Source organism: Hyalella azteca, unplaced genomic scaffold, assembly GCF_000764305.2.
Source record: "Hyalella azteca isolate HAZT.00-mixed unplaced genomic scaffold, Hazt_2.0.2 contig3971, whole genome shotgun sequence".
Taxonomy (NCBI): Eukaryota; Metazoa; Arthropoda; class Malacostraca; order Amphipoda; family Hyalellidae; genus Hyalella; species Hyalella azteca.
Genome location: NW_025934199.1, coordinates 1 through 141,383, shown reverse-complemented (window position 1 = coordinate 141,383; position 141,383 = coordinate 1). Strand labels below are relative to the sequence as shown.

At 37.9% G+C, this 141,383-nt stretch overlaps 5 protein-coding genes and 1 long non-coding RNA gene across 7 annotated transcripts; 4 read left to right on the top strand and 2 right to left on the bottom strand.

The window, feature by feature from the left end:
- Positions 1-23,059: 23,059 nt before the first annotated feature.
- On the top strand, positions 23,060-26,611 carry LOC108682953 (TNF receptor-associated factor 3; the record flags this gene model as incomplete). The annotated part of the gene is made up of 6 exons (XM_018172220.1): positions 23,060-23,228; positions 23,505-23,561; positions 24,124-24,235; positions 24,836-24,936; positions 25,394-25,536; positions 26,346-26,611. Coding segments are annotated over 6 exons (842 nt in total), but the record flags the coding sequence as incomplete, so codon positions are not given.
- A 1,605-nt stretch (positions 26,612-28,216) lies between these two features.
- Positions 28,217-31,365, top strand: LOC125177669. The gene is made up of 2 exons (XR_007156611.1): positions 28,217-28,250; positions 28,776-31,365. It is a non-coding gene; the product is annotated as an uncharacterized LOC125177669 (long non-coding RNA).
- Positions 31,366-32,785: 1,420 nt separating this feature from the next.
- Positions 32,786-37,979, top strand: LOC108682951. The gene is made up of 5 exons (XM_018172218.2): positions 32,786-34,408; positions 34,985-35,091; positions 35,695-35,792; positions 36,698-36,802; positions 37,283-37,979. Exons 1-5 carry the CDS (start codon positions 34,274-34,276, stop codon positions 37,852-37,854), a joined length of 1,017 nt encoding a protein of 338 aa, XP_018027707.1. The 5' UTR covers positions 32,786-34,273; the 3' UTR covers positions 37,855-37,979.
- Positions 37,980-59,535: 21,556 nt separating this feature from the next.
- On the top strand, positions 59,536-71,601 carry LOC108682952. The gene is made up of 6 exons (XM_018172219.2): positions 59,536-59,580; positions 67,483-67,620; positions 68,452-68,631; positions 68,935-69,049; positions 69,938-70,060; positions 70,311-71,601. Exons 1-6 carry the CDS (start codon positions 59,536-59,538, stop codon positions 71,180-71,182), a joined length of 1,473 nt encoding a protein of 490 aa, XP_018027708.1. The 3' UTR covers positions 71,183-71,601.
- Positions 71,602-72,636: 1,035 nt separating this feature from the next.
- LOC108682956 (transaldolase) lies at positions 72,637-79,732 on the bottom strand. Of its 2 annotated transcripts, XM_018172223.2 has the most exons (8): positions 79,716-79,732; positions 79,385-79,551; positions 76,492-76,615; positions 75,825-76,064; positions 75,218-75,343; positions 74,348-74,484; positions 73,382-73,492; positions 72,637-73,041 (listed from the first exon to the last, which is right to left on the bottom strand). In XM_018172223.2, the coding sequence occupies exons 2-8, from the start codon at positions 79,479-79,481 to the stop codon at positions 72,884-72,886; spliced, it is 993 nt and encodes a 330-aa protein (XP_018027712.1). In that variant the 5' UTR covers positions 79,482-79,551; positions 79,716-79,732; the 3' UTR covers positions 72,637-72,883. The 2 variants fall into 2 exon arrangements, with proteins under 2 accessions (XP_018027712.1, XP_018027711.1); XM_018172222.2 differs by lacking the exon at positions 79,716-79,732 and having other exon boundaries at positions 79,385-79,688.
- A 4,211-nt stretch (positions 79,733-83,943) lies between these two features.
- Positions 83,944-120,011, bottom strand: LOC108682954 (polyamine-transporting ATPase 13A3-like). Its single transcript, XM_047879850.1, has 21 exons — positions 119,806-120,011; positions 100,330-100,400; positions 100,019-100,186; positions 99,186-99,331; positions 97,780-97,931; positions 97,317-97,414; positions 96,297-96,452; positions 95,793-95,948; positions 95,194-95,409; positions 94,358-94,597; positions 93,905-93,997; positions 93,460-93,567; positions 92,662-92,810; positions 92,159-92,312; positions 91,542-91,685; positions 88,022-88,153; positions 87,609-87,746; positions 87,160-87,292; positions 86,566-86,699; positions 85,522-85,750; positions 83,944-85,344 (listed from the first exon to the last, which is right to left on the bottom strand). The coding sequence occupies exons 1-21, from the start codon at positions 119,975-119,977 to the stop codon at positions 84,332-84,334; spliced, it is 4,002 nt and encodes a 1,333-aa protein (XP_047735806.1). The 5' UTR covers positions 119,978-120,011; the 3' UTR covers positions 83,944-84,331.
- Positions 120,012-141,383: the final 21,372 nt, after the last annotated feature.

Genomic DNA, 141,383 nt, shown 5'->3' with positions numbered 1-141,383 from the left:
CCCACAGAGCCAAGCATGCAATCTCAGCAATCATCTCCAGTTGCCAAAAAAATATTTCCATGCGCTAGAGTATCTTCCTTCGCCAGGTAGAGAATTGAGTCAGAGAATTGACAGAATTCGTTCAAAAAGTAAAAAAATTTCATTTTTTTCGTCAAAAAAGAGCAACAAGTTTTTTTCGTCATCCTGACCTAGTTTGGCTCGGCAAAAGTTACTATTAGTGCTACATCAGCTCCACGCTCGTCCAGTCCGTTTATTCTTAATGAGTGTATGTAGTGGCCCAGTTTGTCGTGTTTCCACTCCGCTACTTTTAAGGTATTTGTAATATTGTTGAGAAATACAAAATAGATACATTTTCTAAGTTAAGTTTGATTTTTTCATGCGCAGTTATAATTTTAGATAAAAATTATTTTAATTAGATTTCGAAATAACTTTTTTCTAAAAAAAATTCTGTGTTTTTTCTAAAAAAAAATTCCACAGAATTCTAAAAAAAATATTTCTGTGGAACAACGTGTTATATTCGACTTTCTATTATTATTCGACATAAAGGCCTAGGTTCGCTAATGGCAGTAGAGTTTATCTACAGTTAGGGTTGACAGCTACAGGGTGCGCCACAGAAACTTACTTATTTGAAAAAATTCCTGTGCGGTTAGTTGTATATTTCCTTGAACATTTACGTGTGATTATTAATGCCAGATTTTAATCTGCAGTTTTCAGATCCTAAAAAATAGCACGAACGAGTTCCTAAGGCATATTTCGCTCATCAATAGAAAATTTTCTGATTATAGTAAATATTTGGAGGATTCCTGAAACGGCTGAACAGCTAGACGTCAATATCGACATGGCTCATCGACATGGGACATAGTGCTTCCTAAAAGAAGCCTTTCAATTAACCGCTTACGGTAATTGGGCATTTTAACCAAACATGACACATATAAGGGAGAACTATGGCCGTTGTTCCTATTTTATTCTAAATTTATTATCATAGTCTCCATATTCACTCGTATGTTTAATACAGCAGTTACTGCAGGAAATAAATTTTTTATGCAGTCCATCTAGCAAGTTTATAAGATGTCGTCGAAAGGCGGATAGAACATTCATAAAATTTCAACAGTATTTTCAGTAACAGTAAATAAATTCAAGGTAAATGCTATTGCAATGAAAAATTTCCGCATTCGTTCGTTGCATTTTTTTTCTGGAAACTCTTCAATTTTTTATTCCTTCCATATTAATTCAAAATATTACTGGTTAAATTAAGTTTAATTTTTCAAGGCATGTAATACATCATTCGACGAAAATATCATTTAGAATTTACCGAACTAGTGACGGCAAAATTTGTTTCAAATTCATTTGCCAATTTAGCCGTATTTCGAGTCGTTGTTCGCACACACTTCTTTCATTTGTGTAGTTGTCCCATTGTTACAACACTTCTCTTTAACTTCACTTCTTGTTGTTTGTCTGTCTGCTACAAATCTAATAATCTATATTTAACACACTTCTACCTGTCCAATTGATCTGAAATTTTTTACACTTGTGTAAAGTCAGAGACAATACATGAATCAATTGACAGAATTAATAATTTAAAATACGAAAAAAAAAATTTTTATTAAAAAAATTAAAAATAACTATTTCAATTATTTAAAAATAAAATAAGAAATTCAGTGTACAAGTGTAACATCAGAGACACTGGCCTCTCTAGAAGTGTTCTTTTTAAAAAGAAATTTTTAAATGCATATTATTTAAACTTATAAAATCATTTATGTAAAACTGTTTATTCCCTATATAATCGCATCAATATTATTAATAAAGTTGTAAATGTTTACCAAGAAAACGTCGTATGTTAATCTTAATAATATACGTTTAAAAATTTCTTTCTAAAGACAACACTTCTAAAGAATCCAGTGTCTCCAATATTAAAGATGTACAATGAATTTCTCATTTTAATTTCGAATATTAAAAAAATTAATTTTTAATTTTTCGTAATTATTTATTCTGTCGATTGATCCATGCATTGCCTCCGACTTCACATAAGTGTGCAAAATTTCAGATCAATTAATTATTGGACTGGTAAAATTGTATCAAATATCTGTTATAAAATTGTAGCTGACAAAATTATTTTTTCGATTTTTTAACATTGAAAAAAGAAGTTTTACTGTTAAAATCATTTATTTTGTCATTTGATTCTTGCATTGTCTCCAACTTTTCGCAAATGTGCAAAATTTCAGATCGATAGTATAAGTAGAAGTGTGTTAAATTTTGATTATAAGATTTGTAGCAGACAGACAGACAGACAAACAAACAAGAAGTGAAGTTAAAGAGAATTTCTTCTAATTTTACATTTTTCAAATCACTTTCGTGGATTGCTGTTATTGAACAGAAATTGTGAAATGAATATAATATTTTGAAACAGAAAATTGTTTTTATATTATCAAAGCGTCGACAGTAATTTTTGAGATACATGAGCTGTAGCAGTGGAACTGATCATTGATGATTAATAGTGGTTATGATGGCCTAGTGGCTAAGAACAGCAATATCTGTGCAGTAAGTTGCGGTTTCAAGACACAGCTTGTTCTTAAATGTTATTAATTCTACAATAGGCAGCAGGCCAAACTTGAACCTACTTAGTGCCATCGTACGTTTCTCTAATAACCTAAATAATAATTATTATGTTACTGGCAGTTATTAATTGAGCATAACGTTACTGGCAATGATTAATTGCGTCTCACTTTACCAGCAAACAATTGATTAGAGCAGCTGAACTCTCCCAGGAAATTTGATGAAATAATACGGTTTAGAAAAAAAAGTTACTCATACTCTAAAGCTGTGTATATCACTTCACAATCACAAAATCAACAGCTATTTGAAACACACATTTATTCTTCAAACTAAATATCCAAACCACAAATGTAGTTTTAAATAAACGAGAAATAATCCAGAAATAGGGGCACGAAACTTTTTGTTGACCTTGAACTTTCAAGCAAGTAAGCTCAAAACCGGTCAACTTTCTGCTCCAGAATTCACTTTCCCTCTTTATCTTCTCGAACGAGAACAGTGGTTACAGTTCAGAGTACCAGGATTGGAGCAGAGAGGTGCGGGTTCGATCCCAGCTCTGTGCGCCAGTTTCTGGTCAGAATCTGCGAGGAGGCCGGGCGGTTGAGCACAGCAGAATTGTAGCTGCGAGTTTCGTGTTTGAGACCGCAACAAGCTGTGAATATTCTGTAATGTTATGAATCGGCTACATACCTAATAAACGCTGAAACCGCGATTCTATTATTAAAAATCTCTTGTTCCTTATGTCGTTATATGCATGAGTGAATGAGTCAAAGCCAGGTTCGGTTGTCATTCGTTATTCGCGCTCACCTCTAACCGACGATACCTATTGTTTTGACATGAAAAGCTCCAATTATAATTATCTGTTTAGTTGCTTGGAATCTGTTTTTTTTCACCGAAATTATTTTTCGCATTATGTATGGCAAAACCACTTCTAGAGAACTCGTTAACAAGGCTAAAATGAGAATTGTTCATTATAATTAAATTATATCATTAGTTGTCTTAAATCAACAATTCGTCAAAAATTAAAATGCAAAGAAAATTCATGACAATTTTACCACATTTTAGTTTTTAAAATGTTTAGACACAAGCTCAATCACCAGCTCAAAACTTCAAGAATACAGGTATAATAAACATAATTTTCCAAAATAGCTCGACGAGATCAAAAACGATATAGGAGGACGAAAAAGATCCAAGTAACATAACAAGCGGATAATAAATATAAAATTCATTTAAATCACGTAGTAAATAGGTTCATTCAGATTAACTTGTGCTAATCTTGCTTGAAAATTATGCTGTTTTATTAATTGGTACTTATAATTGCAGTCTTGGAGTTTTTAACAGGGCCAGCGTTTTCTTTTGCATTTAGGCTCTTGGTTTATAAGGTAAGTATTATGTAATCTGGAAAGTCCGAATAATGTTTTTGCATGAAGTACCCGAAACCAATTCACTCGAATTAACCGAGAAGAATAACGAATTTTTATGGAATAGTGCAACCCTCAATTTTCTGTAACGTCTTCGTTAAACTATTATAGCTAGCAAGTTTTTTTCTCAGTCGGAGGTCGAAGAATAAGTCAGATAATTTCTTATGAGGGAACTGCATGAGGGATTGTCTGGAGGCTGCAATGCATATATTGGGTTCCCAAGTTATAATAATGGAGAGCAACCTACATAGACGTCTTCCGTTGTAATCAAAATATAAATGATTTAATTGTAAACATAAAAAAATCTTAACTATAATAAGATACTACATCATATTCAAAGCGTTTTGATGAAAGTCGAAGAAATTTATGCTACCAATATGTATAAATATATATATTTTATGTATTCACTTGAGAGTTCGGATGCTTGAGGAGCGATGCGACTACAGATCAAGGCCTGGACATCTGGAGTTAGTTTGGGGAGTGCTGGGCAGTGCTGGGGAGTGCTGGGCAGTGCTGGGCAGTGCTGGGGAGTGCTGGGCAGTGCTGGGCAGTGCTGGGCAGTGCTGGGGAGTGCTGGGCAGTGCTGGGCAGTGCTGGGGAGTGCTGGGCAGTGCTGGGCAGTGCTGGGGAGTGCTGGGTAATGCAGGGGAGTGTCAAAAAGTGTTAAAGAGTTCTTGGGTGTGCCAGGGAGTGCTGGGGATTTAATTTATCCAGATTATTAATTTCCATGATGAATTTAAATATTTATTTGTTCAATTAAATTTATGTAGAATGTTTCATTTTACTTAATTTTGGTGTAATGGCCTGATGAAAATTTAATTGCTCTAAATTGTACTCAGCATATTTAGAGTTTGAACTGAAATTGGAAAAATAGATCTTGCTAAATGAATGCCGGAGATTGAGAAATTGTTTTGCCAATTATGCTCAGTAATTACAATTTAGTACAGCATCGTACAATTTAGTACAGCATAATAACGCGTACAGCAGAAATAATGTCGCGCTGGCTGCACTTGAGGCATGTGCACTTGAGGCATGAAGCACACGGCAAAAGAGATGCGACGATAATACCGGAGGCTATACTGTAAATTGACCGTTACGAATCAAGATTAGACAGGCCTACAAGCGCTTATTGTATCGGATTCACTTATCCAATATGAGGATCAAGATATATGGATCAATTTGTATAAAGTAAGATATACATTTCGAGAGTAATTCTAATTTATTACCGCTGGGGTCAATTTAGAAGTGGCTTGAAAGCCGTTTAGAGGTACAAAGGTGTTTTGACAGTGAAATTGAGTGCAATGGTTAGTAAATAAATGAATGACTGGTCGACCCAACTTGGCTAAGTTAATAGGGTTAAAGTGCCACAGGGCGTAAAGTTAAGGGCTCGAAAGCCGGCAATACTGCCAAGTATAATTAATGCGTCAGAGACGTCTTAACGGGTTGGGTCAGACCAAAATATTAACGTGGCATGCATTAACTTGAAAAAGTGCCCATAGCATGCATTAAATCAATAAGATGAGAGGAAGTGAATTGCACTCTGGTCACTGCGGGCAATACAGTAGCCTAGAACACCATTTGAGTCACCTCCGTATCACGTAAGCATTCTAAAGTTGAGTCCCCTAATACTTCTGTATTTCTCTCGAAATCGATTCTACTAATCTAAATTAATCTTTAAGGTCTCCGTTACATTAAAACGGAACATAATTTCCAATAAATGTAACAAACTGAACAAAATTTCTAATAATTTGTCGATTGTCTCATGTCGCAATGTGGGTGTTCAGAATCTTTTTCTTTAATGTTAAATAAAAATATTACTGAAGTCATAAGTTATATATAATGCTCTCCATCACTCAAAAAATGCTTTAACAAAAGGATGCTTTGGCCCAATATAGGTAGAATTAAAAAGGAATGGGTACAGTTATGGTGTGCGAATTTTCCCATCATGCAGGAGTGACGATGGCCTGCAATTTAAAGGCTGGGGCTAAAGCCAACTATTGATGGGCAATCAACCGACAAAGACAAGTGCTGAAACTCACGCGCATTTGACTGTGAGGCTTGTGGAACGAGTTCAGTGTGAATTTTAGGATATTTTTATGTAGTAAGATGATTATAATTTTGAACGATACATTTAAATGTTCAACAGCGATTTTAAAATTTTCGGCGGTGTCTTGGTTGACCACATCTCAGAAATGTTCGCAGGGATCATCGATGGTTTCCATTTTTGTTGACTCTGTGCCGCAGATTAGCAAATTTAACAAACAATTGATGTCTTGCATCTTTTAATTGAACTTGACTCGTACCAGAATGGCACAATGAGTCGTTAATGGATGTATCATTTCTTCGATCACGTTTCTGGGCTGCGGCGCGATTACGGTTCTGATTGAGATGCGTACGCCAGAAAAAGTTTTGAGCGGCTGACCGAGGTCGCTTCACTATTTGCCGATTTCCTTCCCCTTTCAGTTCATTTTTTTATTCCTCGGTGAGCAATGTAAACTTACTTGTAACATGTAGCAATGTGTCTCTTCTGACAGATTACTATCGGAAACTTCCATTTCTTCTGGTCTCTTAATTGTTAGCAATTACCACCAGACGCACCATCGGGGCAAGGGTTCAAAGAAAAAACATGTCATGATTTTTTGTATCGTCTGGAAATGTTGAGTTGTGTTCAGCTCCAGCGAAGCTCATTAATTACACGAGTAATTAACGACCGCGTTGAGGCGGGCCCAGTTTTGCTCAGTGATAGACCTAGTCGGTCTCGTCTCCTGGTTACTTTCCAACAGCTAACAGCTTAGGCATATCATGTTCACGCTAAGACACTACGCACTGGAACTGAGCTTGAGCACGTGGGTTATTCTCAATTGTGCTAAATAATTGATTCATAAAAGACGATTGGCTGAGGAATGTGATGGAAGCCTTGACTGTAAAGCCATCACTGCTCGTTTCCATTATTAAACGATCCAGAATACCAACCTGCTCCGTCCAGAACTGTTTTCGAGGGTCCGTAGGAAGCGAAGGCCGGAGATACAAGACGCCATCTGATTTGCTTCCATCATCGATAGGAGGTTCGAGTAAAGCGTTGCGGACGAAAAAAAGCCTGATTTGCGCCTCGCTGAACCTCGGTCAACAAGCCTCTGACAATTAAAACTTGACGACATACGAAAGTGAAAAATAAAAACCGACGAAAAATCGCCGAAAAATTATCTCTTTGACCGTCAACTTTGATCGTCAAGTTTGTATTGAAGTTTTCAAGTTTGAGGAATCTTTTGACGCTCAATGGCTACTATCCTCACAAACAAGAGTCTATCATAAACTACAACCCATAAGATTAGAATAAATACTGTCACAACTATCGTACATAATATGCACATCAACCAAGTCAAGACAATGGTTAGTTATTTGATGCCATCGGGGGCAAGCATCTCCAGTGAGGTACTTGTGATGGAGTGCTCTGACACCTCCTTAATATGTGTCATATTATACGGAGCTGCGCCTTCACGTATCCATCATAAATTAAAGCTTTTATTGTGTCAGTTATAGCGAAATATTGGCAGCCGTTTCGGCGGCCTGCTGTTGTCTGACTGCCCTCTATTCCACGATGGAGACTACAGAATAAAATGTGCAAATGCGAGGAGCGATATAGTCGATTTTATTTAAAGTTGATGCTTACTAGAATAGAGGACTTGATTTATTAAAATGATTTATTTAAATTGGATGCTTACTAGAATGAAAGAGAATGTCAATACTTCTACAATATCAACGATTTTTTGAGTTTTTTTTTTTTGTATTTATCTTCACTAAAATTTGCCAGTAATTACTGCTCTTGAATTTTCTTGAAGTTTTTATGCTGATCTCCGATGACAAAAAAAAATTTAAATTCTGTATGTTGTCCATTTGGTCAAAGAAATTTATATCGATATCTTATCTCATATTGAAATAGTTTCTAATTAGGAGTCGGCACAATCTTAAAAACTTTTAGTTAACATGTTATTACGAAATATCGGCAGGCGTTTCGACGGCCTGCTGTTGTCTGACTGCCCTCTATTCTACGATTGAGACTACAGAATAAAATGTGCAAATGAGAGGATCGATATAGTTGAGGTGATATTTAAATTGGATGCTTACTAGAATGAAAGACAATGTCAATACTTCTACAAGATCGACGATTTTTTTAGCTTTTTAGCGCATTTGCTCATTCATGGAAAAAAGGCGCTATTGTACTCGCCATGTCCGTCCGTCCGTCCGTGTGTCCGTCCTCGCCATGTCCGTCCGTCCGTCCGTGTGTGACTTCACGTTTTCGTCGACGAGAAAATGCACTGTCTGTCACTCACTGCAGTGAGTACTGAGTTATATTTTTTGTATTTGTCTTCATTAAAATTTGCCAGTAATTACTGCTCTTGAATTTTCTTGGATTTTTTATCCTGATTTACGATGACAGAAAAGGTAATTTCTGCTTTTTGTCCATTTGGTCCCAGAAATTTATATCGATGTCTTCTCTCATAAGGAAATAGTTTCTAATTAGGATTCGGCACAATCTTAAAAACTTTCTGTTAACAATCCACTTACTAGGCATTTGTAAACAGGAATCAGTTTCTCACATTTTTTATACACTTTGTACCGTATATTATGCCTTTGTACCGTACATTATGCCCTTGTACCGTACATTATGCCTTTGTACCGTACATTATGCCTTTGTACCGTACATTATGACTTTGTACCGTAACTTATGCCCAAATTTGTCCAAATGAACGGAATGTCACACTATGAGCAGGAGCGCTCGCTCTTATTCGAGAGACCAGGTCTGTTAGTGCCATGCCATGGAGATCTGACCTGGATTTGTACGAGAGAAATCTTACTCGGGATTCTGGGCGGGAGAGTTCAATAAATTAGCGTGGGCGGTGACTATTTTACCATCAATGATCGGGAACGTTTGAAGGACTAAGCACTCCCCGAACGATCGCTGGCGATGCTTACACTAATATCTGATTCGTAAATCGTGTTGATTTTGTTGGACTGTGGGCTTGCTATGTGAACAAGTGGACTGTGGGCGTGCTATGTGAACAAGCGGACTGTGGGCGTGCTATGTGAACAAGTGGACTGTGGGCGTGCTATGTGAACAAGTAGACTGTGATGGGGCTATGTGAGCAAGTGGACTGTGATGGGGCTATGTGAACAAGTGGACTGTGGGCGTGCTATGTGAACAAGTGGGCTGCGGGCGTGCTATGTGAACAAGTGGACTGTGATGGGGCTATGTGAACAAGTGGACTGTGGGCGTGCTATGTGAACAAGTGGACTGTGGGCGTGCTATGTGAACAAGTGGACTGTGGGCGTGCTATGTGAACAAGTGGACTGTGGGCGAGCTATGTGTACAAGTGGACTGTGGGCGAGCTATGTGAACAAGTGGACTGTGGGCATGTTATGTGAACAAGTGGACTGTGGGCGTGCTATGTGAACAAGTGGACTGTGGGCGCGCTATGTGAACAAGTTGACTGGATAACGACGCTCTGTCACTGACTCTGAGTTGTTAGAAATTTCCGTATTTCTTGAATCGTCCAAGTTGACGATTCTTTTTCTTAGTCTTAGATAGGAAGGGACCTGTAAATAGTTAAGATTCGAACTTAGGCCAGGACTACCACTGCATTGTTGCTACGTCGGGAGTTCATGATTTATTAAGTTATTCCTTGCTAATATCTTATTTTTCGTTGGAGTGAACACTCTTAGTTTTCGTTATGTTTATTTTTTGCATTTAACTGCATGTTCGAACTTCTTTGTTTAGAAGGCTAGACTCCGAACGCGCTTGGACTTAGCCTTCAACTTAAATTAGTCTATTGGCCTGTGGCTTTTGAATTTCGTATAACGATTAAACTATTTAATAAATATTCATGAACTGAGAGGAAGGACGTAGTACTTCCTTAATCTTTACTGTAATTGCGTTTGCGTCGGAGTCTGCCCTTCTCTTACTAATTAATTTCCCTTTATATGGCCACTTAAAATGCCTCTTAGAATTTCAGCTTGAAGCCAAAGATTTTAAGGTGGGTTTAGGGATTGAGATAAATGTTATATTGAGAAATGATTGAGCTCTAGTTATAAAATTCCTTATTTACTGGATTTAAAGCGGTAGCATTCTATTTTTTAGAATAACTGCAACGCCTGAGGGGCCGGTCCGACTTCTGCTATACGGAAGAATCTCATCAATCTTTGTTCCTTTACCTGTTTATTGAGGTGTGTGGTTGATTCAATTTGAAGCATTGTTAATTTACCTTTGCGCCATTGTTGAAATCTTTGTTCGAATATTAATTACTGTTACATAGCTTGCGTTCTATAGTTTCCTTCATTTCTTCTACAGTTATGTTGGGCTTCGTTTTTGTCCGTTGGGACAAATATTTCTCAACCTCAAGCTGTTATTTTCCATGACAATGTCGTCTGTGGCAGGCGCCAAACTGCTTCGAGGGGCGACGTTTTCGAAATAAAATCGTTCGTGTTAATTGCCTTTGGTATTAAGCCTAACAGAGTCTCGTATACATTTCACTATACAATATTCACTTCACATTATATTGATTTTGTCGGCATTTAAGTGAGAAAAAATAATTTCATTTAATGGCCTTACTAAATTAAGCTTAATGACACCACTGGTTTTGTTTATTAGTGTAATCTTGAGGAAAACAAAGCAGGTTTCAAAATCTTATACTTGATTGCCTTTGATACGCAACTTTCTCGTGACCACTTACGTAAGTGCCTTTGATACACAACTTGCTCGTGATCCATTGCGTAAGTGCCTTTGATACACAACTTGCTCGGGATCACTTGCGTAAGTGCCTTTGATACACAACTTGCTCGGGATCACTTGCGTAAGGGCCTTTGATGCACAACTTGCTCGTGATCACTTGCGTAAGTGCCTTTGATACACAATTTGCACGTGATCTTCTGCGTTAGCGCCTGGTGATTGTGGCAGTTTGCCGTGCCTGTGTGCGCATGCGCGTGTTTGTGCATTTTTGTGAACGATTGCACGAGAGGGTAAAAGCCTGATGGGTTTATGAATGTTTGTGCATGATTGCGACTGTTTGCGCGTGTTGGGGTGCATGTTGTGATGTGTTGTACACAAAGCCCCGTCCTTAACTTCAGAGGACTTGGCTTGAGGCGCAGCGAGTTGCGAGCAAAGTTTTGATGATCGTGAGGATCAGAATACAAGGAAATGCTGGGTGACTCGGGTCCAATGGAAGTCGTATGAAGGCAATATAGATGAAATGTCGGGGCAAACTAGATGATATGTTAAGGCAATATAGATGTAATGTCGAGGCAGTATAGATGAAATGTCGAGGCAATATAGATGAAATGTCGAGGCAAAATAGATGTAACACCTGGGCAATATAAATGTAATGTCGAGGCAAAATAGATGTAACACCTGAGCAATATAAATGTAATGTCGAGGCAATATAGATGTAATGCCGAGGCAATATAGATGTAATGTTTAGACAAAAGAGAAGTAAAGTTGAGGCTATTTATATGTCGTTTTTTTTATAGTTGGGGTTAAGACTTGTGGCGACAAATGCGCCCACCAGCCTGTTCTCTGTCAGAATTATATGTCGTTGAAATTTCGAGGCAGTACAATAATTGGGACATAAGTGCAAGACTGATATTATATAAAGTATATATAAAAGAAATATCGTAGTAGTCGGTAAGTGATACTGATATCTAGATAGTTAATACACTGTTAGAAAAAACGGAGAAAAAACGGTCCCACTGGCGTTCTAGTGGCCGGTGGCCCCGTGAAAATAAACTGTTTCGCAGTTTTTATCAGATGTTTTACGGATTTCTAGTGTTAAATTAGAATAAAAACGGCGACACGGTGTTTCTGCTGACCGGCCACTGAAACGCCGGTATAATACCGTTAACGACAATTTTTCTAACAGTGTAGTTACTAGAGTAGCGACGTAACGCGATGAGTAACCCTCTTGTAAAGAGTAACTCTTTAATCTAATTTTGGACTGGAACATTTTTTTAAATCTTATGCAATTGTGTTATTGTCTCAGAGGCTACCTTTTATTCACAAGTATTCACTAGCTTTGGCTAAGTTTAGCATTCGAAGATGAATTAATTGGTCATCGGAGCATCTGTGACAGCTCACTGATGCTACACTGATAGAAATAAGTGAGAAAAAGAGTTGTTATAAACACAGCTGCACCCCAGAGTGTGTGGACAACTAGTGTAATCGATATAGACATTTTATTCTAGTGTAATCGATGTAGACATTTATACTCCTCGTTTAATCGACTAAGTTTTATAATTTAATAATTATCATCTTTAAACTCAGGTTACGAGAGCGTTACTATAATATGAGTCAAGCGAGTTATTAAAACACAAATCTGTCTTCGAAAGCCCGAAAAAAAACTGAGCTCCTACTTCATTTATTTCACGCATTACCACTTGAAGTCCACGCGGTACTAACGCTGCGACGTCCATATTTCGTTATTATTGGTACCGTCGATCCTTATCATGAAATGGTGTTCTTGATTTTTTTTCCCTTCGTGAACAAAACGTTTCAGATACATCAATATAAAATAAGCGATTTAAGGACGCTGGGATCATTTATGCTTATCGTTATCTGCAGGAATTCTTGAAGAGCTTTAAATATTTATTGACCTGTTCTTGTTTCGGTGATTGTAAAAACAGTAATAACATTAACCATGATTTCCGTGAAGGATCTTGTCTGATCATAGGATTAGCAAACGAGGTCAGATGTAGGAATTTAAATTTTTACCGGCATTTAGGCACCTATAAGCATTCATTCAGGCATTTAGGAATCTATACATCGTGCATAGATCACGGATATTAAAGCTTCCGTAACTCAACATAAACGACCAGCAGTTTTTTATGTCATATTTATTACCTGCAATAGAAGTAACGATAACATGCATTCCTGCTTGTGTATCATGTAAGATTTTTACTATGATTTTTACTATGGCAACTATGGTTGAATGAATAATGAAAAAAATTGAGAACACTTGAATTGTTGTTGGTTACAACAAAAATCGTGTGAAGTACTCGATCCAAAAGTTTTGGAAATAATTTTATACTAAACGAATATAAAAAAAAACACTTGTTAGTTGCAGATTCATTGAGTAATTTACAAAAAAAAAATAAACAACAAATATAATTTTCTTTAGTTTAATCTATATTCGGTGACTTCATACAAATTTTATTTTATTAATCCAAGAGACTGACAAGAATCTCCATGGTAGACCTCATCCAGGAAGGATGTATAAATTTCAGCCAGATTATTTGCATGGCTGCCGCTGACGTTTAGGCGAACGCGTCTCTAGTAAAAAATTTACAGCTAAAAAAACTGGAATTTTGCGAATCAGACTTGCAGGAAGTGGCAGTTTGACCTGAATTGCAGGGATCGCGTACAATTGGTGAAGATAATAAGGGCCCGCTCCCAGGCATCGGAATTAGCGACTCGTCCCCTTCTTTTTATGAGATGTACTAGAACTCTTTATTCTCTGAGCTGCCACCGTCGGAAACGGGAAGTAAAACGCATTGTCCTTCGTATCCTTCAAAATCTCTACCAAAAACGTACAGGTGGTGATGGAAAGTAAACGGCACTCCGTCGTTTGAATCCTTCGTATCCTCTGAAAGCTCTACCAAAAACGTGTAGGTGGTGACGGGAAATCAAAGTTAAACGCACCCCGTCCTTCATATTTTACGTATCCTCTAAAAGCTCCGCAAAGAACGTACAGGTGGTGAAGAAGAATAACGCATCCTGTCCTCCGCATATCCTCCACAAGCTCAACTAAAATTGTTCAGTTCTTGACGGGAAATAAAACGCATTCTGTCCTTCGTAGCCTCACACAAGCTCAACTTAAACCGCACCGGTCTTGACGGGAGGTAAAACTCATTTTGTCCATCAACTCATTCATGCGTCTGATCGAAGGCGTAGTCTCGAAACTACATTTTAAAACAAAATAAAGCACATTTCTGCCATTTTCTTTATCTGCTTGTCAGATGGCGTACTCTAAGCCGAGAAATAAAGATTCAGTATTCGATCTAATTTAGAATTTGTACTGAAGAAGATGAGTCAAAGCAGATTTGTGACGACATTGAATGTAAAATTGGAAATGATAAAATCGAAAGTTGCTGGGAGCAGACGTATGGTTGAGAAAAGCTTTTTAGTACAATAAAAAACATTCTATTTCCTCTACAGCATATAAAGGTTGCTAAGAATTTAGATGAGCGTTCGTTTCACTTATGGAAAAAAACGAAATTTTGTATCTTATTAAGTAAAATTGTAAATGTTAAAATCGAAAGTTGCTGGGAGCAGACGTATGGTTCAGAAAAGCTTTTTAGTACAATAAAAAACATTCTATTTCCTCTACAGCATATAAAGGTTGCTAAGAATTTAGATGAGCGTTCGTTTCACTTATGCAAAAAATAAAATTTTGTATCATATTAATGACCGAACGATTTGTATCTTTTCTCTAATATAGGAGTTTAATCAAGTTTTATAGTTGAATTAGAGAACTTCAATAAGATCTTAGTATGCTAGCTTCGAAGCCATTAAAACAAAATAAAGCATATGTCTGCCATTTTCTCTATCTGCTCGTCAGATGGCGTACTCTAAGCCGAGAAATAAAGATTCAGTATTCGATCTAATTTAGAATTTGTACTGAAGACGTAGAGTAAGCAGATTTGTGACGAAATTGAATGTAAAATTGTAAATGATAGAATCGAAAGTTGCTGGGAGCAGACGTATGGTTCAGAAAAGCTTTTTAGTACCATAAAAAAAAACATTCTATTTACTCTAAAGCATATAAAGGCTGTCTAGAATTCAGATGAGTGTTCGTTTACGCAAAAAATGAAATTTTGTATCATATTAATGACTGAAAGATTTGTATCTTTTCTCTAATATAGGGGGTTTAATCAGGTTTAATAGTTGAATTAGAGAACTCCAATAAGATCTTAGTATGATATCTTCGAAGCCAGTTTCACAGCCAAAAATTTTTGCGAAGGATATTTAAAAAGATAAATTTTGTGAAAATTGAATCCTTAAGCAATGGAAATAATTTGACATTAATTCGACAGGTACATTACAAATTTACAATTTTATTGTTTAGCTGAATGTTTGTATGAACCGAGCGTTGAATGTCTTGAAGCAACCAATTTTTCACACAATGCTTAATTTATTTCGCAAAGCATTATTCACATCATTCACACAATTTAAGTAAACTGCTTTGGACAATTGAAATTATCATTTAAATCAGGTCATGTCTATCGTAGTTTACCTCAAGTTTCTCTCTAACAAGCTTAGAAAACGAAATGTGAATTCGATGGGGGAACTTTATTCTTGAAATGCGAGTCATTTCAAATAATAACTTTACGAAAGGAATTAAAAAGAAAACAGTATCTTGAAACAACATATAAAAACCGAATTGCGCAATAAATTAAAGATGAAACTTACGGATTGAAAAATCATACATTTCTTCATTTATTCATCCAATTTCCAAATGAGTTTAAAAACTGGACATGGTTAAACATATGTAACTGCAGGGATATAATGGAAAAGCTGATGAGCGGGCCTGAGCCTTCATTTAACCAAAAAAATTAAACTTTTTCAAATGAAATCAAACTCTTTGAATTTCACAATAATTAAACATTTCACGAAAAATCGTGTTCCTGTATGAATCTCACTAGGTTTAGTTTCAATGGTTTGCCATGAATAATGGTTTTACTCGTATAACTAAATTTTTCACGATATCAGCAGGATGTTTCAAAACAAACTGTCGATTTCAGCTTTCTTTCTTAAATCTTGAATATTAGGAGGCCACAATATGAGTTGCTCCGACCAAATTTACCCAGTTTCTGTGCCCTTAATACAAGTAAATGCCACCAAGCGAATGAATACGCTACGATCTCGCATCTTGTGGGGGACGCCTGTCGGAGACCACCACTGCCGTGCATCGAATGGACAATCATGATCCCTTCCCTCAGGAACGAAGCCTATAACACTTTTTGACTGTAATATTATCAGTCGTAAGCACTAGACGGATCACATACATTGAATTAGATCTATCAGCCCACAGGAAAAAAGCCTGACGTAGAATGACCCAGCTTCGTCTGCCAATACGCGAAAATTTTTTACACCACCCGGACAGAGCGCGCCGGAGCCGTCCGTACCTCTCCCGTGTGTCGAATGGGTACGCAGCCGTGCACCACCAAATTTGGAGAGCGCAGCCGTGGGTAACAAAATTGACTCGTAAACAGGCCCTGAGCCCAACGCCAACCATCAGCATGCAATATCTACACATAGCCTCAGGCAGGTTAGGTTAGGTTAGATTAGGTTACGTTAGGAGTAGCTGTTGCGGTAGGGCCTGCTACGCTCCGGCCTGTGACTGAACTGCGCTGTTGTGGTGGGCGCTTTGTGTCAAAAGTCGTGAAGATGCCCGGCTGCGTTACGCTCGGGAAGGTATGTGAATCACATTGTGGACTTGGGCTATGCTGACTTCTAGCTATCCATTCCAAATTTGTGCACCAATCAGCCTTGAAAGGAATGCCTAGCATATTTCCGGATGACCACCAATCAGCCGAGGGGGAGCGCAGCCGTGCACCACCAATTTTGTGCACCAATAAGCCCTAAATCGAACGCCTTGAATCTCTCCGGATACCCATCAATCAGCCGTGAACCACTCGGCTTTGTCTTCCTCCAGCCTCGCATAGAATCTGCCGTGCACCACCAGGCCGCAGATCGAATCTGACTTCCGGGCATCGTTAAATTACGTAATTTTACGTTCACCGCATCTGAGGTTAGGTCTCAGATAGCATAGTTCTGTTCCAAAATTTATCGTCCTTCGGCAAGTGGCCGTTCGACCGGGGGCTGGTTCGCTGGTCGACCCACGGCCTAGATACGGACGGCTTGAAGTGTTGAAGGCTACGTTCCGGAAGTCAGGAATCATGAGGTCCATTATATCCAGGGCAGTGGTGGTTTTCGGCAGGCGACCCAACATTACTCAGTTTTTAACTTGTGTTTTTAGCTCTTGCATTTCATGGCCACGGCTATAAACTAAAAAAAACAGCGTTGGAACACATCCATGCGACAACATTTCTTCTCGCTTCGAGTCACCGACATGTGGAACAGCCTCCTACAAAATAGAAAAGAGCGACAACTCAGAAGGTAAGGGCCGCAAAGAGGTCATCTCTGATCTCGCCAGCGAAAGCACACGTGAGCTGCTAGATAAAGAGAGAAGAAAATTTAACCTTGTTTGGTTTGGCGTTCCCGAAAACAATGCTTCGGAGACGAATGAGAGAGTAACAGGTAACATTGCGATCATTACTGATTGTTGTGCCAAGGCACTTGCCGTCGTTGTGGATATATCTGCATGCAAGAGACTGCGAAGGAAAAACGCTACCACCTGTAGACCGCTGCTGGTGACTGTGCATGATACATTCCAGGTCGAACTTGTTCTTAGGCTGCGAGAAAATGAAGTGAATTCCCAGATTTTAATTCAGTCTTTGTTAAGAAGAATGTTACCCCTTTAAAGAGAGCGGATTTTCGCAAGAAATGGCAGGAGAGAATCAGGCGGAAAAGCACGGAAACTCAGGTGAACCACTCTCACGATATCAAGACAACACCGGCCGCACATGGTCAGACAGCTGGGAACCTGTAAATAACGGAAAAAGTGAACGCATGCATCAATGTGAAAGCGCATTCAAAAGTTTTAAAATGTTTTTACACGAACTAGGATTTCGTTTTGAACAAAAAAAGTGAACAGTTACATGTGATCGCAAACGAGCACACAGACAGAAAGAAGTGCAACACGGATAATTCCAGAATCAAAAAGCAAGCCTCATGAATAAAGGTTAAAGATTATAAAGCTTCCAAGCTTCTGTTATCGACGTCTCCGTGGTGACCTCATTGAAGTAATAATCCAGAAGGATTATTAGAATTTGAAACAAGAACCAACACCAGGGGTCACTGCTATAAACTAAAAAATGCGTTGCAACTCATCGACGCCACAACATTTCTTCTCGCTTCGAGTCACCGACATGTGGAACAGCCTCCTAGATAGCATCATTGATGCTCTAAGTATGAACGCGTTCAAGGACTGACTATGGAGAAATATATGCTCAGACTTGAAATGCCTAGCACCATATCGAACCTGGTAGAAGTCTAGTTGCTATTTCAAACTATCGTCAGTTTTGAAAGATTCGGTCAAAGACATGTTTTAAGATCTCTGGACTAGTCACGAAAAGTACAAGAATCGGCGACAGGCCACAGCAGGCCTATTCTTCAGCGCTGACAACACTATGATATGATATGACATGATAGTACTATCTAAAGAGGAGAAAGAATAAATTCTGTCAAAGTTTCCTGAAATACATAGCTATTGAAAAGATGTTCCAGTCTCATCTTTAATGGTAAATGGCAGTTATGGCACGCATGTCGTTTCTTTCTTCATCGCCTCATTGAATGAAATTCTTATCGCACTTATTTTTAGAAGAGATGCGTATATCAAACAACGCGATCTTTCAATGCTGCGTAAATCTTCTTTTGCATTCGTACCTGGGGACCTTCTGAAACCAGCGAGCGCTCACGCAACAACTGCGATTCATCCCATGGTGCATTGCCCCTTATTTTTTTCTAAGCGGGTTGGAGACTCGGCTTGGGTAAAGAAACACTCGGCATGAGTAAAGGTTAGAGGTGCGGCATGAGTAAAGTTGCCCTCATTAGTTGAAATTAGGAGGAGCCTGAAGCAGCTATTATTTCCGCGCTAACAAGACAGGTCTTGGCGCCGCCATCTGACATCAATGGGAACCGCCGCAGCACCTGTGTTGCAAGGGCATACATTTTACTGAAATAAAGTCACGTAAATGTCTCAGAAAAAACACTTATGGCGCAGTTTTTTTTATTACTTTGAGCTAAATCTCATGAGATCTTAATCGATTCATGTGGCTTGTTTTTAGTTAGTTAAATTAATTAAACAAAATTAAAATGTAGAATTTATCTTGTAATACTCAAATCTGTTTTACGGAGCGTAAATTGAACAGTTTGTGTGTAGTGACGCATGTTCAAACTCATTTTGCATACAACAACTGATCATGAACTTCATCGGTACCAACCCATTTCTTCGTTACTCCTTTATTTTTATTCGAATTCATAATATTACCTGACAGTAAAATTTTGAAATAGGCCATATAATTTTAAAATAATAAAATCGTTTTTATCGACATGCTATTGAGTTCAGAGATTAGTTGCTACGCTGCAGTGCTACGCACAACGCTCGCACAAGACGGGCCAGAAATGTCAGTAGCTTGTACGTCGCTCCCCCGGGTGGCAACGTTCGTTGGGGACGACAGGATCGAAAATTGTAACAGTTTTAAATAAATTATTTATAATCATTGAAAAATCGGTTTCTTAGTGGCAAGTGTTTCGTCGACACCTAAAGTCGGAACTATTTCGTTTAGTCTATGAAACAAGTGCTTGGTCGTTTTTATCTGTTCTCATCCTTCCTCATGTCTATTTATTTTTCGCTTGCTATTAAATCTATGTGTAGCGTGCCTCCGAAGCTCGCTTAAACCAACGCCACTATAACTGCTTCTTAGAATAATAATGTAATGTATGGGTCCGTGTTTTGCCTCTAATTTCATCGCCGTGACCAACAATCCTGTAATAGAAAATGGATACAAATACATTTTGCAGTCATTTCATATCCAAAGGATGTGTGCGTATTTTCTTAATTTCTTGTGACCATATCAAATCTGTTTCAATAATATCTGATCCAGTATAAAATTAATACATACTGCAATGCACCGATATTCAATTTCCAGGTCCAAAAATAAACATTTTATTCTGGACTATGACCAGTTGAATTTTATTGACTTCATGTTAAAAATAAACAAAGATATGTATACGTATTTTACGAATTTTAAAACTGAATCGATTAACATGAGATAACACCCATATAGAACGGATGCAAAATCATTTATTTCTTCATTTAATAATTTTCCTGAGCGCCCCACCGCTGAGCTCGCGGTGTCTGACTGCAGGCTTCAGTTGTGCGGTTAAATTGTGTAGGTAGGATTCTTTACATTAAGTTATGTAGATAGGATTCCTTACATTAAGTTNACAGCTGTCCTGTAACTGATCATTCAGTGCTGCACAGCTGTCCTGTAACTGATCATTCAGTGCTGCACAGCTGTCCTTTAACTGATCAATGGAATTTTTTCTTTCAGAAGCCGCTTAAAGTTTTACCAGGCATAGTGTTCATTAACAAATATTTCGAAATAAATTTCTCCTGCTTTATCAGTAAACTTTGACTTAAGCGCGATGCTGACACCAGGCTTCAGGTTCTGCCGGGGTCTGTTAGAGCCGCTGCTGTTGCTGTTACTGTTGGCAAGCGTAACAGATGCTCAGTCACGAAACAGAAGCAATGACGGGTTCCAGACCATGCTTCATCAAATGGGTGAGTCGTGCTTTTTTATAATATGTGAGTCGATGAGTTCATCATGTGAGTGACAATGAAAAAATCTGCTAGATGGATCACTAGAGTTTAGTACTGAGTAATCGTGGAGTGGAGAATAAATAAATAAAAAAAACTCACAACATTATTAGGAGAAGCAAAACAAAATGTTTCCTTGACCTGAAGCCGGCCGAAGTTGGTTACTCAGCATAGTGTTATTTAATGATTGTTTCTAAAGAGTTTCTCCACATTTTGTCTATGTAACCATGTTGCTTTTACTAAATAATGACAATTTCATCCAATTTGCGCTCTTCAGAGAAGTGACGTACAGCCGCTTTGATGTCTCGGTATTTCGACAACACAACTCGTACCTCAGAACATCAAAGAGTTTATGCGCATCTCGCCCGGTAGCTTTTCTTTGCATTCACAGCGAGCTGCCGCCTTAATCTTAAAATTTGTTCTAGTGAGTTTGCGACCATTTGAACTGATAAATTTCTAAAGTCAAAGGCAAGTCTGACACGTGGATGAAATCTACGTGTATATTAACTTTTTTCCGAATACTAGACTGTTCAACTTTTATTAGTACTCATCTTGATTTTAGTTTTCAACAGTTGCTTTGCTAGGGACGCATTCCTACAAAAAAAAATAAAATAAAGCCGTCTTCGTCCCTGCATTATTCAGCTAGTCCCACTGAATGCATTGAATCGGAAGGGCAGTCCCACTGAACGCATTGAATCGGAGGGGCAGTCCCACTGAACGTATTGAATCGGAGGGGCAGTCCCACTGAATGCATTAAATCGGAGGGACAGTCCCACTGAAAGCATTGAATCGGAGGGTCAGTCCCACTGAAAGCATTGAATCGGAGGGGCAGTCCCACTGAATGCATTGAATCGGAAGGTCAGTCCCACTGAATGCATTGAATCGGAGGGTCAGTCCCACTGAATGCATTGAATCGGAGGGGCATTCCCACTGAATGCATTGAGTCGGAAGGGCAGTCCCATTGAATGCATTGAATCGGAGGGGCAGTCCCACTGAATGCATTGAATCGGAGGGGCAGTCCCACTGAATGCATTGAATCGGAGGGGCAGTCATATTGAATGCATTGAATAGGAGTGTCAGTCCCACTGAATGCATTGAGCCGGAGAGACAGTCCCACTGTATGCATTGAATCGGAGGAACAGTCCCATTGAATGCATTGAATCGGAGGGGCAGTCCCACTGAATGCATTGAATCGGAGGGACAGTCCCACTGAACGCATTGAATCGGAGGGGCAGTCCCACTGAACGCATTGAATCGGAGGGGCAGTCCCACTGAATGCATTGAATCGGAAGGGCATTCCCACTGAATGCATTGAATCGGAAGGGCAGTCCCACTGAATGCATTGAATCGGAAGGGCATTCCCACTGAATGCATTGAATCGGAAGGGCAGTCCCATTGAATGCATTGAATAAAAGGTCTGGACCAATTGAATTTAAAGGTTGCACCGATTGAACTTTCTACAGACTAAATCAGTGTGGAGTGGGTGCAATTATATTTTCAAGATAGCCTAATGTAAAGTAAGCGCAATTGAATTTCTGCGAGGATAATAAAGTAGAGAATGGATATTACTATGCTATACGAAGGATAATCGGACGATGAATGACTGTAATGAAATTCATTTCAGAAATTATACTCTCATCAAACTTTCTACATAGCAATCCGGGTGAACGTCAGTTACTATCACTTATTTTAAATAATACCTGATGATTCGAAGAACACTTCATAAAGTTGCTCTTCATTTTCTGACCGAGGAAAGATGATCTTTGTTTGATAAAAATACCTTCAAATTACTAAAATTAGGATGTTAAAAAAAATTAAAATTAGGATGTCTATGGTAGCTATAGGATTCAGTTAGTAATCAGGCATTATTTTTTCCAGTGTTGGTTTACAAAATATCCTTTGAATCTCGTACACTTTTATTAATTGACTTAGTATCAGAGGAACTCAATGAAACAGAAATGACCGGAGAAATTTTCAACGTTAATTCAAAAAATATGTCTTACAATGCCACGGAAAATTAAAACTACTCACTGGATGTTCCGCACAACTTAAGATTATTTTTTTAATCAATAAACTATATGAAAAAACCCTGAATTAAATAATCAACTGAACGGTCAGGGAAGCTTGTAAAGCAGAAATAAATTTTAATCAGTATTCAAGCCAAAGATCCTATAGAAAACCATGGCTTGAATGGTCAGGGAAGCTTGCAACGCAGAAATAAATTTTAACCAGTTTTCAAGCCAGAGATCCTATATAAAACTATGGCTTGAATTGTCAGGGAAGCTTGTAACGCAGAAATAAATTTTAATCAGTATTCAAGCCAAATATCCCATAGAAAACCATGGCTTGAATGGTCAGGGAAGCTTGTAACGCAGAAATAAATTTTAATCAGTTTTCAAGCCAAAGATCCCATAGAGAACCATGGCTTGAGTGGTCAGGATAGCTTGTAACGCAGAAATAAATTTTAACCAGTTTTCAAGCCAAAGATCCTATATAAAACTATGGCTTGAATTGTCAGGGAAGCTTGTAACGCAGAAATAAATTTTAATCAGTTTTCAAGCCTAAGATCCTATAGAAAACCATGGCTTGGATGGTCAGGGGAGCTGGACGAGCGACTGATCCTGCTGGAGACGCGGGTGGGGGAGCAGTTCAACGTGCTGAAGGCGATGGTGCTCGATCTCGAGACGAAGCTGCGCGATCAGGACCAGCAGGTCAAGCGCCAGCACCGGGGGCTGCACCGAGCCATCGCGTCTGCCAGGAAGGCGGGGTAAGGAGTCGTAATTGATCTGCACGATGTTTTCTCGTTGATATCCTGTCGGGTGTATTTCAGAAGGGAACACAATGCTATTACGGTTTCCACGGTTTCCAGTCTCTACTGACGAGACGATTCGATTTGTTACGCAGAAAAGCAACGACGAAAAATTGGTGTTTTTTTCTTAGTTTGATTTTACGGTTGATTAACCCAACTTAAATAAATATGTATTTGCATTTCATTAACAACGCATGCCTCTCCTTCTCATCCCACGAACCCTGTGTTTTTCAGAGACCTTATAGACAATCCGCCAGCGAGACGGCGCAGGATGCAAGAACACTTGGATAGGTAAATAATTTAGACATTATTTGAATTACGCCGTAACCATTATGAGGAAACGAGTAACAATACTCGTATCTTGTTGAAGAGGGTGAATGGTGAATGATTTCACCTCTGCTCTCATGAGTGTTTTAGAACAGATTCAATTCAATTTAATCACTGTTCATCGGACAAGCTAGAATGGAATAATGCACAGGATATTCACTCACAAATAATGATTCGTGTGAATTTTCAGCCGAAACTATTAAATCCTTTTTACTTAGCTTCTATACAGAGCACAATCGAATATATTGTTTTTATTGCATTTATGCATGTACCGTTGGAAGCAAAACTTGCTAATTTATCCTCTTCGGTGTAAAATGACTGAATAACCTCGTTTTAAAAATCTAAAATATTTCCATAAATTACTTCAAGAGTGAACTGTATTATTTAGATTTTAGACCCTGAGATTAATAAAGCCTCTAAAGTCGTCTCTAATTAGTTGAGTTCGGTAAGTTTTCTTTTTATAAAGTTTAATTCAGTTTTTAATGTTCTTATATTCAGATAGATTTTTATTTGGTCCTCCCTTTAGGCCGCATTTAAATACCCCTGACTTCGCTGAAAACGAAGGACGAGAAGGCAACCAGATCAGCTCCGAGCAAGACTTTGCTGACTTCTACAACGATGACCTGGACGAATTAAAGGTTGGCTTAATCTTATACGAAATTATGAGTTAATATTTTACTTTTTAAGAAACGAATTTCCTTTTTAGATAACAATCTTGTATTTGCTAGTACTCGTCTCTAATGTTGAAATCAGTCGTAGAGACTTACGTATAAAAGCTTCAATTTTAAAAATTAAGAGATTGTTAATAAAAAGCGTGCTCTGGTCTTCAATCAAACTTGCACATAACGTATACATGTATTATGTATATTATACGTATGGCCAAAGAGCATGATCGGCCGGTGTGAAAGTCTACGGGTATTGCACATTACTTTCAAATACGATTTCTAAATTCTGCAGAAATTTGGAAAATGCAATCAAGATATGTGTACAAATGTTTACTTTTAAGAATCTCATTCATAGTGAGCTCCATTTTTAGAAACTGTCAAAATTGGATCTATAATAGTAGTCATTGAGATGATAAGCAATCAGCTATCGCTTAATATATTCGAACTAATATTAATTCATACAATGAATCGTAATTGCATTTTGATTCACTGCAAATTCATTCTCAACAAACAAAATTAGGTGAAAATGAATCAGACATTTCTGATATTAGGCTCTTTTTGCCTTGCAATCAGGCAAGTCCCAGAGCTCCCGAGGTATCGAAGTACAACTCATCGATACACATCGAAGATTCGCAGCGAGTCTTCACCTACTACTGGAAGGTGGAAGACATAAGGTATGGCGATGCAGTGAATAATTATACGTTGGGTTATTGCTTCTGTGAGTGGAACTAATGAATTATAAGTAGACACAATTTAGGAGTAGCTGGACTAAATCACAAACCGGAATCTGAGTTCACAAATTTTTTGCCTGAAAAGCCCACCAACAGCTTGCAGAAATTTCCGAAGAACGAGAACAGGAAAAAGTCCGCAAAAAAATACAATTTCTCAGTCGAAAATTTTCTGGATAACAAAACGCTATGATAGGGTGAGTGTCTTGCACATTACATCTGCAAGAGAGAATTTGCATAGTATCGAATAACTGTTTGCCTTAAAGTTACGAACAGAGATAATATTGGTAGACAGTGCATCTGGAGGTACGTATGTGTGCGCGGTGGAAAGGTAGTATGGTAGATCGTGTCTGGTAGATCGTGTGCGCCGTAGTTCCCCTCATGTAGATAGCGTGGTTCTCAGGTACCGCATGAACAACTGGGGTTGGCGTCGGTCGTTGCGGTCGCCCGACTTCTACATCTTCAAGTTCGGCTACAAGATGTTCATGAAAATCTACCCCAACAACAATGGCGAGAACATCTACGTCCATGTCGCCCTCACTAAAGGTTATTGTTTATTAATTGGGATTAATTCTGATGTTGCATTTTATTCGTTTCATGGATGGAAGAAGTATTATTTGCATAACTTTGTTTTATGGTCCCTACGATCTATTTCATTTGATTTTTAACTATGAAGTTTAATTGTTTAGAATTTTTAGCTCATCAAATTCAATAATAACCATGTTCAATATTTATTCAATTGAATACTTAGTTTCTGTGTCCAAAATGTAAAGGTCTTTCATCCTAAAATTACTTTTCTTCCCTTCATATTCAGTTGTCATTATATGTATTTACAAATCTTTCCAAGTGTCTTCTCACTCAACTATTCTCCACACTTCGATTCTTATTTGCCTTAATGATCAGCTTCTTCTATCTGATACCCCCACTTCCCGTTCCTAATTTTCAAAATTTACTTTCGTTCCAAGTATCTAATCTTATTTCCCGTTCCGAATTTCTAACTTCCCTTGCCATTCGAATTTCTACGCTTACTTCCGTTCTCTACGTGGCCCAGGTGACCATTTCTTCTATCTGATAGCTCTAATTCCCGTTCCAAATTTTCAAGCTTTCCTTTCTTTCCAAATTTTTAACATTATTTCCTGTTTAAGATTTTTAACTTCACTTCCCTTTCGAATTTCTAAGCTTATTTCCATTCTCTATGTGGCCCAGATGACCGTTTCTTCTATCTGATAGCTCTAATTCACGTTCCAAATTTTCAAGCTTTACTTTCTTTAAAAATTTTTATATCCTGTTCAGGATTTCTAACTTCCCTTGCCATTCGAATTTCTAAACTTACTTCCGTTATCTATGTTGTCCAGGTGAGTTCGACGCCAGTCTGGAGTGGCCGTTCACTCTGCCGCTGCGCATCGCTGTGCTGGACCACAGCCGCAACCCCGACGACATCACGGGCAGGGTGTGGCACCCCACCGAACTCTGCTCCGGCCTGCACTGGCAGCGACCAACCACGGGGGACAACCAGATCTGTGTGGGGCTGGGCTTCTCGCACAACGATCTTGATATTGCTAATTATGTTTACGCTGACGCAATCACCATCAAACTCACCATTTTCTTGGACTGACGCAATTAATATTCTATAGATCCTCAGTAAAATTATTACAACATTCCCGCATCTTCTCCGTGTTATACAATCTAAGTCCCCTTCAACAATAAAACCCCAACAATAAAATTCAACAAGAAATTTCAATTTCAACAATAAAATAAGTCCTCCCCATCAGCAATAAAACGAAATTGCAGTTTATTATAGTATTTCTCTGCTATAAATCGAAATTTTATCGCTCGCGTTGTGTTCTCATACCCATTTAACTTTTACATAGTAAGCAAAATAGTTTTTGTTAACAGTTAAAATATCTGTTTACCGTGAACGCGAATTATAACGTTTGACCAATGCCGCGACTAATCATCGGTACAAGTTCTGCCAATCCTCCATGCATGTTTAGACAATTTTTAATTTAGTAAATAAAATATTCATGTGAATTTGCCATGGCTTTCAAAGAAACATCAATAACACATCAATTTAACGAGACGCTTCTTCTCACGGACATTTTATCTTAGACTCAAAAAAGTCTTATTGCACTGTTAGAAAAATTACCGTTAACGGTATTACCGGCGTTTCAGTGGCCGGTCGGAACGTGAAAAGAAACACCGTGTCGCCATTTTTATTCTAATTTAACACTAGAAATCCGTAAAACTTCTGATAAAAACGGCGAAACAGTTTATTTTCACGGGGCGACCGGCCACTAGAACGCCAGCGGGACCGTTTTTTCACCGTTTTTTCTAACAGTGAACGAATAATTTCAGTGTGGTTGTATATTATAATTAGTAAACAATTAAAAACCCTAACAAAAGTTATTATCTTTCTCAATTATATTCGTGATAATAGCGAGCAATTTTATCGCAATATCTAAAATTTGTAATTTACACACAAGTTGTGACCGCTATTAAGTTGATGAGTATTGCTTCGGATCGTGAACTTGATGTAGCTATTTTTGATGTTGAACCTTTCGTTGATGTTGTACCTATATCTTTATTGATTTACTTATTCCTGATATACCTTTTGTAGATTATGCAACTATCCCTTATGCTGTATCTATCTTCTGATGTTACATCATTCCTTGACGTTGTACATATCGTTGATGTTACATATATTCTTGATGTTTAATTTTTGATGTTATACCTATCGTTGATGTACCAATCTCTGGTGTTAAACCCATTTTTTATGTTAAATCATCATTGATATTGTACCTGTCTTTAATGTTGTACTCATTTCTGGTGGGTACATTTTTATGCCTCTAACATTATTTGCTGTAGTAGAGCAATAACTCATGAATTTACTGTGTAAATTCTGGCTCGGAATCATATACCTGGTGATTCCGCGCGTGCTCTGGCACGTAAAACTCAATTCATGAACAAGAACGTCTCCGAAGTTAACAAATATATTGATTGACAATCAGTTTACGTCGCAGATCCGTAGGAGTGTTCATTTGCCTGATGGTGAGGAAGAAGCGAGGGCTTGGAAATAATTTTGGATAATTTGTTCAAATTAAATTATAGATTTAAGGGGGAAGGTATATGTAATGATTTTTAGTTCTAGAAATTTTAAAGCAGATGTTCTGGCAACATCGACCAAAGTATTGGACGGACTTGTAACGGTTTGGCCATTCGTTGATCCTTACTGAAAACAGCCACTTGTGTTCTTGCTCTTGGTAAGCCTCTAGGTTCTATAATTTGTAATAGAATAACTGTGAAAATATGTTCAGAATATCGTGTACTTATCTAGTTATTAGTGTTTAATTAATTTAATGAAATGCGTGTTTATTTGTAGGAGAACTTCCCTCCTCTGCTCTGTTCTGCTGTTCTACTGTTCTACTTTAATAAAATTTTGAACTTGGACCAAGCCTAATGACCCAAACACCCAATTGGAAGTTACCGTCAATGAATCAATAAACTCGTCCGTTTGAACCTGAACTAATAGAAACATTACACTGCTAAACTGCGCTGACTGGACTGCCCAACCTTTTTCCGGTCACTACTTGGAAGAATGGCTTCTGTTCGTCGTCAACGCAAAGTTCTTTGTGAGAATTTTTTTGACGTTCATCTCGAATAATTACAGCCCTCTTCTGTTCGACACCATTCTTGACACTTGGCTCTTCAAGCAATCGCTCACGTCTCTGATTCAGAAGAAATATTTCTACGGATTCTAATTTCTGGTGTTTCATCGTTTCTTACAGTCTTCGTTCGTCGAGACCGTTCGCTACGTTTCAAGAAGACTTCATTTTCGCTCAGGGAGCGAAGTGGTTCTACTCTACATTCAAGGCATCGCCAGCCTCTGCCTCGTCGCAGGCTTACTCCACACAGCCGAGGAGTGGACTTCAGGCAGCGGTCTTCATTAGAATATCGAAGGCAGCCTTGTGACGATAAAAAATTTCGGCGAGTACATTTATTTTGCCACAGTAACTCTATCAACGGTTGGGTATGGTGACATCTTGCCAACAACGACCCTTGGAAGAACAGTTATCATTTGGACCATACTTATTTGTATTCCGATATTTGCTGCCTCTTCTGAACGAATAATTTATTGGTTTTTGGACTCAGTGACGCGTTTTTGGAGTTCTGGAAGCAGTTTATAATTTGCTTGTGAGCTTCCAAGAGTCGTGTTATGTGGTAACCCTTCCATAACGATGATAAAATCATTTCTCGATGACTTCTTGCACCCGGATCGTCAAAATTTCGCCGTCGAAATCATCCTGCTGGGTGAAGACCAGCCCAACAGGGAACTTCGTGATCTAATGGAAGAATATTGGTGTGTTTCCTACTGCATGGGCTCCCCACTTAACCGATCTCGCCTTCATAAACTCTTAGGTCTTCGGAAATAATCTCGCTCCTGCGATGTATTGATTTGCGTCTCTGATGCGTACAACTCAAATATTCGGAAAGCTGAGAATGAAGTGGAGGCCATTGTGTGTGCGGCTAAGACAACCTTCCCAAAGTTGAGAGTTATTGTGCGAGTTAACCTCTTAGAAACCAAGAAAGCGATTACACAAATTAGCGGTTGGAATTCGCAAGCTATAGTAATTTGTGTTGCTGAAGTAACTCAAAATCTCATTGCACAAAACGCCTTAGCTGCCGGTGCGGCCTCTGTGATAGCAACTTTAATGAAAGCCAGAGACACAAAACGTTCCCGAAAGTGTGACGACCGCGTTAAAATCCAATTTTAAAGAGGATAGAATATGGAAATTTACCTCAGCGAAACCCCTTTTCCCGTGTCGATGCCTTTCCATGTGGCTGCCGAGCATTTCTACTAGCAAGGAGTTACTCTGATTGGAACGCGGGTTGTTGGAGAAGAAGCTGAAGCGAGCACCGACTTCTTGCCTGGAATTCTTCCATAGAACAGTTTCGCTATTTTCATAGCTTCAGATTAGAAACAAGTTGAAAACCTGTCAATGAAAACGCTCGAAAACTTGATGGATGAAAATAAATCTTCAATAATGAACCCAGTATAGTTAAAGGAGGACAATGGGAAACGTCCGATTAGTCTTATTCAACTTGACCCTTCGCCGTAAAGTAAAGAAAGAATCCAGACCTTGGTCTAGACAGTGCTCAAGGCCTCGCGGCGAATATAATTGATCAATGATAATCAAGGAGATTGGCTGAATGATCTAGACAATATACGATCCTCTAGTCATATTATCATCATGAACACGAACGAAAAAGTTTCACCCCTGATGTCAGATATCTCCTGCCTTAAAATTCTGACATAACTTGAACGGCGGTAAGATGAAATCGATGATGTATTAGTTCCTCATACCATCAACCTTAACAATGCCAACATCCTGCCTATTAAACTTCAAGATGAAAACCTTCAAGGCGACATTCCTCACTCCACAGGAACGCTTGTGTGTGCCGATATGACGATTCCAATGCTAAGTACTGCCCACCACTGCGCCGACACTTTCCAAGCGTTACTTCAGCTCATGGGATCTGAAAATGACGAGACTTGCTTCACTTTCCTGAAAACGATGCACGACACCACAGCTCGAGACGTCTTCTTGGCTCTACTGCAGCACCATAGGCTTCTGTTAGCCGTCGCTGTGATGAGTGGAGAGCGCTGCAGAGAACGGATGGTTGTGGTGTGTCCTGAAGGCGATATGGTCATCACACCCAACGATGCCATTATCGGATTAAAGAGACGTGCAAAGTCGACGAATGACTCAGATATCACCATAGACAAATCTGAAATGAAATTTTAGCCGATGAGCTATAGTTATGCATCTGAATATTCCGAAAACCACGAATCCTCAAGGAAAGAGTAACCAATTGATATCAAGGAAGATGACGATGATAAGTAAACCTCTGTCCCAAGTGGCTTTTCACTAGATTAACTCCCAGATAATGAAAATAAAGTTATGAAGCCTGCACCGAATTTCAAAGCAAACATCTAAAAAATTCCGGAAAAGAGTGTGAAGAAAAAACATTCACCTTCTAGGAGCTTTTCTTCTAGTGCGTCTGGGACAAGTGGGTCGAGACTTCCAATCTACAGTAAAATAAATACTCGCGACCGGCGCACTCCCACTAGCTTGCAAGTGAAACCTGCCTTGCAAGGAACAAACTCTAGGGAGAAGTGATGCTGATGAGTGAGCCTGGAACCGCCCTGAGCTGAAGATTTCATTATCATTGACAATTTCTTTATTACTGTGAAAATAGTTTGAAGAAACGCGGACTAAGTTTAAGGCCGCGAAACTGAATATGAGTCTCAGATTTATTTATATTTTTGAATCGTTCTTCTGTCGTTGCAAATTTTTAGCGTGATAAATATCATTTCAGCTAAATTTGTATTTGAAATATAAATGGCATTTTATATGAACCCACGGAATTTTTTTTTATTTCTGTTCGTCTTTTTAGACTTAGCATATAAAGTGGAAAAACTTTCGCAGAAATATAGGTTTTAAATTTTATCACAATGAAGAAGTTTATTCTTATATGTTCCTTCTTTTTTATCTACCATCACAGAAGTAGGCAAAAAATGCCCTAAGCTGCTTCTCTTACTTGTGACCGCTATGGCATTCACGGTTCGAGTCTTCCATTTATATAATATTGACATGTAGTGCACATCCTGCCAAAAGAGGGAAAAATAAGTCAGTTGCCTGAACCGATAAGTGTTATAACAATAAGTGAACAAATTATTCAGAATTAATTTTTATTCTCATGAAAATATATTCCACTACGATGCCTTGCATGTAAGGCCAATCATATTCGACGCATTAATAACTAGATACAGGGTGCGGCGTGGGAACTTACTCTTTTAAAAAAATCACAAAGTAAAAAGTATTAAAGATAGCGTTTTAATTCTTTCTTTTTTACAAAGAGCTACATTTAAAGTTTCGTTGGGTTTACTTACAAGTTTAATTCTTGAATATTACATCTTGTAGGTGACCTCCATGCTGTTCAATATCCATATTGCGCATGGCGCCACCTTCCTAGGACTAATGGCCGCCACGTGGCGCGCAATTCAAATAAGTAAGTTCCCGCGCCGCACCCTGTATTTGCTTTGTGATCCAAACGCATCACTTGTAAAAATAATTTCCATTGTTTGCGTCTATGATTTCCTATTAATGACGACTGGTAAAATATTGATTTTTTTGCGGACGGCTGCGATACACCAGTCCACTTGAGCGGTTCGCTTGGGAAACGAACAAGTTTTCTTTTCTAAATAATTTTGAATGCTCAACTTCCGCGACGATAACACAGCACTGAAATAACGTTCGCAAAGAGCAAACTAAAAATGTTCAGAAGTATCTTGCAGGCAGAAAACGTATTTCCCGAACGAAGCCTATATATATGTTTAAAATGTGTGATGCTCGTCGGATTACTTTAAATAATTCATAATTGAAATTAGACTAAAACTAAAACAACTAAATGATGTCAGGTTCATGCAGTGCATTTATCAACAAATTGAGAGACAATGAGCACGGAGTGACTATCCGGTAACAATTTATTATAAAGCAAATAGTTCCTGATTATGGCTGATTAGGAACATTTTCATTTGGGTCACAATATTATAATTACCTAAATCATAAAATTGTTCTATACTATCGATTGTAACACTTAATTGAAAGATTTAGTATGGATCTTCACGATTAATTGTCGAGAGCTTAATTTAAGGCGTAAAATTTCCAATGTATCATTTAATGGTTATAAATTCTAACTTTTGTTCATGCGCCAACATGTAATGCTTGCTTGTTCACCAACATTTATACATAACACTTAATATTTTCATGTATTGTTGATTACAAAGGCTTGTTGATGAGCTTAAGTTCTCAAGAAAATGATACGCATGGAAGATTACAGTGTCTTTAGTTCACAGTGGGTATCACTTTAATTATCATGAAGCGAGACTTTAATTCATTTTTTACAGCCATTTCAACTTATAGCGAACACATTTTTTTCGTTATTTGAACTTAAAGCCGAAATATTTTTGTACATCATTTGAATTTATCATCGACTAGTGAGAGCGAGACTGACAAATTGACATTTCTTCATAACTATTTAATTGGAAATGATGGCATGTATACCCCGGAAGTGCTTTATTCCCAATAATGAACATTCTAATTATTTTCATAGAGTAGTTATGAATGTTTAATTTCGAAGAAAAAATTAGTTTTATTTAGTAGTTTTTAAAATACACTAGTCGGTGTAAATAATTTATCAATAAGCGATTTGGACAAAGTTAAAAAAAATATCTTAAATATTTTATTGCATTTTTGCGTTTGAAAACATCGTTGACATAATACAACAACGTCAGGCGGTCACCACCATTAATTAAATAACAATATGAATGCATAGCTTGGTATGCCTCCCATCCTACAGCTGAGTATAGGTGGAGCTGAGTGCCCCAACCGCAGCTGAACCAGTGCTGAACAGTTGGGGTCGTTTGAGCAGGTTTTTCTAAGCCGTCTGCTTCCAAACGGATTCTGTGTATGGTGAGGATATTCCTTGAAGAGTAAACCTGCTACTCCCTCATAGGATACAGCTGGCAGGATGCCGTCTACTAGCAGAAGTGCTGCAAATTTGCGCATGAGAGTTGAGAGTAGCCTTAAGATTTTTTTTTACCGCGGATAGGCAGAATTGAGCTGAAAAAAATTGTGCTTGGAGGTTCTAGCAACAAAATTTCCAAGTAAAAATTCAAAATTGGCAGGTAAAAATAAAGTGCCACATTAGATGATGAGATGGTCAATATGGGCATCTTAAGGTAACCCATAGCATGCCGAGAAAGACGATGAGGAGCTTTGAAAATGAACATGATATGCTGACGAGAAGGGTGAGAAACTAGACTCCACGTACAACGAGTCCAATGTTTCAAGTGATTAACCACTTGGCCAGCTAACTGAGGCAGCAGATTTACTCGCGGTGCTGATAGTTAACTTAAGTAGATGGACCAGCAAAGTGAAAACGTCACTATCCAAAGCGTGATTGTGCCCAATCTTTTGTAGAAGAAATCAAGCGACGGCACTAAGTGAAAGGGGAATTGATTGATCTCGAAGTGTGATTGGCCACAATTATTTTCATAATTGGCTATTTCATCGCGCACAAAAAAAATATGAGCATCATTCCCTCCATCAGATTTAAATAACCTAGAATCAAAAAGTTGGATTGATATTATTACAATAATAAGCTGAATATTCAGTTGTTTTACGTCCGTTGTATATAATTGAAATTTCATTGAAGAAAAATGAAGCTACCAGGTGTGTGCTGTTTATTGACGGGGCTGTGCCTCGTTCTGGGGGGGCTGGCCCAGGGCCCCACAATCGGGCCCTGCAGCGCCCCCAACACGACTGAGAACTTCAACGACGCCTACATTAGTAAGGTGAGTGAAAATCACTTCAGATGAATCTTGAGCGTTGCTGGAGACTGAAACCTTGACAGCGTCTGCCGATTTCTCACGAAATCATTGTTATGTTAGCACTGCTACCAACATTCCTTGGAGTACTCTGCAATAAGTTGGTCGAGACTGGGTCAATGTTACAATTCATTCAAGCTTGAGATACTTGGGCATTAAATGGCTGGATTTATGTAAGTTTTTCGTTCTATACATAATTTCTGTTTGCAGCTTGGTATACGACCAAGCGATGATTTAGACTGCATTCTTGTGCGCATGAGTCTATGAGCGATTTGGTATTTTTAACAAAAAAGCACTTTGCTTCGTAAAATATTGAACTTTTTTAGGCTGGAACATTATGGCTGAATGCCATGTATACCTGCATAGAAAGTATAATCAACGATACCTAAGAGGTGCTGTACATAAAATATAAGCTTCATGGCTGAATAGTAAAATCAGACAAATAATAAGTCCTAAGATTTCGATTACTTGTACCTGAACTGGGAAAGATCTCACAAAAAATGCGTAATTATTTTTCACAGTTAAATTCATTCCATTTCACAGCTTACTGACGGTGACTACACAGTAGTGCAGCCAGCCGGTCACTCCTCGTCCACCAGCCAGCTACGGTTTTACCTCAACGGGACTTACCTCCTGTCATATATCGACCAGTGAGTCCCTGAGCTGCCTGCAATTGCCACAGTATTGAGTCAACTAATTTATTTCATGCATGACCTGCCATTTTTAATTTCGTGCAGTTGAACGTCTGTCTTCAATGAGCTAAAAAGCAAGTTTGTGAATGATCAATAAACTGTCGGACAGGCATGAAAATGAAATGAGTTGAGGGCGATGGTAACTAATATTCTTTATCATTGACGACGGATTGAAATTCGATGTGTTCTCATTCAATGGTGTCCGAGAAATAAATGTCTGAATTAATTTTCATTGCTTTGGATGATCATTCTAAAATTTGAAATTTGTTTGGATTTATGTGAAATATTACTTGTTATAAAATTGAAGGGGCGTGCAATTTTTGCAATGTCAAAAACTGATTGATTTACTGCAATGTTAACTCAGGTTTATTTGATAGATGAGTTAGCACTCACTGATGTAATTGAGCCCAGATTAAAAAATTATCACGAAGGAAGAACAAGATATATAAATTAACGAAAATAAAGATTTAAGCCCTAAAATTTCTCATTTAAAATACCGTGATAGAAAATAGAGTTTTCGTACAATTCGCACTATGGCTCACGAAACTTCTATATCCAAAGGGCTGGGCGGCCTGCTCAGCACACAGGAGAGTACCGCGCGCAGGCTCACGCTGTCTCTGCCCCAGCCACCATAACGCTGCACTCCCTCCCCGCTGGAGGTATGTAACTTGCCTTCTCTGGATTAGTAAATAGTGACGCGTGTGAATGATTTAGCCTTTATTAGCGAATTGGAGGATGTTTTAATCTATTTGGATTTGAGAACTACAAGGAATCTTGTTAAAAAAACTGAAGTTATAAGGTCATCGGGATGAAAATGCCTCAAAAAAATGTTCCAATGTTGTTGAATAAATGATGCGCGATTCTTCATCCATGGAAAAATTATTCTTTATAGTATGCAGATTCGTAAGGAACAGTCCATATTCGCACGCTGTTTGTTCATAATCGCATGCTTTGCTGTTTCGTAGTTATGCAAGGATTCGAAATTGCTTCAAACAGTATGACAAATAGATAATGAAATAGGTCAATTTATACATATTCCAATTGCAGAATTCGTCCTTTTTGATAGCTTTGGGGTTTACGTTCAAAATGCGGCTGGCATACGATTAATAATGTACTTGAGTAATATATCATGGTCTCAGAAGCGATGAATACCGTAATTAATAATTATTCATATGAACGGAAATGAATGGCGAAACTTCGCAGGCTGTCAGTGCGGAATGCTGTAGTTAGTAGCTGACTATTTACAATAATTAAAGGGTTGATCCTACAAGTAACATTGACAAAGTTAGGTAAATGAAAGAATTAAGCACACAAATACATATATATTAATAAATAAGGAGTAGCAAACCTAATATTTTGATGCGTGTCAGTGATAGTTTCTAGCTTTCAGGAAATAGGCAAGTTTGGGATGAGGAAGAAATCGGTGAAAGCTAGATACTTTGGAAAAAATAGTAACGGAAAGTTGAAGATTTAACGTTGCAAAAGTAGAGAGATATTTTATAAGCAACTTGGATGGTTTAACATAACGCTGAAAACTAATTTTGATGCTTATCACCCCATGCAGCTTTTGGCAGTGCAGAGTCGGGCACCGTTAAGCTCAGTGTCGTGAGAGCCGAGGAAGGAATCATTGAACTGTCGTCGTGCGCCAGGGCAGGTCTTGTAATTTACGGTAAGTATCACTCACAAATGATTTATGGATTTTTTAGTAAATCATTTCACAGTAATAACAATCAGGCACCGTGATGATTTCAACTGAAATAATATGAAAAACAATTTATATCAAATTTATAATGGTATAGTGCAGTACATTTCTTTGTTATTTCTATTGCTGCATTCGCCGTATTTAGCTCTTATACCGCACTAAAATTGTTAGTCTGCTTATATTACAAGTTCACCAAAAAATGAAAAGCATGAAAACGCCAAGAAAGTTTACTAAATCTGCTTTGAAAGCGTTTCGGAGACCTGCTCCATCTTCAGTTCAAAAAATTCTATAGAATACAAATCATTAATGATGATTATTCCGGCGTTTGTTCCGGGATATTCTGTAAATCTTTTTGAACTTTTGGAGCTGGTTTTCGAAACGTTTTCAATGGGGACACGGTGAATTTGCTGTTTTTTCTTTTAAATACCTGCTACACTTATTTTACAGAGCGAAGGCATCTTCTGATCTCCACGATGCTGCATCGTTCTGGTGTTGAAGCTGCGACCAGTTTGAATCCGGTAATCCTGGACACGATGTACGCATACCCTGACTTGAGGTTGGGACGGCAAGATATTATTAACTTTAATCCATCTCCAGGAGCAATAAAAGTCTTTGTTATTTTGGGAGCAATCAATTGCTTGTTCAACCTTTTCAAAAAACCAGATTATTGTGGTTCTCTATTGGGTGCTTGGAAAAATGCAACATCTAACCTCACATTTTATTCCGCCTTGCCATCCCCACCTCCAACTGTGTTGTACAACTTCGAACCTGTCTTCGCTACCTACCCAGTTCCTACTTACTCGTGGTCACGTTACGCTCTTCAACCGTCGGCTATGGTGCATAATTCAATGCAAACAAGTCCTGTCGCTACAGTTTATGTTCAAGAAGTTGGAGGTATTCCATATTTTGCTCACTATTTTGAGAACTTTGGCAATAGGGAACTGCACGACTCTCACCAGAGCCCTCAGCTAGTAGGTGCGCCCATCACAGGACAGTACAACTTTTTCATCCCACGTTAAGAAAAATGACCGTTGGAAAATTAAGTGTTTCACGAACCTTAACTTTCTCCCTTTTTGTTTTTTCTGTGCAGATCTGCGGTTTAATAATTTTTAATAATAATAATAATAATTATAATAAAAAAATAACATAATAATAATAATATTATTAGGATTTAATACATTTAATAAAATAATAATAATTTAAGTTTAATTAAAAATAATAAAATAATTATTATAATATGTAACAATAATTTAATAATAAAAATGACATTTTCAGCATTATGTTCTAGCTTAGTTAAGGGGACCGGCTACCCTCCGGAAAAACTTCTACAGTTATTATCCGATCATCATGAAACTTCACATACATACATAAAATGTGAAAATAAGAACATTTTGCTTCTATGAATTTTTCAAAAAAATTGATAGAAAACGTCAAATTCATAGAAAACGGCTAAAAAGGGGTACTTTAGAAAATCTATCTCCTCCTACAAATATCATCCTACAACATCGAGAAACGTATCATTCGGTTCGTAAGGACCATACCTAAAAATTTGATGATCACTTTTCTAAGTTGAACTTTTCAAACTTTTCAGGACGGCGCGACAAAGTCCCATGCGCCTCGAAATAGGCACTCAATGTAGAATGGATACCAAACTACAGGCTTCTGTAGCTTAATCCACTCAAGGATGCTAGCAGCAACTTGTAGCGCACCTCTACGTACAATGTTAGGAGGGTAACTGAGCACAGATGCCAGATACACCAAGATATGTGGTCTTGCCGCTCTAATTTTATTAGGTCTATTTAGTGAAGGAACTCCACCCCCCGCCCCCCATTAAAGCCCGGCCATCTGCGTCAATATTGCCGTACATGGATCGCAGTAGTATCGTTGGAAAGCTCAGAATGTCAGCTTTAAGATGAGACTAAGCATGTAACTGCAGCACAACTCAAGTATAAACTTTATTCAAAGATTTCAGCAGCTAATTAGTTTATATCTAATTACTTAAAGAACTCTCTCACCCGCTTTCCTTTAAAGAGACGTCATGAACGTAAATATTGGCGTACAGCGATGGCAGTGGTACCATTGGAAAGAGCAGAATTCCAGCTTTCAGATGAGCACAAAAATCGAAAAACGCCACAATTGAAAATTTTAGGGTAGCCGGTCCCCTTAAAGGAGGTGTTCCATCCTCAATAAAGGCCTTGAGGACTCGCCAATATCTTGAATTTTGTTTGCTTTTATCCTCTTAATTCTCCGTAGAATATGCTAACTGATCACCATGTTTGACGATTATTTGTTATTCATGATAGTGAATCTCAAAAAAAAAAAATATTGTATGAATGGATTTAAATTCTTTCTACCAAATACTGTATGACGTTTCTATTCACTTTACTACTACTGCATCATGTATTCCGTAGAATAAATTTTGTTAACTAGCGAATAATAAAACCTGACGATCGGATATCATATCAGGAATAAAAATTTTACCAGTTTAAGGGGGAGCGTCTGGCCAAAATTTTATCTCGGCTATTTACGGACGGTTCACTTTGAAACTTGGTACACATGTGTAAATAGACAGCTTTTATTCATATCAATTTTTCGAAAAAAATGCAAGAAAACGTGAAATTCTTAGAAAACGACCAAAAAAGGGGGTACTGTAAAAATTTATCTCCTCCTAGGATTTTCAAGCTACAACATCGAGGCGCTTATCATTCGATGCGTAAAGACTATATCTATCGGTTGTTCATTCAGTTTTTCAAAATTCCAATTTTTGTGACTGGAGGGGCATTTTTCGTAAATTTTTTGAAAATTACTCGATTGTCACCCCACGCCCCCCTCCTTTTTTCTACATAGAATCCAAACTATAAAGAAATTAGAAAAAATTTATGAATAATCTTTAGATCTTTTATTTGCGAATCGAATGGTATATCTCGCATCGCTGTAGCTTAAAACTCTAGGAGGAGATAAGTTTGCAGTGACAATAAGTGTGAATGTTCAGTAGAGCGCGACAAAGTCCCGGGCGCCTCGAAATCGGCGTTCAAGGTGGCAAGGATGCAAGATTAGAGTATACTGGAACTCAATTTCTGTCAAGGATGGTGCAAACGACTGCACGAGAACCATCCCACACGACTGCAGCTGGGTTACTAAAGCGTAGCTAAGTTCAGAGTTCAGACTAGCTATTTAAGTGTACTGCGGGCAATTGTTCCCTATGTTAAATGTTGAAGAACTCCACCACCCCTAACCATTTCGCGATCTGTCGTGAACGCATAAATCAACGTACGTACAGAGATGGTTTTGGTACCTGTGGATAGGTCAGATTGTCAGCTTTAAGACGAGATTAAAAACCGAAAAAGCCAATGATATTATAGAGCTGTCATAGATAGCTGCCATCAATTGCCAGATAGCTGTCATCAATGAGCTGTTCCGCCCATTGATAGCTGTCATCCGAAATTAGATAGGTTCATTCTTTTGTCCATCTCAGTAACGACGTCACTCACTGAACGGGATATAGCTATATCCGACAGAACGAGAAGCGTCAGTCAAGACCGAGAACTGCTGAGTATTGGTTCTTCGACTCACTCCCCTTCAAGTTGTGAGCGTAGACATACAGTGGGGGGAAATAAATATTCGTACACTTGAAAAATCTCTGGAATGTTATGGTGTGAAATATTAGTCAAAAGTTGTTTTGTACGAATACTTTTTTGACCCGAAGAAGTTAACATGTTGCATTAATTTTTGTTGAATTGAGATTTAATTTCTATTGATGCTATTTTTGAATACAATGCGCCTCTATACATAATATAAATCACTTCTCCTGTTCACTTTGTGTACTTACATACATTAAAATACGATTTTTCAAGTGTACGAATATTTATTTCCCCCCACTGTATGTGTTAAACTCACTTCTATCTGTAATCCCATAAACTGTAAGCTGTGTTATTCTATAAAAAAGTACTCTGTTGTTCTTTGCTCTGTGCCTCATTTATCCTCTGATCACAAACTAAACCCGAACTAACCTCAGGTCTTTCATATAATTATTATACATATAAGAAAAAAAACTCTTCTGGTGCATAAGAAAAGCAACCTCTTACAGTGAAAAACAACCTCTTGCAATATCGTGGATTGTCAATCCAAAGCAATTACATTAGATATCAGGCAGCTTGATTGCCCAAATAAGTTAAACCTGCTGGACTGGGGTTCATTGTCCTAAGTTATTGAACAAAACACAAATCTGTAAAAAGTTCACTACGTGGCCTGCGTTAGATGTTTGTTTTAGATTTCTGCCTGTTCAATCAATGTTTATTAATCCATTTTTTGTAAAAGTTAGAGATGATTTGAGATTGTCGAATTTCTGCTCTATTGAATTATGGGTATTTCATTCTAGTGTCCATAATTACATACCTTTTTTTCTGAACGCCTGCTTTTCCAAGAAGGTTTGGACTTTGGAAGTCTCAAAACAACCTTAAAATTAAAGTTTAATCAACGTAGGAGTCTTACTTAGGTACAAGTTTTCTATAAATTTTCTTTGAGAAAACGAAAAGCATGCAAGGCTGACTATGCTATGATCTGCGCCTACGAAATAACAGTAAACGAAAGTACTATGTAACGTCTGTTATGTTTATTCAACCGATAATTTATTGCGACTTTACAACAATGAAATCGTGCGTTTATGGTTTGATAATTTGTGTTAAGCACGATGTAGGTTCATTTATCCACTAATTCCGTTTAGTGCCCACTAAGCTTCGATTTTTTCTAATGAAAATATATGTTTCTGTTCGTCTGAGGTCCAGTATTTTCTAGATATACCTATGAAAAGATGTGTAAATTCCGACATTAGTTGATTAAAGCAACTAATCATGAGTTGTCTCTTTTCGTGCCTTCCACATTTTCCTAAGTTATCTGACGCTAGTATGGCTTTATCATTCTCCTTTGGCTTCCGTTGTTCAAGTAAATGGGGAAATTTATGTCCAGTGCAGTATCGGAAATTCCAACATGCAAATTTTTTCACTACTTGTGTGGTTCTTTTCGATTAGGTTTCTTTTTTGTATGGCAGCGTAGTTTAATTAGCTAAGTTCGATTCGGGAAAGTTTCTGGCTTTAATTAACACGTTGAATGCGGCACGTCCTAACGCCCGCTACCGGTTGGTTGCAGGGGATTTTTTCGGGCAAATTCCGCAATTTAATTTTTCCCAATTGCGATTGTGGACAAATATTTCTGATGGCAGTACTACCTCATTTAATTTTATAATGTACGAAAAAGATGATAATTTATTTTGTTGCACCGGAACCTACTAATGTACTAGTATATTTTGAATTATAGGCTTTTTTAGACGCGGACTTGGCCGTTTTTAGGCCATCTGTTAGCGCTGGTGATCGTGCTGCACTCGACGTGTTAAAATATGTATTTTAAAAAATTGAAAATATAACTTTAAATTTACAGGTTCATCTCTAATTTTAGTCAATAAGTAGAGAATATATGCCATTTTTGTAACATGTTTTTAAATAAGGCCACATCTTCCGTTGGCTTGGAATAGAACTGTTGAAATATATGGAATTCTTGAACAGTTTTAGGGATCAGCTGAGAAAACAGGGACGCGATTTATAAAAAAAATTTTAATATCAAAAATTTTTACCCTCTCATGTCAACATAAGCGGGTTTCCCAGTTCACAATTTTTTTCATTTACGATTACCGAACGGCTAAATGAACGTAAACATCCCTTAATAACTACCACCCAAAAATTAGAAAACTTAGACCGAGGGAGAAATTTATTTCCAATTTAAGAATAATTTCTTAGGATGCTGTCGCAGCGATCTCTCGTTTTACTCCCTATCAATAATTTTGATCAATTTCGCCAGCTCTTTTACGTTTATTTAAAAATATTAAAGGCAACCGTCGTTGTTTCTCACCTTGCCCTGTTGGATGGAATTAATCCATTAGTTTCCCATTTCCATTGAAATAATTTGCACAATACTTGTGCAACTTTAAAAACGTTATCAACGAACTTCATTTAGTTATTTATACTTCCCATTAACTGTTCAACACTAAATAACCCCACCGTTGAACACAAACAATATACAAAATTGGTTAGGTAATTATTAAAGTATTAAGTAGCATTTATAACAGATAGAGATAATATATTACTGTATTAGAGAGCGGTTGTATAGCTGTGGTACGTGTACGGACCGAGAGCTGGTATTTCATCACAAAGAGGTTAGGATCCACTTTCCACAGGTTGATAATTGAGGTCTAGATACCTAGAATTATTTAATTAATAATTGCCTCATTCAAATGATGGTCTAGTCTGCAGGCTACCTTGTCATGACATTGAGTGTCCACTGTAAGTACAACAACGAGGTAAAATAAACTCTAAACAGTATATTGGAATTTTGACATGCCCGCAGGAAAACATTCAACCTAATCGTAAACAAATTGGCCTGGGTTTATATAAATGTTTCAACTTCAGTTTGTCCTGACTAAACGTAGCCGCTGGGTAAATGAATTGTTTTTAAGTTCTACTGAGTTTTTGATGTTGCATCAATCATCGAAAGCTCGATGCCGATTGCTTCTCACAAGCACAAAAGATGCCATGTTTTCTGCCTCTGTGAACGATTTGAAGAGTTTTACTTATTTGATGATTTGTAGTCTTAAAAGCAACTTGACAATATAAATGAGAGATTATTGTTCTTTCTTGTCGAATCTGGTTTTCTCTATTAAACGATATCGTTTGCTTGCGTGATATATTATTATTTAATTAAGCCTTAGTAATTTGATTGATGTAATGAAATGATTATTTAAATGACGAAGCTTTAATTTCTAGATCTGATTACAAAGATAACCATCCTACCGTAATTCTTACCACGTTTTTCTTAGTTTCGCGGCGTCTCTGTCTGTCATCAAAAAGTCAAACCTTAATTTAGAGCACTTCTAAAGATCCTAGAAATTTGGCATGCATGCTTAATGCTTAATGCTTATCAGAAGTAAATTTGAATAATTTTTTTTTTATTCTAAAAATTCACGGATGGGAATCGAGTTTTTTTTGTCGCTAAATTTTACAATTGCTAAAATTGCTACACTAAAAGGTATAAAATAAATAAATATAAAAAATTAAAAAAACACGTTTTTCTGGTGGTTACAAAACCAAAAACAATGAAATAAAACAAATAATAAATTTTTTAAAACCACGTTTTCTTAACTGACAAAAAAGAAAAACATTTATTCTTACATAACATTTCACATAACTTTAATGTTGTGTAGGAGTAAATGTTTTTCTTTTTTGTCCGTTAAGAAAACGTGTTTTTTTATTTTTTTATTTGTTTTATTTCATTGTTTTTAGTTTTGCAACCGACAGAAAAACGTGGTTTTTAAAAATGTTCCTTTTTATGTTTATTTAATTTTGTAATTACTCTGGTAGAGTAGAATATGGTGTTCGTTATGCCTGAGTAGTCTCAGTATTCGTTCACTAACTAATGTTGATGAATAAAAAATGTTAATTTATTGGCGGTGTTGTTATTTTACCTAATGATAATGAAGCACTATTTCCGTTAAAAGACTATTCCCACCGAAAAAATCCCAACCAATAAAAGAGATTAACCAACAAAAAAAATGAACAGAATAAATTTCGATGCCACGTTAGTGTTGAGTTGTGGAATGTTCACGTCCGATACGCACAATCAAACTTACGTCATCACCCACGATCTGATGAAGGTAGAAAAACTGGAGGTGTCCATGTTTTATTTTGATCTCTCTGAACCAAATTTCATCCATAGTATTTTTTAATGTCTTTATTACATAGATTATACAAATTCAAATAATTTTATACCTGTTTATTCATTATGAGCTTACTGATTAAATGTTTTCGATTTGAAAACTGGTCGACAGTTTAATAAAAATCACTGCAGTGAGTGACAGAGAGCGCATTTTCTCGTCGACGAAAACGTGAAGTCACGGACGGAGAGACAGATGGACAGACAGACGGACATGGCTCGCACAATAGTGCATTTTTTCATAAATGAGAAAATGCGCTAAAAAGAACTTTGACAATACATAGACAGTTTGATACTCAACTAGCCGTTATGAGTGAATTCCTGATTTCGTCTAAAATTTTCATGCTTTCTTATATCATTTAATACGATACATCATCAATACATCATCGCGTTGGAACGATGCGCGTAGTTTGTCCATAGTCTATACTCTATAGTATATACCACAGCTATCAGCTTGACCCGTCACCTACTATCACCCTGAGTGAGCAGAGTGACCCATCATCCAACCCCACCCCCACTGCCGGGCCCACGCTAGACGGCTAGACGCAAGTCGCAAGTCGCAACTCGCAAGTCGCAAGACTCGCAAGTCGCAACGTTGAGTTCCAGTCTGCGAGTTGATGTCGTAGGGTGTCGTGTGCGTAGCTGCTGTGTGCCGTTCTATCACTGGTCCCGTTATACTTCTGCCGGCTGACGCGTTATCGTTAATAACTCGGGATTTAGCACACGGTTCGCTTTCTGTCCTTGTTTCTCAGTGTCAAGTAATACAACATGAATGACGCCTAATATTTAGTTAGGTAGCTGTTATACCGACTTGAAGTTTGTGCTTCAGTTCTAAGAAGTGAATAGGGTGGAGAGTCTTTCGAATTCACCCCGTGAATTCAAGGCGTGTTGACTGTTGAACTGAAGGTGAGTTCAGTTAATCATTAATCTCTTAGCTCGGCTTCAATTTAATTTGATCAGTTTAGTCCAATAAAGACAGTCAGAAAACTATTTAATTTAGAATGTTCATACCTTTAAGCCTAAGTACAAATAATTAATGGTTTCTGATAGCTTGAAAATTATATTTCTCCAGATTTTATTGGTCTGGCTGACCCTGGGAAACGAAATGGCCAAATGGGTATTTTTTATTTTACAGATTGTGTCATTAATATTATTCTTATTGTGTTAAATTTTATTAATCTGCATCTGGGAAACTATGGTGACGCCATTGCACTCGATATTCTAATGAAAAGCAACTATGTTAGGGGACAGGGGTTAGGTTAGAATTAGATGAGGTTGCAGGTCTGCAGCCAAGAATGAACCAATGACATGAGTTGCCGCTTGTCAATAATATATTTATAACCACGTTTATGATAGTTCAAATACCACGTAATAACTACAAAGATTTTCGATCAGGCTTGAAAGTTGTGGTCCAGTTCTGTTTATAGAATAGATCGTGTCTATTGAAAGCCAGGGACATGAGTGCTGTGGCGGCTTAAAGTGGCTTGACGTAATTCATATTATTGTTCCTTGTGGCAATCCCATTACGGCTCCACATCCTGCTTTGTTTTAGGAATCTAATTCATTATTTAGACAATTGTATTTTACGAGATCAATAATTAGAACTTAAGTCATAACCTCTTAAGTTAGGTATGACTTCACATTAGTACAACGGTGTCTCTATAGATAGCGGCTATAGATTGCCAGGGGTCTCTATTCTCTATACCACTACCCAACCTTTGAGTAGTTTTGGCCCAATTCTTCGTTTTAGCTATATACTAATATACATGAAACGTTTAATTTATAACAAGTTTCTAGGATATATATATTCTCCTGATATTTTACAAGTGTTTTCTAATTTATCAATCATTTCCCTGATACTTACTCGCCTATAAACTAATTGTTCAAACCGCCACGGTAGGTGTGCAACTTGATCTTCAATTTCACTAACCATAGGGTACCTAGATTCCTGTCATTACCTTCAATAAGCAAGGGACGATTCAAATGACAAATTTTCATCAACCGTTATGTTTGGTGGATATTTTTAGGATCTTGCCATTCGTTCATATGTTGTTTATGACAGGTCAATATTTTGAATTTAATGTTTTCACGGACCTTTCTTAATGATAGCCCGGCCTTGACGACTATTTTGCTGTGGTAGCTAGTGTTGTGCCGTGTGCACGTGACTTAAAGGATTCTTCCATTAATTCGAAAGTTCTAATTCACATAAGTTCGTTAATATATTACTTATTCTATTATATTACTGCATTTTGTGACTTTACATTCATCTGAATAAACGGCATCGTTTTCTTCGACGTCAATATGAATCGCTACTGAAATTTATTTCCCGTACGGTCGGTCATACGAGTATTGAGGTTTCGGGATTCGAATTGGACTAACTTCACTTGTTGAATACAGACGCCCGGTTCGATAACTTTGCATATATTTTAAAGAAATTTATTTCGTGTAACAAAGTGTTCTTAAGTCGGCTTATAATGTTACTGAAGCTGAAATGGATTTTATGGCTTATATGAAATACCTGACGGCCGTTGCGACAATTTGAGTGTAACTTTTTTCTAATAATACTTTCACGAGGAACGCCAAGCTTTTGACACGTGGACTTCAGCTTCAAATGACATGACGAAATTAAATTCAGACCCACCCAGGCAATGCTTATTTGACCATTCACCGAAAGTCACCTATTGATCATGCTGCTGTTATAGCTCATTTTCTCATTTATGGAAAAAATGCATTATTTTGATCGCCATGTCCGTCTGTCTGTCTGTCTGTCCGTCCGTCTGTCTGTCCGTCCGTGACTTCACGTTTTCGTCAACGAGAAAATGCGCTCTCTGTCACTCACTGCAGTGAGTACTAAGTTCTATTTTTTCACTCAGTTCACACTCGGAATCAAAGCATGCACCGGATCGAATTCATCTGGCAGCAATCTTCCTGTAGTAGCGTTAGCGGCATACAGAGTGTACCGCTACGCGGTGTCAGCTGTTAAATCTTTAAACAGAACCGCCTGAAAAGTGCGGAGAAGTCAGCCGTTTGCGGTGCGGCCAGGCTAAGCAGACGGTGACGTGTACATTGGCTCCCATACCGCGCACCGTTACGCCGTCCGATGGCTCTTGCAGTCTGCGTGCCTATATTGTGCCTTACGCAACGTATCAGTGAGAATAGATGTGGGTGGAAGGGTTAGTGTGGGGTGTCCAATGGCATTCATAAGCACTCAATGAAATTTTTTAGCTGGGGAAGAGTATGGACTGTAGAGTTGTACCGCTATGTCTCAAATGATATCTTATTAATGAAAATTATCTATAGATATATAGCTGCCCAGATATAATAAATTTTCTGATATTGTCTTGGTCGTAAGACTCTTGAAATTCGCCCTGAGGGTGCTTCAAAGGTGTCTGCGCGGTGAACAGCCGTGAAACTTGCGCTTTCTATGAGAGAGCGAAAATGCCTGTAGGGTAATATTCATAACTTCAAAACTTTTTTTACTTTATTATTTGCAAGACAAATGGAAGATGCATGTAAAAAAGAAGACAATGGCTTGGTCAATTCATGACCAAAGAATGGCTATAGATGATTTAGCCTACACTTTTAAAATGAGTTATTTTTTAAAGTGTTATTCGCCTCAGTAGATCTGTGCAAGCCAGGTATATTGATACAACTTGAGAAAACATTTTAAAATCCAAAAACTGTCCACATCCAATGATTTCTCTTGTTCTAATTCATAATTTAAATCATATGTTGAATATCAACATGGAGGCATTCCTCGTTTACGATTTCTTTGATTTCCTTATTATTTAGTCTATTCTTAATACAATCATTCCGCTTTTTTCTAGTAAGCAAGGCAATTTTTAATCTATTTGCCTGCGCTCTATTATATTCGAGTAGATTTGTTTTGCTGGTATGGCTCGTAGGACATTTACAAGATGGTCAGTTTTAGACCAGATTTAGACGACAGAAAAAGTTCACTATCAATACTCTCTATATATATGCAAAATGCCAGCATAAAACTTTTTTTGCCTTGCCTGGTAAGTTATCTTGGGAATCGAACTGGTACGTGTAGCCGACCATACTAGTAATCGTGGTAGCCGAACTCGAGGCGTACTTCTATTTAAAAAAAAATTTTCATCAATGGCCCGTGACTAAGCGGTCCTCTGGATCCGTTACGGTCTACTTAATTAGGTCAGGTTCACACCATACTGCCGGGCACGTGCCGGGCATGGGCCAGTCACCATCTAGTCCAATATTCTTTTCTGCATTTCCATAGAAGCATTCATATACCATGGGCTTGCGGGTGACTTGCACGGCTGCTGTGAAGGCTTCTATATAAATGAAGTGACGAATATTTGACTTGGCCGTGACTGGCATATGCCTGTCATGTGCTCTGCATTAAGGTATGAACACGGCTTTAAAGTTTAAATTAAAGTTTGGTACGGTAACTAACCAAAAACTCTGTCTATCCACATATAGAAATTTATTGGTAAATATATACGTGGTATTCAAAACCACGTTGCGGTTTCTTAATTCAATTTAGGTGTCAAATTCAGTGCGAGGTTCACCTCAACAGAGGTTGAATTCCGTCAAATTTTGTGTTAGGATGCCTACCATGAAGGTCGTAGTTTCCGTTACAGTCTACTTCACTTATTACTGTGGTAAAAACTTCATTAGGCCGCAAACCATTATTTGCACGAGCGGTGCGATGCTGTGCCTGATCTGACTTTCTCCGAGGTCAGCTCAGGAGACGACACCCGGTCGACGCTCCCGCTCAAAATTCTCTTGAGATCAAGTTTATGTGGCATTGGCTGTGTGTGTGCGATTGAAACAACTTTGCGCTTTCTACTTGCATTGAATTACGCCGCCTTGGCTTTATGAATAGTCTTCCAACATAAGGCAGTCACCTTTTAGTACTGACAAAGTAGAAGTTTCTCTTCCAAGATTCCAACAGAGTCGCAGCAGAAATTCTAGGATCAAATATAGTTAGGTATATAACAAAAAATATTTATTTTTGATTACAGGTTTTGTGTGTTATATTTTCATTCAGCCGTGCTCATTTTGTTTGTCCATTGACATTCATATATTGTTATGTCAATAAAGAGACGGTAATCTAAATATTTTGTCACCTGATTATTGTTCCCTTTTACTGGTCGCTGTATTTTAATAACGACGCAGCTGATCCAACTATAGTTGTTACGTACGTACTTAAATTCATTTAACACTTACAACAATGAACATCGCACAGAAATACTCTCTAAAACTTTCTATTGCACGTCAACATTTAGTATATTGTAATCATAAAAGGCTCAAATTACGAATGCATTATCACGCTGAGCCGTATCAAAGTCAGGCTCTGAATACTGTGCGATCACAATCCAAGCTGGGGAAACCAGCCTCGGATGACTCCTTTCCCGCCGACGGTGGCATGCCTTAGCGTTGCTGTTGATGAAGAAACAGGCCTCGGTACTTGACTGTGAAGCAAACTTGATTCTTGTATTGAGGATTACAACTTTCTTTGAGTCCTAGCTACCTCGCCGGTGTCCTGATTGTTGATACAAGTTTTTCTCCAAGACATCGAGGTAAAAGTGCACGTATTTTGTGCGAAACAAGGAACATCTCGAGTAACTATTTGTGGTACGGTATTAACTATCTCTTATCTATCCGGGACCGATGCATTAGTGCGATGGACCCATTATTATATAATATTTGATGGAAACCGATTATTTCTATAATAAGATATCCAAATTATCTGATGGTTCTTCCTTTTGAACCAATTCAGATTAGTTACTTAATTTTGAAATGCCCCATTTTCAATCAATTAATTATTTGACGCGTCTAACTACCGCTTATTATTGAAGTAGAGAACCGGATCCTCAGAGGTGACCATAATATATCGTGATCGAACGAGATAATTACCTGCATTAATATCTATATATTTAAACTCGCGATTTTCTTCTGATCGTTGAACAACGTAAGAATATCTAAGAGAATCCAGGGATCGCGTACTTGTAAATAATTACGATATTGTAAATTCCATCATTTGGTTATCGTTTAGGACTCAAAGGATGCTTGAGTTCCACATTATTGAAGCTAGAATCACCGGAAAACTTTGAATTGATGTCAAGAAGAGTATTGTTCCTTAAAAATGCGATTCTCCTGCCGCAGTCAGGAATACTTTATTGTACGTGATTAATCTTTACGTATCGAACCAAACATACCGTCATAATTTTGAGAATCATATTGGATTCAAAGCCTGTAAAATGAGTATATAATAGTTATCTGGTCTATTAATACGAAGCCTATGTAGCCAGTGATACTTTGTTGTCTGCAATGACTCAAAGCCTGTGTAGCGAATGATAGTTTGTTGTATGTAATTACCTAAAGCCTGTGTAGCGAGTAATATTTGTGTTATTTGCAATGACTCAAAGCCTATGTAGCGAGTAATATTTGTGTTTGCAATGACTCAAAGCCTGTGTAGCGAGCAATAGTTGTTTTCTTTAATGACTCGAAACCTGTGTAGTGAGTAATATTTGTATTGTATGTAATGACCCAAAGCCTGCGTAGCGAGTAATATTTGTGTTGTCTGTAATTACTCAAAGCCTGTGTAGCGAGCAATAGTGGTTTTCTTTAATGACTCGAACCCTGTATTTCGAGTAGTAATATTTGGGTTGTCTGCAATGACCCAAAGCCCGCGTAGCGAGCAATAGTGGTTTTCTTTAATGACTCAAACCATGTATTTCGAGTAGTAATATTTGTGTTGCCTGCAACGACCCAAAGCCCGCGTAGCGAGCAATAGTTTTGTAGTCTGCAGTGGCCGGTTGGAATGCGCGAGACCGCTCGTATCTGGGACGAGGAAGTAGTCATGCGAAGAAGTTTCCGATGCGGTCGTCAGTGCTGGGTGTTGGTTCAGCTTGACCCCGGCTTTCTTGTCCTTACCAGACCAACAACTGCAATGTTTCGGTACCTGCTTCTTTCTCCCCGCTAACTTTCTCCTTGTGGAATCTTAATACTCAGGATAAGGACATTCCAGAAGTTGCGCATGTTTCATCACGTCTTTCCTGTTGTTGTTGTTATTAACGCGGAAGCAAGAATCGACTCACAATTACTCCCTTTTAATCGGGCAATCTGAATTTGCGGACGACACTCACAGTGAAGTATTTGCGTATTTGTTGCATCAGGATCAAAGCATAACTCACCTTTCTGGAAATTAATTGAAAAAAGTAGAAGATTTTCTCGTCTATCTAAATGAAATTTGAAAACGACGGATCGAACTCTACCTTAAACTATTTTAGGAAATGTTATGAATGAATACGTCAGAGAAAAAAAATACTCCTTAAACACGGATTTCAGTAGTGGTAACATCTGCTGCCGCCTGCCTTGGTTTATGTTATGGCTGTGACACTTCAACTGCATCTCCGCTGGCGTGAATAGGGTTGGTCGTGATCACAGAAGTTTGAAGCCCTGCACGACATGGCCTCCGGATATCGTTCTGTTTTTGTCTCAGGAACTCCCAACATTATATGGGTCCATAAAACTTTCTGCTCTCTTATGGTATACAGTGGGGGGGGGAAATAAATATTCGTACACTTGAAAAATCGTATTTTAATGTATGTAAGTACACAAACTTAACAGGAAAAGTGATTTAAATTATATATAGAGACGCATAGTATTCAAAAATACTATCAAAAGAAATTAAATCTCAATGCAACAAAAAACAATGCAACATGTTGACTTTTCTACCCGAAAAGTGAACATGTTGCATTGTTTTTTGTTGCATTGAGATTTAATTTCTTTTGATAGTATTTTTGAATACTATGCGTCTCTATACATAATTTAAATCTCTTTTCCTGTTAAGTTTGTGTACTTACATATATTAAAATGCGATTTTTCAAGTGTACGAATATTTATTTCCCCCCACTGTATGTGCATGCATGGTTACACTACAAGATTTTGAAGCATGTTCAAATGAATCTGATCAACTCATCAATGTTGTATCTCTCGACAACCGAAGAACAAGTCCGGCTGTAAATAAATAACTGCTCTCTTGCGGATCTGAGATCGCAAATTCAAAAATCGAAGACGGTATTATTTTGCGCAATAAATTTATAGTACGATCGTTTAGAGAATTTTCAAATCAAAGAAAACTCGTCTGTACCAACCGTCCATTCATTGGTCTTACAAATACGAAAGTATTCACCACTTTCCCAAGCACGTTTTCACTGCGTGACAAATTTATAGTACCGGTATGTCGTCTGGCTATTTATTAGCGAGTGTGTTTCCTCAATACTGTATCTTAAAGCTTCTAATGGTTCCTGCGTTCTTTGCAAATTGCATTCGGATTTGAAACCAGTTTGGGATTTGTATACAACGATGAGCGGAAGCACTTCAAAGTAAAATATAGGTATTGAAGATATATTCGTATCAATGATCGATATTCGCAGAACCTCCAAACTTAATAGGCTTTAATGGGCCTGTTGTTAAGAAATGGTTATATCGCCTTGCCAACAGGTTATATCTTCAAACTTTGCTGTTCTACAACGGAAAATTTCTCTCTGGCTTTTCACTGCGAATAGTTTCGTGACCGCCAGTGGGCAGTGATGTGCGACGAGGTTTCACGTGCGCCAATGATTTATTAATTAAGAGGAGACCCCGGAACGGCGCAACCAGAATTTCCTCGAAATAACCTCGATGATCGTTGAGGTTAGCGGGTGAACGATTTCAGGCCGCCTGCGATGCGTATAAAGTTCTGCGAAAAATTTTCCCGCGTGAGGAATTAAATTCGAGATTTTCTTTCCGAAAACCAATTCCATGCGCTGTCAGTCAGCTGTTGAACTTCTGTTAATTCCTATGTGGCACACATGCTCGTAATTATTATTTTTTTTTGTGGGTGAAGAGGAAGAATGCTAAGTATAAAATGTGAGATTTATTGTAATCAAATTTCGAACCTACATTTTTTGTCGAGCTGAATTGAAATTCTGGCTTAATTCGTTGTAGATTCTATTGAAAAACTATCTCCCGAGTTGTTTTGCAGTGAAAAACTTTGAAAATCTTGAACATGCGCGACAATTTTTCAAGAGTGAATTCAAAATAATTGAGATCCCTTAAATTACACATTATGTTTTCTAAGGATTGATTATGATATCTTAATTCCGTTAACATTGTGAAATGTTGAAATGCTTACCCTTGATTTTGAAACTTAATCAGTTTTTCTTCTTTGAAAGTTTTCCTGAAATTTAAATTAACTTTAGAGAAAATAAAGAACTGTTCTCTCTGGAAGATAATCAGTTACAAAGCAAAGTATATAAGAACTCAGGTGACATTCCTGCATGATTTCTATCCGTGCCCTCATAAGTGTTCTGTAACGTATTCCTGCCTGTCATTTGGTTTGATATACGACATTTTTACTCGTCTGGAGGACATTGCTGCCATACGTCGTTTTTCATATCAATGTGGACATGTGAAATGCGCTCAATCATGATGCCATCCGCATACCTGACGACCCTATAATGCCTGTTTATTGCTCGAGTAATTTCATTATTTTCCTTCCATTTGATTCACCAACCTCCTATTTCAGTACCCAAAGCTGTTGTGACTTTCATCACTTTCTCATGGAGACTGTATTCTGTTTGAACTCCCACTCAAGACATTAAAACGATATAAATGCTCAGTATAACTTCCGGAGTTAGCAATTTTCTTGAATTTTCTGTCGCTTCTTGTGGTTGCTTTGTGGTGAATCTCGAGCACTTTTCTTGGCAGAGAAATCTAACTGGTTAGGAAATGGCCTCTGCCTGTGATTGTTATTAAATAAATAGAAAGACGGAGGTATTTGCCCATCAGTTTGGATGAACAATCTAGTGAAGAGAGAAACTGATTTTTAATTGTTGCTAATGGAATAACCATCACTCGGTTCAATAATAACCGCTTTCGTAAATGATTTACTACTTTTCTAGTTGTTCAGTCTGGTTTTTTATTATGCAGCTGTGGGATAGACAGGATTATCACTGCGCATGTTGTGCAACTGCAACGTACCCTGCGGTATGAATTGTAACTAGAGTTGCATTGTTGAGCAAGTTGATTTATTAACGAAAGACTTTCCAAATAAGAATTTCTCACGCTTGTGGCGACGCTGATCCATAGAGAGAAAAATTGAACGATTCAATTCTAAATATTTTCAATTATTTTCTAATCATTATCAGAATAATGTGTGGAAGCTTTACGTAATATAACCTCTGATGAGAGTATTCGCTGGATAGGTTTTCAAAAAGCAAGAAGTTGACGAATGTTTGGTGTCAAACGTTTTTGTAGATCTCGAATGAAGTGATTTTAAAAAATCACTTATACCGTTGCAAAGGATTTTTGTTGAGGTTCATTAAATCCTCACTATACCTTGCTCTGAATTGATAGCGGTCTCTGCATAGCGCTCATGCAGCTCAGGAATATTCACGATAAACTCAAAATCAAGGAAGTTTATCGCGAAACTTTCTCGCGCGTTATAGGAAGGCCAAGAATGCCCACATTCTTCTAAAACCCCGTCTGTAATTAAGTGGCTGGTATGAAAAGCGATCATATTAAATAAGAAAGTATATTTCTTGAAAATGCTTTGGCTAAAATTGTATGTGTCTCTTGCACACCACTTGCGAAATGAATGAAAAAACATTTCCCTCACTGAAAAAAATATAATCCGTTAAACAGTGTCGTCGTGATATAAGACTAAACAATTTATTTTTTCAATGTACTGATAGATAGAGAATGCATTACCAGTAGCCAATGTGGATATCGAACTGCCGTATTTATGTAGTGTTTAATTTTCTAAAAGCATATGCTTTTACATATTTCATTTACATTTCCCTATGTGCTTGCACACAAAAAGGCACGTACGTTTGAAATGAGTGACACTACAAGGCGATTTTCTCTTATCGCGGCGTGTTTTGGTCTTTTTTAACATCGAGAACTGAAGGATCAATGTAGGGTATACCATATTTTGATGTCTATTTTAAATGCATCGCAATGAAATTTTACTTTCTTTCTTAGCATTTCAATCTTTGAATTCATCTCGATCTCTTGGGTGCTCTAAAAATTCATTTATATGGTGTATTGATAGAATTTTATATTCGTTTCCTCTTTGTAGCATAGCATAAGCTTTGAGAATCCGTTGTGTTTTTAGCGAAGATATTCAAACCCTCTTGTGCGTCTTTGTGAGGCACGTTTTACAGCCGTCGTGGGGCAAGTTGAAAACTCGGTTACATGCACAGTACGTGAGATCCGTGAACCTGTTATTTTCTCACGTGTATCGCGGATGTTGTTGGAAAGCGCGCATAATTCCGCGTGTCGCAGCCGCCACCGAGTGCTCTGCATAGGGCAAGAGTCGTCGAAGAAGCTTCCGCGCTGCGCACCGCTCAAGTTTCGCTTTTGCAACGTCTTAGCGGTTGCAACGATGAATTGCGGTTGAAGAAGTTCCTGCACACAGTTTGTTTGGTAGGATATTGTGGTCCATGCCGGTGGCCCCGACTTGTATAAATAAAATTATTTCTGTGCTGGCCTTCAAAAAAAATATATTTCGAGGTTTTCACAATTCTAAATTTCACAAATTAACCAACTGTGACATTTTGTGGAAATTTTGCAACAATGTTGTGCCCCAATAAATAATTGCAAAAAATAATTGTCGGAACCGTGGCTGTCTTCAACACTTTGCTTGCTTTGAGTTTTAATTTCTTTCTATTACCAAAATTTTGAGCTATATTTTGAGTCGAACACAGTTTCGTGTTCGGTCGCTGCCATGCTCGTGACATGCGTCCGGTGATATCGTGCGCAGAAAACCGAGAATTTTTTAACGTTTGACAGCATCTCTGGCATTAATTGTATTATTTACCGGTGACTGAGATTTTCTATTTGATAAAATTCTCTTAAATAATGGGACTTTAATGGCAGGAAATATATCACTCTCCTTAATGGAGATGACTAATATATTTCTGTAACTGTTCCGTGCGTGCACTTTTACAGCGCTTTATATCTATTTTCTTCATGTTGAAGCCAATTTTATTGCGAGAACAACGCGTTATAAATTGTATCCAGGGCACAGATGGAAAAAATCTTATTGTAGGGTTATTGCCAAGCATCTTGATCGACAGCTGATCAGATGCATCCAGAATTGCGCTTGATTGATCTCCTCTCTGATTTTTTGAACCAGTCTCTAAGATCTTTAAGAATTTTCAAGGAAAGTCAAGACGCCCTATAAGGAAGTCAACAGTTCCATCACAAAATATATCTATGTATTTAAAAATATTCGCTCTTACTTTCCATTTGCTTTTTCTGCACTAAATTAATGCATGCCTGGCACAACTTGGATTTTCAAAGCCTTTCATAGAAGTTCCCCCCGCAGCAAATTTTTTTTATGGTAGCTTTCTTTCATCCGCAACAGGATGCTCCCATATATACTACTGCTACTCTATCGGCAAGAAGCGCTGTGATATAATTTCTCTTTTCTGTGGGGCATGTCATTATGCGTCCCATCCTGTTATGTTATCCTTTGAGCTAATTTACATAATGTAGTTATGAACTCTTTTTACCTTCCGAGACGTGACAGACTGCTATTCAAGGTGCACTAATTGTACTAGAGTGCTTGATTCTTTGGCCTCGTGATTTATTTTTCTTTTGTAAAACGTTTCTGGCTGAGAATTTGTACCTATTGGCAGTACGCTAATTTACACACCATGCACATAGGTAACCGATTAAGTTTATCTATAGCTTTCAATTATATTTCACGTTGATTCTCAAAATTTAACTGTACTGTAACCACGTTTCATTGTTTGCAGTTCTTTTCTGATTGTCTAATTTAATGATTCTAAATTTATGTTTATCTTCGAGTTAACTTCAAAAACAACGAGAAATAATTTGTTCGATTTGCAAATATATATAGGATTTGTTCGATGCAAATATATATATATAACATCGAAATCTATTTATTCAGTCAAGCTTTGTTTCCGATTTCAAATTTTAGTTGTTTTCTATATTTTTTACTTGAATCCTATTATTTTTAGTTGAGTTTCATTATTTATAGTTGAATTTTATTATGTTCAATAGAATTTCATTATTTTAGTTGAATTTTATTGAATCCTGTTAATGTGCAAGCTTTTCTAATCGGGAGTTGAGTCCAGATGTTAGATGCCATCACCACCCCACTCCGTACCTGCTATATTTAAAATTAATTTTTCTTTAGAAATCGAAAGTAGTCGCTCACCTCACAGGTTAGCAGGCACTAACGACCTCACCACTAATTGTAACCTCTTACGAGCTCACTTTCAAATTTAATATTATCTGAATACATTTTTTTAGTATACCCTCACCAGTGCTGCTCGCAGCAGAGAAATTGAATACTGAAAGTACAACTGGTTCTCTTCGAGTGAAAGTGTTCACGTTAATCATCCAGTGAAGTTCAGAACTTATTTTGATTTATTCTTAATTGTACGTATTTAAAATCCTGTTTTTTCAACGAATCAAGAGATATTTATATACTTACATTATGTTTAAAGAATTTCAATTGATCAGGTACGACATCAGCTCTCATATTATTGACGAGTTGCATATTGGCAATTAATCGGTGTTCACCACCTCTTAACGTTGTAAATTATCCTGACCTTCTGTTATAAATAAGAATTTTTCGGTGAAATTCTCAAAGCTTGATTAAATGAGATATTGAATAGTTTTAAATCGTATATTATTGATACAAAATCTTTTACATAAGAACTTCACTGTCGTAGAGCAAATCTTCTTCTTAGATGTATCATCAAATGCTCTCAATAATTTTAGCCTATCTAGAGCATCTGAACTTGCTTTCGTTGTTGCTTTCTCTGCTGGATGGCTAAACCTGTTTCTATTGCCTTAATGATGTCTTACTCCTTTTGAAAATATTTCCTAGATCACTTAAATTAAATATGACTAGATTGCATGAAATATGTCCGTCTATAAATATGTCTAGAATAGAATATGCTGTTCCGTGTAGAAATGTGTCTAGAATAGAATATGCTGTTCCGTCTAGAAATATGTCTAGAATTGCCTGATGAAGAACGTTTTGAAATATATGAGCAAACTCGGTTTCCTCTCCTCCAACGGCGTCCCAAACACGAAGACTTTTGTTTTTAGAACAACAAACTTGCTTATCAACTAAAATACCCGACTTCCATGTACGACACAGTCTCCCCACATTGATACCCGACTTTTTGTCGCGCTTCTTCGCCAGACTCCGCGCCTCGCACATCCGTCACTCTCGACGCGATCCTCCGACGTGCCGTGCGGCATCAGCCACCGCCTTTTCTTCTTGGCTTTGGCGCACGCATCAACGCAGTTCTTTGAGCGCTTTCTCTCGCCTCATGTCCTCGGGCTTCTCAGGCAGCTTTTCCTTCACTGTTCGTTATCGCTGGGAAATGGATTTCATTTTAATTGCATGCCTAGTCCGTCAATAGTATCGCTGTGCAATCGATTTTTTTATGATGTGGCCTAGTCCGTTAAGACTTAAGAGTCTGGAATTTAGGTTCAATCGAATCAAACCTCATTCGATCGCGGCTTCACTGCCTTTGATTTACTAGCATTCCAAATAAATCCAGTAAATTCCAATATTTTCCTCTTTACTGATCGACTTGCTGCGTTACGAACTTAAGGCAGCAACTCATTCTCGGTACAAAATTTTTCTGTGTCTAGAATTGAATACCGTTTCTTGTACCATGTTGGTAGAAATTAAGGGTTCTTCTTTGGCTTTGATGAAGTTAATCTATATATGTTAAATTAAACGAGTTTAATCAATGATAACTTAATAGGCAAAGCGCAAATCAACCACGAACTCATTAGCAAAGAAAGGCCCTAGAGGAATCACAAGATTTTTTTAGGGAATATTGTTAATTTCTTGCCTTGTTATGTGCAATTATGAGTTGAGTTTAGTTTTAATATGTAGAACGACCTAAAAGATGGCAGACGTTTTTGTGCAGCAATCTCGTTCCGTACTGCAGAGAGTAAGAAATGCAAGGAGGCCTTCGCGCCCGGCAGCTCCACTTTTTCTCGAGGAACTTCGAATCGGGAACGCAATGCGCAAGAAACGATCCTCTCGAAACGATTCTCCTCGATTATTTGATTATGTTCAACCCCGATATTATTTCATATTCTTTGCAAGGTTATAATTCATTTAATCACCAATATATTGAACATCCAAGCTCACCTTTCATATTAAATTTAAATAATTACCCCAGCTATTGACAGAATGTTTTTCCCCCGAGCCCTATTTCTGCATCGTCAAGAATTGTAAGCTTATGAAACGGACGTTTATAATAAAATGGAATATTATATTATCGCGTTCGAGGATTCGGTACCTGTTTTCTATATACCCTTTCACTATGAGGACATCGTCAATTTAAAAAGTAGCCTACCATAAGCCACTTTAATCCGTGTCACTTTTGCTCGACTCGCCTCGCCTTGGGCGTCAAGAAGGCAACGCATACACTCTCTCGAGCCTCGTGTTCTTTGAAAAACTTACTGCAAAGGAGATTTGCCCCATAGCCTACAGCCCCACCCGACACACATACTACATGCATCGTTAACTCACTACCCAAACGTTCATGGATATTCCTGATTACTTATTTGTTTTATACTCGATGCTTTGTGGATGCCTTTTTTTAATCTAGAAATATCAATTTAGAATTGATTTAAAAGATTATAAGCTAATAAGACGCAAGAATGACATTTCCGCCTCTACCGTTCGCATAAGTATGTGAAATGAAGACCTAAATGTATACCGTAATACAACTTCGTTTATACAAATACAATTTTGAAGCTAGATGTATGATCTTTCGCATGCCGACCTTTTACTCTTATATCAGATGGATTTTTAAAATCCTTTTCACTTGGATTTCAAATGTAAACAGAATGAACTCTGATAGAATCGTTTTAGCAAAAGTGCATGTCCAGCTTCTATGCGTGCACTCAATTTAAAAGATTTTTGGCTCTGCGCATATGAAATTCGGGGATGAGGATTGTTTTTTCCTGAACTCTGATCAAATTTTTTTGGGGTTCTCGTTAAGAATCTTTACTATCGCATTGTATTAGATGCAATTAACCCATTCAATTTCCAATCAACATGACCTACAGGATCGACTTTTACTGAATAATTCAGATTTGCAGACATTTTGCTGTGGCGCACCGGCATTTTATGGTAGACTTTCTAATGATCAAACTGATGGCAGTACCGAAACTGGTCCAATACCAACTGATTTTAGAGCCATGATTCTTTAAGGGTAGATAAGCGTTTTATGTACAAATACAGAAATATTTCATAAAGCTTTGGCCTGGTGACTGAGGGTGGATAAACATTTTTTTGTCAAAATACTGATGTATTTTATAGCCGTGTCTCGGCTACTGCGAGATATGCACGGGACGGCACCTGTTTTGTAGGTCATCTTACGCCTCTATGGGGCGCGCTCTCTCGGATGTTGGACCAGTTCTACATCAGACCATTCTCTGATCTACTTGTAGAATCACCGCGAATTCCGCCCCGCAGTAACTAAATAACAGACGAGTTATTTCGTATAGTTAAGTATTCATTCTTGTAATTTATAACATTTAACAATAATGTTAGCAATAGTTCTTAGTTTTCTAGGTCATTGGTTTTCTACAGAACTCGTCGATTCGTACATACTCGTAGGTAAATCAAAGTCATATATAGTCGAACTGTGTGTTTTCATACAGTGTTTTACATATTTTTATGCTTTCTTACCTGCAGCGCTAGATCTTTGCTGGAAGTTTTAAAGTTGCAACTTTGAACGCTATTTTGTACGATGTACAAATTGTACATACACCTGCTACCACTACGAAGAAACAATGCATTAGATTTCCAAGCCTCTTCTAACACGCATCGCACCGGATGTCATGACCTAACCGTCAATGAACTTGACGAGCTCCGACGTGCTGATCACTCCTCTGATGACATTGATGGCTCCTGATGACCGAAATTTAAAGCGCGCAGCCGTGAAGATGCTTCCTGCAGGCGTTTTCAATTCACTGACTCGACTTTTTGTTGGTATTGAATTCTTGCTTGATCTGCATTACTCTACCTGTTGAATAATAACGTAACTTTCAGTAATCATTAAATTTTGCATCATGTTGTTTTTCCATCGAATTTACCTCAATATGTTGAATCAATTCAAGAATTTGCGCTTGCCATGGCAGATAGTAAAAATTATAATATCCCTATCGTATTCTCATTATTTTTAAAAACCCTATCCATGTATTTATTTATGTTCCCCATTTACCGTTAGCAAGCTAATCAGGCGACTGATCCTTAGAAGAAAGCCAACGCATCTTCGAAAGACGTTTGGCTGAGATTGCATCTTTTATCTCTTCGAGCAGCATCCAGGTGTTGGAAGTGGTGAAGGATGACTCAGCGATTAGCGGCGTCTCTTGAACCGCTGTGGTGGTAGTGGACTCGTTAAGTTTGCATGAAAATGGCTCGTTCGGGTTAGCTCCTTAATGAATACGGCGTCGTGTGTCAAGTCACATGCAAATGTTGAGGCTATGCTGGGAGTCAGGCATTATCTTGATGTAAATTTTGAATGATCATCGAAAAAGCCATATACGTGCACGAATTCTGTTTGCCATACACACATGCCTTGTTTTTGTTTATCTAGTTATTATTATGCTCCGCTAGAGCAAACAAAATTCTAGGTGGTTTGTAAACAAATGTCATAACTTATAATTGACACGCATCTCTGCGGTTCATTTAGTCTGAATTAGACCCCAGAAGTTGGAATTATACTTTTCTCGCTTTTTTGCGTTGTCGTGTCTAGTCCGCCTGAGAGTTTTTTTCCAATGTTCGATGATGTTATCAAATGTTTTTATGTTTTATTTGTTTTGTTATTCACCATTAGTTATCATTTCGATCTTTCAAATTGAAGCGCTTCAACGGCCCTGTCATCGCAGGGGCTTAATCCTCATCACTCCAATTGGTTTACAAAAGTTACGGTATTTATTATTACAAGCTAAAATTTTTATGCATTTATGTTAGATAAATGCTCTGTCGTTGAAGCTATTTGAACTTACTGTAAACTTTTTGCCACATTTAATGCAACTGTACAACAAGTTTGAGATATTGGAAGTATTTTTTATTTTTATTATATAATTAACTTTCTCGCTTATCATTCGCTCATCAAGTTTATGTCTATTCTGCCTATACCGTATAATAAATTGGGCTCATTTCACAAGCATCGCGTATACTCCAACTTTAAGCTCTTCTTTTCAATGCAGAATCAGACTTACAAACGTATTTACAAAATACATGCATAAATGTCATCCCGTAGACCAATCCCCTATTAGGAATGTACAAGAAACCAAAACTAAAGGTTTGTTTCAAGTAACCCTGCAGTTAGGACTGAATTTCTTAAACTTGCAGCTAGAAGATTATTCAGTCCGTAATCTTCCGATTACAGGTGCGCCTATTCACATCTATGTCATCTCACCGACAAATCGCCTATTATGAGTATCCAGAGAACTGAAGCAAAAGGTTTATCTTAACCCATTTCTTAGGCCTGCAGCTCACATCTATGTCATCTCACCGACAAAACGCCTATTATGAGTATCCAGGGAACTGAAACAAAAGGTTTACCTTAACCCATTTCTTAGGCCCGCAGCTCACATCTATGTCATATCACCGACAAATCGCCTATTATGAGTATCCAGGGAACTGAAACAAAAGGTTTATCTTAACCCATTTCTTAGGCCTGCAGCCAACATCTATGTCATATCACCGACAAATCGCCTATTATGAGTATCCAGAGAACTGAAACAAAAGGTTTATCTTAACCCATTTCTTAGGCCTGCAGCTAGAAGACGATGTAGTCCGTACTTCTCACGAGTACAACAGCGTCCGTCCATCCGTCCGCAGCGCGGCCACTGAGCGCCGGTCTCCGCGGTCCGCTGGTTCCGTGCTCCACTTCGTGGGCTCGTGCGCGGCTCGCTTCTTTGCGTCCGAGATCTCGTGCTGCTCCCGCCACGCTGTGTGCGGCGGCTGACGTTTAGAATTACCGACCAATTTGATATGGTCAGAATCGATATAATTTACTGTTGGAATTTATTGCGTTATGATTGATTTGACCTAATCATTTATAGCATCTGTTCGTTGATACTCGTTTGAGATACTCTAATAAATTCCTGTCTATCGTTTGGAATTGTTGAGAACAGATTCATATCCAACCGATTGAAAATCTGACCGATCTAAAATCTGAATTGTTTCATAATAAGGCACGAATTCGAAGTTCTCAGACATATCGAAGGCCTGAAATCCTAATATAATAATATATTTTTAATCGAGACGTAAAAATAATAATTCAAACATACCTCAACCCCACCCGACACATAATGTCAATGCAGTAAAGTAGAAATGCTGCTTGGCAGTGGAGACACCTCCGCTGGTATTATTTTGGATCGGTGTTCGCGTCCGTATTAGTGACGTGATAATCTTTACCCGTCGTTTTAAACAATATTCTTCGCAGTATCTACGTACCTACATTGAGAGTATATTATTCTATACTTAATGTATGCGCAAATGTTTTAATATATTATGCATTCGCGCTGAATGCGATCTGAAAAGTAGATCTTTATTTTCCATTTACATATACATACATATGTTTTAAACATAAATTAACCATTCATGCAGTGACTTCGAATTGTTTTGACAGGCTCTAAAATAAATGCTTTGAAATACTATCATAATGATAAGTTTTGTGGCATACAATACTCATCGATAGCCTCGTGATTCAAACCTTCAATCCCTTCACTAGCCACGACCCTCAACCTCTGCACTGGACCACGTGTCGTGATGTGTTGCCGCGTCTCGTGTAGCTCCAGCGTAGCTATGCGGCGTGTGTAGCCTGTCTCTTATACACATCTAGATGTGTATAAGAGACAGGTATAATGAGGCTGCGAGCAGAGTTGTACTCGTAACAACAGTCCAGTTGTATAATGAGGCTGCGAGCAGAGTTGTACTCGTAACAACAGTCCGGCAGTATAATGAGGCTGCGAGCAGAGTTGTACACGTAACAACAGTCCAGTTGCATAATGAGGCTGCGAGCAGAGTTGTACTCGCAACAACAGTCCAGTTGTACATTGTAGAATGAGGCTGCGCCCGAGTTGCAATGAAAGACGCTGCTAAATATTCTGAGCTGGAGAAAAATAACAGCGATAAGCTTCTCGCATTTGTCGCACAGATGACTTTACGTCACGGGCTCATTAAACATTGTTCAGGGATTAGGGTCAAGCCTATTTAACGCTCTCTATACAAAAACGAGCAAATTTCAAGCAATTTTTGGATATTCAGATAACATTTGGTTTACTTTATTGTAATCTTTGTGCTCGTATGCTGCGGGAAAATGCACCTTAACAAATTCGAAATATGCATTTTTTGTTCAAGCAGTAAATTTTATTTAATTCATCTCATTGCAGTCGTAATTCTAGGTGTGTGTTGCTTTAAAAAAAAATAAAAGTTTTTATTGATGTCTGAGCTACTAATTGAGAACGTTCCTCTGGATGACACGATTTCACCATGACTTAACATGATTAGCCGTATCGTTTTTCAGAACATTATTACATCTTGTGTATAAGCGTCATATGTTACCTGACTAGTATAGAGGAATTTATTCAGGGGCTGAACATAACATAGAAATTGTCCATTTCGTCAAAATTGCTTTAACTGCCATTTTCAACTTTACACGATATTTTCACGGTGACCAAAGATCTCAACTATATATTTCAGCCAGGAAACAGACGAGTGCCTTTGCAACCTTTATTGGATACGGATCACTTTACCAACTTTGTAATAAATAATTAAGTTCTGATTAATTCACATTGCCAACTTTCATCAGGTTTTTTTCGAAGATTATTCCACCGCCGTGCATGCGAAATTCAATCTCGGTTTAAGCCAATGATATTTTCATCAATTTGCATTGTTAAATTTTATTTAATTTTGTTATTTTTCTAAAATTCCGTTCTCCATCTGACGCGTGCACTTAAATATCATATATTTTGTATTTTCAACGTTTTATTAAAAATACAATGCAAGTTCCAACGATCGGAAATAATGCAATTTATTTCCAGAAATGAATTTTCTTAGGTATTTTTATGTGTTGTTCTCGTGAGTGGGAGATTGCAGCGTCGTAGCGCTTAACTGTATCACTGTTTGGTCCGTACACCATTCGACGTGCGCACTTCAATATATTATATTTAGTATTTTAAACGTTTTATTAAAAATACAATGGAAGTTCAACGATCGAAAAAATGCAATTTATTTCCAGAAATGAATTTTCTTGTGTATATTTATGTGTTGTTCTCGTGAGTGGGAGATTGCAGCGGCGTAGCGCTTAACTGTATCACTGTTTGTCCCATCGTCTGCCGTACATCTGCTTCGTTTGACCCACTCGCTGATAACTGTTGCGCAGCTGCCGTCCCGTGTAGCTTATTTTTTCTTACTGATGAGCCGCCTATTTTATTCATTTTTGAACACAATATATATCTGATGCTTTCCTGATGCTTCACAAGTGTTCACAAATAAAACATATTTAAAGTTCATCATTTATTCCAGTTATGAGTCAATAAAGAAACACAATGTTGACTTTAAAGTTTATGCTCAAATGATACATTCGTAGTTTTTTTAAAGACATTATTTTCGATGACTGGCAGATTTTTGTAATTCCAAGCGTGTCCAGGCTGTTACTCGAACACAGGAGAACCTACAAGGCGCTACAAATAAATCAGTATTGCTCTATAATATATATTTTTGTGCGATCATTGACTTCAGCAACTATTTTCACCAGGAATTATATCCTAGAAATTCTCATCAGTTTCTTTTGTCCACTAAAGCTTGAAGTTAAGAACTTGATTTGAGTCCCTTGTCCTGCGAATGAAAATTATCTTTAAAATTGAAATAACCTTAGATGAAAATGAATTATGATTTATCCGTGGAATCCAACTGAAATAAGGATAATATTGTCTGAGAAATGTGAAATTTCTGTTACTGTTTTCGCCTCTGATTAAACGCTAGCGTTCAGTTCGGTTATACTGGGATCTTTCGTGACGCGGCTGCTTCTTGGCCGAGGAATCTTTTTAGCTGCGGCGGAAACGTGCATGGAAACTAGAATATTGGAAAACGTTGCGTATCTTATTTTATTTTATTTTTATTCTAAATTCCGTTTATCAGGCTTGGCCTCGTTCACACAATCGATGCACTGACGAGAAGATTGTTTCCGTAGTATCGTGAAGTTGATAGAAAAAGTAATGGATACGTTCAATCCTTATTTCCATTTTATGCAGACAAATTTAATCGCATTGAAGTTGTTTGTTAGTTTTATGTATGATCAAATTTAGGCAAGCGTTATTATTTATTTATGATTGTTTCTGCATATCTCTTCAAAACTTTCATCGTTGAAAGCAGATACTTTGCTTCTTAATAATACTCATGATTCGTTCGGCTGACACTCATCTTTTCTGTCGAGTTTTGTGGAATCGGCTTGCCTATTGCCAACATAATTTTTATGAATAATTTTTATAGTACCGCGGTATAAATGTGTGCACCGGGCAATAATTTTCGCCGAATGTCTTTATTTCTAAAATGCACGGGATAATTCTGAGACCACCTCATTATAAGTTTTCACCCGTAAATCTAAAGGTAGTTATTATTGTATTCACAAGATTCAAAAAATTCTCGAGGCTTGGCCTTCACGCGTACAATGAGTTTTATATGCAACCAGATTGACAACGACTGAACGCGCTGTTCAACGGATTTTAATTGACAACAACTCAACGCTGTTTTACGAAGTTTATTATTAAAAATTCTAAAAATTTCTTGAAGACAAACTAAATTTTCCTACGCGTTGCAGATGGCCGCGGCACAGAGTTACCAGCCTGCAGACTTCGGGCTGCAGAGACCTGGCACGCTGCCCTCCATCGCGCAGCTCGAAGTCATGTGCGGCAAGGACCACCTCACTGTACACCTCTCCTTCTCGGGGCCTTTCCACGTGAGCTCAGCGAAGATTTTGTGCCCTAGTATTATAGAATAGAATAGAAGTGTCGGCGCTGAAGAAATAGGCCCATGGCCTGTTGCCGATTCTTGAACTTTTCGTGACTTGATTCACAAGGGATCCGGTCTTTGGAACCCGATCTTTCCATAGCTGACGATTGATTGAGATAGCTGCTGGACTTATTGCCTGGTCCGTAATTTGCTAGGCATTTTAAGACTGAACATATACTCCTGCATAGCTTCGTCTAGTCTGTTTTTGAAGATGTTCATACTCGGAGCGTCAACGATGCTATCAGGTAGGCTGTTCCACATGTCGGTGACTCGAAGGTATTGCTTGTTATGTTCCAACTTGCTTGTTATGTTCCAAACTGCATTTTTGTGATCCAATATGTCGCCCCCTTTCCGCTTGTAAAGATTCAAAGCTTTATTTCATGGAAATTACTTGATTTGTTTTTGCGTCAATTGTTTGCTTGACTACTTAATTTTTACTTCCTTAGTCGCGCATTCTTTTTATTCGATGCATATCTGTTTTGAATTTCAATCGCGCTGGTTAGTTTCCATTTAATTTATTAAAAACAATACGTAACTTGCGACAGTAAAATAACGATATTGCTGAAAAGAGTTCATACATATGAATAAACTTGGCGCAATTATTTATATTTTGAAGCATGACTACATCTTTTGTAAACCCGTCAGCCGCTTAGCATGCCTAATCTTAAAAGAGCAATCTATAACATTGAAATGTGACGACAAAAATTGTAGATGTTTCTCGTATAAAGCCTTCGTTTTATTGCCGAATGTCGCTTTAATTCTTTCATTTTAATTTCAGGGGCTCGTGTCATCCAAAGGGCAATTCGGCAACCCTGATTGTTCTTACGTGCTGCCCAATTCCGGCGGCATGCATTTCGAGTTTCAGATTTACTACGACAAATGCGGCACAAAACCTGACATGGGCGGCAAGTTCTACGAGAACACCATCATCATTCAGTACGACGCAGATCTCATCGAGGTATTAATTGTGCTGGACTCGGATTTTCAGAAATAGTTCTTCATTTTTTTGCTGAAACATTGCGGTACATGAAAGCATATAGTTCAAACCGCTGTCTGATACAACTGACAAAATCGGATATTTTTTCCTATAATATTAGTGCCGCATGAATTATATTCTCAATTTAGTAAGTGATCGTCTCATAAAAATATCAGCCTATTTCATTACATTATGTATACTCGCAATGGCCTTATATATTTTCATCAGTTACTGTTGCATTTTTTTACTCTTGAGCGCAGGAGATAAATAAATATTCCTGTCCAGGTTTGGGACGAGGCAAAACGATTGCGGTGCGAGTGGTACAACGACTACGAGAAGACAGCCAGCAAACCTCCCATGGTCATCTCAGATCTGGACGTAATTGCGCTAAATTTCAGAGGTGATTTTTTTAATGTTTACATTCAAGATGTGCCAAGGGAAAACTTGTTGTCTAACGATAAAAGAAGATCATACACGTGTTTAATTCAATTTGTTCACGAAAAATGGCCGATTTCATATTCGTAGTCGATATCAAAGTACTGCTTTAAAATAAATTCAACTGCTTCAATTACTGTTTTGTTCACTTAGTATTGGTTGAAATCAATGTTCTACGCTCCATTTCAACTTACGTCAGTTTTGTGAGTCTAATGAGAAGGAGTTCATATCGTACGCACTTGTATTTTATGCCCATAGCTGCCTTCGTATCTCTACTTATTCCATCGGCCTAAAAGTTTTTAACACAAGAAAGTAATCCATGTCTTTGTGGTGGTATTAATCTTCTCAGCATTTTCTTCATATTTTCGCTTCAGGATTCTAAATTTTTTCTCTATGTCGCAGGAATTAAATTTTTGGTATAGTGAACCTTGTGTAAATTTGAAAATGTTCAGACTTCGTAATGTCGATAACTTCTGTAATGTCGGCTGCTCTCTGATTACGCTAAATCTTGAAGCATCAGTGATATTGAGATTTTTGAATAGTTGTACCCTTTCTATATAAATATTTAACACTTCTTATTTAATTGAACACTTGCTTATGTTAGAAATTTTAAATTCGATTTGTTCTATTTCATGTTTCTTGACGAATCGTGATTCCGTTCAATAGGCCTCCTACCTTAGGTCATTAATTTTGTTCCCCTAACAGATTCAGTTATTTTAATTCAATATGCCATCGAAATAATATGGCGCATATGTAAATGTTAATTGTCATCCATTTTCCCTAATACCAATCTTCTTAACAAAAATTTCGTAGTCGGCATCTGGGCACCCGCTCATTTTTTTCCGCTTTCCAGGCGATAACGTGGACTGCTGGATGGAGATTCAGGACGGCAAAGGACCGTGGGCCGCCCCCGTCACTGGAATCGTCCCGCTCGGGTCAACTTTAACGATGGTCATTGCAATCAATGACTACGCTGGTTTGTTATTACTTCCATATCTCTACTTGTTTTAACTTGTTTGCAATATGTTTCATTAAATCAAAAAGTCTAATGCATCGTTGAAGCCGTGATATTTTTCCTGAAATAATACTAATCAGCCATTTTGGTTTTTGCGATTGGTAATATTTTGATATTTGTGTACCTATGTGTTGTCTCCGGAGCGGTGTCCTTAACGCTTCATCATTAAAAATGTTTTTTTTGGTACTTCTATTTTAATTTCCTCCCTCAGGTGAATTCGACATGAGAACGAAATCCTGTGAGGCGTCTGATGGCACAGGTCCCCCTATTTATCTCACTGATGAGAACGGCTGTGTTCTTAGGCCTAAGATGATTTCGAACTTCATGAAGCTGCGGAACAATGACGGCCGAGCGACAGTTATAAGTTACGCGCATTTCCATGCATTTAAATTCCCTGACACCATGTACGTCCACCTCAGATGCAAAGTCGAGATCTGTCGCTACGGCTGTCCTGATCACTGCCAGAGACCCATTGCAGGAAATCCCATCGGAGATTATTCAGAAAATAACGAACAGTTGCTAGCGGCCGGCTCCAGTCAATACACCACAAGAGAGAAGCTAGAAAAATTAAAATTGATAAGTCCTCGGGAGTCTGACTTCAGTGATTTCAGCGAAGGTGACCGACTGACAGCCAGACGTTCTGGTCTTCGTTCCGATGAACGACCGAAGGCAGAAGGAGCGCGAGTCCTGCTTGGCCCAAGAAGCCTTCGACACAAACGTCAGGTTGTGTCACGTCACGTACGCGCAGCAGATGTCGGGGTGACCACCGAATTCAATGTGATATCAGAAGCAGATCTTGAATTTACGCCCGGAAGAGAGGAAGGTGTGACAGTGTTCCAGGGGCAACGGGAGCAGGTCATCTATGGTATTTGCCTTCCAGCGCCTGGGTTTTCAGCGCTTTTTGTTTTGCTTGCACTATGTACGGTCATCTCGGTTCTGGTGGCAGGGTTCATGTGCCATCACCGGCAACTTCAAAAAGATGTTACAGAATCGCCGGCTTACATGCACCAACCTCCCCAGAGCTTCGCTGCCTTCAACATGGTACATTTCATCCGAACTCAACTTATAGGTCAGGCTATGTAGAACGCAGTAATTACTGTTGGTCTATTTTTATGTCAAAGGACTCTAAATACTGTCGCGGGCGGTTATAGGACAGAACATAAATTTTCGATGCTTCTCAACTGGACAGATTAGACAAGATGTGAAATAGCATACGCCTTGATTGCCCTGAAGCCTGAGTTCAGTATCATGTCAATAGTATTAAATAGCATTTTGAATCTCTAGATTGTATGCACATCGATAGACAATGACAAGTTCAGTATTATTTTTCCAATCAGACGATGGAAACAAATGCAGTTGTCCCAAATTGACCGCTGTTCGTTGTTTTCATGTTGAAGTTTTATTGTTCGGGAGTAGACGAGATATTTATTGTTACATTTAAGGCTAAGTTCGTGTAAATATTTATTTTTTACGCGCGGGAATTTAATTATTTAATGATCGGACTCAAGATTTTGAATTTTAACTTTTTTCCTCAGGTCTAGTGCGAAGAAAAAAAACATCCGTGTTAAGAAAAAGACAACAGTTCATTCAATTCATTTCACGCTTGCTCAGAATTATTTTTAGCCTTTCTGCCGAGTACTGATTGTCGTTCAGTAATGCTCGCCGTTTTAATTCAACATTTAATTTAAGTAGTATAACGGCAGTTTGCCGACAAATAACTTTTTATCCCGGTAAATTTAATACATGTAACATTTGTCATCGGATTTCAATATTATTTGTACTGCGTTAATTTGGTTAGGCGAATTTGGGCTACGTTCAAGTGGAATTCAAGCCCATCGATTCATCTAGTTAAGTCCGTATGCTCATTCTAGCAATTTCTTAGACATCTCGTTCATTCATTAACCCTTTACCAAACCTGTAATCTAAAAGTAGCATTCTCGCGCATTTTTTTTTAATTGAACTTGTGTCTGACCATTACGTATCAACCGGCGAGGTATAAACTATCTGCTGCTATATCAGTTCCATGAAGTCAACCACGTGAATTTACGAGCACTTTCCTCTAGGTTTAAATTCTTCCCTGTTGATTTGTTGTCTAAATTTGCTAATCAAAAAACGTGAATTCAACATGTCAAAAAAAAAAACGGTCAGGTTTCGACGTGTTTGTTTGCGACTCTAATTTTTAATGGCTGGTAAAGAGCTGCAAGGCTTTGAATATCTATTTAAAATTTGTGTCATATGCGAATGCGCAGAATGAACTGCTGAAATCTTTGGCGTGACTTGTTTGTTTTCCAAATATATATTTCGTGATAGTACGCTCACCTATAGCTTATTCATGACAGATGAAATTCTTGCGATGCGGCATTTACAACTTAAGAAATTTCATTTTGGCCAGGAGTATGTAGTAAACGTTCTTACAAAGATAGTTTTCCTACCCCACGCTGTTGAATTATAATGCAAGTCTTTCTCTTTGGTAGACGCACGTTTGCACACCCGGATGTTTTTGCCTCAACTAGGGCATTTATGAAACACTAAAAGAATTCAATGTAAATCCTTTTTTATTCTCAACAATGTCTAATGCGACAAAATATTGTTTCTACTAGCAAAATAGATCAATCTTAAGGAATAGAATACATACGGAATGTAAGATGCGATACTTAATTACTCCATAGTAAAAGGAACTTTCGATTCATAGCAAAATAAATAAAAATGAAAGACAATAAAATAAATGTAGTTGTGACAAATGCTATGTCCAGGAAGAGGTTGTGAAAGATACCTCTAGGTACCTTACATCCTCGCTTTCAGAAGCTTTTCCAACTTTACGGCGTCTATGGCAAATTTACGGATGCCTTCCGCGAGTTTTTCAGTAGCCATCTGGTCCTCGTTGAGCTGCCATCGAAATTCCGCTTCCGACAACGACACTTTCGAAAGCTCACACTCGGTCGCTGTGATAAAAAGGACAGCGTGTAAATTGATAAGCGCCACGTAGAACGTCACTCTTAACGATATTTCCGCGCGTCACAGTGAACACAGTTACGAAATAATTATTCCATTATGACAAACCATATGCAATCAATCGCTCAGGAGATTTGTAATTTGAAATAAACCCGTTTACATTAATGCGCTCCATTTTGAAGTAAAATCATAATTTGTCAATGAAAGTATTACAACGAGAAAATTATAGTGAAACATCAATTCACAGTTTTGAAGGATTAAATGGGAAAATAGGAATCTCATTCTACCAAAAACATTTGAACGAGACCTAATTTTGTGAGATAAAGTTACCGGCTTTAGGGCAGAGCTTGCGGGGCGTGGGGTCAGTGGAGTCCTGAAGCTCGGCCAGCAGCTTGGGGCTGATCGTGAGAAGGTCGCAGCCGCACAGCTCCCGGATCTCACCTAAACGTCAGGGTCAATCGTTATGTTCCGTAATTCGCATAGCCCACAAGACTAGAAACATGGCAAAAAAAATGCTACGTACGTCAAGTAATAACATCAACAGCATCGTGAACCTGAACAACATTAACAGCATCGAAGGCTCGTTTCATGAACCGCGACCGTTAAAAATTTCAAGTAGTCCAGCATCAACATGGAGCACAAATTATTTTTCCGAGAGAAGCGCACAAGAACAGAGAAAGACTTGATTACAACGACTCATCTCTCAAACAGAGTCAAGCTAAATGCAATTAAGAAAAATTAGTTACTTTTGCCTAAAAATTATTGCAGATCAACACCAGAGCGCATAAAATTGTCCTTCAACAGCACGTAAGTCAAACTAGAATTATATTATTAACAATTAACTTTACCGAATTTATCTGCTGTCCTCAAAGTTTTACAGTCAACTGCCTTCAATAACCTTCAGGTATTTTGATGATTTTTTTCATTTCATTCCAAGTATTGGAATTTTAGTAAAAGCATCGTTTCAACAAAAATTACTAAAAAGGAAAATTCATAATAGCTGACTGTCAGATTTAAATTGTGGGCGTTATCAGTTATTATTAGCGGTTGGTGAAATAAACAAACCAAAGATTTGAATACAGACAAGCGATTCAATCTTAATTCATTGAGTTCTAACACTGACTGTGCGTGGATACACGCAAGTGCGAGACATAGTTACCAATGCACAGAAATCAGAAATTTTATGACTGAGAACGCGAGGTCAACATATCTCGAGGTTCATCTTGTTATTTTAAATCTAATAGAAGAGCATCTCAAGAAACTCGGTGAAGAGGTATTCATGAAGGAGAAACTCACCGACGTTCCTGAAAGAGGCACCCATCACTACAGTTGGGTATGAGAACTTCTTGTAGTAGTTGTAGATACGAGTTACGCTCACCACTCCAGGGTCTTCAGGAGCAGCATACGACTTAGTGTCGGTGTTGGCGACGTACCTGAAAACCATAAACATACTGTACTGTTCAGGAAAGATACATAGAGAATTTGCGTTCTTGTCCCCTTGGCATCCATGAATCTTGTAGAAACAATGGCTTAGACTAGAAGCCCATGTTGAACCGCATTTATACTAGGCTACCATTATTCATAATTACACATTTCATAAAAAGAGATTACAAGAACAATACAAAGCGACCAGCGCAAAAACCAGAGCACCGTTGTCAGATATCTTATGACAACCAATTACAACAACAATTTGCCTGCTGCAATCTAGTTTGAAGGTCATAAATATGGTAAAACCAGAAAGCACTAGATCAATATATACATTAAGAAATAGTTTCAGAAAATAATTAATACCCTTACATAGTGAATTGATTTACTACAGCAAATTGCATTTCGGGAAAGAAGGGTTTGTAAGAACTCCCTAGCAGAACTTGCAGAATGAACGAAAACGGAGTTCCCCACCACAGTATGAGAGTTAACTTATGAGAATAATAATTACAATGAAGGATTCACAAACTATGGTGCACTTTATATAAAATCTACTAGACAAGCGACCAGCGTAGTTTTATGCTGACCTACTCAATGTTCGATCAGACAGCTCAATAATTATATATTCCGCACTATCAGCGTAGTCAAGAGAAAGACTATTTAATCTCTTAACATTCTCTGTTGATCAACTTGATTACCTATACGTCCAAAAAATGAGTCAACAATGCAAAATTTACGCACCAGTCCAAGATCCTGCCAACAAAAGGCGAGATGAGAGTCACGCCAGCCTCAGCACAAGCCACTGCTTGAGCAAAGCTGAACAACAGCGTTAAGTTGCAATGAACGCCGTGCTCAGACTCTAGCTCCCTGCTCAGTAGACATGGCATCAACGTCTGTTTCAAAATATAGCAATAAAGCTCTCTGAAAAGAGCAGCAACTTTTCATTGTGAATTTTACAAGTATCAAATTTGCATCACAACCTTTTAATGAATTGCAAACAAACATCTTTGATGTTGAGACAAGTAATTTTTATGAATTTACAATCTAAATTTGTTTTAGAAATTGTTTCTATTGTTTGAAGAAAAAATAAAGAATAAACAATATGAAGAGTAAATTGAAGTTTCATTATCTTTCAGCTAATTTTCCAATGTAATTAGATATATTTTGCCAGAAACCAAAATGTTTAAAAGTATACATCTCTCCTCACAGACACTTGGTTGGAGATGATGCCACTCAAGAAACGTATAAAAAGATTTGAAGTTAGAAGTTCACCAATTCATTGGTGCTTGGTTCCTACATTTAAAATTTAATTCCAAATTTAGTTATAAGAAGTGAAAGGTGATCTCACTTGGCAGCCTGGATGCCCTCCCACGTCGATGCTAGTTTGATGAGGATGCGGTCCTTGTCAACACCAGCCTCCTTGAAAAGCTCTATGAAGTTTAGAGCCTTGGCAATGCTGGCTTCCTTGTCAAAGCTGAGGCGCGCATCCACTTCAATGCTCACACGACCAGGAACGATCTTCAGGATTTCGCATCCAAACAGGACAAATAGCTTGTCCATAGCAGCGCTCAGCTTAGCCTTGGAAGAGCTGGAAGGATACAGGCAAATCAGGAAGAAAATAAACACAGAAAATGGGGCATTCAAGATTATTTAGATCTAGACAGAACATGATGAATACCTACAATTTGATGCTTCCTTTTATAATTTTTAGAAAATTTGAAATAAGTTAGGTATTTTTCATCAATACAACCCAAACATAATAACCTTGAAATTATTTCTGATTTATTATTATACATAAAATTTATTATCTATATTTAAATTATTCGTTTTTCAAAAAAATTTTTAAGGAGCAGGTATTAATAGTTTCCAAGTCCTGCTCAGAAGTTCAGAACTAAAAGCAATCAAAATTTATTCACCATCTCAATTGCAACAATATTTAAAGTACCTATAAATATGCAGCAAATGAACATTATAAAGGCTTAAAATTATAAAACAACTCCTGCTGAATAACTAACCTGCCATTCTCTTTGCCATACTCTACAGACTCTTCAATGAGTGCATCATACTGTGGCATGGATGCAGCTTGCAGGATCAAAGAAGGGTTGGTAGTGGCATCAGTGGGCTTATACTTCCGCATAGCTGCAAGTGAGAGCAAAGCATTACATATTAATTAGTATTGCTGTGCTGTGGAAAAAATAAAGCAATACAGATATACTGACCTCAATTGTAGTGGCACAATGTGTAGTGGATGGGGAATAATATCAAAATTATTGGGGATGATTTTTGGAGTAGGTAGTACCATAGGTATTTCAAGTTTGGTTCATTCAAATCTCAAGAGTAGCTTGATCTATTCAAAATAAATTTAATTATGAATCAAAGACTTTTGAGTGAAATTGTCCCAAGAATATTCTTCATTTACAAGAATTGAGCATAATGTCATACAATTAAATTACATGTCAAAAAGGTTTTTTTCATGGACACTTAATGATATAAAATTCATCAAATTGATATTTGATCAAATTCTAATCTTGAGATATTCAACAGGACACATTTAAATACATGCAAATCTTGTGTCACTACTGAGGTCAATTTAATGCATTTTGATAAATTCAATACTACTGGTAATAGATGCAATTAATTATTCATCCATTGAAAAAGGGGGGCATGAAATAGGCTTAGAATGCAGACATGAGGCCTATGGTCACATTTAGTTACTAGTTTGCGCAGAGCTTTGGCAAGGGCTAATGGCTTAGAGTAGGACTGAGATGAAAAGACTGAAGATTAATAAGGCAGTTGGAATTTATGAGATACCATATGAGATGTATAAATGTGGGAATGCAATTGGCAGACTGACTGATCTATTCAATGTTATTTGGGCAAATGAATGTGTACCTGATGTATGGGATGAAAGCTGTTAACCTTGTTGCACAAGGGAGGCTACTAGGACAATAAGGAGCTGAAAAACTACAGGCCAACTGCTCTGCTGACACATGTAGCAAAATTTCTGTGCATTTTGAATGAGTGACTGCATATATGTATGAAACGTGAAAGAGTACCTCGTTAAGGATCAGAATGGTTTCAGATGTGACAGAAGAGCAGGAGATAACATTTGAGGTGAATGAATCAATTGAAAGAATGATGAGAGATGAAAGAAGAGTCTACTTGGCGTTCATAGATATAGGTATAAAAATGCATGAAAGTTGATAGAAAATTATTGAGCTGGATGTTGGAAAAATTGATACGAGTGCAAGATATGTAAGGATAGTTGCAAGCATGTATGTAAACACTCAAGTGAAATATAGGCTTGGACCGGTGGAGACAAGACTGGGTGAAGGGTGCAAGGGGTGTTTGACAAGGGTGTATTTTGTCTCCACTTCTCTACAGCTTGTACACTGAAGAGATGTATGCTAGACTGATAAGAATGGATGTGGGAGTTCATGTTGGAGATGAAAGACAAAAAATGCTACTTAATGCTAATGATGCAGTAATAATGAGTGAAAATGGGGTTATAATTCAGAGTATGCTTTACTGTATAACAGAATGTGGCAAGGATTTTAATATGCGCCTTAGCTAAGAGAAGAGTCAGGTGCTAGTTTTGAATGGAAGAGCTGAGGATGCAGATAGAGTGTTGCAGCTAGGAGGAATTGTGATTGGGATTACAAATAGGGGCACTTAGGAATGAGGGTGGACCATAAAGGATGTGAGAGAACTAAAGCATTGAGTCTTTGCAAACCAAATCAGTGGTTAGAAATACTGAGTAGTGCAGCAAGGGTGAGGGCAAGTAAATATGATGTTCTAAGAGAAATAGATATGGAAAAATGTGGAGATGCCAGGATTATGCATGGAATAGACATTAATGCATGGAATGATGGCTGACTGGATCAAATTGGAGGTACACAATACTAGACTGGAACTTGGAGTCCCCAGATGGACTGCAGCGGAGGCTTTAAGAGGAGACAAGGTGTAATGTATGAGAGGATGAGAAAAGAATGGATTGTGATGATAGTGGTTCTGTCAGCAGGGGTAATTGCTACTGTGACTGAAAGTGAAAAGCAATATTTGGAGAGCGCATGGAAAATGAGGGAGAAGAGGCTGGTTAGAATGGAGATCACCAGCCTCCCTCTCACCAGGGCATAAAGAATTAAGCATTAAATAATAACAATTTTAACAATAATAATGTAATAAGACAAATAATTATTTAGGGCCTGACTTGCTGAGAGTGAGATATACTAAATTACTAATATTCAATAATCAATATAACCTTGAAACTCAAGTGCAATAAGTAGGACATACCATACCAATATATAATAAACCAAAAAACTTTCTTCTTAAACTTCTTTCACTTGTTTTCATATTAATTCTCAACACAAACTTACCCACCCCTCTATTGTTTTTGCCATAATATCCTCTCAGGCTCTCTATCTGACCTCGCTTCCTTTTCTCCTACTTACAAAAACTAGCTACTAGGCCTAGTCGATATAAAGGCCCGACTAATGAAAGTCTTTTTCAGGGTCACCGCAAACACAAATTAAAATCCTGAGAATTTTATAAACATTTCAGACATTCTTGCTGCTTCGGTTAAAAAAAATCCAAATCGGACTAAAATCTTTCATTTTTCGACCCGTTTTTATGTTTTGACGATTCTTCAATGATATATTGATACCAGATTCGTCTTCCAATTCTAATCAATTAGCCAATTTGAGATTTTATTCACTAAGAAAAACTTTACAAAATAGGTCACGATCAATGGGTTGGCCAGAGATCCTTCGAGTTTTGACGAACTTGGCATGATGGCATCAAGCCGATAACGATCACACATAAATACCTAAATTATTAATTCTCCTTAAAGTCCGTAACAACCTTATTAAAAGAAAAACACAATCAAGTTTTGTTAAGTTACTCACTTACCCTCAAAATCTCCTGTGTCCGCCACAACGGTGGTAAATTCCTTTAATTGGTCGAGCGAAGAAGCCATTCTGCCTCTCTTCTTGGGTGACTCGGACATACTAAAGTCAACTTAGTCAAGTGTGCCGTGCGGGCCGGTAGACGTCAAATTCGAACGTTCAAAGCAAAATCTGCATGATCATGATAACAATATTAGGTCTTATACATTACCAGCTCTGTTAAAAATCAGTCTTGAATAATACATTTCACTGACATACATTTAAGAATATGTATAAGTTACACAAGTAACAAGGATTGTAACTATCAAAAGATAACGTTCTCAACCCACACCTACCTGCATCAAGATTGCAACTGACGGTTGCCAAAACTAAATATTAGAGCCTGGGTATTTCACTAGCGTACGGACAAAAATAGCATGTATAAAATATATTACGTTTTTTAAATACTTTTAAGACAAATCTCTACAACAGTATATATTGAACTAATACCTCATGTGTATTATGTTGTGTTTAATTATGTTTAATTTCATTCCTGTAATAATTCAATAATTGCAAGGATTTTCTCTGAATGCCCCAGCCGAAAAATATATTTTCTCTTTATGCAGTCTAATCTCCATTATGAGAGCTTAGTGTAAGGAAGTAAATGTCATTCAAGCCGTGGAGAGACAGGAGCTTTGTGGTCAGTAAATGGTTCGCATGGCGCCATGACCCAGCTACGTTCGGCTCATTCTGTCACGTTCTCGCAACGACTTGAAGCATGTGCTCACTTTCTCTTCATCCGTTGCAAGTTTAAAAGATATTATTTATCCAAGCAGACTGAAGTACAATTAGAGAAGAAATCAATCGAATCTTTTGCATTGCAGCAAAGGTTACCATTTTTTCTTTTTGGTGATTGCAAAAGTTCACGAAATGGGCTTCCAGAAAAAGAAGCAATTTGTTTCCGAATCCTGGATCATATACTATGCCTATAGTAGAATTTCATTCCAGCAACATGTAGTTGTACATTTTTCTGGAGGGAATACAAGCTATGCTTTTGTTGATATTAATTGTAAAAAGTGGTCCGGAGAAGTAATTGATTTGTCGTATTTGAAATTGAAGAAATGTGTGTATTCTGCTACGCTCACGCGCATTTGTAGCACTGCAAAAACATTCTATGTTCAGCCTCACGACGACCTTGCATTACAAACGAGCTGAGTCAGTGTTTAGCTAGGCAACGTTATTGTAGAAACGACAACGTCCTTTGTGCTAACCGAAGCCATAGAAAACGATTAACAATAATTGTAACTTCCTACAATACAATGATTACCAATTTTCACTAAGACGGCTCATAATTTGAATATTTCTTCTAACAGAGAATATGAATAGCAGGTTATTACGTATGAGTTCCACAGATAAGCTGCGGCCAACTAAAACATGGTTCAATGGAGTCTTCTACAAAGCTACCACACTTCTATATTAATTACTACCCTTAAACTGTGAAGGCATGAATCAGCCCTAATAGTGTCCCTATATGCATGCATATCTGTTTCTTAGACCGTTTACGAAACTTCTGGACAGAAAATGACGACGAATTTTGGGCCCGGTCATTGCGCTCTCATTGAGTCTTTGCACCCAGCGCATAACTCAAGTCTACATGGAGCGTTCGGTATTAAATTAAAAACATACCTCACTAATAGAATTGAAACACAGAAATCATTTCAAGTTTTTGGGTTTTCTGAACAAATTCATATCATATAATTTAGATGCAATAATTGAAATACTACATCTGTGTTCAGGAACTCATTGACTGTCGCTGGTATTGGAATGCGTGACAAGCACGATGGACGATCCTATTACCTGAAAGTAAGGGTAACCAAAGTCAGGGTAAGCTTATCAGACGAATCATTTATTTCCAGGTTGTGATAAATGCTCTTTCATCTACACACTAAGCAACGCTTTAAGGGAACTAAAGACAAAATATCCAGGGAGGATGAACGACAAAGTCACGTGATACAGAAATAGTACGCATTTGGCGAGCACGAATTTGACCATACACGAGGAACATGACCAAAATTACTATTCCTTGACATTGGGGGATGGCGGATGCTTTTCTAAATACAAGGTTTCCATCATCCATCTGGAATTTGAGAAAAAAAACTGAAACGAATTGTATGAAGAAATCGAACCTAGGTTAGATTCAACTTAAAATTAAAAAAACGGAAATTGTGAGTGAGTGGTGCATTCACATGGTTATTAATCAAACAAATTCTAATACAGATTAGTCTTGGGTCATTCGAAGTTAATTAAAAAAATTATTTTTCTCCATTAACTTTACCAACATTGTTCAAAGTCTAAACAGCTTATAAAAAAGTATGAAGTCACCAATAAAATTTCGCATAAACCAAAGATTTCAATTGAATCCCGAGATCATAGATTGATGACAAGCGCGGCATTGAAAACTTTGGTCAATAGTGCGTTTGACAATCCACGTTTGATATCTAGAATAATCCACGTTTGATACCTAGAATAATCCACGTTTGATATCTAGAATAATCCACGTTTGATATCTAGATTAATCCACATTTGATATCTAGAATAATCCACGTTTGATATCTAGAATGCAAGACAAATTACATGATGCATAGTGCTCAGTATGAGTGCCGCATGCGATCTTCCCATGCAATTGTGACTATCGTCAAACCTCAGATATTCAGACGGACATTACTTTATACAAATCCTGATGTTTGCTCGTTTAACAAGAAAGTTATAAAATACAATAAATAAGGTTTATCATAAAGTTGTGAAACGTAGTGGAGAGAAAATTCGACTCACAACTTCTGCCTAACAATTTATGATTTGTGTTATCCTAGATTTATAAACAGAATATTAGTGCTAAAATTAATGGCTTGGAGCAAGTCCAGTTTAAAATATAACAGCTACTCTTGCAAACACGCATTCAAAAATATCGTGAATCGAACACTTTAGTGCCAATTTTTTACATAAACTAGATGTATTAATAATTTATTTTCGACGCTAGCTTGCATAAAATAAATACACCGCTCAGCTGTAAATTAAATTAGCTTCCTCCAATTTTTGTAAATTTTGCGCCTGGACAACTATAATAAAACGATATCTCGTACTCAGCAGCCCCAGCCCCTCTTTCAGACAACTATAAAAGCGTGCGGAACTACTGACACTACCACACGGCGTCGCGATTAAACTACTGTTATCTATGTAACTATCCCCACTATATAGCAGTTACGCATACAAGTTCAGTGAGCCGATAATGACAACAATTAAGCCAAACTTTTCAGCATACTATAGGGATTTCATTACCTATAAGCACAAAAACGACCTTCGCAATTTTGCCACATTAAGGTTCCTAGAATACTCCCAAAGATGTACAAGTCCCTCAACAGGCATACCACATCTACACAACCACTAACAACAATAAAGAGGATTATTAAACACAAATACATCGCAGGAAGACAAAGCAGCACGATCGAGCTATATCGACCAACACTATAGCCTAAAACAATAAATTTCCACGGTAAAAATGCACAGAAAATAGCATCTTCCAATGAGTCGGCGTTTGCAATCTCAGTTACACTGTTGCTTACCAATTGTAAGATCCCACCCTAGCTGATAAATCAAGTCTGATGGTAACGGGTCGGAGATTGCTCATTACCGAATCCTAACCTTCGAATTTACGAGAAAATCCGTTTATTTACATAATTATCATTTCCCGCACACTATCATTTGGCGGACGCAAATCTCTACATTGCATGAGCATTATTTGCAGCAGTTTTAGTTATGATCATTTACTTCCGATTCGCAGTTCCTCTTCGGCTCTGATATGAAATTTGCCATAGTTAGTTTCGTATTTTTTAACAAATGAGAGAGGAAAATGAATTTTGATTTTTAAAATATTATTCATACTGATAGATCATGGTACAAGTGCACAGTTGTAGGTCCTTAAGGACGAAATACCTAATAGAAATATTGCAAAAACCACGAGTTTTGAATCGTTCAAATCAAAAAGATTAAATTTGTTCCGCGACATTCTTAAACGGATCGATCAAATGAACAAAGTGTGCTCCGCGATAGTTGGTTTCAGTATCAGAACTGCCAAGTTCCCTTAGTAAAGAACAACAGGGCTAGTGGACAGCCTGGGAGTTTAATGCTGAATCAATATAAAATTTCGATCTTAAGTAGTTCTTACAAGAATAAGTCATCATCTTTCGGGAGTTTCAGTTAGTTATTTTTACACGTTTGAATATTTACAGGGTTTAACCTTATCGTTTGTTATCTGGACGAATTCCTACGCTTCGTCATACAATCGATTTTTTTCTGAATTAAGCCGTTATAGGTATACCATTAAGATATAGATTAGGTATAACATTCTCTCATTCATTCCCCATTATCATTATTGCTCTGTAATATTTAGAATTTCTGATAAAATTTTTGACACGTAAGCGACGAGTGGAAAAAATGGAGGCTGTACGATGGTTGGGAAAATTAAGAAGGTGAGATTCTAAAAACCTATCATACACTAAGATATAATAAAAAAAATTGTCTACTCAGACGACAGCGTCACACATCCTGCGGAAGTTCTCAATAATAAAAAATAATTTTGCACTGAATTTCAAAACTTGGTTTATATTTTCTGCTCCAGCAATGTATAGTTTCTTAACCATTGGAGGCCTAAATGCATTAAAGAGTTACTGACTTGATAAATTTCAATGCAACGGTATCTTAATAGAAAAGGCCAAACAATTTTAATTTCGACAAATTGAACAAAAAAAAAACACTGCACTATCTTTTAGATGCAATTTCGACATGCGTAACACACGACACACGAACTCGGGATTGAATTAAGAACATACACTGAATAAAAAAGTATGGAAAATCAGGAATGAAGCTGCAATAACGCGAAGCGCTTGAGTACTTCGCGACCGCATAAGAAGCCTAGTCATAAGGATGACTGGTATTGCACCATAGGCTGCGGTACGATGCGGTTGCCTTCTTCAGGAGCGACTTTGCGCAATGGCACCTCTAGAGGAGGCCATGTTTTGTCGCATTTCAGGTTCGCCTCAATAGCCAGGAATTTTTTCTTGGATTTTTCAATGTTGTGCATTTTAGGTCGAACCTTCTGGTACATGAGATAGTCTACGATGAAGTACTCGATGAACATCGCGAGTAAGGAGTTAATTGCTGCGATGATCACTATCTGGTAGCGGAAGAACATAGCACTCGAATCATCAGCAGGAGGCATAACAAGTTCAAGCCAATTGACCAACACATCATGGGGCCAGAGCGTAATGTACAAGCTACTTATTGTCATGATCACCAGTGCCCCGGTCAAGTAACGGTTGGTGTAAAGCGGCTGTCGGTACGGAGGGCCTCTTGAGAAAACCACGGCTAGAATAATGTACTGGAACTGCGACACACAGAACACGGCGTAATTTTCCTGCCCAGTGATATTTTCCTCGAGAGCAGTGGAGTTGAACGGCACGAACCATGATTGCTCTTGAACGTAGAAGAAGCAAAACGTTTGCACTGCGATCACCAAAGCCAAGTGAAGAAGCAACGACATGATGGGCGTGATTGACATGAGCGACGAAGGCGGGGACGTAGGATGCAGGTTTCCCTTGAAGGAATGGGTCCTTCCGAAGAAGATGGCGAACACCGTAATCAGGAACAGATCGATATAGAGAAACTGAAAGTCTGACAAGTTGCTGTCGATGGAGTAGAGAATCATGATGGACACGAACTGAGTTAGTGAGTACGCGGCCATGTACTTGAAAACTCCAAAGCTGGTCACGAGTGCAGTTCTTCCTTCCTTGACAATGGTCGGCACGCATGAAATGTTCGGGTCTTTAGACGTGAAAGGAGATGCCACAGACGCCTCAGCTTCTGACAACGAAATACCGGCGTGTGCAGCCTTCAGGGCACCACAGTCGTTGGCTCCGTCACCACACATTCCTGGCGCAGTAAAGGAAATGTAACCAAGAAAGCTAAGCTACGTATTGCACAAAACTCCAATAACTCTAAACTCCTCGCGTCACTCCAGTGCTTTTAGTCACGACGTTCACGATTAAAATAATAACAATAACGAGAAATTTTTGTTCCAATATACACAAACCAATAATGTTCACCCACCAACATAGTATCCGAGATCCTGGAGGTGAGTGATAAGCTGCTGCTTCTGGTCAGGCTTCATGCGGGCGAATACAGCCCCCCTGACCAGTACCTGACGCAGGAGGTCTTCATGGTCGTCCTCCTGTATGGCCGCCCAACTCTTGCCGTCCACCGCGACCACATGGCGGCCAGCGTCCAACGGCCCCACGTCCACGGTCACCGTCCCATTCTGCTTGTCCTCAAACTTGCGCTGTGACGCAAAATTTTGAGAGATACAGGGGAAAAACTCTACCAAGAAAATTTTCGACTTATGAAGAAGCTAAAATCACTTCGAAATGAAGGGAAACAACTCAGGCTGAAAGTGTTCACTGATCTACATGTTTTAAAAACAGCAGATGAAGGTGAACCGTTGCAATAAAGATGCCATGAATAGAGAGGTTGAATCATTATTGAAATACTCGAAAATAAATAAAATGACTTGGAATAAAAAAATTTCAAGAAAAGGATAGTCAATTTTTGGAAAATTGAAAAAAGAGGTACCGTTAAAGAAAACTTATAGAAAAATGGTAGACATCAACAACAAACAAACTTTTCGTGGAAAAATACACCTATTCACCTATAAATATAACTACGGTAAATTATTATACAACTATATAAATTGGGTAAAAAGGTGTGAAAAATGCTTAAATTTTTATCTCAAGCTTAGTAGTTGCACCCTGCAGTTAATGCAACATCTGATCGCCATAAAAAACTTAACAGGATCATCCAGCATAAAGTTCTTTGTTAGATGGAAAAAAATGAACTTCATTATGTTTAGTCTTGAAATGTCTATCCTACGGAACAACTGAAAGTCTAGAAACGATTTTAAAACCTGCCGTCCGTTGGAAAGATTTGATCATAAGGCCAGTCTTTAGATCTGTGAACTAATCAAGAAAAGTACAAGAATCGGCAACAGGCCTATTCTTCAACGCTTAATGTACTATACTATACTATTAGTTCACCTTCAAAATGTAAGCAGGTGTTATTAGATTTGGATGTTTGGCAACAAACTATGCAGGAACTCACAGAGACTTCTACGGGAGTGGTGGGCTCGTAGCAGAGGTTGTCGTCGTCCGTCTGACGCAGCTGCACCACCGAGTCTTCCCTGGCAATCAAGCCGCACTCCCGCGCCACGCTCAGCGCCGTCAGGAGGTTGTCGCCTAGAACGCCGTGCAAATTAAATTATCTAGGATACTACTTAACTTTGTGGTAGAATTATACTGTGGTATATTATCAATCATCATTTTGCGGTATAATTATAAGGTGAAATCACACGTTAAAAAAAACAATTACACAAATTTTGCATACAATCTGCCGCATGAACTTAATTCGCACATCTCGTATTATCCAAAAAAATTCGAAAATTAGAGGTGTGAATTGCCACGATATTGTTCATGGTTGTGCAGAACAATAATTATTGTATTGATGTATAATTGTATAAATTCTTAATATAATGTAATTCAAGTTGGTAATCGCGCGCCTCGATTGAAGTAATATGATAGATGATATAGCGGGATCAGCTTTAAATCTACGAAAGTCAACTGTTCTCGATGCAGCAAAGCAAATGTAACTAAGTAACTCTAAAAGACTACAAACAACTTCACAATACGTTCATCTCACCCGTAACCATGATAGTGCGGATGTTGGCCTGCTTAAGCTGATCAATGATGCTTTGGGTCTCCGGCTTGAGTCTGTTCTCCATCACCAACAAGCCCAAGAACTGCAGATTGCACTCCAAGTCTTCCCGGTCAATCTAGAGAAACAAAGAAATTGATTATAATCATGAACAAAATGTCAATTGCACTCTTTATAAGTTTGAACTCAGTCAAAACGGCAATGTTTTTTTTTTAATAATCAATAGACCAAATACAGACTCCGTCGATTTTTAATCAAGAATCTCTAATTTTAGGTCCATCTAGAGTCTAGACTATTCTGTAATTGCTGTACTAATTTTAGGACGAATTAAAGGAGGTTAGCATTTAAAATCTTTAACCTCTTAGTACTCGTTTTGACAGTTAGATACTTAGTTATTTTGCTCAAATGAACGCGAACGCCCCTTGAAAAATCACCTTCTGAATTTTGTGGTAAGCCATGCTGACGGGTCTATGAGCCAGAGCCAGCACGCGGTAGCCCTGGTCTGTGTAAGACCGTAGCTCCACATTGAAATTCGACGGCACAGATTCGGGCGTAGAGAGCGAGGCGATTTTCTGCGAAAAAAAAAACCTGACTTACTAAAGAAAAATATGGCACTTGATTGAGTTACAATGATACAAAAATTCCGAGAACTGATAATATATTAGATACATTCATCAACTTTAGTTACTTAAGGAAATGAAATATTAGTCCAAGAATTTCAAGAAGCGGCTTTTGTATTAGTCTACTGCTGGTGACACAAGTCCCAAGGCCCTCAACTACATATACGAAGGTTAATGTATGGTCAGGCAAAATGCTAGACAGTAATCAATACAAAGCCGATACTGACCTCGGGAGATCCCTTGCAGTAGACATCCCAGTGTTTGTCCCCCAGTCTTTTGGTGACTACACACATCCTCTGCAGACTCGACTCGAAGGGAAACTGCCTCAATATTCCGATCTCGAGCGGAGTAGTTTCGTCCTGCCGGAAGTAAGACATTACATTGTCATAAAAATTTCCTTAGGGATCGTCCTGAAGAAAATAAGTTGTTAGATTGAATAACTAAACTTGATTAGTTCTACTTACAACTAAACTTGATTAGTTCTACTTACGAATGTGCGTACATAAGAAATAGATATAGGAATTGAAATTTACGCCTTTTCTGACTTAGATTTAAGTATCAAAGACAGTTGAGTAGATGGATTTGAAACGATAAAGGCTGCGGGTTATAGTAAAACAATTAAATTTCTCATTATTAATTGACCCTTGCATTTACTGATTGATTAGTCAACATATCATCCAGCCGTTCCAAAAATAAATCTTCAATCCGCATCAGATACACCACTTTTGACCATTCTAACAGCAACTTGCATCACGTCTCTTATACCGTGTTATATATATTCAGCAATTACAACCTTGGAAAAATTTTATCAACTGAATAACCAGATGGCACCATCAACAAGAATCAGAGACAATAATAAGAATCAGAGACAATAATAAGAATCAGAGACAATAACAAGAATCAGAGACAATGACAAGAATCTTGACAGGTGGTAGTGGTGGCGGTGTGACAAGTGGTAGTGGTGGCGGTATGACAGGTGGTAGTGGTGACGGTGTGACAGGTGGTAGTGGTGGCGGTATGATAGGTGGCAGTGCTGAAGGTATGACAGGTGGCAGTGCTGAAGGTATGACAGGTGGTAGTGGTGGCGGTGTGACAGGTGGTAGTGGTGGCGGTTTGATACGCTGAGAGGTGGTACGCCAGTGGCAGGTGGTGAAATTATGCACTTTTTTAATGATGAAGGAAGTGAAATGATAATGAGGTGACAGATGGTACTTCAGTGACAGTGTCTTGAGGGTGGCGGGCGATATGAATGAAAAATGAATAGAATAAAAAAGCAAATAATTCAGCAGCACAAAGACGCAATGGATGTGATGTGCAAGTAGAAAAATGGTTGTGTGGCAAAATTAAGTTTCGAGATTTAGAGATGGCGTCTTTGGTAGAAATGTCAGGTAGATCATACACAAAATATGCTATAAGCGACCAGTTGTGAAGTGGTGCAAGAAATGTGTGCGGTCAATACGTTTCAAGCAAAGGGCTTTTTAAAACTTAGAAAAATAGAAAGAATTTGGCGGTCAAGATTTAAAAAAAATATCCTAAATAAACGGTGGAAATACGATTTCACTGGACAAATAATTGTTTCCACAATCAATAGTTCGCACAATCGAGACATGAGACATGAACAATTGCATAAAGCAAAGTCACATACGAAAAGGAACAGAAAAGAACAATTAAAACCTGAAACGCATTGTTGATGGAACAACATGAAGGTGTATTGCTGGCTTGTGGTGAATTAATGAGAATGTAGAAGAAAGCAAACAATGCATTAGAGGATAAATGAAGGAAATAGGCAGAATGCCCGGCGGAGATGCAAGGAACGGATCCAGGGAGTAATGCAGGAGAAGGTCTCGGCAGCAGAGACAAGAAATACGACAAATTAGCTTATATAACAGAACAGTGGTGCTATTTAATAGCATTTAAACCTGTCTCATTCGAAGCAAGGCTGCCGCCAACTTTTGAAGTTTTTGAATACGCTAGCTGTTAATTATTACCATAAAGGTTTTAATAATAAAATTGTATACAACAAATATGAAGAAACGTCAAGGTAACAGCGTAGAAAGAGAAAGCATTATCAAACGGACATAATTAAAACCCGAATTTATATGACAGATTTCGATTATTTTATTGCATATTCTGAGCTTGATTTTCATTTTTCAAAATTTCAACAAGCTGAATTTCAAGAACTCCGTTAAAGCACCAGAGAATAAACCACTTATAGCATCATTGAAAAGAGTACTTATTCTCTAAGAAAAGATTTAAGTACCTTAAATTATTATAAGATAAAGTGTCACCGTGTGAAAAAATAGTCTGGAGTAAAACAAGTTAAATAGCACGGAAACCGGAACCCAGCGAATTTAGGATTACAGAAAAAAAACATCTAGAAAATAACATTCTAAATATGCTTCTAGGGCAACTGCACTACGCCTAGCATAGCCTTGATTCATTGAATTTATAGTATTTTGACTGACCCCGACACCTAAGCATGATTAAGTAATTGAATTAGGGAGGACTATATAGAGAACTAGACGACAGCCATTGATCTTGGAGAGAAACACGCACAATAATACCATTGATACAATAGCCATAAAGAAGAAAAAGAACTAGATAGCATAGCCTTTGATCTATAGGATTTATATAGAAACACCCACAATAATACCTACCATTGATACAATTGTCATAAAGAAAAAAATAGAACTAGATAGCCTTTGATCTATAGGATTTATATAGAAACACCCACAATAATACCATTGATACAATTGTCATAAAGAAGAAAAAAGAACTAGATAGCCTTTGATCTATTGGATTTATATAGAAACACCCACAATAATACCATTGATACAATTGCCATTAATAAGAAAGAGAACCAGAAAGAGCCTGACCTTATTTCGCTGGCTCTGAGAGTCGTGATGGGCTTCACGAAGTAACGCGTGTATTTCTTGTAGTGCTCCTGTGGTAAGAAGAAAATATTATTTCATTTTAATACACAAGTCAAGAATAACAGAAAGAGCGAATGATAAACGACAATAGATTCGAAAAAAATAAAACTGATCGATATGATACTTAATAGGTACTAATACTTAAAAATAGATATTGACTAGCATCGGCAACAGGCCATGGGCCTATTTCTTCGATGCCGACACTTCTATTCCATTCTATTCTATCAGAAGAAAAGTGCCTGATTGATGTCGAAATTTCAACTCCATATATCATGCTACGCCCTGAATTTAGCAAGAACTAAGCTTTACAGCAACTTGCAGAGATTATTCTTGATTTATTTCGAAATGCGAAATTGAAACATCTGGCAAGGCTTTTCACTGAAAAATTTTCTTCTATGACAACACAATGCATTCACTTGTTGCTGCTCCAATGTTATAGTTGCCAAGTTATCACATCTGAACTTGAACTAATGGTATTGCGCTCTCAATACACACTTTCAGACTCAACGGTGACCGCACACACTCACCATACTCCATAGGTACTTATGTTGCAGTAACACTCACCACACTCCATACTCATGTTGCAGTAACACTCACCACACTCTATACTCATGTTGCAGTAACACTCACCACACTCTATACTCATGTTGCAGTAACACTCACCACACCTGTCTCTTATACACATCTAGATGAGACAATAACAAGAATCAGAGACAATAACAAGAATCAGAGACAATAACAAGAATCAGAGACAATAACAATAATAAGAGAAAATAACAATAATAAGAGACAATAACAAGAATCAGAGACACACCTCATCAGGGGTGAGGGACGGCGGACGAGGCGGGTGGACGGTGGTGGGCATCATCATGTCGTACTTGCTGGTGTCGTCCTGGCCAGGCTCGTGCAACTCCCAGCCCGTGCTCTCGAACATGCGCAGCTCAAGCGGGTCTCCCACCTGTACACCAGCATATTTTACGTCAGTATCAAGTCTTGTGCATGCGTCGCCATTACAATACTAAATGCTGATACATTAAGTCACCGCCTATATTTTTGCCTAAATTTACAACATTCCATCGCCAGTACCAGGGCTAAACTCGGTGACCATTGCAATACTGAATTTTCAACGCATAATAACTAAATAACTAAACTAATTGGCATACCATCCTCAATACCAGTGCAAAACACCGTCAATATTGCGATAATAAATTTGTATTATTATTATGACTACACTGTTTAATAAGCAAGTCGATACCAGCGAGAAAAAAGCTTCACAAGCAATAACTGAAACCTCACGCCACTAGGCAATGGGTTCCACATTTTTTTGTTTGGATTTAAATTTTGCATGGGAATGAGAGAACCTCTAAATAATTTCGTCACGTCGATTAACACGTGACATAAAAAATCAATTCAGTAACTGTAGAAACGAACCTTTTCCATGTTGATGATGGTAATGGAGTGACAGGACGCCATGGCAAAGAGGAGATGGTCGTGAGGCATGTTCGAGGGCTCCTTGTTGAGGGCGCCCAGGTAGAGGCCCGGCACAGACGCTCTCTTCAGGTCACTCTCGAGAGGCTCGTCCGCTCTGATGAGAAATTTGATAAGAATGTAGATTTAAAGAACTTAAATCAAATTATGCATTGTTCATCGTACTTTTGATAGCGTCATTTAAATTCAACAATTGGAACAATAAAAAATAACATAATATTAAAGTTTAAAAATTGGCTAGATTCCCTAACCTGGAACAACAAGGACAGCCAAAAAGTCATCTGTGATAATTAAGCCTTTTAAATTCCTGGTTAACTTGCGATTCAATCATTTTAAAAGAAGTATGTGAGAAATTTCAACATACGGTATGTAAAAAGTCACCTCAGCAGATATATCTGAATAGACAATAATTCATTAAAATAACATCATTAATGTAATGAACCAACAAGTGTCTGCTGTGCTGCTGGTGCGGTGTGCTGGTGTTGGTAGAGGACGCGGATCGGTTGCTTTTGCGGACGCTGCCGCGGATGTCGACGCGGCCAACCACCGGGATCACGCCCCGCATATCAAGGCCGTCCTCCGTCAGCGTACCCGTCTACAGAAGAAGGGAATCGGGTTAAAAAAATAAGTTTGAGGTGTCTGGAGATGAAGATAATTGAATAGTAAGAAAGAAGGTTGAGACTTTGGAAGTTGAATGGAACTGAATGGAGAGAAAGGTAGATAATAATTTGGAGTAGAAAATAATTGAGCTGAAAGAAAGTTAGTTGCGACGTTTGGAGTTGAGGGGAATATTTAGAGTTGAAGGGAAATTTGCTGCAGGAAAGTTAGCTGTGAATTTAATGGATAACAAATCATCAATGCATGATCGTGAGCAGCTATTATTAGAACCAAGGGTTAAAATTAAAGGAAGGAAAGGTTTCAAACAGATAAACGTCGTAGAGACATCTATCAAAGGAGTAAATTTGAAAGGACTCACTGTCTTCAATGAAACTGTACGGTCACAATCATTACAATAGGAATTCAAGCATTTTCAGTGCAAGTGTCACTACATTTGTTTCAACAGATTCTCCGATGTTGTCACTTTACTCATAACGTATAATCCAAATCTCTCCAATCGAATAAAAAATTCACACATGTATTAAAATCGATATCATTCACAATGGCAATCTGGAATGTCCTTAAATCGCTTCAATGTTTTCACCTACAAAAAATGCGTATAATCCAGAACTTAGCAGACAATTTACCTTGTCAAAGCAGAAGCAGTTAAGCACGCCGCTTATGTTGACCGTGCGGGGCGAGATGCAGTAAATACGCGCGCTTTTAAGGCGCCTCAAGGCGTACAAGATGCCAACCTGTGAGCATTGTCGAGCATAGTGAAAAAAAGATAACAAATACGACTATGAATGCTACATATTATCGTTCAATTTTAACTTGAGCAACAACAAGACAGAACAACATTTTCAACATATTAATGACGGGATTAAACCCATTTAATATCCATATATCACATACAAAAAATGAAGACAATCTTAGACAAAAATAAACATCCAATATAAAATTGAATTTCATCTAAAAGTAAATGCGTGAATTTTGCAAGAGTAACATTTACCAAGTCTTAGGAATTGATTACACTTGTTGCTAAAAATAGCACGTATCAATATAGTTAAAAAAAACACATTGCGCACTCACCGTCATCGCCATGGGCAGGGCTGGAGGGATGACGATAGTGATGAGGTCAAGGGAGTCTACGATGATTTTGGGAACTGCAATGCCACGCATGTACTGAAATTGCAAAAAAAAACTTCAGTTCGAGCGCCAAGATTCAGAAAAACATTCAGTATAGGTGCTTAAGCATAGCTGTGAATAATACGAGAAAACGCTTCAAAAATAGTTGATAAACCTGATGTCAGAGAGATTGTTATATAATGAATGAAACTGGGGCGCAAAATTGGCTAGCATTTTTACAAATTATTTTAAAGAAAAACTGTTTATTAGATTTCATCATTTTTCACAGTTGGTAACGGTAAAAAGACACGCAACACACGAAGATAACTATAATTGTCAGTAACCTCGTGGTCCAAGCATAAAAATCTATATAGTTAAAAGTGAAAATAATACAGAAAATTTTGTTCGTAAACTTACTTTGGTGACAACGGTATAAATGCAGCCGAACGAGGCTATGAAGGCCAAGACCATAACAAACTTGTAGGAATCTTGCTGGAACTTAAAGTCCACTGGAGGTGGGTACATGATGCTCCGTACGAGAGCACCTTTGTTGGTACTGAAGCCAGTGCGTACCACGACGGCAAGTACCCGCTCTCCTCCGTAAAACCGCGTCTGGATCACCTGCGTACCACAGTACAACGTGTGCTTTCCGTGCTCCTGTATCGAAGAGATAGTAATTGTAAACATAATTGCAAATCATCACAGTTTATATCGTCGAATCCAGCTCAATGCCAGTGTAATAATTTCGGAAAAAATTACGCAAAATTTAACAAACATTTTAAAGTTACCGATTTACTTGTCAAATTGTATAATCGTAATTTTAAACGATAACCACACACTTGACATAAAACTGGACGTAAATTGAATTGAGAAAATCTATCATTGCGAACCTTATCGAATGCCAAGTGACGCAGCGGCAACAAAACTCTTCATGAGCGGGGCCCTGAAAAATATTCCTTCTCTCCAGCTAAATGCGGAGAACTTAAATCACGCTTGCCGAAATCTCTACGCGACTTACGAAGAGCTTCGGTAGATGCCAGACTCACCCTCGGTAGATGCCAGACTCGCCCTCGCTAGATGCCAGACTCGCCTTAAGCAGATGCCCGATTTGGTCTCGGCTGAAGCAAGACGCATCCTATCAGAGACATGAAGATACCTGACTCACCCTGACTAGATACGAGACTCACTCTCGCTAGATGTCTAACTCCCCCTCGCTAGATGTCTCACTCCCCCTGGCTAGATACGAGCCCCACCTTATCAGAGTAGTAAGTGTTGGAGCGAGCCATGATAGGCGTCTTGGTTACAGGGACGCTCTCCCCAGTAAGCATGGACTCGTTGACGATTGCATTGCCCTGCAGCAGCACCGCGTCGCACTGCATCATGCACCCCTGCGCCGGCACCAGCAGCACGTCGCCCGGGACCAGCTGCTCTGAAGGGATGCACTCAGAGTGTCCGTTGTCGCGTAGAACCTGAAATTACAGAGATGTTCAGCAGATATAATATTTAAAACGTTTGAAATTTAACAAGGCTATTTGTATGAGGCTTGTGATGAAACGTCGGAAATTGGATAGAACCTATAACATCTCGTTGGGAAATAGAATGCGGAAAATGTTGTTTGAATAATTCAAGAGGAACAACTGTAGCATCACAAATCGACGATAATAAAATTAACGAAATATTCCTTTTTCCAACACAGCAAACGAACATACATAGAATGAGAAAAATGTTGTACGAATAATTCAGGAGGAACAAATATAGGTATCTAGCATGACAAATCGACTGTAATAAAATTAACAAAATGTTCGTTTTTTCCAACACAGCACACGAACAAATTTGTACGAGATAAGAGTACCTCAACCACGTCACTGCTCTGTATAGTCTTGCTAAGAGTCTTCTGGTTGACGTGCATTTGGTAGACCTCGGAGATGAGGGAAATCACCGACGTGACCACGATCACCGAAGCGTAGTAAACGTAATCGTCACTGAACCACAAAATCACCGAGAACACCTGCAATAAAACGACTTGAATGATGATAGCACAGAGAAACATATCAACAGAATAATATTCATAAAATTGAACATTTTCTCAAACCTAATACTGTAGTTGTATTACAACTACTAACACAGGATGGAGATATGTCCATGAAGATTGCTCAAATTTATTTCTCAATTGAATCATTACGGTCAAATTTCAGACAAAAGTAGCGAATAATGACAAACGTGTGACGAAAATCAGAGGTTATTCCTTACCAACTTATATATAATTTATAAACTATAACAAACTACAACGATAATAGAAACCACATTTCAATAACTGAAGAAATGATCTTAACCCACTAATGCAAGGATGAATTACCTGGAACACGTAGAAGGGGTTGAGTGCTTCTTTGAAGAGCAGTTTGGCAATGGGGGTAATAGGCACGTGGATGTTGTTAGGGCCGTACACGATCCTGCGACGAGCTTGTTCCTGCCACGACAAGCCTGTGCACGAGTGCAGGTAGCTCGTGGGGTGCTGTAGGGACCGGCGACACGTTAGTGTTTATATTTATATTATATAATACTGGTCAATACTGGTATATAATATTATATAATACTGGTCAATACTGGTATATAATACTGGTCAGAAAAGATGACCAATGATATGTGCTGTCAGGGGCAGGCGATACGTTAGTGTATATATAGTTGTTAAATACTGGTCGGAAAAGACGACCAGTGATATTACATCAATAAATTCAGTGCTGCTCAACCTATTATTACCAATTAAATACTTTGATATGCAGATAACCTGTGGTTGCATAATAAAAGACAGTGACATTTTCATCAATATGTGTAAGTTAGATTTTTACTCTATTTTGACAAATTTCACATGATAAATCTAGGTAATTCATATCATAGCAGATGCGATTACAAAAGTCAGTGCATTAATAATACAAAGAAAATACGAGCAATTTAATAATTTTTCGTTATATGGGAATAAGAGCGGCCTCGACGTCTTTCTTAGAATAAACTGTTAAATAACGCAGATTAATTGAATGCATAAGTAGAAAAAATCATTACTCAATGACTGGATGAATGACCAGTAGCTTTCAAGTCAGTTTTCGATATGTCAAGACGAAAATTCCGTTTTTAGACTTTCTAGAATCGTGTCAAGAATATAACAATAATATAGCGATAACCCGCACGTAGCCTCGTTACCTCGTCCACACTCTTATATACTATATTATACTATCCCATGGTAAACTCAACCATACTATAATATATGGTACGTACCATACTAAACATAACACACTACTTAAATATAGGTACTTTACAGTACCGTATATCCTGTTCTAAAAATAAAGGTTAATAAGGATCGCATAAACATATCGGTACTCACGCCAGCACCCAGCTCAGGCAATTTATAGAAGACCTTTTCTTCATCATCCCAGAGGAAGGTGTTTTTCTTGCACCGGAACAGCCGCACGTGCGTCGTTTCTTAGTAATTGATGAAACAATTCCGTAAGATATTACAGAATAATAAATAATTTCAAATTGTTATGGCCAATGACAAGTTGAGACTCGCACGAATAATTGAATCTTGTAAAAAAAGTCGCACTGAGTTGCGTAACTGTTACAATTATTAATCAAATTATTTCAAGGCAAATATAAAGCTAACCCATATGAATACCTACCACTTTTGCCGGACAGTAGAAAATACAAGTTATTGTAGGAATAACTTAAAACAAAGGTACAGATTCAAAATCTATGCTGATTCATTTTACGGTCTTGAGAGACAATCAAAATCCATATTTGCACACAATTGTATGCTTTTGCACTCTATCAAATTATGAACTTATTACCTTTGAAGACCCCTTTGCTGTTAGGCACGCGGATGGTGCGCAGTGTCTCGCCCGGCACCGTATCATTCCTACACTGCGACACTCTGTTGGCGACCGCCTCCCCGTCCACGGTGGCCACCCCGCCAGTCAGCATACTGTACTCCGGCTCTAGCCTGTCGTGTCGTACGCTTTGTGAAACTAATGCATCAACGAGTTCAAGAAAAAGCTCGCGTATGGTGCAAGACCAGACATTGAATTTGTAAAATAAAGCATGCGTGGCCTAGGTACTATCCATATAAACAATGATTTTGGAAAGGCTCACTTTGGGACATGTTTGAAAAGGATTATGAATTAATACAATAGTGCATGCATTGCCTACTAGTAACACGATTAATGTTATCGTTGATGAGCCCACTTTGGGACATTTTTGGGAGCGAGCAGACATAAAGTATGTCCAAAGAGTATTTACAAGTTTCATAACCATTGCGCAGATAATTCAAGCACAGTTGTATGTTAATGAACAGATTCAACTGTTGTTTATGATCTCAAAGTCTAAAATTAGAATAGTATTGCAAGTTCATCAAGACAGTACTAATGCTGGTTTGTTTCATTCTAGTGAAATCGTTACCTAAGACATGATTTAAAATTGATATCAGGACCTGTCATGAGTGTTTTTTTTAATAATATCTCTATGTATCTGAAGAAGAGTAATTCTAGAGTCACTATCAATAATTCAGATCAATAGGTACATGTGTCACGTCAGAACTTCAAAGTTAATGTGTTATAGAAATAAATTTTATGCGACACAATATTGTAGGTAAAAAAATAACAACAAAATGAACACGACGATCAAATGGTAATAAACCACTCGAACCATCAAACTTTAACAAAATCCTCCTCGTCAACTGAAAAAAGGCATATAGATCATCAAAGGAATTAAAATAAGCTTAAAATATCAGCAGACATGCCCCTATATCATGACATGCAACAATTCTCACTTACAAACGTAATACATGGAAAAGAAAAACAAGAAATTTAATTTTTACTGTAAAGTTTGTGACCTCAAACCGAGCTTAGTCAAAATAAAAACCCAGAACAATGTACGAGTGAAGAACAAAATATAGAGTATAATAAAAATATTACAAATGAACGAGATTTAAGCGCATTAAAAAATTACAGGCTAATTAATGGTTCAAGCAGGTGCCTAAATTGCAGTTTTTTTTATTTTTACATCGGATGATTAGAAGTAATGTGTGCAAAAAAGTATCATAAAAATTCAAGCAACACCAAGCACGATAGGAAGAATGCAGGATGCGAATAACAAAGCAATAATTATTAAAGTATCTCTGGAATTCTAAAGACAATTATTAAAGTATCTCTGGAATTCTAAAATAAAAGTGGCAAGCAAGCAGGCCATTAGCATATACCTGACGTCTAGCACCTCCAGCAGCAGCAACCACGCCTTCAGCAGCACCTTGCCTGCCAGGCAGCGGCGACTGCCGTGCCATCTGAAGCCCCAACACCAAGCGACAGGTGGTAGTGGTATGACAGGTGGTAGTGGTATGACAGGTGGTTATACTCATGTTGCAGTAACACTCACCACACTCTATACTCATGTTGCAGTAACACTCACCACACTCTATATATATACTCATGTTGCAGTAACTTTACTTATTTTGCAGTAACCTCAATATCCTTAGTATTTGTTTGGGACATAGCAGTCCCAGGCCAAGATGGATCGCCGCCTCTGATTATATCGTTCATCCGCCCTCATTTGGGCCACCTGATGCACGATGCTGTTGCTTGCTTCTCGCCGCTGGTAGTGTTGCTGGGGAGGTCGATTTGTCTGTCTGCCCTATGCTTGGGTAGGTGACTGATGCTAGCATATTAATTTATCAATATGTTGGACTGTTGTTTGCCGGAGGGGATGGGATCCGAAGAGGTAATTGCCGAGTGAGATGGGGTGAGGCCACTGTTGCAGTTGGTGTCCAACCCTGACGACTATGAGCCTCACGAGTTTGCCTCACTAACTCGTGAGGCTCGTAGTCGTCAGGGCGGGACAGCGTCAGCTCGACCTTCACGCCCCCCGCCGCCGCCGCTGCCGCCGCCACGAGTAACACTCACCACACTCTACTTATGTTGCAGTAACAATCACCACACTAAATACTCATGTATCAGTCACCACACTCACCACACTCAATACTCATGTAGCCGTCACTACACTCACCACACTCAGTACTCATGTAGCAGTAACACTCACCACAATGAGGACCCGGGTCGCAGCGTGCATGTTGCAGCGGGTGTAGGTAGCGTACAACATCCACCGCGGGTTCCAGTGGAAGACGAGGCGCAAGAGGCCGGCCGTAGCCACGATGAGCAGCCACGTCACGACCGTCTTGAGCACGTTGCGCCTGAAGCCCAACACCTCCTATACCGGCACCACATCCAATACATTACAACTTTAATATTTTGTGGAGAATATGTATCTTGTCATTATTTTAACAGATCAAATTAATAACATGTAACTTCTTCTAGTATTGCAGAAATATAATAAATTATGCATTAACTCACGGACTGCTCCTCTTCGCCCGAATCGATGACGTGAACATCGTTTTGGCCGCCGCCCGCACGGCTGCTCTCTCCTGAACACATGCAAGCACCTCGTGAGAACGCGGAGACAGTATATATACTGTATATATACCACCAGAAAATCAACGAGGACATCTAATCTATATATTTGATAAAGCTTTGGGTATTAATTCATTTACTAAATATTTTGAATAATCAATAGTAGCTCAATTTGTTCAACGCGAGCACAATAAATTTATTGAATTCATGCAAGCGCGTGAGTATTGTTATCAAGGGCAAATTCTATTAGATCGCGTGCTCATAACAAATGAGCAACATCAGATCATAAAATGAAAATTTTTTACACAAGAAAATTAATCTAGTCGAAATTTGTGTCATGCTAAGAGGTGAAAGTGATCAAAGTCTCTTTTCTTTAATTGAGCATTTACCATTTATCACATGCAAATGATGCCAGATAGCATTGAATATGTGATCATTGTGGCTCATCAAACTTGAACGAATGACGAGGACAACTCAACTTTTCTACTGCGGTGTTGCAGAACTTCACTACCGTAACATGAATCCAAATTTGGACCAAAAGTTATTGTATTTCAATTTTTATTATAATGATTTAGAAAATATTTTCGATACTACTCGTTCCTGGGGTACTTGTTTGTTTCTATTATTTTGTGGGAACTGATCCAAAAGCAGAGCACTAAAATTTGTCAATATTTGAAATAAATCGAGCAACAAATCTGTCCTGTTCAGGTAATAATTTTTTTAATAAGAGTTTGTTCGCATAAAAATCACAATCTTCATACAACATACAACAAATCTTTTGTACAATAATAACAACCAACCGCATTCAGATCATTCGTTTGAGCAGGTGCGAGCTGGAGTTCATTAGTTCAGTTGATGAATAAATAAATAATGACTCTGCGACTGCAGGTAACGATGGAACGGTCGTTCAGACACAGATTCACAAAGTAAAATTACGAAATCAAAACGCGCTCGCACAGCTATTAGGTCAGCTACACAATTGTCTTTCATTCGACATTTAATTCACTTAAAATTCGTTATTTGTTATAATGCACATAAATTCAAAGCGATGCCGGAAGTAAAAAGATAAACCACAGCTTTGAAGTCTCGCATTTGAACAGGTGCAAGCTCGTGCTGTTAAACAGGTGCGAACTCGTGCTACGACAACAAGTGACGAAGAAACGAACACTCGAAGATTAAAAAAATAGCACTGTGAAATAAAAACATGGTCTCGCAGTTACATCTTTAACTATATAATAATCTTTCATTAGCCATTCCAGTTTTATGAGCTACCTATAAAACGCATCAAATAAAATGTTGAATCTCAGCTAGGTGAGATGAGGACCAACGTAATTGGTTAGAACAAGTTGGCTAGTACTAGAATTTGTCACCGTAAAATTTTAGTGTAAAAGTGTTCAAATATATTCGGGGACACGCACTCGATACCTCTCGATACCTACAAGCAGCTATAAACATTCAAGTCGAAACCGGAGGCAGAATTCTCGCAACCACGTTTCTTAGAGCATCATTAGTTTCTATCATAAAAATAATATTGCAGTCAACAATACTGAACAGGGAACCAAAATACTATACTAAAAACTGTAAAAAAAATTCCTAGGTTAGATGCATAATAATCATCTTTGGAAAAATTTAAAAAAGACTGCAACAACAGAGAAAAATGAGGTTAGTGACATGGAGATCATGTAAGTGGAAATCATCTAGCGGTCATTCGACATAAAATGAAAGTGAACCCGTCGCACCATCATGACGTAACAACAGAGTATTAAAAATTAAGGTTTATGTTTCAAAGGTCCTTTGGCGACACAGACTCTCGAAGCTGTAATATAACGACCGAACCTTCGTCTTGCAACAACACAAATTGCGACACGCTGCCCTCGGGCAACCGACAACGAAAGAACAGCATTCGGTGAAAGCGATGTACCCACACAGTAGCTAAGCAGGGAAATTTCGAGCGCGATCATGTCCAGGGCAATATTCGAACTTTACATCTGTGGCCGTACAACTAAGGTTAAATTTTAGAACGAAGAAATATAATTATTCCAATACCGGTATCTCGACTAGTACCTAATATTGATTACTGAAGCAAATGCTGTTGACTATTATTTTAAGTACTGTCAGATTTACGAGAAACTGACACGTCAATGAGTTTCAGACGTGCTCTGACGTACAAATTGTACGTGAACGGCATGAGTTAATATCACTTGAATAATTGTTTGTACACATCATTATTACATAGTACATACAAAGTTCATTTTTACACGAGCACAAGACCTTGCAGCAAAGGCAATCACATTAACATAGACAGAGATCTTATATGAATCATAAAGGAATCTTTGCAACTAGCAAATAACTGAAATAATTCATCACTGCCCATTTTGAGAAAAATCCAAACACATAAAGCAAAAGGTACACATGGAATTGTGCTCCCATAATTTAAACATCGAAAGATGTTAGTTAAGATAAATACACATTTACCTTCAACTACAAGCAAACGGCGTTTACCAAATGACGCGTCATTATTTCATTAAACTGTACGATCAGACTTAATCATACAGAAATTCATTCACAGATTAACCGGTATTGCAATTAGGACCATTAGTAATTATGATGTAAACACAACAGCAGAAAATTACTATTAACTGTGTCCCTTTATCGGCAAATTAAACCCGGCAGCACAATGACACCAAATTTTTCAGCCCCTATATACAATACTAATTTGGAATCAGGAAAATCGGCATCTATTTTTACCAGAATAATCAAACTTGATTAACAGAGCATATTCTAATACTCCTCATTTCAGATTTTCACATTATGGAAGGTCCAAGAGCCTAATTTTAAACGGCAAAACAGCATCGTTACTCGCAAATTTAGGCATCAATAAATTAGTTGAAACCCCACTTCCCGAGTTTAGAGAAGTCCTGGCATAAAGAATAAATTTTCCCGACCAACATTTTCACAGACCAGTTTATTTACGTCACTGCACGCCCTTGCACATTTTTTACCGGGCGTGATTTCTAAGATATGCAAACGTGGCTCGATTGAGATTCGGAAACTGTAGAGCTTGCAATCTATATGAAATTAACATTTCCAGAAGAGATTACCCAAGGTTCTTATTCCCAACATTATTCAATTCCACTCAGCAAGTAGGAGATGAATCACTCACCCAAGTTCTGTCCATTTGTCTCCTTGAGTTCGATGTTATTTTCATCCTTCCGCTTATACGACGATGAAGTTCCATTCATCGTCTCGAAAGTCTAGGGTAAGTTATACTTTCCACACCGGAACATTGATCGATTACGTGTCTGCCACCACTCGTAAACCATCGACAGTTCTTCCTGTTGCAGTGCTCTCTTAGTCTATATCTTGAACAGTAGTCAGTAGAATCACAAACGGAATGAAAACAACTGAGAAATTCGAAATGGACGGGGCTTTTATAGCAAAATTACCAAACTCCATGTATCCAGTATACTAACGTTGAACTTACGTTGATCGAAATTACGTGACAAAATTTGCATTGTATCTAACGAATGAAGCTCCTACAATACGTCATTAAGGACGTCGAAATGGATATTTTTTAATAATATTTTTCACTTATTCAGTTTTAAAATACTTTAATAAATTATTTTGATGAGGGAAGACAACATTTCAAGTCACCAGGACGCCATCAAACATACTTCAAAGTTTTCCCGCACAGAATGCAGGGTTGGGCAGAATTCTAGCGATGAGACATGCATGAAATACGACTGAGTTAAACGATCCGGTGGCCACATAACGAAATTAGGTACTCCACCCAGAGTTGAGTGCACAAATCCGGCATTTATTTTATATCGCATGCTTCTATGTCAGAATAGATGTTACAAAACTGGGTCAAAGTGATTCAGATGCATGCTTCAGTTTAAGAAGAGTGAAACAGATGTAGGATTCAAATCAAACATAACACACTAGTGTATAACGCCAAATTAACAAATAATAAAATCGCTTTTGGACGCTGCGTTCGTTAATATGAAACATACCACAGGAGCCTAGTATTTGTCATGACCCTACAACAGTTTAAAAATTGTAAAATAAAATTTATCAGTACATGAAAAAAATAGTTGAACTATAAGAAGTAAAACATCAAAATAGCAGATTTCTCAGTGGAGGTTCAGTAACAGTTTAGGGACACTATACGTATATTTACGTCTTAATCATATACGAAATGTATTATTACTGTACTACCGTAAATTTTCGGTAACTTCACTGTCCATTTCTATGAAAAACACGTGCCGGGACATATGTACACCAAACACGTGAACATAGTTATGAAATTAATCAAATATTTCATGGAGGAAGTTATTTCGAGATTATTAGTTACTAGGTTTTGAAAATTTTTCAAATGTTCATGATTATCATCCGGAGTTTGTTCTCAGCCGGGGTTAAGATGAAGAAGAGATAGGATATAGGAAGAATAGGATGATGAAGAATATTGTTGTAAAATCCCGAAAAAGTCTTCCTAACTTGACATGACCTATCCGTGGCAGAAAGTGCTCAGTTAAAATTTCCTAACTTTTTATTTATTAAATAAGCGATGAGAATAACAAGCAAATAAAAATTAACTGAACATTAATTTTATAATTCAGTCTAAGTAAAAGTCGGAGTGAAATGTGGATTTGGCTGGATCAATGCCGCATTATAACTAATCAAAAGCAGGTGTTCAAAAGATGATAAAAATCTTCAAACTCTCTGAACCGAGGAAAAGCTGAAATGTTAGATCCGATACATATACCAAAGCCATTCAATACCGAGATTAATTTTTCACATAAAGTCGTCAAACATATCTCTCAGAGCGTTAGCACCTCTCATTAAGCATTTTACTGACAAGCCACAAAGAAAACTATCCTAATGGACTCCACATATGTACGGGAGCAGACACGAATCATAGATTCAGTTGTTTTGTAAAAAAAATAGCTGATCTATGTCTCAGGTGTTTCTCACTATAGACTACTAATGAAAGAAGTCTGAAACAGTTCTTTTGATTCATTGCTTTTCACCGCCACAAGTGAACCTAATTAACGCTAAGAAACTAGAGGAAATGTTGAACAACCTCCTTTAATTCCCTCCACAGAGGCATAATTTCGTGTGCAGCCATGATATACGAATTGCATAGGAGCTTTGCATATAAAATTTTCTGATATGACTAGGATATTTTGTTGAGTTCGTATCAATAAATAACAGCACACTCTACATAACGTTCATTTGTACTATTATTTACATGGACTTAAGAGCCTTCAGGTAACAGGTCTTCAAGTTTTCATAAATACATGAAACCAGAGACTTTCAAACGCTTTTAAAGTTAAAATTTCTACATTAACTTAAGTCACTATTTTTTGATAATAGATTGCAAGTTGTCTGCAAAAAAATTGGATAATTTGGTGCCTGATTCACTGGGGTACCTACAGTGGTTGAAAGCCTGAAAATTTTTGAATAGAGGCTTAAAGTTACCAGACAAGAGAGTAATTTAGGTAGAGGAACTATAAAGTGTTGAGGCCAAAAGTGTGGCACAGGCCTACCGTATCAGCGTTTTGGTCTCGCCAAAGAATCGCCCTTTCCAAGCTTTCGGCATGACCCTGAAGGCTGTAGCAAATATGATAAAAAATCGTTACAACTGGTTTTTTGCTTAGTTTTAATTCAGAAGACTAAAAATATGGAGCAGCTAAAGTAGTTTATAATGTTTAAGTATAAAACGAGTTCGGTTGAATTTTAATGTACTATAAGTGTATTCAGGTGGATGGCCTTCATGTACTGCATGTCAACCACTGCGGTCAATCCAATGTCAATCTAGCGGTGAACCAATGCTCTATTTTCATTTGTTGATGCCAAAAACATGATGAACAATAAAACAGGAATTAGAAGAACTGTCACTTATCTCATATAAAAAGGGAAATATTAGTGAGAACAGTCATGGGTTATCATTTTATTAGCCTACCAAATCCTCCAGATCAAAATTTAGTTGATGTACGGTACTTATATTACGAACCAAATTCATCTTAAGAATCCTCAGTTTTTCATTGACCTTCATTTAAATTTTGTATCATTTGTCATTTCGATAATAGTACCTACAGCTGATTACCGAAAACTTGATACCCAACAAAACCTCGAACTTATCTCAATCGCCCCAGTGGAGACGATTGCGCAGCACATCACTCCACAGACCCCGAGAGGCGACTGATAACAATAACAGAGCACACCTGCGAAGTGCCCCAGGAGCGCGTACACTGTACGCGGCGGTGCGAAGATAACTATTTGACTTCCATGCAGGCAGTTATTTTCGTGTCAACTGTTGTTGTCCGTTTTGAGGTGGCTTATTTCACTGCCAGGTAATAACATCCGTAGTTCGTGGAGGTATCAATTCTCATGTGGCTCAGACAAGCCAAGTGGTATTAGCATGAACTAAGCCATATTTGGATATGAATAAATTCAAATACATAGGTATTTCATACATGCAGTTATTCCTCGGAATGAATTCCAAGATAATAATTTGCGTGAATTTAAATTGAAAATACAGTGATTTAATTTACCCTGTTGCATTCTCATTAACGTTTTTAAACAATTCCCATGGACAAACAGGGAAAAATTCAACTATAGCCGACTTTGCATACCTGAACGATGTCTCAATGGATAAATAAATACACTTGCTTCTTCGCTGAATACGCAAGTGCTTTCAAGCTTTTGGACGTGAATACAAAAATGAGAGCACACAAAACGTTTCCTAAATCAAGCTTTGCTTTTCAAATACAGCTAAAATTTCTTTATCTAAACTCTTAAGTTTAAAAATTTTAACTATATAATGTCGTGATCCAGTGTGATATCTCGAAGTTATTAAAAAAAATAATGCCCCCACGCATTGAACAATACTTGAGCAATAACTCTAAGCCACCAAGCACGCCTGAACTTTTCAGAAATTTTATACTTATTTTTCAGCAGGGATGATATCCCGAGGACATCCATCGCCCTTTTAAACAAAAAATACTACGGAATTCTAGTCAACTTTCTCGAATAATTACTTAAGAAAAACATACAACATATTAACGAAGTTGATTTTTTCTTCGAGTTATAAAAATAATTCACGACGACAATCTATCACGCGCAACGCAAATAGCAGGCAGTATATAGCAGAACTTAAAAATCATCCTAATAATCATAATTCAAACTTAATTTGAATAGCATCGTCGAGTCGGCATCTTTACAATATTTTGTATAAAGAAATTGGTTCCTAAGATCTTCACAAACACAATCATACATTGTTTGGTTTGAAACAACCACTTCCCCATAAAAATGTCAACTATAAAAAATTACTCAGGAAGGTTGAAATAACTGAAACTTGTGGAATTGAAAAAAAGAATGGAATCAATTGGCAATGTACGCTCAAAACTTGCATGAGTAACAAACACTACGATGAAAAAAAGTAATCCCTCTTCCAGCTGCATCGATGTTTACCGAGCAAAGCACGATCGTTTTGCCTTGCCTAATACAATGCACGTAAAAAAAGAAGCGATCGAACGCGCATCCGTTGTCCGTTCCTATGCACCGGTGGCTTAAACAAGTTACGCACGTTGGTTGACAACGTCCGGCGAGCAGCAGCTTTCAATAGGACGTTACGTGACTCTGACGGAAAATCCAGCAACGCTTTGAAAGCGCAGCAGCACACTTGACAAAACCATTGTAAATTCGTACGTACACAGGCAAAAACTGAGTACATGCAGAAAGCTGGTACGTTTGAAGGGAACGGTCGAACGCATGACGTTCTGCTATATACTGCCAATTCGAAGCAGCATCAACTGCTTTCTGGTCAACAACAACCTGATCCGGATGAGTGTCGCTGAAAGGTGCTCTGCAGATGAGGCCTCGCAGTGGACTTTTTAGTTTTTCGATCAGTCAGTCATCAGAAAGGTTTTCATAACCAAAAGCAGCTACGATGCGCTGATTGAGCATTGCAGAAAATTACTTTTTCAGTGTTAAGTAAGCTAAGCAAGGAAAACTAATTAGAGGTGTGCCTACCTACGCCTATAATGATGCTATTTGAAGATACATCAAATAATTTGAATAGTTGGAATTTTTCTCCAGAACAAGGTTACTCATTCTCAACAGAAAAACATAGATTTTTTTTATTTTTGACATCCTTAACAATAACTTGAATAAGAAAAGTCTATTCAAGAGAAATATCTTACAATATGTTGTTCGACATGAATTGTTTTGCTTGCCAACTCTCGGTTCCAGATGGTTTGTTTTTTCTTCTTTGGAGTTGTAATATAATTTAATGTTTATTGTGCTGTCGGCGAGCATTTTATTCATTGGATGGATTTCATTTCGGACTGTATCAAGATTTCAGCTTTCATTACGTAATCGCGGCGAAATACTCATGGTTTGTATTATGCATTAGCATTGGATCCAAAGCTTTTTGGGCTTCAAATGATTGAAACGCGCAATCGTCCTCATATTTCATCTCACGAAGTCAAACTAAAGAACCGTAAAACGAGTAGCTATAGAATAAAGATTTGCGCAAAAACCATAATTCGAAATAACGATCAATGCTGGCTAGCCTGGCGCTTTTGTCGACCTCATTTCTTCATTTGTATTTATACTACACTACAGACACATTTGTTGTTCTCTCGTTGAGCATGAATTTTGGCTCATTGTTTGTTATTGTTTGTTATATTTGTTTGTTGTTCGGCTCATTGTTATGATTTAATTAGTAATGTTAAAGTAATTTTGTCAATTTCTCAAAAGCTTAAAAAGATGTATTGCGCACAGGAAAGTTAGTAACGATGCTTAAATTTTAAATAGATTAGAATATTTGTAAATCATTCGCCCGAAAAAATTTTCTGATGATCTTCGGCAGATGGGTCTTTTTATGGAACATTTAGTCGGGGAACAAAATGCACAAGCTGTAGAATTGGGCTGCATGAAAATTGGATTTGTTTACCGATTTTTTCGGATTGAGCAACTTTCACTACACAATAAGACAGTGTTTGAACGATGTAATATTTTGTCATGTAAAACTAAGTTCATGGTTTGAAAGCATATATACATAATCATATTTGTGCTATATAATTGCTCAATGATAATACTCCTCAAGAAAATTGATGCGTTAAGCCTTGAAATAATTCTCGCTTAAAATCCAACACATAATAAATACCCCGTTCAATTTCTTCATTTCCATATAAGGGCTACATAATATAATGAGGTGTTAATTATCAATGTGTGACGGAGTAAATAATTGCGACACTCAAAGGAGCGATACTTCCAGGTCAAAGTATGAATAAAAAAGCATTTTATGAGAAACACGATAATTACCCCAATTAAGTTCTAAAAATATCCAAGAATTATTCCGTGTTTATTAATACACTGGCTACAATTTCTTTGTTCTTGAGCGGCACTTTCATCGGTCTCCAGTGCGCTCGACAAAACAAACTGACCTCGAACTTGATGCTGGCTTTATAATTCTACAGCCAAAAATATTATTTACAATCATTACACAACTGGCAACGAGTGCGAAAGTTTGATAACTTACATGTATTTTTCACGCAATTGTCTATATTAAAAGATGTTGGGATTATGAAGTTGATCAGATCGAGTGACAACATATGTGGAATTCTCAGCTGATTTAGAATCAGATACTCTTGGGAAACGTCAGTCAATTGTAGTTGTTCAACACCTGGTATAATTCCTACAAAAACTTTCTCGGCAAATTTTCTCGGGAGCTATAAATAAATATGCCCACCCATCGAAGAAATCAATCTGAAATGTAAACATGTGAACTATATATACCCTGAATATCCAAAAACGACACCGTGCAAGAATCAGGGCTCAAAACTGGTGTCTATTCGTGTATTCGAACAAAATCCTACCCAATGCTTAGCACGAATGTTCCTCATTGACGGAAAATTAGCTTGACAACGAGATTTGTGACACAATATTTCTCAACAATTATGACAAATTGCACCTGATTGTTGTGTCTATTTGAACACCAGTCATCGTTTTCATATGAACACCAGTAATCGACTCATCGTTCACCAGTTTATGAACACCAGTCATCAATTGAAAAGAAGCTTGAAAGTTTGTATAGAAAATCGTCTCAAAATGCTATTATGTAGCCTGATCTTGTGCTTTGATCAAATGGTGCTCGATTGTGCCCATCAGTTAACCAGAAATTCGGCAGTGTCGGTCAGAAGAATTCACCAATTCTGCCGTGTGTAGTTAGGGATGCATACTGCAAATAAAAATAGTAATAACTTGCAAATATGCGTAGTCGGTGTTTGATTTGGTCATGAGCTGCAGATTCAATACATAAAATATCTTATGCCATCAAGTGGTGAAAAATTTCTGTAGGGTATCGCAAACCAAAATTTTTTTTAGATATTTTCCACGCGTGCTGCAGATCTTCTTGAAGTTCTCGTAAATAAAAGAGTAATCAATTTGAATAAATGAACACCAAAAAAAACTGGAATTTATTAAACGAGTTATATGTTCAGAAAATTAGTAAAAAACACATAAATAAATAGCAAATGACGCAAAGCAGTGTTGACCTTCTCATGCAGCTTCATATCCTGCTCTCTTGATTTTACGAATATCTTACTATCTCACATCGATGTTATTATATTCACCAAATCAAGCTTTGAAAAATAACAACATCTCACATCAATGTTACTATATTCACCATATCATGCTTTGGAAAATAACAACATCTCACATCGATGTTATTTTATTCACCATGTCAGGTTTTAAAAAATACTAACATCTCACAACAATGTTATTATAGTCACCTTATCAGGCCTTATAAAATAACAACATCTCACAACAATGTTATTATAGTCACCTTATCAGGCATTAGAAAATAACAACATCTCACATCGATGTTATTATATACCTACACCATATCAGGCTTTGGAAAATAATATCATCTCACAACAATGTTGTGAGTGATAGTCACCTTATCAGGCTTTAGAAAATAGCATCTCACATCGATGTTATTATATTCACCATATCAGACAGCAGAGTTACAATCTGTAGCCGAGAAATATGTGCGTGAATTTGTTTGCTCTCCTGCAAATTACAACCATACCTGGACCTTTATACATTTTGATTATTATGTACGATTGTTGTCATTTCTTCAATTCCATTGCTTCCTTTTATAGGATTATTTGATAGCCTTTCACTCGCTTGTAAGTAGAAAATTGACACAGGCTCTGCCTCTCAAAAGTCGGGACCCCAATTGACATAGGAGAATCGTTGAGGAGCGAGGACAGTGTGGAACAATTTATTTTAGTGCTTGCGTGAACATGTCGTTTTCTACGTTATACTAATGTAAAAAGAGCATGAAATTTCTTGGATATCTACGATATTTTATACGAGAAACGTTTTTCCAATCCACTGCTTAGAGTCTTGCAGATCAAACCAACGTCCTACACTACGGCCTGCAGGCTGTGGCTGGAGTTTCGGATGTTCATTTTATACTCAAATAATGCTTTGACATGAAAATTGTTCAGTAGATTTAAACAGTATGACGAAAAAAGGTTACACGTTAAATATTGCATAAATTTATACTTCCAACTTTTATCATAATGTGATTCATTAAAAATTTCAAATTTTTAGTTGGTAGGTACTTGTCACTATTTACATAACCATATTAGAGTAGCCCAAAATAAGCGAAGTTCCATTACAAACCCACACAGTCTCACTGATGAACGATTATGTCTGTCATCAAAGAATATAAGCTCAGTTATTTCACAACTGGCAGGGTGGCACATTGCTTAAAGTTCACTGAGTACAAAAGATTGGAGCAAAGAGGTGCGGGTTCGATCCCAGCTCTGTGCGTCAGATTCAGGTTAGAATCGGCAAGGAGGCCGGCGTTTAATTAAGCAAAAGCAAAATTGAAGCACTGAGTTGCACGGTAGAGACCGCAATAAGCTGTGAATGCTCTGCGATGTTAAGAATCTGCGACAGGCCTACGGCCTAATAAAAGCTGAAACCATTATTTTTATTATTATTATTATAACTAGAAAGAAAGTAATCAATTGTTACTAATTACGAAATATACCTAATTACGAAATAAAAGTATCTAAATAAATTGAGAAAGAATAAAATGTTGTTCCGAGAAACAACAGGCATGTTGATGATGGGGTTCTGCGAGTCTGAAGAACATGTAGAATACCACCAACATTTGGAGGCAAAGAAGCACCTGCGGTGCAGATTCCACGATTCCGATAACGATGGCGATATTACCCCATGTTTACTCTCTAATGACTAATCAGATACCTAGTTGCAAATTTTTATCCATGTTACACATTTTTCAAGAAGTTCTTCTCAGAGGAAAGAAGTGGAGCAAATTTAAACGACATTCATTATATGAAAAACAAATGGAGCCGTAGTACGAGAATATCAAATCCGAGAGACGTTATGAGCAGTAATGCTTTGTTAAATAGAATGCTCCCCTCTCTCTTCCAGTTTGTTCGTCTCATTTTGCTCTATATTCTGCATGGTTAGTATTACGTGCATCCGTTTAGCTAAAGGTAAGTTTATTCATGTTGTCTGCGCGAGCTTTGACTCACCAGCTCTATTCGAATCATATTCGCCGTGCTATTTTAGGCTTAATCGTAAACTTTTCCGTTACTTTCTCGACGCGGAAAAAATAACGCACCCATGCAGAACTCCAATACAATTAACAATTAAATACAATTTGGCATAGCTGCTCCTCTCCGGTAAAATAATAGTAATTTAAATTTAGTATAATGGAGATAAACCAATCAAAATAGCTTAAAATTGTCTCGGAGTCAAATTTCACAATATCAGAAGTGAAAGACACACGTATACACGTTCATCGAGAATCCAGGACGTGCGTCGAATAGTTAGAGCGACAATCTAAATTTCTGGTGGGACAGTGAATAGTGTAAGCTGAAATTGCCGTACACAGAGGCAGAGGTGATCAATAAATTTTCCATGTACATACATTTCTTTTTATTGCATTAGATTTAAAATTACGCACTAAACCAAGTAGTTTTAAAACGTCTGTGAGCGATATAACGCAAATTCATAGAAGCATTTCACACTGCAAAAATATTCGCGTAAAAAAATGAAAGAACGCACCTTATATAGAGGCACTCTTCAGGGTTTGCAATGTCTCTCATTAATGATTAATATCACAAGAGATGATTAATGATGACTACAATGAGATTTATTACTTTTATACGCAGATCCTAGTCTAACGAGGACCGTATTCATCGAACTTTGTGCAAAATATTCACTAAATAAAAGCCTGGGTTCTTTCTTAGAGATGCCAATCAATCGCAGGAAATCTATGAAAACCCAAAGTCTGAAGAACAAGCACGTCTTGTTCGCTTCTAGCCGCAACATGATGCGCTAGAGATAAACATTGAAGCTATACCAGCATACTGAGAGGACAGATCGAGCGTGACGCAATGACTCGTTTAAACACCACCAGACTGGTTCCTGCCGTGTAGGAGTGCACTCGGATCAAGGTCATGTTGTACTTCACAACGCATTATATCAGTCTGAGGTTCGCCGTATTCATCTCTAGTCTCTAACACCTAATTAATACTTCATTCAACCCGTCACGACCACAAGTCCTTGTTTGTTTGTTTGCTCAAGTGATTGTAAATAAACGGTTTTGGTTTAAGTTACCTCCTCTATCGAGTTAGAGGAGGCTTGAGTTATCACCTCAAATATGATAACTGAGACTAAACACTGTCACTCGTTCTTGTGTGACCCTCACTCGTCAGCACACATATACAAATTGATTAGGATGCAACGAGTCTCTCGGATGCATCTCGACACTGACCATCAGAATCAGACTTCAAACAATATCTTGAGAACCAGGAATTTTTTTTTTTTCGAATGTAACCGTACCTGGCACTTTATGTTATCAATCACTTATCATGTCCGTGCAAACAATTCGAATACAATTACGACAAAGATCTCAGTGAAACGAATACAAAACCAGTTTTTATAAACAAACCAAATGAATACTAGGCGCTGCTCTGGAAGAAGTATAATTTGACTATTCTTATAAAAGCATTGTAAAACAACACAATTTTCGCAGCCGCTATAACAAGTTTCTACAAATATTTCTAGAGCGTTTGTTGAACGCGTTTTTCTCCATTCAAGCAATTGAATCTCTTCTGATACGAATTACGAAAGAAGTTAATTTAGATTACTTCAGCCAATTTGCAACAACAAATAAACAACAACGATTGCTAATAGAAATTCAAATGGATGAAAATATCTTAAATATATCTAATAGAAATTAGTGAATAATATTTATTAATAGTATTTATTTAATACAAAAAATTTCGACAAGCATAAGTTTGAAGTTCACATGCACTGCCAGTCTACCTCCGCGAATAAAAAATCATTTTAGGCAGGTATAAATTTATATGCATAGGAAGTAGGAACCTTGCCTTACGAACTTTATTTGCGCAGAAACTCGGTGGGTATAAAGGGTTCACACCGTTCACTTGTAGTATTAGCTTTATTAAAAGGTGCATTATAGGTCATTTCTCCGACCAGAGATGAGGAGATCGTACTTTTATACGGCCAAAAACCTTGGTCAAGTCGACAACCCGCATGTTTCTTGATGAAGTCAAATGTATCATTGTTAGATATTGACAATTTTATAAAGATGTACTGCTTTTTTGCAGAGCCCGGGGTCGAATGGCGAACAAAGGTAGTACAGCGAGTGCATTTTTCCGATTTGACGGTCCGTAAGACGTTAAGACTAAGGTGATTAAGTCACAAGTCGACAAGTGATAAGGGAGGACGTACGTTAGGGGGCACTATAATATCGCTTTTTTAGGTCAATGCTTGGTTAACCATAAATAATAATGTAAAGATCATCTTACCTGAAGGCGATAATAGAAATTTCTCTTCGGCTGTACTGGAGGGCGACCTAGGCGACAGCCCCTGCGGCGTCCTGCTGTTCGTCGCGATAGGGCGAGCCGGAGTAAGAGCTACAGCTCTCCTACTCAGAGACAGGTTGTTAGGTCTCAGAGTCAGAGACATCCTCGGACGAACACAAAGGCTTAATTGAGTTTGTATATATTGACGAGGTCACAATATCACATACAATACGCTAGACAAACACTGCCAGACGCTCGTCTCGTGCTATCAGGTTGGGTGATGATGACCTAAAAGGTCGTATGGCCGTAACGGCACTCCGTGACGCTGCTATCTAAGGCCACGTGAAACTGCCGGCAGCTCGAACGTTCCCCATTCAACAACTCCTTTAGAAGCCGAGTTGATATGTCCATACGTCTCTGATAGCAGTATTTGACAGGTTAAGTAACTTATCTTACTCTCTTGGATGGGGGGACGAAGATGTCCCCTAGCGTATCATGACTGCAACGGTCGACCTCCGCCGTCATCAGCAGAACCTGATGGAGGGTCTGATTCGTGCGGGCGGAAACAAGGCGGACAAACTCCGGGGGACATTACAAAGTTCAACTCACTAATACTTTTGGAATGGAATTTTATAAATTTAGCCATAGTATTGATCTGCTTATAAGTTTGGTGGATCACTCTGTAAAGTCCAAGTACTTGTCATGCTCTCTATAGCAGCTCCCTGTGCACCACTCGATGGGTGCTATTTCACACCACGTGTTTCCTCGCTCGAGCTGTATCTAATAACCTCACGACACCAGAATGCTCGTGTTAATTTGATGCAACTCTATTAAACACGTTAGGATTATTTTTCCCGCGTAAAAAGCAAAAAGGGCGCGATCGGAGCAACACTGGACCACTGGAGAGCGATAGTTCACTATTGACCGGTGAAAATGAACACCAGACTAGGAGAGCTGCCGCTCGACTGCAGACGACGCTGACTGCGACCGTACGGAGCATGCGCCAACCTAAGCTCTGGCTACATTCTCCCCCCTCCTTATCTCCCTCCTAGAACCTCTGTCTCGTCTTCACGTTTCGCCCTTATTTATACTATTTCCGCTCTTACGTCATCTTGTAGTTCGGCCCCTTTTTTGATCCAATTTCATATGAAATTGCGCCAATCTCTGTTTTGCGGTCAAATTTGTAGACCACTACCATTCCTGCAATAGTAAGTAATGCATTATAGATTTGTTTCTGTACGTTATTAGCTGTATTATTTTCGTTATGAATACATTTCTTTCTTTCGTGGAGAGGAAATGTAGTCATGTACTGAAGCTTTGGTCGCGCCCTACAGCTTATATCGTAGCGGACTAGCGGCTACCAATTAAACCTTCAACTATAGGCTAATACCTATCCGCTACTCCACAAATTCGGCCTTGGTTGCATTCTCATGGACATTTTCGTTGACATGTGATCAAAACACAAACACCTATACTGCTACTAAAGAGGGTATCAGATGTCGAAAGTATAAATCAAAGAAAGAATACATGAATTTAACGATTGTGGAACAATTAATGAAAAGCCCAACTAGGCTTCGACAGTGGGTGCACTTGGACAGGTTGTATATCATCACTCTTCATGCCATGAATGTTTGTTTGTTCAGCTGTCACTAACATTTGCCTATATACTGGCTTTACGGATTTTACGTTGCATGGGAACACAATAATGGGACGAAAATAAAACTCTGCTTATATGACCCTACAAGCAAACTGCAGGGATAAATTTTCGTCCTCTACCACTATCGAAATGTAAATCAAATTCAAATATGAGCCTAGAAAATTTACTGTTCTTGCAGCTGGGAGAATATGACTTCATATTAATCATTTGGTAAAAATAGGCACCGCATGATAACTTTTCCTTGCCAGCTCACAGTTATAAATAAGTTCCTTTATCATGTATCTAATCTTCACTAACCTACATATTTGCTAAAGCATTCGGTTTCTAGTGTTTCTACCCGATTTTTTTTTTTTTTTTGCTCTATATGTCTAAATCGAGGAATGTATCAATAATTATTTCAAAATTGTCTGTTTACTTTCACACTCACGAGTTCGAGAATCCAATTTAAAAATGCATTAAACATTTATGACATTGAACCGGAAACTTGGTGCAATTAATCTCTGAAATTTTTAATTAGTTAAGATAGGTTACTTAATTGTTTTAATCAATTTTCATCTTGTAGCACGCAATATGTACTGCAAGCTGTGCATCAACTATGGAGTATCTAGTTGGTATCAAGCTATTTGGATGTTTAAAATTTGTTATTAGAGCGCGAAACTAAAAGACCAACAGAATTTTTGATGCTAGAAGATAAACATATTTGTTCGTCTTTTCCGCATCGGTTCATAAAGACGTATATAGGTGCTCATTGCACCGGTGTTATCGTATAGCGAGGCGCTCTATCTCTGATATCGCGACCCTCAAGACTTCACTCTCACAATTCACATGGTAAATGCTCAAACCTTGAAGAATAATGTACTCGCACTGTCTAACATAGCCCAGAATAATGTGTCTGCCTAATAATACTGAACTATACACTTGCACAAATAATAACTGCATGGGTGATTTTGCACGTATTTTCTTAAAAAAAAAAAACAAATTCAATTCCACCGGAAACGCTGTCCAACCATACTAGCTATCATGACAGAGACTGACCACGTATGATTAGGAAGATGAAAGCAGAGCAGAAATGTGAGAGTATTAATTCATTTTACATGGAGGCATTCCACACATCAGTTTTTGCCGTCTACCAAAACCAAGCCTGACCATTGATAACAGTGCATCAAGGCATCACTAATAACTTATCCTAATGCGTTTCATTTATTTACTGCCCCAATCAGACAGCACAGACTCTCGTCATTTATAGCTCTTCATAACAGTTGTTTCTCGTACAGTGAGACACAAATAAAGGAACCGAGCACACTGAATAATTGAGCGCGCGTAGACACGGATTGAATACGGTCACTCAGTCTTGCGTTATGTTCTCCTTTGTATACGCAGTTTCGAACCCAATGTTGTAATTCGTGTTACATTTTCACTCCTAGCGTTCACATCGACGACGTGCATTGCTTTAAAAAGCCTCGCACGCATACACAAATTCTCGGTGTAATTGTTTACTAAAAAAAATTAGCCGCCCGCTGAATGACCGCAGCAAACCTGCGTGTCCAGCTACGTGACTATACCGACCGGCGAGTGGTTGTTGCAACCAACAAAAATAATGTGCATTTGAAGCGATTATGTTCTTGGATTTATTGGCGTGAAACCTTATAAAGGTCAAACAGTGAAACTACAGGTCAGCTACTTGAGATAAATATTTTTGAAAAGATAGAGACTTTTTTTACAATTTCTCGTTTGACCAATGGAACCACTAAATTCGAATGAATATAAAAATCATCTGTGCAAAGTAAACATGCATGCCAATCTGCGAATATGAATGAACGCCGCGAATGAAGGAATCATTATGAGCTACGCATTTTTAGGCTATTGAATTAGATGGAAATGGGACGTTTCCTAATTCATGTTTATTCCGGTAATCAATGATGACTACGTTAAAAGTAATGATGACTTGCGATAACTTATTTCTCCATCGTCATTTACTCTCATGCCCAGAGGCCAGAAAAGCAGGAAAATATTACCATTATTTTAAGCCTTGTTTTAATGACTCGACGCACCAGCACAATTTACTAAGCGAATGCATGGAAGCGGGCTATAAAACACGGCGTCGTATTAAGGCATTGATTACAGAATAAAATGCTGGGAATTCTTGCGAAATGATTGCCCTGCCAGGTCTTAGCATTTTTAAATGTCGACTAATCACGGTTATTTAATTTTAACCGGCGCTCTTAACGATTTCATTCGATAAAAACTTTGAAAGTATCGAAAAAATTATCCGTGATCTTCTTGATTTCAAACTCATATCATTTGCGATGATTATATTGAAAGATAAATAAAAAATATAGCTTGGGGCTTAGCTTTGCATCTCGTGGTTTGTTTTGTAAGGAGAAAGAGTGCTCAAAGTTTATTTATTGATTACATCAAACAATCCATTCTATGTATGAATACACTCCAGGTTCATCGTCTGAAAAAGCATTTTTATTATCAACAATGCCTTTATAATCATCAAAAAATTAAATCTTAATATTGACATCGCGGTATTTACCATTCAAATAATACAACTTATCGTGAAAATTCTTAATCGTCGCCTACGTCATAATGTCCATCATCAACAAAAATATATCACTGAAAACCATATAAAGTCTATCATCAACAAAACGATTTTAACCATCAACAACACAATATTTGTAATCAACCGCAGATGGGCGAAAATTAGAGACTGGCTCCTGGGACCTTGGCTGCGAGGACGACTTGCCTGCCGGGGCCCCTGATTTTTGTGGAAAATGATTTTTGTGGAACACGAATTAAAGCGGCTCTCCATCGTCCGAGACACATATACTGAATTATACTATGGATACCTAATTTTGCAGCACTCACCTCGAAGTGCGAGATTTTCTTCTCGGTTGAAATTATTTTCGCCGCGCTCGTAATCCTGCACTTTTTCATCGCAGGGAAATTCTTGGTACGGAGATTTGTTATTCGAAGGAAAGTGTCCCAAGCGCTGCTCCAAAATGAAAACGTCGTCTTGATTCTCGTGATAGAACTTCATGATGGAAATGAACGGGTCCACAACCAATTTTTAGTCTAACTTATTGTACAGATAATAATTAAACTATATACTGGATTGTAGGGATAAGTTAAAGTGGGACAGAAAACGGTTGATCTAGCTATCGCACTTGAAAGACACTTTTATGAAAGTCGAAGGAGGATAAGGCCTAGTTGTTACATTGCCCTATGAAGTTCAGAACCACTCCAAACAAACGCAAACTACATCAATACAACTTAAATAGTGGCATTTCCTGCCCAATTAGCTATTCGTTCTTCTATAAAGATTGTATGCTTCACTGCTTCACACTGGCTTGTCATTAAGGACAGAGGGGGCTGAGCCTCGTAAAATTTTTGATCATATCTAAGTTAGTAATGACTTGTTGTATGTTCAGTTATTCGAACTTATATTCAGGCCACATTATATTAAATTTGTCGGTTATTTTTTCGTAAAAAAATATAAACAATTTTTACAAATGGACGTATAAATAATTACAGATGCTTCAGCCCTGGTAAAATCACAGATTTCAAGGTTCACGAAAACCGTTGTAAGAACAACTCATCACATCAGCTCGTGCGAAGACCCAGGGCTGATCACTAAAGGTCCCTTTACCATAACTTATGGCTGTGCCCAGATAGCAATGCTGGGCGAGGTCAAGTGAGGCTGAGAGATAAGGGAAAACATGATCTGAAGACCAACAATTTAGATTTTTGATAAATAGATAACTAAAGTAGAGTTCATCATGATCGATATTTCAACTAGTGCAAATATTATTAGCGTTGACGTTACATTGACAGTTGAAAGTGAGGGCCGGGGAAATTTTCAACGAAAAAATGGGGATTTTGAGATATAACTGTGCTTAAATGGGTATAAGCATCATTATCAAGGTCGAAGTAATATATATATTGCCGGCCCGATGAATGGGCTAATCACATTCAGTGTGAAGTCCAATCAGCGCGACGTCTGTGGTAGGATTCGTTCAACCAATTATGCCACCGTTGATGTTTCAAAATATCTCGGACGCACCCTATTCCGACCTATCACACAAGATGAACATGGGGGTTTATCTTAATGAACGATTCGACCTTGGCAATCATTTACATAATAGACAACTGACATTCTAGACTGGACGTAGCACAGCTAGAATCATGTCCGTAAATTCGTCGACATATAGGGAAACACATGAAATGCACGATTACTGAATTTCGGTTGCACATACAGTAAATAGCTGGACTAAAATACCAATGTAGCTATTCTCACCGTGCTACACTCTAAACAAACTATCAAAATTCCACATATATTCGTAGTATATTCTTCAAATCGTTATAGCCTATTGGCTTCAACAGGGTAGAAGATGAGTGAGCTGAATTCACTTATAATTGAATTTAATTTTAGTAAAAAATCAGCTTGTAAAATAGAACTTAGCAGAAGATGAATAATTATATTATGATATATTAGAAATACTATATCACATTCATAAACTTCTTCACAAATAAAATGCATTCGAAAAATAATGGAGAAAAGAAGGCTAGCTATTGTAGGCGCCAGGCGACGCAAATGATGAAATATGCTAAAGTTTGGCATGGAAGTTAACAGAAAATTCAGACGTGTCTCTTAAAAAACTGAGCCTTCCTCCGATTTTCAGCGGAAACTATGTTACATTTTCTATCGTTTCATCTTTGTTTACTTCTGGGCTTAAAAGAGTCGAAGCCTGAATGTTTTACTAGCGTCTTAACGATTAAATTACATACAAGGAACATGGATATCTCGTTAAATAACTTGAATTTCCTTGATTTTAAGAAATAACAAATCATACCGGTATTCGAAAAATAACGAAAAGTATTATTATACATGAGAAGACATGGTTGCAACGAGAGAGTAATGATTGAAAAGTCTAGTGTGGAAAAAGATCTTGGAGTTTAATTTTAAGATTTTAATTTTCTAAGCATGTTAAAACGCAAGCTAATACATCCAACAAACTTCTTGGACTAATCAGACGCTCTTACGAGTTCCTAGATGCAGAAGCGGTGAAACCGTTGTTTGTTGCTGTCGAGCGCCCGAATCTAGAGTTTGGAAATGTTGTGTTTTCACAGAGATATGAAAATTACAAAAATTTAATAGAGAATGTTCAAAGATGTGCAACAAGGATAATTCCAGGCTTCAAGGGCAAGTCATATGAAGAAAGAACAAAGATTATGAAGCTTCCAGCCTCAGTTATCGACGTCTGCGTGGGGACCTCATTGAAGCATACAAGTATACTCATGGTTTATACAAGGTCTCCGAATGATTACTAGAACTTGAAACAAGAACCAACACCAGGGGCCATGGCTATAAACTAAAAAAACTGTCCTGCAACTTATTCACGCGACAACATCTCTTCTCGCTTCGAATCACCGACATGTGGAACAGTCAGTCTCCCCGATTACATCGTTGGCGCTCCGAGTATGAACGCGTTCAAGAACAGACTATATACAGCTATGGAAAAATATATGTTCAGACTTGAAATGCCTAACACCATATCGAACCCGGTGGAAGTCTGGTAGCTATTTCAAACTATCCTCAGTCTTGAAAATATCCGGTCAAATGACACGATTTGAGATCTTCTGTGAACTAGTCACAATAAGTACAAGAATCTGCGATAGGCCACATAAGGCCTACTCTTCAGCGCCGACATCTCTATGTTACGTGATGTTATGTTATGTTATGTCTATGAAAAATGACGAAAGAGATGCATAGCCGCTGCGCCGCACTCAGCAGGGCGCACAGGAGTAAAACAATTTACTTCTTACATGTTTTCGACTTTTTTGGCAAGTATTTTCGTGATTTCCTATCTTGAATTGATTTTCGAATTTATTTCTGTTTTTTTTAATATCCTGAATTGTTTGAACTCTTTTACATTCATTTTCAAATAGTCGATCCTGACTTTTATCATCACTGACACTGAGCAAGACTGAACTTACAGATGCAGAAAGCCCAAATTAAAAAATTTAGTGATCAAAACACAAACTTATGATATATAAAATGTTAATAATCTATTCTTAATACATAAATGTTTAGGCTTTGTATGAGAAGTAATTTACAACTTAATAGTCGAGGGTATATAGGAAATGCATGTGCTTTGTATTTCGCATGTGCGTGTGTTTTGGGAGAGATTTTCCTCCTAGTTAACAAATTGATCTTTGTTGCCAAGCCTCGCCGCCAGCAGCATGATAGCCAAATCTTTTCTGCGACGCAGTTTTATTTTGAATTGTTTAACGATACTGAAATGTTCTTGCTGCAATATTTTCGTGCTGCCTCTGAGTATTTTCTCATACCATGGCAACAACAATATCGTTATTCCTTTTGTTGTCTGCGGAAGCTTGTGAGGACATGGATGATGTGGATAAAATCAGACTATTTTCGAAAGCTAATAAATCGTTCGATGTATTTTATGAATAACCTCGTCAGAATAAGATCCAACTGAATTACATATTCCTTTCTCGAAAAATTACAACATCCCTATATTGAATCGGTTGCGGAAATTTAATGATTAATTGGTTAGAGTTAATATGTTTCCCAGAATTTGAACACAAATGTGCTAGAATTTAGCTGCTGCCTAGAAAATGCGTTGCCTAAAAAACCCGACTGACGATTTCATGCAGCAAATATCGAATTAAATTGACGAGCTACGCTGCCTGAGAATTTTAATAACACGGAGGAGCGGAGCAGCGTATGTGCTGCATATTTCCCTAGATGCACTGCACAAGCTTCTGCATAAAAATCACGTATTGGTCAGTGTGAATAATTTATAAGGCATCACACTGATACATGATTTATCAACGGTAACTAAAAGTCCATCGACAGGGATTCTAATTGCGTCACTCAATAGTTTTAAAATTGACATATTTTATCCGTACTAAATTAAATCTTCAATACAAGTTTTTATCTTCATAATGTGAATTGCCAAAGCGTTGCGTACTAGCTCCATCTAGAAGCCAATATTTTAACGTGTAGCGTTAACGTTTAATTTCACTTTTGGATGGAGTTGCACTTCATTTAAACAAAAAAATAAATGAATAAATATAAAACATAAATTTCATTCCGATTGAAAGAAAGAATTTCGAATCAATTTTACTTTTCTTTTTTAAAAGACGACCATATCTTTAAATTATAAATGATTAAATACTAAATTCAAATTTCATACGTTTGTTCATATATGTCGAAGGATGAGCTACGCCCTTCAGCTTGTATTAAAAGTTGTCCCGGATGATGATGGACAATTAGCCGTGAAGTTTAACCTTCACTGCTAATTGTCCATCATCATACGGGAAGTGAAGTGAAGTTTAACCTTGGAAATTTTGGCGCAACACTTGCAAGTGACACAGAGTGACACAGGGAGCGCCCAGCTGAGCTGTGGTGTCAAGTGTCTGCCAACATCAGCTGCTTCTGACTCACAAATGATAAAGGCGGCACAGTGCCAGATGTGGCACTCTGAATGACATTGGGTACATTGGTGTGCAAAAAGTAGGCATTATATGATTAAACAGATCTAAATTAACTTCCATAAAACGTGGTGTGTCAGAAGTTAGGAAAGGAATGCACCGACACAAATAATTTCTTAAAGTTGATGGCTGTACAAAATGAATGGCGTTGTGGATACGACAGTACTTTCAGTTGAAGCTTAATATTGTTCAGAAGAAGGGACGATCCATCGTGGGTAGGACTGCTTCGTACGAACGTAGTAATTAAGGATACTAAGGAAGAAGAAATTTCATGTCAGAACATAGCATTATCAATGTTGACCTCACTAGAAAAACAATATAATAATTTGTAGGCCAGTACGATCGCGAACGATTTAATAAAATTTTAGGTGGTTAGGATAAAAAAATTCCTTACAAAAGACATTAATTCACGAACCTTTATGATTCCCTTTGATTCTAACCTTATGTTTTAGCTTATTTTTTCCTCGAAATTCCATATAATTTCAATTTTAGCGATAAATTGTCAAACATCAAGACCATGCATAAATGTGTGAAATAGTTTCAGGAATATTGAATTTTTCGAAATAAATTTAAAATTTATGAGGAATTCCTTTTATATTCTAATTTTGCATATATTCAGAGATACCAGAGAAATCATATACCAGAACATTCGAAAAGTTACGTAAGCGGCAAGACTAGAGAAGTTATTCCACTTCTCATCACCATGTCCATATGGAAGTTTTTTAACAGAAGGATATGTTGAATGAATGTCAAGTGCTGTTGGAACATACTAGATTAGTGGCAGTTTAAACACGTTTGTTTATTCCTCTATAGGAGAAAAACGAGAGAAGCGATGCTGTCTTGGATCTGGTCCAGAAGTGAGAAGAGCGCTCGGCATGCTGTTGAGTGAGGGCAACATCACGTGACTATGATGGACATAAGCAAAAAATATCGTTACAGTGCATGCTTTACATTACGATGCTCGCCAAATATTGCGAAGCTAGTAAAAAAAGGACCAGAATTCAGACACATCGAGGGAGCACCTTTCTTTGACGTCATTCACGTTAGATGCATGACTTTTGACCAAACGAGTATGTTTTATACACCGATTCATTCTCGTTGTTCTATTAAAACATTTGTTCTATTAAAATAATTGAATCTCCGATGGGTCTCGTAATTGTGAATCTTTTCGAAAGTTTTCATTTGTGACTTCAATTTAAATGCCAGCCCAAACTTTTGGCTGCGTAACTTAAATGACCAAAGACTTGCTTGAACACCAACAGTAAATTCCAGGACTTCTGTGCATTTAGATTCGCTGGCGTACACATAATTTATTGAGCTCTCTCTTTTGTAAACGATTTAATCAATTTGCCGACTACGCCGTACGTGGAAAGCATTAAATTAATAATAATTCTGTTGCCTTGACCAACCGATTTGCAGCTGTTACCCGATATTACTCCGACAGCATTTATAATGCGTTAATTTGAAGCATTGTAACTTTCACCAAGTCGCAATGCCATCTCAGTTATCCTCATATCAACTCATAAATAACATAAAAAGATACAAGGAGAGCTTCAAGAGGTAGTCGTCAGCAATTTCTTCACCCGAAATGTATCATAGTATGCGTATAGTGAGTGATATTCAATGCTTTTGATACTAACATTAAAAGTAACATTGAAATTGTACCTACCTGTAAAGTATGAAGTGTAAGTGACATGATCTACATGGTATATACACATCAAACACGAAGAAAATACTTTACAAACGCGTAATATACAAAATCATTGGAATAGTTTTATAAATTCGTATTTTTTGTATTTTTTGTTAACTTTTTTGTGCATTTGATGGCAGAAGATGTTCCTTGATGCAAGTTGTGCAAAAGATTACAGAATAATATCTTTCTTGAAACGATACATCTACTTGAATGTACGAAAACAACATTTAATGCACAAAGCACACATCTTACGAACTTTGAAGACGCATAAAATATTCGACCAGCGTGAGATATATTCCAGCCTACATTTATATGAACCTATTAGGCACGTAAGACGGGCAGTAAATCTCAAAGAATAAATCATGTATTGCCTAACATTCGTTCTACAACAACGTACGGCTCACAAGAAGTGCATTGTACTTAACCTTCGTTCTAGAGCCAAACCTCGAGGCAGCGCTGTAGCTGTTTTCATTATTAAATTGGCCTCAACTTGCCCTCTAACCCAATAAAAGTCTTTACATAAGAAATTATGAAAACTTTCTGAACATTTTCTTGTGAAGACAGAAGACAAATGGCCGTCTATCCAGACGAAATATTTTACTGGCAGTGAATGCTGGCGTAGTTTCAATGTCATGAAAAAATACTTCAAAAACACAGGTATCATGCCTGAAAATTCTACTTATCTCTCTATTCAAAAAATATATTTTCTAATGCATGTATTGTTCTGACTCCAACACCCCACACTCCCAGCGAGCTAAGCAACTTAAACGTAAGTGATGCAATCTCGAAAGTTGGGTGGACGTTGCGCCTCTTAATGAGGGAACTTTCTCGTTTTGCATTAGCAGCGTTTGCCGGGTCCTTCGTGGCCTCTGCCTACGATTTTTCAAACTAATGAACCTAAAGCAAAGTTGAGCAAAACCTGAGGTACAAGAGTCCGTTAATTTTAATGTCAGCCGATATTAATGACGAAATTAATTACCGAATAAAAACAATTCTTGGAGTGGATGAATTTTTTTTTACCTTACACTCACATGACACAAGGAGCTTCTATGCGTAAATTGTTCTGTAAATCTTCAAACCTTTGTTCTGGCATGCGTAAGACATAAACATCCATGTCGGATGATTACAATAATATCATACACGTTCTAAGAGAGCTGTAATTAATTTGTTGTTGTAGGCTCAAAGACAATTTCATTGATTCTAGGAAATTTTTGAATTTTAAGAGGTTCCCCTTAAGTAATAATATGTTTCGCATTCTATCACATTCTTCCGAACCTGTATAGTCATTGTTCAATAATGACATGCATGAGTGAATAATGTTCAACTGACAAACATAATCGTGATTATGACAATAACCGTGATGATGTGATAATAAAGATGATCATGGGGATTACAGTAGTGATGAAGCAGATGGTGTGTAGCTGCCACTGTTGAGTAAGTATTGCCACGCGCGTGCCAAGAACGCAGAAGCCGCTGCTGCCGTTCATTTGGACGGTGTTCAATGCAAGGACTTGCAGCTCCGAGCTGCTGTACGCATGCGCCCTCGCATTCATATATAAGTTTAGCATTTGCGTTTACGTTAACATCAGCAATTCGAAAATAATAATGTAGATTCACCATTAAACTCAAAGAAAAAGGTTCATGTGAGGATTCTTGTTGTCGTAGAAGGTAATTAAAATATGATTATTCGATTATGCATTCTGGCAAAACATAAAAAGTCGCATTTATGCCCATTTTTTGCAAATTAGAAAGCGAAATGTTTTGCTCAACATTAAATCACTATCATTTCATCTTTTTTACATATTCAGCATAAATATTCTATTAGAACATCTGAATTTATGAACTAATTTGTTGTTAACATATAAATGATTTCTAATTTATTTGTGTTGTGTCATCAAATATCCTCTTCCAATATTTTCATCAATAAAAAATTATCAACCTATTTTTTTGTGAACAACTTAACCTTATTTTTCGAGAAAATAGAAGCATGAGATACCCAAGATGATCAGCCTGTGTTGCAGGGAGCGAGGCACACGAAATGCTGGCCTCCTGCCAAATTTCTGAGCCTGCGTACATATACAAGAGGCGGTGTGTAGTGAACTGACTGCATTGTGTACAATCTAAACTGCCGGTCACTGAATGATAAGCCTGAGCACTACTGGCGGACTGCAGTGAGCGGCCTACTGGACAGTATTGTTCACAATACAAACGGCTTACCAATGAATAATAGGCCTTAGCACAAATGGAAGCCAGCAGTTGTGATGGAAGCCCCTGCCTACTGGACTGTATTGTGTTGAATTTCATCTGAATATCTGGTCACTTAATGAAATGCCTGCACACAAATGGAAGCCTGCAGTGAGTAGCCTGCCCGACTGCATTGTTTACAATATAAATGTCCTGTAACTAAATGATATGCCAGCACATAAATGGTAGCCTGCAGTGGCACAAATGGTACCCTGCTGGACTGCATTGCAACAAAAATCTAAACGTCAGGTCATTGAATTATTTGCCCGTGTAGTGTGCACAAAAGTTAGCATGCAGTGAGCAGCCTGCCGAACTGCATTTTTCAGCATCTTCAGGGCATCACAGAATGAAATTATTCCGGAATAATATACTCGTATCTTGGTGTTTCTAATTCAATCCTTTTAGTTGCGATGTTCCTAGAGGGTTACTTAGTGTAAAATAAAACGGTAGCTTAGATGAAAATATTCCAATAAGGAGTAAATTAATTGTATAACATTTTAAATTTGATGAATGGAACAGATCCATGTGGTTGCGGCAAAATTTAGAACTTGAACAAATGCACGTTACCCACGCAAGTGACATATTTGTAGCTATGTACATATTCAAAACTAAGAACTACGGCTTACATATTATAACTAAATAGATTTCTTTCTAAGCGACCTTGTCGAGAAGGAAAAGCCAATAAATCAGGAACATACAAATTCTACGAATTGAACGTTCACAATTTATTATGGATCATGTAAGCCTTAATTACCTATGTTTCAAAATGTGCAAATATTGCTCCTTGATGTCGTTTCTTCTGATATTTTCACTGACTTCCATACCAACACGTCTTCATGCATCAATTTCGTCTCTGCATGAACTCTCTTCAATTTGACAGTGCAGAAAGAATTACAAAAACGCTCTTCGCTTGTTGAGAAAAACATTCACGTACAGATAATGCTTGCGTGTGGCAACTCATTTACGACTCGTATAAAATGTTGTGTAGAAACATCGCCGTGGCTGCCTTGCTGAACTTTTGACATGTGGTAATCTAACTTTCACATGTAGCCACTATTTAAAATTATTCTCACATTAATGAGATTTTTGTGAACGAACAAACTCGTCTCGGAGTTCGAATGTGCCTCCAATTTTAATTATCCCAATTGACAAAAATTGGGATGATTAATAACACAAATTTTACTAATTAAAATTATTTTAATTAATAACACAAATTTAATTGGCTACATTTCTTATTTGAATTCAACAGTTGCAGCTATCCATTGCAAGGTTTAAAAAATATTCCCTAATTCGACCAATGAACTTTGCTGTTTAGTGCTCAACAAATTCCCAAGAAAACCAATACTCATACTAACTCGAGGAAGGGGGCAGTGAACCAAGTTTTGGATGTCTAAGTGAATGCAGTTCAAGGTCACTGGGTTGGAGGGTCCGCGTGCCTCTAACTCCATCGTTTACTCGAGTGTTCCCTCGGCAACTTCGTACGTCCGCACCTCACCCAGCGCCGGTCGATAGCTTAGCACGCCTGCTCACTCCCCTCACCTTTTGCGCCCGCGGTACACGGGCTGGAGCCCTACTTTCAAAACTCGCTAAGTAAACGTAAGTACTTACACTCTATTTTCTTGTCTATGATTGGTGGATTTTGCTTGAAAGGCCGTCAATGATTGGCTGATGAACTTACGATCTCTTAACTTTCTTGAAAGTATTGGCCCTGGTCTTTTATTTATGCACTTTGGTTTATGTGCTTCATTTAGAGCCTCCGCATTACGATGTTTAATTTTGGAATGATTTCTATGGGTGGCAACCGACGGACAATAATTTTATTACCCACGATTCTAGGTAGCCCATCGTTTAGAGTCCGGAGTTACCAGGCTTCTATTAACTTCATCTCGTTCCCCGAAAACATTGTACTATGTTTCTACGCCAGTATTTCATTTGAACTAAAAAAATTACTGTACAAAACCGGATAGAAAATTGTGTACCTTATACACCAACCACGAAATAGGGTCTGTGTAAGCGAGGGCTGGAAAAAAGAACTAGTTTAAAAACGAAAATGGGATTTTTACACGTCATTAACTGTTCAATTTTGCAACCTTATATCTTCCTGGCTGCTGCACAGACGATAGATAGGAATGTTTTATATGAGACATATTTAGATAAACATTAAAAATGAACTTTCGAGGAGTGGAGACAAGATAACCGTTAAAGCGTGGAGGGCAGAAGACACGCTGCACGTCAGCGCTGGTGTGTTGTGCTGCCTAAAGCTGCACCACCTGGCCTACACCAGCCCCCTGCACCACCTGGCCTACACCAGCCCCCCTGCACCACCTGGCCTACACCAGCCCCCCTGCACCACCTGGCCTACACCAGCCCCCCTGCATCACCTGGCCTCCACCAGGTCTTGCACCATTTCAGCCATTTCTGAAATACAATAAGTATAAAATAGGTTACTAATTTCAACTTGAAAATTAATCCAAACCCATGAATTGGTTTATTTAAAAGTGACGAAAAATCTGTTACAATTTCACGAATGTCAATTCAGTCGTTTGTGAAATAGAATTAATATAAATAACTGTTTAAAAACAACGTGTAAAGTAACACCTCATGCCTCACGCTGCCTCACGCTGACAAAGATGTAACGCATACGCAAGACAGGCGCACAATACGCGCGTATCGTGCGCATGCGCCGCGGGGCGTCGTACGCGCGAAGGCGTAGCGCGTTGCGCCCATAGCTCAGCGCCGCTGCCTCGAGCGCCGCCTCGGGACTGTTGGGCGACTCCCTGAGCTTTACGACGCACAGAGCTTTACGACAAGACTTATTCCAGATGATCTGTAACGCTACGATCAATCTTCGGGATCGCCTGCGGTTTGTTGTACGACACCCAATACTTTACGACGCAAAGAGCTTTACACCACACAGAGCTTTACGACGCTCAGAGCTTTACGACAAAAATTATTCGAGATTATCTGTAACGCTACGATCAATCTTCGGAAACGCCTGCGGTTTGTTGTACGACACCCAATACTTTTCGACGCTCAGAGCTTTACGACGCTCAGAGCTTTACGACGCTCAGAGCTTTACGACAAAAATTATTCGAGATTATCTGTAACGCTACGATCAATCTTCGGAAACGCCTGCGGTTTGTTGTACGACACCCAATGAGCTTTACGACACACAGAGCTTTACGACGCACAGAGCTTTACGACACTCAGAGCTTTACGACGGTAAGAGCTTTACGACGCTCTGAGCTTTACGACACACAGAGCTTTACGACGCACAGAGCTTTACGACGCACAGAGCTTTACGACGCTCAGAGCTTTACGACGCTCAGAGGTTTAAGACAAGATTTATTCCAGATGATCTGTAACGCTACGATCAATCCTTTGTAACGCCTACGGCTTGTTGTATGACACCCAATACTTTACGACTCACTGTTCTTTACGATCCCCAAAGCTTGACAACACCCAGGATTTTACGATAAGATGACAACACTCTGAATTTTACGATAAGATACATTCCAATTGATATGTAACACTATAAAGATAAATCTTGGCAGATAATGCCTGTGCATGGTTGAATATGGACGAGTTGTCAAGCTTTACGACTCGTAAGCTTCACAAGACTCAATCCAGTTAATCGGTAACGCTAGGATCAATCTGGATTTTTAGTCGATTTAGGATTAATCTTTTAATCAACTTCCAAAATCTTTGTGACTTTTGATGCTTTAAGGCCAGAATATATTATTTGATAATCATTAGAATCGAGACGAAGTTGATCTATAACACCATAGACATCGATCATTGACGACAATATTTATGATTTGAAGGGTGACTTTCCAACACTTTACAATTAAAATCATTCCAGTAGGCGCATAAAATAAATTAACTCCATATTTACCTCTTTTTTTGGACATCCAACCTCTTTTTGATCAATTGTTTCTGCACAGGAAAAAAACATTATTTGGCTTTCAAACTCCTTTATTGGCAAATAATCAATGAAAATAAGATTGCATCAAAAAATTAATTGGCGTGGACCTAAATTTAAGATAATAAATGAAGCAGCGATCAACAGGAGAATTATTGAGCAGCGACGTGAACTTGGAAGAGAAGAGAGGCAGAGAAAAATTAAATAAAATAATATACGTTTAAAAATTACTTTTTAAAGACAACACTTCTAAAGAATCCAGTGTCTCCAATGTTAAAGATGTACAATGAATTTCTCATTTTATTTTCGAATATTAAAAAAAATAATTTTTCAATTTTTTTAATTTATAATTTTTTGGGGCAAAATTATTTATTCTGCCAATTGATTCATACATTTCCTCAAGCATTTCCAAGTGTGCAAGATTCCATATCAATGGGACAGGTAAAAGTATGTCAAATATCAGTTATAAGATTTGTAGCTGACAAAATTATTTTTTCAATTTTTTATAGATTTTTTTTAAATCATTATTTTGACATTTGATTCTTGCATTGTCTCCAACTTTACGCAAGTGGGCAAAATTTCAGATCGATAGGATAAGTAGAAGTGTATTAAATTTCGATTACAAGATTTGTATTTTGTAGCAGACAAACAAACAGACAGACAGACAAGAAGTGAAGTTAAAGAGAAGTGTTGTAAAAAAGAAGACAAATAACCGAGAAGGAAAGAGGGGAAGGAGAGGAAGAGGAAAAGAGGGATATGAGAAGGGAAGGAAGGAGGATAGGGAGAGAAGGAGAGTCAAAGGAGAGGGTAGGAGAGGGAGAGAAGGAGAGGGAGAGAAGGAGAGGGAGAGGAAGAAGAACAGAAGCTAGTGACGTAAGCATGATGGTGATGACGTCACTAGCAGAGCTGGGGTCGATGGTGGTGGTGATGATGACGATGGTGGTCATGAACTTGACTGTGCTGATATGTGAAGGTCACCGCTAAAATATTTATGTTGATCGTGCATATTCCAGTAAAGCTGTTGCCTATATATACGAACATTCTTTGTAGTGGCCTTTTTTAATAAAATTTTAATTACAACAAAGAAGTATATAACATGATATAATGAACCACGTTTATATAGGAACATTTAAATCTCAGCCTGGGCTTGTAATTACAACAGCACTGTATTGAACAAGAGGTCAAATATGTCATTAAAGTTGCTAGTAAGTGGACTTTGAACTAATAACAATGAATGAATTCAGGTGATTAGATATAGCCCAGAGAGTTCAGACTCATTGAATGTTCTTCATGTTGAATAAAACTTTTTGAATGAATGAATGTTGAATAATACTCATTTAGAACAATTCATCATAGTTTCTGTTTCATGTAAAAATCAATGAACGGCTGACAGTCATGTCCAGTTACCGTCTCTCATGTCGACGTAAAGTTTGCGAGGATAATTCAAACATTATTAACATTATTGAGCAGCGTTAACCGGTTACTCTAGGGCCTAGGCTGACGTGCGGCCATATCTTAGTTATCATTATTATGTGATTATCATTTATCGATGATTCGTAATAATCGTGTCACAAAGTTAGATGGCTTTATGGATCACCAGCTGCGGTACATGAGGAGGGCCAGCTGCGGTACACGTTCGTAGAAAATTATAACATAATAATAACAACCTAATGTTAATAACCACATTATAACAACGGTCTAGCTCTCTAGTTGTTCTCTGTCCGTTGTCATGACGATAGCTGGGATCACGAAAACAATTCATGACATTAAAAAGACCAACTGTTATAGATTTTCAAATGTACAATCCTAGCGCAGAATCTTATTACTTGAAACAAGGAAATGTACTTTCCTTAATCCCCTGATGAGAATCCGGTTCCCAAAATATACAGGGCTCGATATTTAACTAATTTTTTATCGATTGCCTTTGATGAAAGAGCAGAAGGCATCTAAGATGAACAGATCAATAATTAATTTAGCTTGGATTCGTCTTCAGTCAAGTCTCCAGGCGACGATGACCTGCGCCGCCATGACAACCTCAAACTCCGGACGACTTTATTCTTCTTCTTTTTTTTGTTGTTGATATTGTAATAACTGCTGCTGCTGTCAATACTGTTGTTGCAGCTGTCAATACTGTTGTTGCAGCTGTCAATACTGTTGCTGCTGCTGTTAAGACTGTTGCTGCTACTGTCAAGACTGCTGCTGCTGTCAAGACTGTTTCTGCTGCTGTCAAGACTGTTGCTGCTGTCACGACTGCTGCTGCTGCTGTCAAGACTGTTGCTGCTGCTGTCAAGACTGTTGCTGCTGTCAAGACTGTTGCTGCTGTCACGACTGCTGCTGCTGCTGCTGTCAAGTCTGCTGCTGCTGTCAAGACTGCTGCTGCTGCTGTCAAGACTGTTGCTGCTGCTGTCAAGACTGTTGCTTCTGCTGTCAAGACTGCTGCTGCTGCTGTCAAGACTGCTGCTGCTGCTGTCAAGACTGTTGCTGCTGCTGTCAAGACTGCTGCTGCTGTCAATTAAGACTGTTCACGACTGTTGCTCCAGTTTTCATTGCTGTTGCCAGTTATTGGACCGGTTTGGTAATTATTTTCTAGATACCTGGTCTACAGTTGGCCTGGATTTTTCCATATTAAATTTTTATTCCTTTTGTGGCTGTTGCCTAAGCTGCGATTGATGTTGCTGTTGTTAATATGACTGTTGCTTCCTATGTTGATCGATGTTGTGATCATGTTTGTTGATGCAACGTGTACATTTATAATAATAATACTATAGAATTTCCTTATTTTGTTTTGTTGTTGTTTAATAAGATCTGCACACATGTTTTTATAGTTTCGTTTAGCTGGGCGAAATTGCCCCCGGATTCGGAGCACGTACGATGAGGTTGTCTTACACACAGCGCTCGTTTTGTGTTATTGCAGAGAGTGTGAGACGCTCGTATCAACAATACAAAGCTTTTGGCGAACAGAAAATTTACGGAAAAAATACGAGCAGAAAATTTTTCGGTCGTCTTCTTCGGGATAAATCATCTTGAGATTAATTAGTTTCATTAGAAAGTCTTAGTTTATTAGCGTTTATGTGTAATGTATATGTGATGATGTTGGGTTCAATTTACTGGTATAAAGTTTTTATATTTATTCAAGAACAGTTCAGAATCACGATCATTACTAGGTAGACTATTAAACTAAGGAGAGACTATAACTATAGAGAGTCTTCTAGAGAGGAGAGGGACTTCGCTCTGTCCTGCCGAGACAAACAAATGGCACAAATAAATATAGGTCGAAATGAACAATACAGAAAGATAATTCAATAATCCATAATACAATAATTCATAGACACTTAAAGAAGAGCACTGATCCAAATTCACGCGTACCTGAGAATAGCGTACTGCAGCCTATAATAGCTCAGTCAGCCTCACAAGGATACCAGAGACAAAGTGCTTTAACTTGACTGGCTATATAGGCCTTACAACAAGTACTGTTCCGACAAGTAGTGCGGATAACCTTGTTACAGTATAGTTTTGCGAACTGTAAAGAATTGGATTCTATGGAATCTATATATCAGAGAATTAATACTTATCTAAATCATCATTTGATCATGGAATCAATCTGATCTAAATCATCACTGCGTTTAATTCTCTCGTCCTATTCGTTGCTACGATTATTTTTGCTGTCTTTATAAAGTAGTTTAAGTCTTTGGCTACTCTTGGTAAACCTATGGCAATATAATCATAGAAATTATTGCACATTTGAAGTAGTAAAGGCTCAGGCAATATAAGCAAACGAACATGGATGTAACTAAAGTCCAGAAATATGTTATATCACATCTAAACGGTTTCTGTGATAATTTCAGGTATGCGGTTTTCGTCGTTTCTACATTAGGTAATTAACCAATAACCACCGCAAATTAACTTGGATCTCCAATAACCTCTGCAAATGATGTAATTATGAAGCTACACAGTGGCTGATGTAATTCCAGCTACGGGTCATTTATAAATTAAGAATTTAATCAATAACAGCTGCAAGTTGACTTGGGTGTCTGCTAAACACGATAAATACGTTAATTTTACACTAGTGCAGTGACATTAAACATTTCAGGCATATGCATGGGTTAAATCGTTCAGAAAATAGGTAGTTATACCGATAATTGCTGCTAATGAACATGGAGCGGCACTATATAAGCTCCAGAAATTAGATTATTTTACGTGCGCGCAGAGGCTGTGATACTTTCAAATACATATATGCTGGTTCAGTCGTCAGTCGATTAACGGCAATTATTGGTATAATTACCTATTCTCTGAACGACTTAACCCACATGCCTGAAATGATTAACGTCACTGCCATTAGGTAGTTAACCGTTAATTGCCGCGAATGTCCTGGGATCTTCACACTGCTCGAAAAATGAGTTCATTTACACATACGAAGTGACAGTCAAAATTTTAGGCAGATGTTCTTTATCACCTTTGAACCCGGTAATCAACCTATAACCGGTAATCAACCTATAACCACTACAATCAACTTGGAGCCTAAGAAAACTCAAGAATTATGCCTGCGCAGTAGCTGTATATATTTATTTATACCTGCTTTATTTATAATTATATCTATACCTGCACAGTAGCTGTAAGAATGTAAGGTTTATGGAATCAGTCATTTCAATATAAGGTAATTATAATGCAAGCTTGTAAAAAAAGTATGTCAATTTTGGTTACAAAAAACACCCATTAACTAGTTTTATACGTACTTTTGTCCTCTAATTGGCACTACAGTCTCTCAAGACATCCTAATATATGACACGAAATAAAAAAGCAACGACCACCAGAATTCTCTTTCATATCGAAGTCCATTTTGTGATTCTCGCTGTTTCTTTTAATTTTTTGTGTCTTGGCTTTTTTGTCATTTTTTCACTTCATTGCTCAAAAAATAAACACCAGTGATGTTTTCTTGCAAATATTAGAGTTAGCCCTACCTAAAGCATAACTAATAGTTACTCTAAAATCGAATTCAAAATATAAGTCTCAATTTATACGCAGACTTTTACCTAAAAAATGTGGCCACTGATGCAAGTTTCAATAGGGACGAGCGAGTTCCGAAGATTGATCTATTTAAATTATCTCATTATCTCAATAATGTTATTTAAAAGTTTCGTGAACATTTCATTATTGAAATTCAAGAAGGAATATCATTACAACATGCAAACAAATTTGCATCTTTTAAGAGCCAAACTAATGAAGAAATCTTCCGACAACCCACGACTGCACAGAAATTCGATTGCGTATAAATTCGCTTTTAAAAACGATCTCGTAAATTGAGCTGCCATTGTCACGCAAATTGCAATCCGGAAAGGAATTTCGAACGCAATTAGTTATTCCTCTTGCGAAGAAAAAGCAGGTTCTGCATCGTGCAGTACCGGAAGTATAATCTAAGCGAATATTTCCTTGTCCCCATTGAACAATATGCAGAAAGTGAACCTTGTAATTATCCGACTTACAATTGTTCGTAATGTTCTGAAGGTATTGGTAGTAAGCTCGAGTTTCACTAGCAATGATCGAAATGCTTTTTTATAAAATTAATTATATTTGCAATATTGTTGAATTAAAACAAATCAAAGCAATTGAATACTCATAAAAATTCGCGAAAGTATCTCCTTATCTACAGTACTATCAATGCAAGCATTAATTTAGTTATTTTTTAAACCGTGTACGTATGTAAAGTAAATCTTTTTGGTTCGTCGAGGCGCATTTAACTCGAAAATAAATTTTAGAATTTCACATAACTTTCACCAGGCAAACAATTTGAATGAGGAAGGGCAGACTCAACAACTTCACGAAAATAGCCTGAGGATTTGGCCTTTGAGAAGCAATGGCTTGGAACGCAGGAAGCCATTACGCCTTCGCTTAGTCCCAGAAAATGAAGAAAGTCAGTCAGATCCTCGTGACGTCACTGGATCTTGCGAATAAGATTCAGAGAAACGATTGATAAATTTTGGCGTAATTTTGGAGTATATCCTCTGCAACGTTTTATTAGGGCACCAACTGTCCTTTGCGCGTGCGATTTAAAACTGTGATCTCTTATACGAAGTTTTCTCGTGTGATCCAAAAATAACTGCCATCTGCAATGAAACGTACGCATGCCGCAAACAATTATGAACTAACTGCCATCTACGATGTAATGCATCATCATTAAATTGATTGCCACCAACACTTCGTCACTACGATTCAAAATGCCATGTAAAACGGAAAATCAGTAAACTAAATGCCCTCTTTGAGGCATCTTCATGTTACCCTATGTCTTCAGGTCGATTTTCAAAATACCAAAAGACATGTGATACATACACCATACATACGCTTTTCACAAAGCGCTAGATGGACATACAGTATCTTCCATTGGTCCTAAACAATGAGTCGTGTACGTTAACCTGTTGGTCCACAAGGTACTCCCAGAAGCCCCTGTACCCGGTGTGCCAAGGACCGCCTCGCGCTGCCCTTGGCACAGCGCTGGCACCTCTTGAAGTGACAGGGTCAACTTGAGGCAGCAGGCGCAGCTTGAGCGATTCCCGTCCACTTGTGATGAAAATTTTGCAATTAATAAAAGTGAGACCCGCGGTCCATGGCACACGCGCGTGATGTACGTTGATGGAGGTGGAGCGAGCATGAAATCTTAATTAAATGAATCTATTTCACCTGCCGGGAAGAGGCATAAGCAGATGCCAGCACCTGCACTGTTCATGGGACGCTGTGACGCAACACGCGTGTGATGTACGTGCGTGTTGCGTCATTGATGGATATTTTGGAAGTACGCGTACGTTTATTATGTCTCAACAAAGACCGATTAAATATTAGGCTACCAAAATATCAAATATAAATTAGACACCACAAACTCCAAAACGAGAACGAAATCAAATATCTCTCAGAGGTGGAGTGAGCTGTGACGCAAGACGCGCGTGATGCGTGCGCACCTTGTGCGTCTCGTTATAATGGAGGCAGCGACCAGGCCTCATGAATTCACTCAGCGGCGATGAGTCGGCCCTATTGAAGGGTAGCATCTTGCCCTCGATCGAGAGTACTTTAAATCCCTAGGATGGCTGCTACCCTCACCCTATGTCCTACCCACATGCTATACAATGACCTCGTATCGAATTTTGTGTCCTTCCATCGAATATCTTGCGTATTCTTCTCTCAAACTAGAGCTAAATTCATGGACTTAGCGTTGTCCTCAACAGCCATGCCATGTCCTCTCCTCAGGCAATGCCATGTCCTCCCCTCAGGCCATGCCGTGTCTTCCCCTCAGGCCATGCCATGTCCTCCGCTCAGGCCATGTCATGTCCTCCCCTCAGGCCATGCCCTGTCCTCTTCTCAGGCCAAGCCGTGTCCTCTCGTTGAAGATAGAAGCGTCCTCAACCCTTGCTATGTTGCGTTCTCTCCTCGACGTGTAGTGTTGGTCTTCACCGCGTCTTCCCTCAACCTTTCCCTCTTCAATTTTCCGTCACTCTCCTCTATGGCACTCTCTTCCACTCCCCACTCCCTCCCCTCACACTACTCCCCTCCTTCAAACCCCCCACGCCTGGCACAGTGAGCCGATGAGCCGAGGAGAACACTCTGGTCTGCTCAGTCGCGCTGCTGCTGCCGATGGTGAAGCAACAGAACAATTGTTGGTGCGCTCTTCGTCTTAGCGTTGTTGCATCCATACACTCACTGCCTACACTTGTTTCCTGCCAATTATCCTGTTACTCCTATTTAATCATCGTCTTTATCATTTATTTCATTGACGCCGAATTCCTCAACGGTCATCGTATTTACTAATCTATGAAAATCAGGCAACAAATTCCGCTTTGAGTACATTTTTACTCGTACGTACAAAATAATTTTAAATCAATCCCATCAAGAAAGTACCGATATTATCTCTCACTTTTACGTCACATCGCTGCATTTTTACAATCGTTGCTTCTGCTTATCTTGTTTTCCGCCGTGACCGAGATTCGAAAATTAGGCTCAATTTCAGCCAAATAAATTCTCGCTCCAGAACAGCCTATATGGTGAACAGCTGATCCTAGGCCGCACTATTGCACTTCTTCAGAACTGCTCAGCGTCTTCGTTCACAATCAAGGTGAGTTCTACTAAATATTTTACACTGATATTGATTTGAGTTCTATAATTAATATTTATTATCTACCACTTATTATAATCGGAAAATTTTCTTCGTTGAGAAAATCATGGGTAAGAATATGATAATACAATCTAAAATTATTTTATGTCTGTGAGCCTTGACAAAAATACATGTTAGATGTTAAGAAATATAGAATTATTACTTGCATTAATAACTAGTTTTCTCTATTCTCGTAGTTCTGCTTTGTGATTGCACACCGCATTATTTGTATTTATATGTAAATTTATACATTTTATGGAAAATCTATGAGTTTATATGTAACCTATAAGTTTATATGTAAATTTATAGATAACTATTCACCCAGACTACTAAATACAAGTTAGATTATAAGTAAAGTAATGAATAGGCCTTTGTCAGTTGATTGAGCCACTAAAACACAGTTACTTCAAATAGATTGAGCAATAATTTATGATATAAACTATAAATGACATTTCATGATTAGGAAACTTGATTATCATCACGAATCTTCGATGTGAGAGGCATTCTGAATTTTTATCTTCTATTTCCTAACTATTGGATATGAGCACACTTTTCACTGAATTATATATAACGTGATCATGTACGAGTTCAATTCGATGACGTTTATAAAACCTTTCAACTAAGTCAACCAGAAAACACCCTTCAAAGTTTAGAAATATGATGTTGCCAAACTTGGGTTTGGCTAAAATTTCATTATAAACTGAATATTGTGTTGTATGGTATGGTATGGTATGGTATAATAGCAGATTTATTTTAGTCGCATTATTTGTATTTTTTAGATTCTATGATCATCTATGTAAAGAAACCAGAATATCCCAGTGCCCCCTACATTTTAATATCAATATCAATAAACTACCATAAACTACAATAAACTAAACCATCTTACATCCCACGATGTCTCATACAATGCGCTCAAGCAGCGTCTTCCATTAAGG

Bases quoted from the DNA above. Each gene is read 5' to 3' on its own strand.
- LOC108682952 (XM_018172219.2), top strand. From the start codon at position 59,536: ATGGCAGACGTTTTTGTGCAGCAATCTCGTTCCGTACTGCAGAGA. The intron at 59,581-67,482 runs GTAAGAAATGCA...TACGCGTTGCAG, and splicing joins CTCGTTCCGTACTGCAGAGA to ATGGCCGCGGCACAGAGTTA. The intron at 70,061-70,310 runs GTTTGTTATTAC...TTCCTCCCTCAG, and splicing joins TGCAATCAATGACTACGCTG to GTGAATTCGACATGAGAACG.
- LOC108682954 (XM_047879850.1), bottom strand. From the start codon at position 119,977: ATGAAGTTCTATCACGAGAATCAAGACGACGTTTTCATTTTGGAGCAG. The intron at 95,410-95,792 runs GTACTCTTATCT...CTGTAATTTCAG, and splicing joins AGAGCAGTGACGTGGTTGAG to GTTCTACGCGACAACGGACA. The intron at 86,700-87,159 runs GTGAGATGAACG...ACGGCGTTCTAG, and splicing joins CCGCACTATCATGGTTACGG to GCGACAACCTCCTGACGGCG.
- LOC108682951 (XM_018172218.2), top strand. From the start codon at position 34,274: ATGAAGCTACCAGGTGTGTGCTGTTTATTGACGGGGCTGTGCCTCGTT. The intron at 35,092-35,694 runs GTGAGTCCCTGA...CTATATCCAAAG, and splicing joins CTCCTGTCATATATCGACCA to GGCTGGGCGGCCTGCTCAGC. The intron at 36,803-37,282 runs GTAAGTATCACT...CTTATTTTACAG, and splicing joins GGCAGGTCTTGTAATTTACG to AGCGAAGGCATCTTCTGATC.
- LOC108682956 (XM_018172223.2), bottom strand. From the start codon at position 79,481: ATGTCCGAGTCACCCAAGAAGAGAGGCAGAATGGCTTCTTCGCTCGAC. The intron at 75,344-75,824 runs GTGAGATCACCT...TCTACTGAGCAG, and splicing joins GAGGGCATCCAGGCTGCCAA to GGAGCTAGAGTCTGAGCACG. The intron at 73,493-74,347 runs GTGAGTTTCTCC...CCTGACGTTTAG, and splicing joins TGCCTCTTTCAGGAACGTCG to GTGAGATCCGGGAGCTGTGC.